Source organism: Sylvia atricapilla, chromosome 4 (assembly GCF_009819655.1).
Source record: "Sylvia atricapilla isolate bSylAtr1 chromosome 4, bSylAtr1.pri, whole genome shotgun sequence".
Lineage (NCBI taxonomy): Eukaryota > Metazoa > Chordata > Aves > Passeriformes > Sylviidae > Sylvia > Sylvia atricapilla.
This window is the reverse complement of record NC_089143.1, coordinates 14,792,154-14,936,332: the sequence shown is the minus strand read 5'-3', so window position 1 is coordinate 14,936,332 and position 144,179 is coordinate 14,792,154. Positions and strand designations below refer to the sequence as shown.

The 144,179-nt window shown below is 40.7% G+C and overlaps 3 protein-coding genes and 1 long non-coding RNA gene across 6 annotated transcripts; 2 read left to right on the top strand and 2 right to left on the bottom strand.

Annotated features, from left to right (window-relative positions):
- The first annotated feature begins 29,476 nt into the window (after window positions 1-29,476).
- SOD3 (superoxide dismutase 3) lies at window positions 29,477-31,015 on the top strand. Its single transcript, XM_066317160.1, has 2 exons — window positions 29,477-29,630; window positions 30,098-31,015. The coding sequence occupies exon 2, from the start codon at window positions 30,114-30,116 to the stop codon at window positions 30,837-30,839; it is 726 nt and encodes a 241-aa protein (XP_066173257.1). The 5' UTR covers window positions 29,477-29,630; window positions 30,098-30,113; the 3' UTR covers window positions 30,840-31,015.
- A 681-nt stretch (window positions 31,016-31,696) lies between these two features.
- CCDC149 (coiled-coil domain containing 149) lies at window positions 31,697-83,827 on the bottom strand. Of its 3 annotated transcripts, none has more exons than XM_066317157.1 (13): window positions 83,731-83,827; window positions 75,309-75,470; window positions 74,744-74,782; window positions 63,813-63,920; window positions 58,230-58,346; window positions 56,668-56,840; window positions 55,128-55,200; window positions 53,741-53,825; window positions 52,310-52,454; window positions 45,392-45,468; window positions 40,281-40,388; window positions 35,212-35,796; window positions 31,697-34,587 (listed from the first exon to the last, which is right to left on the bottom strand). In XM_066317157.1, the coding sequence occupies exons 1-12, from the start codon at window positions 83,776-83,778 to the stop codon at window positions 35,213-35,215; spliced, it is 1,719 nt and encodes a 572-aa protein (XP_066173254.1). In that variant the 5' UTR covers window positions 83,779-83,827; the 3' UTR covers window positions 31,697-34,587; window position 35,212. The 3 variants fall into 3 exon arrangements, with proteins under 3 accessions (XP_066173254.1, XP_066173255.1, XP_066173256.1); XM_066317158.1 differs by having other exon boundaries at window positions 35,212-35,793; XM_066317159.1 differs by lacking the exon at window positions 40,281-40,388 and having other exon boundaries at window positions 35,212-35,793.
- A 19,324-nt stretch (window positions 83,828-103,151) lies between these two features.
- Window positions 103,152-108,164, top strand: LOC136359885 (uncharacterized). Its single transcript, XR_010743362.1, has 3 exons — window positions 103,152-103,364; window positions 105,737-106,135; window positions 107,465-108,164. It is a non-coding gene; the product is annotated as an uncharacterized lncRNA (long non-coding RNA).
- Window positions 108,165-113,686: 5,522 nt separating this feature from the next.
- On the bottom strand, window positions 113,687-130,808 carry LGI2 (leucine rich repeat LGI family member 2). The gene is made up of 8 exons (XM_066317639.1): window positions 130,609-130,808; window positions 130,456-130,527; window positions 127,516-127,587; window positions 124,294-124,365; window positions 123,671-123,742; window positions 122,425-122,594; window positions 117,595-117,759; window positions 113,687-115,127 (listed from the first exon to the last, which is right to left on the bottom strand). Exons 1-8 carry the CDS (start codon window positions 130,806-130,808, stop codon window positions 114,310-114,312), a joined length of 1,641 nt encoding a protein of 546 aa, XP_066173736.1. The 3' UTR covers window positions 113,687-114,309.
- Between the last annotated feature and the right edge of the window lie 13,371 nt (window positions 130,809-144,179).

Sequence of the window (144,179 nt, the reverse complement as noted above, 5' to 3'; positions counted from 1 at the left end):
ATATTTGGACTCAGAATGTAACACAAGCTTTGAAGTGCAATGAAGCAATTCAGTACAAGTATTACTCAGTGGTCAGTATGAATTGTACAATGTCATCCATGCCCAAACCAGGGTATGATTGTTGTAGCTCTCAGCTAAACCTCTTAGTTTCACTTACAAGCTCAGATTTTAAAAAACTTTTACTTGCAACAGTGAAAACCTTCAGTGTGCGTCAAGGAGACACCAGAGAAGAAAATATTACTGGTAGATTCAAGCTGCTGTGGGATAGAGATATGTAGAATGAACATGCAGGAAGGAAATATGAAAGCTACTTTTCTAAATGTGTTTCTACATTGTCACTCCAGAGAGCATACTATTCTCATACATTTTACTTTCATAGTTTTCTGTGCAGGCTAGGTAGTTTTTTCTAGTTTTGGATAAAAAACTGCTTTCAGCCAAAATGATGGCTGTTTCACAAAGGTATACAAAGGTTTGACAAAGCTATTTTTTTACACTGTAGAAACCATGTTATTGCTATATTCTTAATTATAGTGATTTTGTGTCTGCATGCAAGTTTATTCCCATAGAATACAATGTTGATTATCAGACTGAGCATTTCCCAAAGTTTGTCTTGTCCTTTAGTCACCAAGGAATTCTTAAAGAGCACAGAAGCTCATGTTGCATATGGATATTTACCTGTTGTTCTCAAATTTGTGCTTAAAACCTGCAGCTAATAAGACAGAGAGGAGCAGCTGAGTAGCAGATTTCTCTAATGTGAAGTGACTGTGTTGGTGAGATCCTGACAGATGGGCTCAAGAGGATTCATTTGGGACAATTTTGGATGTTCCTGGTCTGCCAACTTCTCCAGCCTGTCAAGAAGGCTGCTTACATCCCATGGGAACTCTCTGTATGCCTCTGCCACACCTCTCCCCCGGTGTCCTGTAGCTGCTGTTTTGACTGCGGCACATCCTATCCTTCTGTTTCTGCTCTTGGAGTGTAACTACAGCAGCATAAGGAGTGGCACAGTCTCAACTGACTAAAGCTAGGTGTCTTGAACCCCTTACCAGACAGCTTTAAGAATTCCATCCTCCATAAATACAAAAATTTGGACCAATAAAATGTATAAATTCAGACGTTATATCAATACAAGCTTACTGGCTGAGCAGTATGTGTGGGAGCTGCTGCTGTCACATTACAAGAAGAAAGAGTTAACCCTTATAAACATCTCTGTCCCAAGGGTGCTACTCAGCTGCACATCTTGGATGACCAGAGTGTTTCCGCTTCTCCAGGCCGTTGCAAAGGGTATTTAGTTACAGTGATACTGCTGTCCCAGTGCTATTACAGCATTGCAAGGCAGTCATAAAGGCTGAGAAAGCATTCTCCTTCCAAGCTTCAGATGTTAAGTGGCTTATAAAGTTTCCAAAATGTGACCTTTAGAGCTGAAATTTATTATGCTTGCATTATACCCAAGACAAATTTAATTAGGCAGTTTAGAAGAAAACCTGTTTACCAAATGTTAAGTCATCTACGTGGTAAAGAAGTATTTCTAGTTGCTAAAATAATTTTTCAAATGCAGGGGGAAATTGTAGAATTTTTTTTCACTTTAGGCATGCCACATGCTGAAGAGTAATCTCATTTCATGCAACCCTTTTTCAGATTTCCCTGTGTGGTTTGCAGTCAGTTTTCTCTCTCAGAAAAGTCTCTGATGGTAATTTTCACATTTGCTCTTACTGTCTCAAGTTAGTGTTTGCAACTTACACTTTCTAGAGCTATGACAACAGCAAGTGCTGGCCAAATAGCATTCTTACAGTGAATAGCATTCACTTCAGCTTAGAGTGTGGAAGAATGTCAATATCTTTGCAGGACCAGCTTGTTTGTTCTTATTAGAAAGCTCACATTTGTTCTTATTAGAAAGCTCACATAAGTTTTTCCTGTAGAGAAAGATGACATTTCAGTGCTTAGTAAACTCCCCTTTAAAAGCTAAAACAAGACAGTCATGCAGGAAACTAGTAATGCACATAACCATGCTTTGACTATTATTACTAATCAAGTAAAAAAAAGAGTTTTAATAGCATTTTACTGGCCTGTGTCCGTAGTGTACTGATACAGGTTTGTGCATTTAGCCAGTAGAAGCACTATTGCCTCCAAAGGCAGCAAACAAGAAGGGAAAATGGGACTGGGAAGAAAATGATTCTGCAGTGCCACAAGGTGTGGCTAGCTGGACACTTGGGATGAAGGACTAAAAGGCAGATGATGGACATGGAGCAGTAGCTCCTGATGGTTTGAACGGGGTAGGGCTGTGCCCACGAGCCTAAACATCACCTCTACTGATGGACTGAATGCCAAGAATGACAGGGAAATTTATAGGAGTGGGGTGGCTGGTAACAAATATCCTGGAGACAAAGAACCCTGAGGGTAATGCACTGCAGAGTCAAGATAAAACCTAGCCATCACTTACCATATTTGTATCTGCAATTGTTATTAACAGTTTCTAGGCGGTTTTCATCAGTCCTGCAAGACAAAAAACCTAGGGCCTGAAAAGCCTGCTATGGCAAGACTTATTTACTTCTAAAATGTTGTTCCTTATCACAGTACTGAGTGTCTGGGGACTGGTGTACAATCATTGCAGGAGAAACACTCTTCTGTGAGATCAGGTGCAGTAGCAGTTTCATTCAGTCTCTCCATGAAAGCAAGGGACCACTATTGGCCAGCCAGATTATAAAACAACTGCTCAATACCTGTACCTCATGGAAGAGGATGGAGTTTGGAAAAATGAAGAAACAAGAGTAGGTGAAGATCAAAAAAAGGGGTAAGAAAGCTAAGGAAGGAAAAAAAAAAAAAAGAGTAAGGAAAGCATGATTAAGGATAAGGATATTTCTACCAAGGAAAAAAGAGAATGGAGAAGGCTAAAAAGAATCAAAAGAAATATTAAAGATAACCAAGTGAGTCAGGGAAAGAAGATGTAGAACCTCAGGCTGCTGTGTTTTGTGTAGCTCTGTGTGTATGCTATGCAAATAGATTGTTTTGCATATATAAGAATAATTACAGACATCAGTTTAAAAATAAATTAGTATCAATTATAAGTATTAGCTAATAGCTCCTTTGAATTCAATCCTTTGTTTATCTACAAGAAAAGTTTTCCACAGATACAACTATGTCTATATTGCTCCTCCCCAGCCTAAGAAGGATCCTAAATTGTCTCCTGGGGACAACTAGTTGGCCTCCAGGACTGATGCAATTTGCAGCCTTCTTGATGAGTTTGCAAATTATTCCATAGTATAATAATAACATGATTTAGGGGCAGGAATATTTCAAATAAGGGTTTCATGGATGAGTCTAATGGCTTATGTACACACAAACATTACTCCAGGACAAAGTAAGGCACAAGCTTCAATAAAGAACAATTCTTGTACAATGATTCCTAGTGTAAAAACATCCCATGTAGCTGAAGCAATTCCTTTTCCAATTCTTAGTTTAAAGTGCTTCCAGAGTGTTTAGTGTAACAATACCTGTATTGGTCCCTTCACACAGAAGTGCTTAGAGGTTAATTTTTAATCATTGTTCAGTTGAGCTGGTCTTAGCTGGTGACCTTATAGGTGAAAAAATCCGTGTCCAAAATGTCATGCCTGTCTCAGCATGTGTCACCAGACCTGCCTGGCTGGTGTTGCTTTTAAACATGCATAGTTAGTTCAGGGGTAAAGAGAGTAGGGAGGACCAGAAAACTGGGATAAATTGACGGAGCAAATGTTATACAGGGGAGAAGGAAGTGCAAGCAGCAGCTCTCAGCATTTTCTCTACTGAAGGTTTGCGTGTTTTTCAACTCAAAAAAATTATAAAGTTGGTCTTGCAACTCATGCGTTCTGGATTCCAGATATTTAAATAAAAAAAGAAGTGGTAAAAAACTTAAGTTACCCACATGGTGATTGCTTGGTACCCAGACTCTAATTACAGGTAGATTAAGGGAGCAAACAGTTCTGGTAAGGTAGCATGAATGTAAGGACAGTAAGGTATCACAGAAACAACTGTCTTGACTCCTCCTGTTGAAGTCTTGTACTGAAGGCCATTGCATGATTCACCCCTAACTGTATATTTCCTGGAATTTACTGGTGTTCCTACAAATTTAGCACTACTGTTATGGACCTTTGATCTTTGGAACTATCTATGACGTATGTAACAAAGACTGAGTTTTCTTTTATTTAAATCATTTAATAACCAACATGGAGGACTCAAGGTCTGTCTTTGGAATACTTCTAGGAGGTGTTTTTAAGGACAGAAGGCATATTTACCTAACCATGTAATATAGACATCAAGTATGCATGGCTACAGTACTCACAGTTTACTGGTAAATTTGAAAGCAATTCATGTTAAACAAGTATGTCATCCAATTTCTTTCCAGCAGAAGTCCCTCAAAATTAAATGCTTTGTCTTTCCCCATAATTATTCACAATTTTACTATCTTTAGGTAGTTATAAGCTTATAGCATTGCTGGGACTTCGTATTATTCTTTATGAAATTATCATTCACTGTAACGGATTTTTTCCTTGTCTCTTGCTTCTCTTGTTAATTTGTGTGCTTGTTCTATTCAGTCCATTTGTATTACCACTTCCCATTTGTTATGACTCCCAGTGTAATTTATTATACATGCAACTAATATGTGTGATTTTTAATTGCACATTTATTTTATCACTCAATCAGGATGGCTTTTAGCCAAATATTTTCTTGATTGTGAAAGGAATTTCTTTGGTCTAATTCTGAAATATACATCTATATTTAGAAGGCCAGCAGTAAGTTTTAAAGAAAACCTCATTTACACAAACAAAAATATTACAAAAATTTTATCCAAGACTAAATAGAAGAAAAATGTATTTTCCTGATTTGTACAATGTATCTACATCCTGTTGCATCAGAATGCTACATCTAAAATAAATTTATGTGTTAAAAATAAATTTATGGGTGAAAATATTTAGTTGCAGGTTAAATACAATTTGTATTATTCTAAGTGTAAAATATGGATCCAAGTATTAAGAATCATTAGTGCGATGTGATAATTAAAGTCTATATGTAACTGAGGATTTCTTATCTGCAAGTTTAATATAGAGAGCTCATTGGATTTCTGAGACCAGTCATTGGGGACTGGACAAATGATATTTACACTCTTAATTATCCAGTGAGATTAGTGTTTGTGCTCTCTGTATGTAGGTCACAAACATAGCAATGAAAATTAATTGTCCTACAGAATAGCAGTGATTCATATGTTTTCTAATCATAATTCTAGTAGTATTTTAAAGATAAGCCTCCTTAAATACTTGATTTTTGAGAAGATCTATTAACATTCGAAGGATACTTTCAAACCAGAACAAAATACCACTCTCTGTGGAAGTAATTTCTCTGTGTTTATCCAGTGTTACTTTGCAGTACAATCACTTTCATTTGCAGAGATATGCAGAGTCAGCACTCCATCATTTGTGCTGTCTGTCAAAAATACATGTCCCCAACTGAATTTTGTTATTTTTTAAATATAGCGAATGGGAAGATATGGTGTGTCACTAAGAAAAAATTCTGAGCCTATTTTTTAAATCAGCTGTGGCTCCAATTTCAATAGAAATATGCTTGGCTTTATGACCACATATGTAATTGTTTTTCACTGTGCTTCAGAGTTCATTACTCTGTGATGTTCTTGCTCTTAGACACCCCTTATAACAGTGCTGGCACAACATGATGCTCTGCAAAGGCCAGCAAAGAGTCCTGCCACATGCTGTAGCAGCTAACTTTTTTCTTCATTTGCTCCATAAACATTAGTCTGAAAATCACAACATTTTAAGGCATTACCAGCCTCCATGGGTTTATTCTTTCATTACACCCATTCATTTTACTTATTGCATTAGTTCAATTTCCACAGTCATAGTTACACTAGTGTATCAGCATTTCCCACTTCAGTTGTTTTCAGTGCATTAAAAATTAGTCATAAATACTCTTTCATGATCAAATTTGGCATAACTTGCTTTACAGGTCAAGCAAACACATTTTTCTTTCACAGATTAAAAGCAAAATCTGTTTGATCATATTAAAGCCATTTCATTAGTTGGAAAACATTGAGGTTTATTAATTTGGAAACACCATGACAAGTTCTGCTGTTATTTATACTACTGTTAGTCCAGAGTAACTCAACTGTATTCAGTAAATTAGTCTGAATTTGTACCCGTTTTTTTAAATGGTCAAAAGCTGTCCCCTTTTAACTTAAATAAATAAGGGGTAGGAAAAAAATAAATTGAAGGAAACTAAACAGATTAATTAGAAAAAAAATTGCCTGCTCATTGAATGGTCAAAATGAGTGGTGCTTTGACTGCAATACTTGCCCCAGGAAGGAAGGAAGGCAATTGCAAATGCAATTCCCACTTATAATATTTCCAGTTCAGATGGGGATTTAATTTATTTTTACTTGAATTACTGGACACGAAGAGGAAACTGGTGTCTTGAGGAGTAAAGCTGCCTTTCCTGAGAGCATTTACTTCTTTCACATATGGAAAGAGAGGTTAACATATAAAGAGGATTTCTGCACTATGTCTAGTCACAAACCATTCAGGTCACCAGAAAACCTTGAAATTAGATATTTTAAAGCTCAATAACCTTTCACTGGTGCTAAAGGCATTTTATAAGATCAAGAGCTGCCATGGAGAAGTCTTCTCAAGTGCATCTCGTGGTCAAGAACACAATGCTGTGACAGCTACATTTATAGTATGATGTTTTATGTTACTTTTGATCCAGGTTGTTTATCTTAAAGCTAAGTTTTCTGTAAAAGGTGGGTCAGACTTATCATGTTGGAATAGCTCCTCTGTAGATTTTTAATGTGGCAAAGACTGGAGCACCATTTGTCTCAGACCACTGCACATTACTCAGAGGATTTCAGGATTCCACAGCTGTATAAATCCTTGAATTAAAATTCCTTTAAGGTAGGCTATGGCAGTCTTGATGTAGGTGGGTGGGTTAAATGTTCTTTCTATCTCCTAAAACCCAACAGCTTTGCCAGGTGACAGTATCTACCTCTGCACTTCTTGGCACCTTTTGGAATTTCTGCATAGTCATATATCTCTCTGACAAGGATATACCTGCATACCTGCTGCCTTCTGTTTGATGGCTGTGCCACTGATGGATCCCTTCTCCAAAATCCAGCAAGGAAACCCTTCCAACCAGAATGAAGATCAATCACACTGCACCTGAAATGTTGATAAATACTTCGATTGTCCAATAATGACTAATTGCTTCAGGGAAGCGCAGTTATTCTGATGACAGCCATTTATCAAACAAGAGGAAAGAGAAACTTGGACCTTTATAGTGAAGCTAGCCATCCCACTTTACTAACTGTATTTTGTTTTATACAGTGTAGATCAGCAGAGACTCTCCTACCCTCTTAAAAATAATGAGTAAGCCTCTCTGAAGCCTAAGAAGGAGCACAGTGTGAATGTTGCTACAAATTATGTTCCTTGTCTACAGTCTCTGTCCTTACCCAGTTAATTTAATTTCTGAAGGAGATTATCAAAAGACATTAATAAGAAATGGCCAAAGCACATTGTCACTTATAGAAGTGGTTTCCACATCTGTAAATGGTGAGCTCCTCCAGCTTTTTGCTGTCTTCTAAAACTCACCTGGCTAAAACACCCATGAGTACTTCAAGAAGGTGAATCTAGATGTGAGGGATACAGAGCCAGAAGCTGTACTTTTCTCCTGATTGCTGTGTCTCAGATATGGGCCCTCTCACCAGCTGTCCCTGACTCTGGGGGACCTTGCCGAAGGAAAGCCAGAGCTCTCCTTGCCTTCTGCTGGAAATACAGGATTTACCTGCTACTCTGCTAGTTTTGCCACAAAGTGCAGGTCACCCTTCAGCTGCAGTATCCAGGCTGACCTGCGGGTGGAAGTCCTGCAGAGGGAAAAGAGGTGCACGGAGGCAAGTTTCTGAAACACTGAAAATCCAAGAACGTTACCAAGACCCAAATACAGTGTCACTCTGGAGGATATTTTGGAGGAACTATCCGGTTGTCCTCTACCAGAGACAAGGACCTCTTCTAGTGGTAACGGTGCTGTTATTCCCTCTCGAGGTGCTTCTGAGCTCAAGAGAGTGACCAAGTATCAGCTGCACTTTGTGGACTACGGAAAATATCTGGCAGCCTTCCCTTGGATGTGTGCAGTGGTGGCTGAAATTAATATATCAGTCCATAAGCTGCTGCTTTAGCTCATGCTATAGGAGCTAAGAAGGAAATGCACTACCTATTCTGTCATACCCGTGTACCAGAAGGCACTGGAGACAGTGATGATAATCTTCCAATTACCACAGGAAAACTGAGAAGGACTGGGGGATAGGAACCATTGGACATAAGAGGCAGTGAGTGAGTGCGTGCCTCTTTGGTCAGCTCATGCTGTCTCCTTCCACATGTTTATGTATCTTCCAGTCAGGAAGGAACTTAGCTGAAGCCTACAAGATTTCATGCTATGCACAGGCAAGGGTGAAATGTTTTCAGTTTTAGTGTGATAACCATAGAGGTTGGAAGCCTCAGAGAAAAAGTACATTGCTTTGAAAGGAACAAAGATTACACTTGATCTGGTTTTTTTGCATAGAAACTGCCTCTGGAGCCAGCTGGCCATAGTATCCAATACTCATCCTCATCTAAGCAACCTCCACGGAGTTTTGAACTGCCACCTGCACTTAGAATATCTAAGTCAGCTTTCAAATGCTGTGGATTGTTGTCACCCTGGAGGTCCAATACCTGGAACAGAGGAGCATCTATAGCAAGGATGCTTTAAAGCTGTATGCATGTATCACGTGCAAGCTATCCTTGTTACACCTTGAAAATAGATTGGGCACTATATTTAGGCAGTAGCTGATGAGAACTTAACATGTTCCAAGACAGTTCTCAAATCAAGCTTTATATACATAGGTATATAAATCACTTGTTACCTCTAGCACAATAGAGTGTACTGATGAACACATTTAGATTCCAAGCTTTGCTTTCTAAGGTTGCTGGTTATTATTCTGGCATATTTTCATGGCACTGAGCATACTGCTCCTCAGAGAGCAATCTATAAATGCCCCAACCTCATTCTTGTTAACAAGGTGTTGATGTTATATGAAGTATAGTGGGGAACAAAGAAGGAAAAAAAATTGTGCATGCATGAATATTCCTGTTATAATTCCTGTATAATTTCCATCGTACTTATAGATAAGTAAAAAGACAATGCTGACAGAACTAGCAAGCCAACAATTCTAATGGATTGTTGTTAGACTGGCAATAGCCTCATCTGCCAGCTCAGAGCAACCATGGGGCTGAGTGGTGGTTGCTTTCTTTGCCAGTCCTGTTCTCTGGACACAGATAGACATGTTACACACATGGTTCTTTCTTAGTTTGGCCGGCATAATGATTCCTGTTAACCCAGACAATAGGGCTGAAAAAAACAGCTGAAGATCTGGGTGAGAACACAGTGTGAGGCCTCTTTCTTTCTTAGGCTCTCCTTGCTCGTGTCTTGGGTTTGGTTCTCTTTGCTCACCCGAGATTTAGGTGGTTAGAGTCTTTTGCCCTCTGAAGGCCTGAGCCAGACGTGAGAATGAAACAGGGTCTTCAAGGTCCTGCTTTTCTCTTGGTTTCTCACGTTGTTTATTAATCCTTATCTTACAATACTCTCTGTGCCCAGCAGAGGTGCTCTGCTGCTTGGACACAGGAGGACTCCTCCCTCGATGGGAGGTCACTGTCCCCTTGCACAGATAATTACTTGTGTCTTATTTACAGTGATGTACCAATACCTGTCACCTGTACTAACAGGGTCATCTCTACTTTGACCCAATCCCCTTAAAATTACTTTGTGCCACTGTCGCAGCAGAAGATGGAGGCCAGGGGAGAAGAAGAAGAAGCCAGGGCACCACCCTAATTCCTCCATCTTGTCCCCCCGTACCCATATTCTAAAAACCCAAAACTACAAAATTTTCCACCCGGTGATACACTACACTATTGTCTTCACATCTTTGTGACTTGTAATTCTTCTCTCAGTGTTAGAAGCTTTTTTCCACGGACTGAGGTCAAAGACTGTGTCTTTCTGGGTTTTGTGCCAGGGTCTACAATTCCCCTGTAAAGATCCAAGATCCTCTTGCTCAAGTCCCAAACCTCTCTGCTGAGGTCTGTGGCCTTCCAGGGCATCCAGAGGAGTGCCCTGGTCTCCAACACTTGTGGACACTGGTTTTGCCTTGGAAATCAACTTTAACATAGGGTGATTAAGGCACACTAAAGTGATTATATTATGAAGGATCTAGTCAATTCAGATCCTTGGATATAAACATGCATCCCTTGTTTATGGCAAATGAAATTATTTGAAAAACATTGTCCATGTGTCATGGTCTAACTAAGCACCACACAGCCACTCATCCACTCCATCCACTAGTGGGATGGGGAGAGAATGAGAAAGGGTAAAAGGGGAAAAGAAACTTGTGGGTTGAGATAAGAACAGTTTAATAATCAAAATGATATAATAATAAAAATCTGGAAGGATTTATATACTATTTATAATAATAAAAAACTAAGGAAAATATGGGGAAAAGATAACAAAGACAGAGGAAGATAAAACCCCAGAAAAACTAATGAATGCAAATGAAAACAATCACTCACCACCAACCCACTGGTACCCAGCCAAACCCTGAGCAGCAGCAGCCCACCCACCAAACTTCCTCCTCTCCCATTTTTATATGCTGATGAGCATGATGCCATCTGGCATGGAATGTCCTTTTGGGCACTTATCAGCTGTCACAGCCATGTCTCCTTCCAGTAGCTTGTGTAGCTCCAGCCTGCTCGCTGATGGAATGGGACAAGAAACAGGAAGGTCCTTTGACACTGTGTAAGCACTGCTCAGTAATTACTAAAACCATGTCATCATGTCATCAACACTGTTCCCAGCACAAATCCAAAGCATAGTCCCATATCACCTACAAAAAAGAAAATTTAACTCTACCCCCACAGAAACATGCACAATCTGATGGATGGTCTAGAATCCTCCCCTTCTCCATCCTCCTGCCTCATAAACCTTCATGGACTGATATTTGTGTGTTCCTATTATCATAAACTTCCCAGAACCTGAAGGTCAAGGAAAAGCAAGTCATCTTTAGAAGGACAGGCTGAAAACAGTGAAAAGACTAGGCAAACTGACTCACAGGCTGAGAATATCAGTGTCTCACAGTCCTTTCCCTTTGGAAGAGGGAGATACAAAGATGACCAGTTCCTTCCTTAGTTGTTTGTACTGAGTTGTTTGCTTGAAACCAAGGTGTTCTTTGTACAACATCTTGGCAGAGACTACCTGTTTGGATGCAAGTCTGATGATGATGGCCAGTAGGATGTGAGTAAGGATAAGTGGCAAGAACAGAACAAACATATCATCAAACATACCTGAGAATATTCTGAAAGCCTTCTGCAGTAAGCAGCCTGTTTCCTGAGAGAACCATAGAGCTTGCACTCTCCACGTTTTATGTTATCACACACCTTTGTTCACAACACAATGTGATACAATCTCACAGAGCCAGCATGGTCACCTCTGTGAGCACACACTCCCCAGGCCACGCTGGTTGGTCTTTCTACTGTTCTAGTCCCTTTAACAGCAATGTTTTGTGAAATGGCTTTTTGTTACAGGGATACATAGCTATGGGTGGAAGAGCAGTGCTTAGCACTGTGGGTGCTCATAATCATTCAGCCCCTTGCATTATCAGTTTATGTTTCAAAGACTTCTCTTTGTTGGGCTTGTTTTCGTCCACATATTGCATGATTATATGCAAGTTCAAGACTGTGCAATAAGACTGTCTAAGACTATTTCCATGGTTTGGCTCTCTGATGGACAGAAGTAAAGGCCTTAGAAGCAAATTTGCAAGGTGTGCTCCTACGCCAAGTTCTTCCATGTTTCTTATAAACAGAGCTAAAGGCAAATATACAGTAACTCTGGATTTCAGTACTTCAGGGGCATTGCAGCACCCAGAATCACATCCCTGGAAGGGTCAGGCATCCTCCTGCTCATTGATTGCTACCTGTTCTGCAGCTACTCCTACTTTCACCTTTAACATCAGGTACAAATAAAGAACAGAAAACTAAAATACAGGAAGATATATCACACTTAAGAATATTTTAAAAATAAAGCTATATAATCCACCATCTCCAGACATCTCCAACTCTCATGCTTATTAGCAACATTGGACATTAAAACATTGCTATTCCTCTAAAACAAACAAACAAACAAACAAAAACTCAAACCAAACCCAAAACCAACCAAACAAAATCAAACCACCACCAACAAAAAACCCCACCCAAAACAGACAAACAAATAAATAAAAATAAACAAAAAACACCAACAGGAAAAAAGAAAAAGCAGCTCAGTATTGTGGTGCAACAATCAGTTTATAATTTTTTTAAACTGAACAGTAGATCAGGAAGAAAAAGGTCACATAACCTATGTACACTTCTGTTTTCCATTCTGCAAAATGTGAATTTAAAAACTGAGCTCTACTAGAAAGTCAAATTAAAAGTTTAAGTAATTCATGCAGATTAATTTATGGATATTAATATGGAAGAGGGAAACCGGGTGCCAGCACGACCTAATCTACATTGTCACTGACATGACATTTCTGTTTTGTAGCACATTTGGTAGAACACCTCTGTCACACTTAGTAGTATATAAATGCATAAAAGAGAGTCCAAGTCTTTCCAGAGCTGTTGCTCACAGTTGCTTAGAGCAAGGAGTGAAGAATGGTGTTCCTTGAGCCTCTCTATCACCAACTCTTGCTGGACTGGATAAGATGCTTTCCTATGAAACCCCTTCTCTGCTCTTACTATAGATCTTGATATGTTTTGCAGTTACTATAATTATTCAAAATATCAATTTTTAAGGTTCCTGTGACCCACTTATAATGGTAAAACATCCTCTCCTCTACTTACCAAGGGAATATGCTGAGGAGTCAATCCACAGGATGCAAAGGTTTGATTTGAGTGAGAGCCTGCATGGGTGCAGTTAGAAGCAGCTAAGGCAAAAGTAAACTCCGTCTGCTCTGTATTCTGATATGGAAAACTTTAGGAAAAGAGAATGATACAAGGAGAAAGCTATGATAAATTATCTTTAAGTTCACACTCTCACTCTGCATTCTACATAGCCCTTAGGAGCATAAGTTAATGTTCCAGTAAGATGAAAAAGAGAGAGAGTTCTGGGAGCTGGTGCCACTTATATACACACTGAATATCAATGTCATTTATTTCACCTGACATGCTTACACAAACACGTTAAACTTCTAGAAAATTAGCTTTTCATCTTACTCTAGAAAGTTGAATTTAAGCTTTGGAAAGAAACCACAGAGCAATTCTTTATTTGTTAGAAAGCTGGTTGCTTTTTGAAATAGGGTGCTTCTGAGAATAGATACACTGATTGAAGCTATTTTGATCAGGGGACAAAAAGCTTTGGGTTTTCTATTTATGTTTGTTCTTTAGGTTTTTCCTTAGTTTGCTTTCCAGCCTTCTTTTCCTTCCCCTCCCTCCCACATGCTTTTTTGTTTGTTTGTTTTGTTTTGGTTTTGGTTTTGGGTTGGGTTTTTTTTTCCTTATTTTTGTACATAGGAGATGCTCCCCACTTTTTCCTTTTGAAACTGAGCATCAGGATGAGCTAGTGCTGCTGTGAGAGTGCAGTTCTGCCTGGCTCTGCAGGCACCACCAGACACTGGCTCTCCAGTGCATTCATCTCCTGGGTGCCAGGACACTCGCTAAAAGTAGCACTGAGGATGTGCAACATGGTGCTTTAGACTCATGCTTGGACCGCTGTTCAAGGGAAAGTAGGATCGGGTCCTTAATTCTTTTGGAATCGAACTCTGGTTTCCAGTTCACAGAAGGCAGCAAAGGGTCAGTCAGTGCCTTGCATTCCTCACTAGCCTTGGTTGTGTGACTTACAAATGAAGCCTCAGCAGCCTTAGTCTCAGTCCCCCGCGCCATCCCATCTCCATCTAGATATTTTTAAATCGAAGCACTTTTGTTCTCAGAAGCAGGTGAGGTGCAAGATAAAACAGCCATCTCACAACCTCCTTTCAAATCACTGGAGAACTGTCTGTCAGCTAAGTTAATCCGCCTCTCTCTCCCTCACACAAACACGTCGCATGAAAGTAAATTCCTCAATTAGTCACCTAAATCCTGTAATCGCACCTGCCATGCTTTGAATCGCGGCAGATGGTGGAGCCGTGGCGGTCCGTGCCCGCAGCACTGGCTGTCCCACAGCACTGGCTGTCCCCACAGCACTGGCTGTCCCCACAGCACTGGCTGTCCCCACAGCACTGGCTGTCCCCACAGCGGTGGCTGTCCTACAGCACTGGCTGTCCCCACAGCACTGGCTGTCCCCACAGCGCTGGCTGTCCCACAGCGGTGGCTGTCCCCACAGCACTGGCTGTCCCCACAGCACTGGCTGTCCCACAGCGGTGGCTGTCCCCACAGCACTGGCTGTCCCCCCAGCACTGGCTGTCCCCACAGCACTGGCTGTCCCCCCAGCACTGGCTGTCCCACAGCGGTGGCTGTCCCACAGCACTGGCTGTCCCCACAGCACTGGCTGTCCCCCCAGCGGTGGCTGTCCCCACAGTGGTGGCTGTCCCCACAGCACTGGCTGTCCCACAGCACTGGCTGTCCCCACAGCACTGGCTGTCCCACAGCGGTGGCTGTCCCCACAGCAATGGCTGTCCCACAGCACTGGCTGTCCCCACAGTGGTGGCTGTCCCCACAGCACTGGCTGTCCCACAGCACTGGCTGTCCCCACAGCGGTGGCTGTCCCCACAGCACTGGCTGTCCCCACAGCGCTGGCTGTCCCCACAGCACTGGCTGTCCCCACAGCAATGGCTGTCCCGCAGCGGTGGCTGTCCCCACAGCACTGGCTGTCCCCACAGCACTGGCTGTCCCACAGCACTGGCTGTCCCCACAGCGGTGGCTGTCTCACAGCACTGGCTGTCCCCACAGCACTGGCTGTCCCACAGCACTGGCTGTCCCCACAGCGGTGGCTGTCTCACAGCACTGGCTGTCCCCACAGCACTGGCTGTCCCCACAGCACTGGCTGTCCCCACAGCGGTGGCTGTCCCCACAGCACTGGCTGTCCCCACACCGGTGGCTGTCCCCACAGCACTGGCTGTCCCCACAGCGGCGGGACGGGCCGCGCTCCCCGGGCCGTGCCCACACCGCGGGCTGTGCGGCGAGGGCGGGTTTCTGTGCGGGGAGACAAAGCTCCTGAGCAGGTACAGCCTCTTAAACCCCCCACGGCTGTCCCCTGGCACCGCTGCCTACGGTATGGGAGCAGCTCTGCTTTTGGGAAACGTGCAGTTTGGTCCTCATATGGAAATGTGAGCTCCCATGGCCTAGGAACAGAATAGGGATCAAACCCCTCTGCTAGGGACAGTTGTTAGTGGGATGTTGTTTGGCACAGCTGGCCCGGTGGCATTGGGATGTTCAACCATCTGTAAAATCAAAGCAGACCTTCCCTGGACGTGATGAAGGGCAGCTGATCTGCTGTCTGCCTTCAGACATGAAGCAGTTAATACCAAGTGTTCATAATTAGACCTCATATTACCTCTCAATTTAGGTGAACCAGGAGCATTCACACCTCTCTCAGTGCTATTATTTCAGCCTTGCTGGCTGGCAGACTCCACAAGACAGCAATGTATCCTTGTCAGAGGGACCAGCTGTCCCTGCTTAGGTGAAACAGTCCCTTTTTTGTCATTCTGTCCCATTAAAATAATTCATCAACTCTGATGCATTTTATTAGGGGCTAATGGTGCGACCCTGTTTTCCCTTCAAATGTCCCTATTAATTACTTCTACATATTGTTATCTGTGTTATATGGTAAAATTTTTTGCCACTTCTTTTTCTTAGTTTTTGAAAATAGGGAGTAAAACATCTGAAAAAAAATCCACAACAAATAGCAACACTGTTTCTAAGACAAACCCTTTCTGGAGGTGGCAAATCACCACTAAATTATTTTGTCTCTAAATACATTGCAGTTAATTGCTTTTTGGGCAGATGTCTATCACCATCTTCCTCTGACTGGAGTCCAAACCGTCCACTCATATATCACAGACCCTATGTTGGGAGCACCCTGCCTCCAGTTTTTTGGACAGCAGTTAAAGAGACAAAGAAAAGGAAGGTTAGGAAGGAGTAACTGTTAAAATAAACCTTTTAAGTTGAATACTGCATGTTGAAAATACTAAATATTTTAAGGCATAGATAGATAATGCCTGGAAGGGTCCATAATCATACTAGATCAGATAAAATGGAAGGCTAGACAAAATTTTCAGTTCACTGAAATAATTTTTTTAGAAGTTAGTGAGCTTTATTTGAAGAGACAAATTCTTTTCTGTGTTCATCTAGGTCTAGAAGAAATCCTCAGAAAAAGAAATCTCCACTTGTTGCTTTGAACACCACACAAGCTGCTTAAAAGATTTGCAGTTACCTTGTGCGAAGTGGCAGTCACAAAGCACAGGCTGGATCTGGCCCCTTAGATTAAAATGGCATCTTTAATTATTGTCATGAAAGAGTGGCATGGCTTAAAAGTCCATTCGATGTATTCATAGGGTCCATGTATCCCTCTATGTCAGACTGGTCAGAAAAGGGAGCATGTGCTTTCAGTCCTCATTATGAGACTTCCTGTCCCTAATGCAGGGATGAATGGAAGGAAAGTCAATGAAATCAATGTGAAGTGTCATTGTTAGATATTTACACTGCTCTCCTGTTACCACTCTGTCTTCTCCTGTGAAGTACAACCTGTGGGACATTTCTGTTGTGCCAGAAGGTTCAAGTAAATACACACTAAAAATGGGAAACACAATGGATTCCCTAAACCAGCCAGCATTAATCCCTGTTGGACAAGCTCTCCGTGGCATTCCTGTTGATAAAACAGGGGCTTCAAGCCACACAAGACTCACAGAGGCTGAGCTTGCTTTTGTTGAATACCAAGGTTTCCCTTAGACCATCTTTCCTCGTAAGGCAGCATGTCCCTGCCTCCAGCAGAGAGGATGCTGGATGGGACAGACACGGCTGGGTTTATAGCTGCTTTCCTCACATCCCATATGTTTCTCAGCAAGACAGAAGAAGTGGCTCATTATTCAGAATATTGAATGATGCCCAGATTCATCAGTCAGTTCTTCATGAAAGGCTTTATTATCTCTGCTGCTAAGGGGGTTCAGCTTTAACCAAATTCTTGTTTCTTTCAAGAGGAAGAAGATCGTTCTCTCTGTAATTCTTTTAAATTCAAATGTGAGTCCAGTTGGCTTGATAACAATAAAATAGTACATCTGCATCTATTAGAGGAGTTTGAAATTTTCCTTTCACATGACCTCTTGTGCCTCTAACTTATGAGTGTCTAATGCACAGAAACTGGTGGGAAACTACACAAATAAGGTGCAGGCTCAGAGAAAAAGGGCCTGGTTTTCACTAAGTAGATAAACATTCACTGAGACTCAGACTAAAGGCATAGTAAAACTATCTCAAGTGATACAAAATCATTGATATTACACAAAAGAAGCTGAAAATTGAGATGGATTCACTTCCTAAAGTGAGTCACACGTGTACAGGCTGAGGTAAAGAATTTTTCCTGGCATATTTTCTGTTTGTGTCCAAGCCACTTCTTGGAAATTACACATGTAAAAGTGCATGTCTAGTTATGTAAGCATAGACACATGCAAACGTATCATATGTGACTTGGATTTGTTCTCCTTTACCACAGTTCTTGTTAACGATGAGTACAAATCCTTCTTCTGTGCTTTTCACTCCCAAAATCCCAAAAGACTTCTAAAGACCTATATTTATACCAGGCACACTCCCCTTCCTCTCCATGAAACAAGAGAACTTTGCTCACTGCCCTCATGAAGAGGAAAACTGGCATTTTCCTCGATGATATTCATCTCACACACAGCCTTGGCTATTCTAATTTTTTAATTTAAGTTATTTCTTTACTAGGAAAGCAATACCACTGGAGGCCAGAGATTTTCTGTGGTTTTAGTGAAATGCCATGGAGTCTTTAACTTCCACCTGAAGAGCCACCAAAGACAAACAGAAAGGACCTTGGGTTTAATGTCTCATCTAAAGGATATTCTAATGTGTTGGCCTCATTATTCACAGCAGAAAAGCCCTTTGTCATGGTCAGATGGCTTTAATGTGTTTCGTATGCTACATAAATTCAAACTTGATGGCTCATTTATTTGTTGGATTGCAGCGTTATTCAACCTAAATGAGGCCTTGGTATTTACTAATAATTTGGGCTCTGGCTGCTGTTTACTTAAGCAAGCAGTGTCCACTGTCTCCTCTGTTGTCTATATTAAGTTTGGACTCTACTAACTCCAAGAATATTATAGAGAGGGCAAAAAATTTGCAGAGAAAATAGCTTTTCATCTGGGGACAATTATTTATCTTAGCCTTGAAAGATTAGTATTTCAATATTGCAGTTTCTGACATCAATTTTCTCAGTGTCAGAAACAACTCAGACTTCATCTAAGCTTCAAAGTACCCCCATGAGGAAGTGAGTCATCATTATCAACATTTTGAAGAAGGGCAAATTGGAGGTAAGAGGAGGCTAGACTCCTAATTCTGTGTCAAGAGAAAGAGACTAAAATGCTTCCAGAATCTGAATCTGTCTTTTAATCTCAGTACTGTATTTCCTTTTGTGATGTGACAATATTCTTTGATGAAGCTACATACAGCAATTATCAAACTATGTAGTCACACCACATCAGAAGTGTTCAGAACACAGAGATTCTCTTCCACTGTCTGAAAAATGAGACTATAGGGCCATAATGGGGAAATATGCAACTATGTGATTACATACAGTGTGCATGCTCTAGTCTACCTTGTAGAGAGATTTACCTTTTGATGTGAAGTTTCTTAAAATCTAAATTTCATAGTGGAATTCTAGTTGAACTCTCCCAAAGCTGATTTTAGAATCCTTACCCAGCTTGGATGTGTGAGAGCAATTGTTGACATTAACAATTACCCATTAAATAAAAAAAAACAAACCCTAAGAATCCTACTGTGCCATCTTAGATCCAGTCAAAACCATGAGTAAATATCTATAGCCAAGGCAAAAGATACTCATCCTTCTTGCAGAAACAGACAAGTGAATTTTAATAAACTGAATGGCCACTCTCAGGGGAGATTTCACAGCCATCCCATGGGAGGTTTAGGTTGGATATCAGGAAAAGGTTCTTCACCCTGAGGATGGCTGGGCACTGGAACAGGCTCACCACTGAAGTGATCACAGCACCAAGTCTGACAGGGTTCCAGAAGCATTTGGACAAGGCTTTCAGATGCATGGTGGGATTCTTGGAGTGTCCTGTACAGGGCCAGGAATTGGACTTCAGCAATCCTTGTGACTCCCTTCCAACACAGGCTATTCTATGAGTCTATGAAAAGCTCAAACTGATGATGGGATTCAGAGCAGAACAGGATTATGACTAATTCACAGCTAGGAAATACAGAAATATAGTATAAACAGCAAATGTTCATTTATGCTACTAATTACAATTTCAAATTATATATATGGACCCGATTTTTCCCTTTCTTTGTAGATCCAAGTGGGTAATAACTTTATAACTAGAAAAAATAATTTTTCTGGCACTGAACATGGGCATTCTTGGGCCATTTTTGCCAGTCAAATTTTTACTATGAAACAGCTGCTGCTTGCTGGATCTTCAGCCAGTTAATAATTTTCCACTCTACCAAATAACTTTTTGAGTGGTTTATTAAGTTATTAGGAGTCTGCTCATATAAATCAAGTGGACTTTATTATCACAGTAGCAGTAATTCAGCCCTGTAGCAGAAGGAAATGTGTACCTGGAAGTACAACACAAATTCCTTACTCAATACTCTTCACTTTTCCCTTGGAATTGCAAACCACGTTAGCTGTGATTCAAATCCTTGTTTTTTTCTTTTCCCTCCCTGTACAGGGCTATGGCAGCATCCAGCCTTGCAGGAGTATTGGGTCTGGCTAATGGAGATGGAGCTAATCTTCCTCTGAGTAGCTTGTATGGTGCTTGTGTTTGTATTTATGGCCAAAACACTGTTGATAACAGAGAGATATTTTAGCCACTGCTCAGCAGGGCTTACAACAGAGTTAAGGTCTTTTCTGCCTCATCCCACCCTACAAGCAAAAGGAGGCTGGAGGTGCACGAGGAGCTGGGGGGCACACAGCCAGCACCCTGACCCCAACTGCCCCAAGGGATATTCCATACCCTGTGGCATCGTGCTCAGCAATAAACGGAGGGACCGAAGCCTTTCCAAAAATGCTGTTGCAGGCAGTGCTGGGCAGTGGTCTGCTGGTGAGCAGTGACTGCTTTTTCATCTCAGGTTGTCTTTGCTCCTATTTCCCACCTCTGCTTAAACTGTATATCTCTCATCATATGGGTTTTCTTGCTTTTGCCCTTCCAATTATCTCTGCCCTCCTGTTGGAGGGGAGCAAATGGCTGCATAAGTGTGAGCTTCCTACCAGGGCACACTCCACAGCAGGGTACAATTTGTTATGCAAACTGTTTGTAACTTCTGGAAATTTTCTGACTCATCTTCCTCTTGGAAGAAGAGTAGAAGTTTCCTCTTTAGTAGCTTTTGGGTGACCTTAGTTGGGCAAGTTCATTACTGTGAGAAAATAGCGTCTCCAGGGTCAGATTATTTATTTATTCTTCATCAACATCTTGTCTGATTTCTTGCTTTATGCTCACTAGCTTGAGTTAGCCCCTCACACACAAACACACCAGTATAGTGACATTTACACAGTTAATGCTATCATAATCTCATGCCATAGGAGCAGCAAGTTTGCTTAAGATCTTGGTGTCATATACTAGGAATATGCAAGTTATAAAAAACTACAAAAAGCACTAGATATTTTCACTGTATTTGAAACTAACATTGAACTACACACCTTATATATTGATTTTATTTTGTTGCTTATAACATGTACCAGCAGTGAAAAAGGATTCTGAAGTGAACAAGTCATTAGGGTGTTGGGGATTTTATGGTGAGATACCTCTGCCGTGACCATTACACTTTTTCCAGTGAAGCCATTATACATCATTTGCACTGATCCAGCTTTACACATCATGAACATGACCTGTCCTTGGTGTGGTAAGAGACCTGGGTCTTGCCACAGTGCAGCTCTGTATCTGCTTCAGGATCAGATGTTTCATAACAAGCACAGCAGAGCTTCCAGTAGAATTACTGAGGCATACTCCTGTTAACAAAATTTGGTAATCCTCTAATAAAAACATCCAATCCATATCTGGCTTCTACCACGTCCTACATAACCTTATAATCCTCAAATTTAATAACTTCTGCAGGTTTGGGGAATAAAGTCTTGCAAGTGACAACACAGATGACAACTTATGGGAGAGAGACCTGGAAGCTGAAGATGGAAAGAAGGTTTGTAACAAAATCAAGGGACAAAGAAAATGGATTTTTATCTTTTTTTTTCCCCCCTGCATCTATTAGGACATTTTCTGATGCATTCAAAGGATTTCCTTCCCTTCGAGAAGGTTACAGTAAAATATTTCTGTGGTTTTATTCTTTTTTTGCAGGCATGCTAATACTGAGTCTAGCAACAACAACCAATCCAAGGATTTCTTCATGTGCCCTGGAAAACAGCTGGTTATCCTATTTAACTGGAACTGAAAGACTCCACATTCATAAAACACCCCAGCAGGAGCCTTATTTTGTACAAATGCGTGCAAACTTCAGGGGGGAAATCTGCACCAGCATACCTCATTATATCTAATGGAATACTATTAGGAACTCCATGCCCTATGAGTTGAAAGTCTTTCTGTAAGCAGGTGGCATTTTCAGTCTTGCCTATTAATGCAGACATGGGAGCTGATAAAAACAGAGTTCCTTCATGTGCTTTGCCTCCTATCTGTCTGCTGTTTTTCTAGAGCCAAACATCCAGTTTCGGAGATGCTCAAATCCTTTGTGCTGCTGGGCTGGAACTAGTGAGATTCTCCCGGCTGGGAATCAGAACCCACAGAACCATGCTGCACCTCTGTGGAGATCCTCAAACCTGGCACCATTTGGGGAGGTTCTTGTTCTGCTGCACAGTTAAAAGAAAGAAAAAAAAGAAGGTAAATATAAACAATAGTAGGAGCATCTTCAGCTAGAAGTGACTATTCCTACATGCTTTTACTCAGAATGGCCCCTGACTTTAATCTTTTATTTATTTGCAAATTAATCTTCCCAGGGGAGGAATTCAAGTGCAAATATTTACCTCAGATAAAACCTTCAGAGTTTTCAAAATATTTGTGTTAACATTCTCAAGGTGAGTGATTTAGCAATTCAAATCCTTTTATGTAATTTTCCTAAAAATGGCTCACTCATACTGTGGCCCATTTGAGAGTACAAAACAATCTTAATGACTTCCACTAAAATGTCAAAATGATTTTAAACAAGGCAAAACTGGTTGTGTTCTTAATCCTGAACATCTGATCTCCAAAACCATTTGCCATGGGAGAACTTAAACATGTGCACAAGCTTACAAAAGCTGCACAAAACCAAGAGGTGTTGAGGTCAGATGAGGGCTGGAACCTCTGAAATTTTAGCGTGTAGAAAGGATTTAGGAGTCTGTGTTTGTACTAAGTGAACAAAATTGGGTATGAGGAACACACAGTCTTAAACTTCATCAGTCTCTCAGGGTTTCAGTTATTCCTACAAAAGTCAACCACTGGGATAAATATGGCTGAAAAAGCGGGGAGCCACTTTAACATAAAAACTATTTTTACTCTGTAAAAGGTTGCATTTTTCAAATAGTGTAATTTCTGCTGTTCTGAAAGATACAAATTCAAAGGTTTCTCAACAAACTGCTTTGAAAAGTACTCAGAGGCTCAGGTCCTGGATTACACACAATTTTCAGTGGAGGTGGGTATCCAACATAGATAAGCCGTACCTTTTTAAAATTATTTTATTCTATAGCAGCATACCACATCATCTGAAGTGAAATTACTGCTCTGAGAAAGCCTCCAGGAGTTCAAGGGCTCTCCTGCACCTTGCTGTGTTCAAGGATGAGGATCCTCCCAGCTGCTGCTGAGTGTTGTTGCTACAGCAAGAGCCCAGGGCTGTCTCCGTCACACAATGCCCTTTCCTGGGCTCTCACCAGAGCAGGAGCTGCTCCTGATGTTAAAACCAGGTGGGCTTCTGTCCTCCTGGAACCTGATTGTCCTCAGTTTGTGCTGAGCCCTAGTGCAGAGCCTGCCCACAGTGCCTGCAGGTGCCACCAAGGACTTAAGGCTAAGGGGGTCTCTGATATGGGGCATGGGAGCACCAAGATCCTCCTGAGTTTGTAAGTAAAGCAGCAAGGTATTTCACTTTATTTAGTGACTTGACAAACACCTATGATTCTACATTTAAATACAACTTTAAGAATTAGTTAAATTTTCCTGGTTTTGGCAAGGAGTGCCTTCAGTACTGACAATTGTAATGAAGTGGTGGGGAACACGGGTGAACTGGGAGACTTTCATAAACACGTGCTACTTGCAAGAAATAAGAGGGTCAGAAATGGGAACCTCTGGAAATTTATTTAGTCTAGCTAGCATGAATTAACCTAATCCTTGTATCTATTGGCTCTTTTGGCAGAAGGGAGAAAGCAGTGTGGGGATGTGCATTTAAATGGTGGCTTTTGGTTAGTTTTTTTGTCAGTTTTTGTATGCTTAAGGTTTCAGACATCACTTATTGTCAGGCAGCTCTTCAAAGACATTTTCCTTCTCCAGGGTAATAACAGTAATGACGATTGTTTGAGATAGGGCCAGTAAATGATTTTGGTTCCTATGAGGTCTAAAAATTCTGTAATGGTTTAATTACAGAATATTAAAATATTTTAAATACTAGAATATTTAAAAATTCTGTGTGGTTTAATCCAGGAGTCACAGCCACAGGAAAACCTCTTAAAGAGACAAACTTCTCACATTCACCTGAAAGGGAATGGATAAAATGTTAGAAAGGGAAATTTATAAAAGACATCAGGAACTTTTTAATTCTTTTCTACAGCAGAATAATCAGTCTTGCATACAGAGAAGTAGGTGATTATCTGAACAAACTTTGCTCAATATCTTAGCTACTGTCTCACATGACATTCTTACACACAAGCTGGGGAAAATACCAGTCTTGATCACACTTGTGTTAATGACAGAACAAAAAGTAAACTGATCAAATTCACAGCTGACACCAGTCTTGAGGAGCTGTAAATACACGGTGAGGAAGGATTAGAATTCAAAATCTTTGTGACAAACTGGAGAAGTAAGAGGTGGGCAAAATAAAAATAAAGGAGGTAACTCTATTACGACCATTATAAAATCCCATACATGGCAGAAATAGCAGCTACTGAAATATAAAATGGAAATAATTGCATAAGCAGCAGTTCTGCAGGAACAGGTCAGGCAAAGATCACATTAGGATATAGAGAATAATATACTCTGCATGACAAGCATGCTGGTACTTCTTGTCTGGCATGGTGGCAGTGTTTGTCTGGCACACTGGGGTGTTTATGACTCTCTTCCAGGAAAAGTTGCACAGTCCATAGGAAAAGGTTACTCAATACAGGAGCCCACAAAAATTAGGAGGAAAGCTTAAAAGAATTGGAAATGTTTAGCTGAAAGATGGAAAAGCCATCGGTACAGAGTTAAACTCTCGAGTCTGACTGAGGCTGTTGCAAAGAAGAGAATAATCTGTCCCTGGTGTCTGTAATGGGTACAATCAAGTCAATGGTTCAAATCTGCAGTGACAACCAGGCTACAGAGCTGGAAAACCTGTAAGAGAAAGGACAGTCAAGCCACAGCTGATGGCAGATTCTTCAGCAATGATGAGTTTCAAAAACAGGATAGAGAAGCCTAAGTCTTGATTTACTAAGTTGAGACTGGTAAGGTTTGGTGTCTCTAAATCCCTTTCAGACCATAGCACAGATACAAACCAAGGGGTGATGACACACACAAACGGAAGGCAGGGTGTGGTCTGTTATCAATGGCTGTGTCTTTTTTTATAATCTAAGGATAGAAATATCTGAAAATTGTGCTCAGGTAATCTGTGATGGTCATTAGACTACTGAGACAGCTGCTATTAAGTGTCATAAAAAGAGAAATCTATTTGTATTTAGTTATTTGTAGGTAACCATTGCTCATGGTCCAGTGTTCCTATGGCTCCTGAGTCGCAACTTGAAGCTAGGCACAGAGCTGAAGTTGTGCAAATATGCACAATGTCTGCAATGTGCACTTTGAAATTAAAAAATCCCAAGATATTTCCATTTGTGGCCATTGGGCACTGAGCTTGAAAAAAGTCCTGTGTTTATTTCTCGTCTCGTCTCAAACAGCAAACCCCTCATCAGATTAATGCTAGAAAAAGGACAGGATAAACATTTTATAAAAAGACCAGGGAATAAATGCAAACACAAATAATAACCTAAATTATCTAATAGCTGGGCTCCATCCCTACTTTTTACATTACATATTTATGTTTTGTATTCACATGTGAAGATGAAATTCTGTTAAATTAGGTTGACAGACTTAGAATGAGTTTCTGAATGCAGCTTCTTCTGAAAGCTTACTTACAGATCATCTCTCCCTCACTCTCATAAAATGATTTCTTCACAAGCTATTAAAGAGGAAGAATTTCAAGAATTTTTCAAATCGGCTGATGCAGAGTAGTTTGACAGTTGCATGAGCTTCCATGTGCAAGAGAAATTATTCCCCAGAGAGAACAGTGCTATTTCCCTTTTGTTTATTTATTTGAGTTTTGTTATGGGTAATGCCCTGAAAAGTTGGAAATGCTTATAGCTCTTTTGAAAGAATATTATAAATGGATGCTTATCTCAGGCAATAAATATTTTTATTTCTTTAAATAGAAATACCAAGTCAAGGAACAGGATTAAACAGGAAGAATAAGTCATGACCAGCAACAGATTTTCCATTTGCTACAGCAAAATGGTGGTTGTTTGTTTTTTGTTTTTTTTTGTATGTGTGTGTGTTTTTTCTTTCTCTCCATAAGAATTGCAAACCAGTTGCTCCATCATCATTCCTGCGGGCTGTGGTGCTGCCCACAGCCCAGTGCCAGCCCTGTCCTCCCCACGCAGGTGAAAAGGCTAAAAGAGCTCAGCCCAGGGCAGAGCTTCCCCTCGTAAGCACCAGAACTCCACGAGAGGTTCACACGTGTCGGACACACCACGGGCAGTGAACAGCCAAAGCCATGGCACCTTCACGGCCCCCCTGGCTGCATTGCTGGTTTCTGTGTGTCCTATCCCCCTGGCAGCATTGCTGCTTTCCATGTCCTGTCCCCCTGGCAGCATTGCTGCTTTCCCTGTCCTATCCCCCTGGCAGCACTGCTGCTCTCCGTGTCCTGCCCTCCCTGCCCGCAGTGCTACAGCTGGAAGCCGACACCGCAGGCTTTGGCCGCAGACCCTGGCGCAGGTAGCGGGATGTGCCCCATGTCACACGGCGCCGGGGCACACAGCACACAGAACACCTCTCCAAACTCAAGTCGTGGAAGTTTTGCTGCCTTGCAGTCTCTAACTCCACACACCAACAAGGGCTATGTGCTCCTGCTGATGACCCACTGGCACAACTGGCTCCTGTGACCCAGAAACGGCAGAAAGTGCCCAAAATCAAAGGATTGGATCAGGTGCCCAAGGATCTTGAGCGTTTCCCTCAGTCTACAAATGTCTCCTTTCTTTCAGCTGCTCCAGCCTCTACCATATGTGGAGAAAAGCAGTCAGCTCCATCACTCACTCCCAAAATCATAAAAGTTTCCTTCTCTGGGGGTTGTTTTTATGGAGAACTGTTCTATCAAAAAACCACTGAGAGCAGATCCAACTGCTGGAGACACAAAAAAGGCTACAGCTTGCAATAAAAGGATCTGCTCCTATGCAGTGATCTCCTCATCGTGTTTAACCCTGTGCTGGACAAATCAAACATTAAGTCAAGCAGCAGAGTAACGCAGTAGGAAGGGTGTCATTGCAAAACAAGGCCACCAACCAACCAACCCTGAAAGTCACAGCATGGACTGGGAGCTTGTGAGAACAGCCTTGTATGAAACTCACTGTAAAACAAAATTCTTCCTATGCCATCTAGAGAGCCTTGCAGAAGTTGTATTGACTAGTCTGTCTTGTGTAGCCCAGGAAATTTTAGAATTGCTTGAAATTCAGGATACAAAAGATCTCGTAGAACTGGAACAAAAGCAAAGGTCAATTTTTTTAGAGCAGTGATTGTAACACAAGTGCTTGGCCAGGTCACTGTGGGCTTTCTCTCTGGTAACTGCTGTTTGCTTTAAAGCCTGTCAAGCCCATTATTCACACCTCTTTGTAACCAGAAAATTAAAACACAGGCAGTGGGTAACAACAGACTTTAATAATACACCTGGTTAGTACTTAGTGACCATCTTTCACACTCAAAATGAATGCCAAATCACCCTGGCAATTGCATTCCTTGTAGTTATCAGCCCTTCTCCTTTTCAAAATACATCTTTCTGACAGCGGCCCACAGCTACTATTTCCTTTTCATTCTCCGAAGTGCAGAGCACTACAAATACATCATTTCACTCTGCTGCAGTCCTTTCTGTCCCTTTGATCATCTCCTTTACACCTTCTGCATTTCTGCTTCCCTCCCTCATGTGCAGTGCATCAAAAAAGAGCAGCAAGTAGGGTTTTTCCAGGGACAGAATCCCAGCTGGTGTAGACAGCACAAATACCACTGAAGTCAGAAACATTGCTGTATTTAAGCCAGCTAAAATTCTGTCCCTAGTACATATTTCAAAATGCCTTATAACTCAATTAAAGCTTTACAATTCATTTCTTAGAGTACTGACTGCTGGCTCAGAAATTTCCTTGTAAAAGTATTAAACTCAATTGCAGTTCATTACTTTGGGACTCAAAGAGTAAACAATGAATGATGCTCCTTTCTTCCTTCCATTTGTTTTGACCCCTTAAAAATGTTTTATGCTGCTAAGAAGCAACTTTTCTAATAGCACCTCGACTGAATATTTGCTTCCTGTATTTTACAAGCTTAAACCTTTACATCTGGCTAGTCTCAGCTGAACATTTTTTGCGTCTATTTATAAAACTTGATCATAAAACTTGCAAATTCTTTAAACTCAGGCAATCCTGTAGTATTACTACACTGCAAGTATGGCTTTTCCCAGCTTAGAGACTGCCAGTGACTGAAGCTGGGAAGAGCTGCAAAGGAGGCTTGGGGTGATGGAAAATCCTGGCACTCAGCTTCTCTGAGAGTTCAGTTCCCACTGAACATTGCATGGTGCCCAGTGATGTGAAAAACGTGTAAATACCTTGAAGAAATCCAGTTGTCTTTTTCACAGATTAGGAACTGAAGCCTGGAGCTAAAGTAACACATTCAATATCCCGATATTCAAAAATGAAGTTAGTTAATTCCGTATTTCCCTGGCTAATGATCCGAGTAGTTGATATTCCTTTAGCTCTACTCTCTCTCATACATTAAAAAAAAAAAAAAAAATGTCTCTCTCACATAACAGAGCACCTTGGATCTGATGTAGTATATGATACTGGTAAGATTAACACACACAATTTTACCATTGCAGAAGCTGACAGTCCCATTCCTTACCCAGCTGGCAGAAGACATGAACTGGGAAAAGGGATTTTCTTTGCAATTTTCTTGCATTGAGAATTGTTCCAGAGTAATAAGAGTTACTCTTTTCTCTCCACAGAAATGTCACCCTGTTAAATTGATCTTGTGACAGACAAATCCACATTTCAGCTGCATCAGTGGGAAGTGCTGTGGGCAGGGCAATGCCCCTGAGAGGAGACCATTTCTTAGTTCACGGGATGATGAAACACATGTGAATTCTCTATGCTTCAGCCAGCTTCTGAGGAATTTCTGTGTACCTCAGTCTGATGTTGCAATGTTGCACTGCCTCAGTAGTGCTTACTTCTCTCTTAGGAAACAAATCGCTGCTAGTTAAAACAAAACAAAAAAAGCAGCAGGGCTGCAGTGGAGCAGATATCTTGGCAGGCAGAGCAGATGTTAACTAACCCTGAAACTTCAGAGAGGCATCACTGACATGTACCTCAACAATTAGTTTTAACTGTTTCTAAATCCACAAATACTTTTGTATACATCCTCATAGGTTATTTTGCTCAAGCACCAGTTTCCATTTTGATTAATGAAGAAATAGAAATGCAAACTAGCCCCAGATAACCAGCACACAAGTGCCCAATTGTGCCTTAATAAAGCCCCTTCCTCTTCCCTCCCTGCCTGCTGAAGTTCACTTGTTTTAGAGGAGTGCATGAACTCACCAAAAGGCAGATTAATGTCAAAGTTTTGTGCCTTTTTTTTTTCTTTTAATTTTTTGGGCATGCCTGTGAGGGCTGAGAGCCAGACTAACAAACTCACCGGGAAAGGACAAAATATTCACCCTGCCCAAAACAAAAATGCCTAGAACTTTCTCCCCTCCCTTCCTTCTTCCCTCCGTCCCCGCCTCCCTCCCCTCCCACAGTTCTCCCGCCTGCCCTGAGCCACAGTTACCTAATTTCTACACGAACACGCAGTTTCTGTAAGCATCACCCTCACGCACCTCTGGCCTTCTGTCCGATCACATCTTGCTTTAGGGGAGCAGAGGCGAAGAGCTACTACTGAGGGGTTCTGCAAGGTAATCAACTTGTTGGATTTTTACTTTTTGTTTGTAATGCCTAACTAGTGGTTAAGTAGATGGACCAAGAAAAAACTCCTGGCAAACGGTCTTGTTGGAATTTGTTGAAGTAGAAAAGCCTACTTTTCTACAATACAAAAATAGAAACTCAGAAATAGATTTAAAAACATTTTGGCTTGCTTGCTTCCTGCAGAGAAAGAGAGGTAGTTTTTGAGATCAAGACCTAATTTAAAATATATAATCACTAGGATTTCTTTTAGTCATGGGTGCCAGTTGTATGCGTTTAAATGCACATATGCATTCTGAGTGAGTTTCAGTTCATCACATTAGACAGGTTTAGCAAGCTGCAGTCCCCTGGGACCACGTTCCAGCTGTTTCACTCAGCTCCCCACCGGCTGTGTGTGTCTCTCTCTCCAGCCATACTGCTGCAAAACGCCCTGAATTCTTCATACCTTCCTCTTTTGCAGGCTCAAAATTGCCGAGATGTTTCTGATTATTTCTCTGGTCACTGGGCTCGCCCTGTCTGCCTCTGAAGTCATGACAGACAAGGAAACTGACCCACGGCAGGAATCATTGCATGAAATACAGAAACAAGTGAACGACCTCTGGCAGAATTTGCTCTACCCAGTAACAGGTGGTAACGAGACTGATGGGATGATTTACACCACTTGTGAAATGAAGCCCAGCTCCAAAATAGATGCTGACAAGCCACAAGTGACTGGACAGATCTTATTCAGGCAGCATTATTCATATGGAAGACTGGAGGCCATTTTTTACTTGGATGGGTTTCCATTGGATAACAATCAGTCTAGCAGAGCTATACACATCCACGAGCTTGGAGACCTCAGCAATGGCTGTGATTCTACAGGGGGGCACTATAACCCTTTCAGAGTCAATCACCCTCGTCACCCAGGAGATTTTGGCAACTTTCTTCCTAAAGAAGGCAAAATCAGAAAATACAAAGCAAACCTCTTTGCCACAGTCTTTGGTCCACATTCCATCATGGGCAGATCTGTTGTGATCCATGAGCAGGAAGATGACATGGGCAAGGGCAATAATAAGGCCAGTTTGGAAAATGGAAATGCTGGGAAACGTCTGGCTTGCTGTGTGATTGGGATAAGCAACAAGAACTTGTGGGAAGAGAAACTGCCTGAGGTTATGGACAAGAAGAAGAGAGGGCTCAACAAAAGAACGTACAGCCAGGCTTAGGTGAAGTCCAAAATGCCAACTACAGCCTTGGCAGAACAAAGTAACTCAGGCTGTGCTGTTGCCCACTAAAATATATGGCTAAAGGATTCCCATTTGCTTGCTCCTCTGTGAAATGCGTATCACTTTTGTAGAGCTTCCTTTATGTAAGCCCATCAATAAAATCAGCATCAACTCAACTTTGTGAGTGTTTCCTTGAAGGAAAAAGATTCCTTTTATGCAGTTTGGGAGTTGAATGCATGTAAGCAAGAGTGCAGATGGATAGGGTGTATGGGCTAAAGAATCTGTGCACTGCAAGGGTCTTTTTAAGGGATCATCAGATGCTAAAGGAAAAAAAGTAAGAATGTGCCTCTCATTAGACACTATTCTGTAGTTAGGTGCCAATTTGAAAAGCAGAAACGTCTCTATGCTGTTAACAGTGTTGGGTGTTGTGTTGGTAGTGGACTTCCCCTAAAAATAAGGGAAAGTACAGAATTTTTTGTGTTGAACTTCAGATCCATTATGTTATTCTACTTGTATAAGTCTCTAGTCTGTGCCTGTTAGTAACAAAGTTATATACAAAAGTTACAATGCTGCTCAAACAATGATGATAAAGTTAGCAGATCAGAGAGAAATATTTTCAAAGCAAATAAATACTGAGTGTGTTCCCTTCATACAGACTGTAGGAACAAAGTCAGTTTGGGCTGGGAGAAGTGACAGTGAAAAGATTTAAGTAAGATAATTTTCAGATTTACAACTCTCAATAAGGCTTTACTTTTTAAATTTAACACAATATTAAAACACCACCCCATGGCTATCATTCATCTAATACTAAGAAGAGAAAAGGAAACAAGCAGGTAGAATAAGTATATCAGGAAATGTTTTCATTAAAGATGACAAAATTTATTAATAGAGTTTAACCACGTTGTGCTGTTAATCCAGGCAGCAACAAAAGACTGGTTTGCAAATAAATTAAACTGCATAATTTAGAAAGCAAACTACAAAACAGAAGCTTGTAAACAAAACGCTATCTTTTAGAAATGTAGCAGATTTTCAGCTTAATCTCAGTTAAGATTTTGAAATACATTCCTGAGCTCATAGGGATTAAAGAAATTCCACTGTCTTTATTATACAAATTCCCATATGCTTAAAAATAGTCTCACTTAGAAAAGAAGCAGCATTCTAAAAGATGCTTCTTAATCTGTCATTTTCACACACTTATTTTACAAATTCAGTGAACATTATTTTTACAATAACCACATCATCATACTTTCAAATGAAATCCTTCTCACAGATAATGCATGACTTCGTCTTTAGATACAACAACCTCCTTGAAATCAGTTTTTGAAATGCAGCTTCTCCATACTACTGCCACAAAATACCCTTACCAGTTTGCTTCCCCAAAGCCCAACACCAAAAAGGCTTACATGTCTGCTTGTGATTTCTGCACTTCTCAAGTAGTAGAAAAAGGGAACACAGATCTTAAAAAACAACACAAAAAACCAAAACCATCCCTCCAAATCTAAGGTAGAGTTGAGTCCACAAAAAACCACTAGTTAAATTTACTGGGGAAAAAAAATCATTGCTGTATTAGCACAACAGTATCAGTTAAAGCAATATCCAAGGAAGATACTGACAAGAATATTTAATTACTTATCACCTAGTGCAGCAATGTCTTACTTTTACAAGCCTCCTTGCTTTGAAGTCTTGTGTTCCTGGGGGAAAGCTAAAAATGTAGCTAGAATACACATTTGCTAGAAGAGAAAGGAGAGGGCCAATATTGCAGCAGTGGTATCACTGGAAATGAGGTTTTAAGAGACCTATGTATCTTACTGGAATCTAGTGATTGGAAAGATTTAAAAATAGCATGTAAGAGGGAGAATGGTATGAGGACAGTTACTAAGATGCCCTAATTGTTGGGCTGTACATCAGTATGCTCTCACAGAAAACATACTGAAAAGATTCAGCAAATGAGGCACTCAAAAGCTGTTCATCCAGCACTGCTTCAACCTTACAGCAAGCTCATGATTAACTAATAGCATTAACTGGGACTGGTAAGAGACTGTGAGCAAAATGCTCATTCTCACATCCCTGCATCAGGGAAGAAACAGGACAGGGAAATGGGAAAAGACCCTCAACATTTCTGAGCTCAACACATGAAATCTTGACCTTCTTACTTGCTTGCCTCAGTTCTGACTGCATTGATATTTAGCTCTGTGCAGGATCAGTCTGTGAAAGATGGAAGAAATACATCTCAAACAAAATGCTACTTCATGTGACATTCAGGCATTAGAGGAAAAAAAATCCTCCACATTCTCCTGGAGATTTTAATTTCTACAGCTATTTTTCTTCTGACTGTCACAAAAATGAGTCAGTAATGCAGTCAGTTACAATTACTGGGAACAGCTTAACAATCTTTCAAACACTTAAACTCTTGTTTTTTTTACAGGTGATGAGGAATTTTAATGGTGAGCAAGATAACAAAAACTTTTTACTGCTTCATGTCCCTAATACCCTTAACTATTTATATAACTTCTGTTCCTAAGGACTGCTGCTTAACATCAGTGGAATGTTACACTGTCCAATTACCCTTAAAGACAAAGTACACATATTTGAGGAGCAGTGTAAGTATGGCTTTATATCCTACAGACAGACACTGAAAGGGTTACACAAATGCACCTGCTAGGGAAAACACATAAGAACAGAGACAAGCCACATTTTTCACTTTCCAACCATCACTCCTTATATTTATATGGAATAATTTACATACAGCCTTTCTTCTGCTGAATACAAACTGTTCATGGGCTCTGACACCTTGATTATGGCAGCACCTGCTAGCTCATCTTACACATACAGAAGAGTTTGTCAGTACTGCTAATATAAACTCTCTTTATTCAGTAGCTGACAAGTGGGCTGTAAAAACTTGCAGCTGGCAGTTATTTGTCAAAAGAAGTACTCAATCTGGGAGGGATTCTCCTTTTTATTAGTAGTATATTATTAAATTTGCTTTTATTTTCTCTGATTGGTTTCAAGTTCTAGGAGTGAGAAATGAACATTTACAGACAATTAGGTCTCAAGCCAGAAGAAAAATTGCCTTGACGGCTGCTGGCCCATAGAAGCTCCACAGCTGCAACACTATTCCTTATGCTACAAACAGGAGAGGAAAGACCTGCCTCCCCTTCCTCAACAGCTGCTAACTTCAACCTTAAGTATTCCCTCATTGCTGCCCTCCTAGAAGCAGAGTGGCACAGCTCCAGCATCAGGACCCAGCTAGGGAATGACACAGCAGCTCCCTTTCCCCCAGTTATTATAGAAATGTTTTTCTATGACTAAACCTCTTCAAGAGAAGAAATTTAAAAAAGTGGCAACAATGCAAATAATCCTTCTATCACAACACAGACTGGTGAAATGAGAAGGAAAGGAAGAGATCCTTAATTCTAAGGAATAAGGAAATAAAAAAGACAAAAAATTCCTTTAGAAAGGAGAGCACAGATAGAGTAGGCTGAAACCTATCACCCATTAACTAAGCCCAAGGGCCCCTTCCAGCTCCTGTAAGTAGAGGAATGCAATTCCAGAAACTTGACAGCCAAGTAGCTGGACAGGACATCAGGACATCACTAGTTCTCCTCTTGCTGTTTTCTTCGCTTTAGAACAGCATTGTTGTTTCTCACAGTAAGACTTCTGGCTTCTCCAATGATGTTTCCTTCAGAGCTTCATTAAACCGGGCTCTCAGTATCTGGTGAAATAACTTGCTTCATTTTCATGAGATGAGCTGGGAGAGGAAAGGAAAAAATTTGTACAGTAGACAAAATACAAAGTATAAAGTTTTGTAATGAGAGAACTATATACATGCAGGGATAGTTTTCAGAAACTTCCTGTAAGGGAATAGTGATCTTACTCTAAGGATGTACTGACAGTCACTTTATGTGAAGAGAAACAGAACGCAGTCTGCGAAAGAAGCAAAAGCTCGCAGCCTTAAGATGCTTCTCAAGTTATCACTCCAAATTTTTCATCCTTGAGAGATATTTCTCAGCATTAAAATACAGTCCAGCACTAGGACCATACATGTTTCAGGAGCCTAGTGATAACAAGATAAATCATTATCATTAGCCTCTTTACTACACTAATGTAAATTACATCAATCTATATAGAAACTTCAAATGATTACAAAAAACCAACACAACTAAACTTCATCATTAATTCTTTCCCTTAGGTAATTTACAGTTTTGGTACTGTACAGCCAGAACTAACAGAAAAACGTCTTTTTAGAAGAATTACTAACAGTTCAATATAAAATAATCAACCCTACAGCACAATATTTTACTGATCATATCTGCCACAGCATAGACACTGCACAAGGATTACAGTGAGATGCTTGAGGGCCTGGATTTCATACCTCAAGCCAAACTGTTATCCAAATATTCACGGTTTTCAGCAGCATCAGATGGTTTCTTGTTTTCAGATTCAGAGAGCTCCTCAAAGCTGTTATTTGTGTCTGCAGTTTTAACACTGAGCCCTCCATGCCTTCCAGCGTCCTCAGTATGCGCCACATCCGTGGTGCTGCTATTTTGATCCCCTCTTTCATTTGGAATTTCACATTCTCTTTCTAAGGTTTTGTCATTGTCTTTCAGGGCCTCAGTTTCACCTGTTCGTTCATTCTCAGAGTTTGAAGGATCTGTGGGGTCAGATGGATCAGGGCTGGAAAGTGGGAGCTCTGCCTCTGATGAATCATTAAGCTCTGCTTCAACTCCCACGTTCTGCTCCCCCACAGGAGCGCCTCCTCTTTTCCCTTCCAGTTCTGCAACTGTCAGTTTAATTATCTGACTTCCAAGCTTGTTTATGTCTTCTTCCTCAGAAGGTAGCTGGGGTAACGAAGGGTAAAAATGTTTATTTTGGATTCTGTTATTTAAGTTTGTTTCCTCTGGAGCCAAGGACTCACTTGCAACAGCGTAAGTTTCATCACATTCTCCCTTCTGTTCTGCTGAAAGAGAAATTGAACAGCAAGATACTCGAGTCAGTTTGGAGGCATTTGTTATATATCCAATCTGAAGAATATTACTACCAGTGCTGGACCACAGAGATGTTTATCTCAGTAAGGAATTTTTAAGAGTGCTTCCCTTTCCCACCCAGGCCTGTTTCTTAGATAATAAACAACCAACACTAAGTTTCTTGCTGGATCTGGCCCTGTTTTGGATCCTGTCTTTCCCGAATACCAACCATTTTAAGAGTCAGACAGTACCACACTGTAGAACAGCAAGGTCAGGAAAACTTTTCCAGAGGAATATCAACTCCAAGCAAGGCACTTAGCTATGGAAATTTTTGGCACAACTTACTATTAATCCCCCCATCACTACCAGTTTCAGAGGTTAACACAAGCTCCATTTATTTAGAGCTTTTCACAGGCTTTCATCCAATAATGGAGTTTTGTTATTAGTCCTGCAACATTTCTCCAAACATAAAAGATTATTTTTATTAGGGTAACAGCATAAAACAAAGCAGCAGTACAAGAAATTTAAATATAACATTATACCAAAAGGCAAACACTGAAAAAGGTGTCAAAATAGAGAAAAAAATTAATATGCAATCAAACACCCTTGTGAAAGTGTCCTTTAATGTGTCCATTAAAGGACAGGAAGCCTCACTGAAAGAAGTTTGCAAAGTAAGAAAAATTAGGAAATGCCAGAAATAAGTTTGCCTTGAGAGCTTAAAATTACTCTTGCTGTGCAGATGCATTATCTTTTAGTATATAAGAATTTACTCCATTTCTCTCACAGATATCCTGCCTCACAGAAGGATGGGACTGCCTGGCTGCAGAGGAGCAGCCTACTGTCTTTATCATACCTGCCTCATTTAGAATTTGGGAGCTACTGAGTGAATGAGACCACGGTTGGCACGAAGGGAACAGACACTCTTACTGCCATCAGCAGAGCTAGGAAAGCAACTCTGAAGAGCTGGAATTCAAGTCTGTGAAAAAGGCAGGGATAAATTAACTTTCAAAAGGTGATCACCCACTGGATCTAAGCCTCATTATCTGAGAAGTCAGCTGGAAAACTAGGAGCTTGATGTGCAGTACTGCTCTGCTTGTGCTGTACATCCAAGTGCTCCAAATGAGCCAAAATGTATGTACCTCAAACTAGCACTTGAAATTAGCAGGGACTCTACCTTCCTCTTTGCATGCCTCAGTTTCCTCCCTTTACAGTAGAATAACACCAACCTATCATCTTGCTGCAATCTCCTGAAGATAAATTGTCTCAAAGCACTACATGACCAGAGAAAGGTTCATAGAAGAACAGCACTGTTTTCTTCAGGGAATGCCTGAAATAGCACCCAGGCTGTAAAGCAGTGACAAGACATTCAACAATGATGTGAAAAAACTCTGAGTAGCTGTTCATTAGCAACTGTGATGCTCAAGTACAATCCATCCTGTGCCTTGGATAAAGTGAGACTTTGTGCACAAGACAGGCTTTAATTCATATGATTGTACTCTGTGCATGTACACACAGGAACCACACAGATCCTACAGGCATCCACCATCCAGCTTAACTGAAACAATGATAACAAGTGCAGATTAAAGGAGGCATTGATGAGACCAGGGTAAGCAGATAGATTGGATAAAAAAAGCCTGAAAAAGCCCCCTGATTATCTACAGATCTAGCTAGCTAGAGCCATGCTTGATGCATTAGAAAAAGTTGTGATGAAGAATAAATGTTTGTTCAAACACTAAGAAGATTTCTTGGGTCAAACAGACACCAAATATCCATGCTACTCTTTAAAAGACCACAACCGACCAATGTGACATGAAGGCTAATATAAACTGATAAGTAAGAATTTCATTGCTATTCCGGTTATCAACTGATCATTCAATGAATAGGAAAATAAGAGTAGTTTTGTTTTTATTTCAGTAATACTTTAACCAAGAGCATACTTGTTTGGTGAATGATGGTGGATTAACACACTCCTGTGTTCTTTCTTCCCAGTTTCCAAGGTCCCCCAAATTTTGGACATGCCTGGTATAGATGAAAAACTGCAATATGCACCAAGTTTCTAAACCTCAACAGCAGTCATTCTCTGTGCAGAGTGCTACAAAAGGTACCTGTGTATCATTCCCATACAGATGCTGACTGCAGTGGAGTTGTGTGGCTCCAAGCACAGGGATATGCCCCACAGCTGAAAACACAATGCTTCCTTTTCAGGCTTTGAAGGGAAAATGGCAGCCCCAAACATCCTTCAGAAAAAGTATCAGGAGCAGCAGAACTTACTGAAATTGTTGCATCACTTACTGCTAGAAACCACGGTGCCCCTGCACAGCTGGTCTTAGATATGTGCTCATCTATGTCACCAAAAAGCTGGCACAGTTTAATCATCACAGAGGTAACTTTTGTCTCAGTTCTCACTGCAGGTTATCAGATATATTGGGACACAGGCAAGGGAAAACCCAAACTGTTTGTGTAGGCAGAACAGTAATTTCTTAACCTGCTCCAGTTTAATGACAGAATTTCTGTGATTAACCTTGGTTCTCATTATGGTCACGGGGCAGAAAGGAGAAAAGGACATGACCTACTGGGAGCTGATTCTTCCTATGACTGCCACAGCTCTAATCCTTGTCTGTCCTTTCCTATCCAAGGCTGTTTTCTTCTGCTCTTCTCTTCCCATCTATCTTTCTGCTCCTGCTCCATATCCCTTTGCTTATCCAGTCCCTACATTCACTGTGCCCATTTCTCATCCACCTTTCAATATTTTAAATCATATCTTGCTTTCACTGTCAGTATTCTGATTCCTCAATCCCATGCTCTGACCTCTACTCAGCTACATGCAGGTCTCTCCTCACTGAGACTTCCATCAGCTCTGACAAACCCCATCTCCTCTAGTCTTCCCTCCACTTGAGGGTCCTGATCCTGGCTTTCTTCCCTCTCTGCTCCAGGTTTTTTTTCTTCTCTAAGTTTACTTTATCTCAAAGGAACGGTGCAAACAGAGTTCTACCAGCACTGGTGGCACAAGGTGAGCTCAACAGAATAATTTGTTTGTTTTCAGCAGATGAGATTTGTAAGTGACTCATGCAGAATGGGGTGGAAACTCCAGACTGCTTCCTTCGGCTGGAAACCTTTTTCCTGGATTTCAAATTCCTGTACTTGTAGATACAATAAATGCTTGCATATTCGAAAAAAACCCAAAAAACCAAAAAGCAAAAACCAAACCAAATTCAGACATACAAAAGACAAAAAAAGCCCACCAAAAACCTCACGTGGTCATCAGTATTTAACACAAAAGATTTATTTGGCTGTCTTAAAAAAAAAAATCAGCTGATGTAGAAAACACAGCATGGAAAGCTTCAGCCCAGAGCTAAGGTTTGGCAGTGTTACAAAGCAACAGCAAGTGGGTCTGATGAGATGTGACAGGCAGATCAGACTGCCTGTCTGATCAGCCTGTAATCACAACTGTAATACCACCCTCACCTACAACAAATAAGGAAAGAAAAGAACATAATGCCACCAAGTAAATACTTTCAGTAACTGCAGATTTAATTAAAAATTAACAATTAAGTAGATACAAGAATGAATATTTATTAGTTATTATTACTCACCAGAGAACTATTCATTACAGTTTCACTTCTTATTTTAGCAAAAATATCAGCTGATCAAGATTACAAAAAAAGATCAGCCTTGCTGTCACATTTTATCAGATAATGACATGGACTATAAAGTCAAAATTAAGCCACAATCTTTTTAGTTACAGGACTAACAAATAAATTGTTTATGATGCTTCATAGTTAGCTGAGAAAGATCTGGGCACATCATAATGTTATGCCCATTAAAGACTTTATCCAAATGCCAATAAGCAAATATAATAATCCATCTCCCATCCATTACGAAAAACTAAGGAAAAACAAATCAAGGTTATCAGCAACTGTCAAATAAAGTTAAGCTTGATTTTGAAGAGGTGTTAAAGCTTGCTATTGGAGAAGGATTTTTAACAAAACACATGTAAAACTATGAAAAAAAGCAGTCAATTTCTCTAGGAAAATGAGTTGGGTATTTCAATTTACCATGTGCAATCAGGAAGCCATTCATCTAGACAGCACCTATAATGCAGGAAAGTACTAAACCAGTTCCACAGACTGCTTCCTACTGTGCATTTTAACTGAGGGGAAAAGTGCAGGAATCCGTTAACTGTAGCATGGATGGCATGAATAACTTCCCACAGTGTCACATTATCTGGCAGGAAAATTCTTTGAGGTGTAAGACCTGATCCCTAGCCTTATGCAATCCATTCAGTAGTAACTTTTCAGTCATTTCTTTGCTATTTGTACTGGGACTATCTATCTGTTTTACTTGTGGATGATGTATTCAATCTCTGTGATCGCTGAAACTTGGCTCTCTGATATCCCAGCACGAAAATTTATTACATTTTATTTGGAAAGAAATGAGTGCTCAGCTCTCATCGTGTTCTTACCTTCCAGGTGCTCACCTTGTACTTCAGTTCTCTGTGGCTTATCAGCGAACGCCAACAACGGTGACCTGGACCGCTGTATCACAGGCAGGGTTGGGTCACTGAATGTTATCGTATCCTTCCCACCTGGAACAATCACAGTGTTACAACTGCTGCTTCACCAATTACTACCACTGTGCATCAGTGATATTCAAATATACCCTAGAATTTTTTAACAGTGTTATTGAAGAGTACAGAATAGGAAAAGCATCTGAAATGATCCTTTCACAGCATGGAAAAAAATACTCTGTACTGGAGCCACAATATGCAAGGCAAAGGCAGAAAAGCTGTATATTTTTATCTGCAGTACTCAGTAAAAGCCAGATTTTGAAAGACCAGGTGCTGTATGCAGCAAATTGAATTAGCAATTAGAATTCAATTAAAAATAGTAATAATCAGATCATACCAAAGTAATGGATCACTTGCATGCTATTACCAGCAAGTGTTCAGCACTGACTCTTTACTCACTATTATTGTCTCATGTGATACAAGCAGGATCATCATTATGTAGCTTTATGCTTCAGATTCACATATTGTCCTTTTAAAATATCTAAAAACATCACATAATTAAGAACTGAGGGAGCAAACAAGTACACATTACTGAGGAACAGGAGGGATTTTAATCTGAAAATTCCCAAAACATTTCTGAGCATTTTCATTTTAAACCAAATGGAAAAAGGTAATTTTCCAGCTCTTTTGCAGACAAAATAGTGCAAGAAATCTTTCATCTGAGGACTCTGCTGTAGATGCGTAGTCTTTACATATTTTAGCAATGCAGAAAGCAACACCTGCAGATCCTTTAGGAAGTCCTCCACTATTCAGGATGCTCATGCTTTTAGTGACTGACACTACCTTAAACCTAAAGGGGAAATGGCAGGAAATGTGCAAGATCAGCTAAGCGTGGTGTTTGTGTGGCCTCCAGAACAAGTGCCAACTGATAAGTAATGGCTGGGGAGGCAGCAAGATACTGCTCTATTTATCTCCATGAGAACCGACATTTATGTAACAACCACTTCGCCCCTCTAAATCTGTTTGTACCTTTCACCTTAAGGCAACATCCTAAATCTAATCACCCATCCAAGACAAAGACTTTCAAGAGAACACCAGGTCAGGAGACACCTGGAAAAAATCCAGCTCTGAGAAAGTTCTGGTGCATACTAAGGAATAATGAAAGTCAAGCCGTTCACATGGAGTCTAACTGGACCGCTCCAATCCCTAATTCATTTTAAGCACACTGGTTGCAAATACCTTGATCAAGAAGGCAATGATCTTTTTATCCTTGCCATGTTGGGCAATAGGCTGTAGCAATATGAATGCAATTAATGCTTTTGAAGCATGGATCTGGTTGAAATTTAATGCCCCAGTCAAGAATGTATCAGAATTCTGCCTTTGCCAGACTCAGTAATACAAAACAGCATTAACTAACAGTTAAAGAGGACAACCCTTCCACTGTAAGACAAAATTAATTAAAAACATAAAAAAGAGGCAAAACAAATCCAATCAGTATTTCAAAATGCAAAAGCTCCTACATGAATTTACTTTCCTGTAACAGTGAAGGAATTTTGTTGTTGGAAGAACCAAATCATACAGGGAACTTGTGGTATGAAAATACCCAACAGATATTCACACACAGTCAGAAGCAGACACATATCCAAAAAGATACAAAAGAATCCAACGGAGGAAGTAAAAAGATGAGGAATAAATAAAAAACGTGTAGAGGTTTTAATATGAGAGTAGAAAGCAGAGGCTTTTTAATTTATTTAATAAAAAAAAGTAAAGCCTGAGCTGAAGTCCCTGAAGATTACAAGACAAGCTTCACAAAAGATAGTTCTTGACTTCCAGCCAGCATTTACACAGTAAACACACTTACTTTCACATTTTTCTCTGAAAACCAGCCTGGTTATAGAAAATAAAGCTAAGCTCAGTATCCACACATCTTAACAATAGATGTGGCCCAAAGAGTCTGATGAATATTTATTTATTAAAAGAAATTCACATCCATTCATGAAGGAGGCACATAGGGGTACTGCTGCACAGTGAATTCTGTGAATCATGATCTGAAGTTGGATTACACACAAAGAATTTCAACTAGCTGCTGTGTAAGCTCAATTTCATAACTTCTATAGCTTCATGTCCCTGTAATGAATTTTTCAAGGACTATAGTGAAAAGTATACAGATCTCAAAATACATATAAGTTTTCAGTAACAGTAAATTTTTCATTTTCTTCTCAAGGGTTGGGTATTTTCTTATAATCTCTGCTGCACCCTATGCCACTGTACCTGGCTGCAGCCACAGCAGCTGCAGAACCCTTTAATTCTACCCTGCCTGTGCTCCGTGCTGATTACTGCAGGGCAAGAGGCAGCACCAAAACTCCCTTATCATCCCACACAGAAAAAGGCTGAGTCATGGTTACCTTTTTCTTAGATTTCTTTTTATCTGGAAATCTGAAATTTACAGAAAATGATAGATTTAAAAAAAATACAGAATTACTGATCTGAATGTCTAGTGACATCAGATTGAGAAAAGAATAAGATGGTGTTTATGATGTACTGTTATTGAACACATTTAACTTATTTGTGTGCATATTTCAACCACAATGTAGCCAAGACAAAGCAAAGAATTAAATGCTTCTGCAAACATCACATTCTCTGCTTCCTTCTCAAGGGAAGTAGGATTATAAAAAGAAAATCACAGCCAAAACTATGCCCAAACTTACTTCCTTTTCAGCAATGAAAACAAAACTCACAAGAGATTCATTTAACTGAAGCCCATTTTCTAAGCAGGACAATATAAATTCTAATAGGCAGAACTTCCACAGGGAATGAAATTTTACCTTCTCAAAAATTAAATATGCACTTCCTGTTGATTAGCTTCCCCCTAGTTCATTCATAGCTTTCTCAAAAAGCAGATGACAAATATTTTGTCACCTAACAAAAAACCAGAAGCATTCAAGATCTTTTTTTAATAGGATCAAGCATATTAACAGCATTTGGAAGATATTATTATCATGGTGACAGTCTATGTATGTTATAAATGTTATATAAACAATGATGACTAAATAGGAATATTAACTTCAGATTAAAAATCCTGCAATTTTTAATGTGCATTTCTTTCAGTGCTAGAATGAACATCAGGTTTTATCTGCATTTTTTTTTTCCAATGACAAAAACTCCCCTCATGACCAAATAATATTTTTCACTCTGGATTTAGGACTGACTAGATGAGATACTCTCCATGTTCTGCTCCTCACTCAAGCCAATATTAAGCTGCAGAATCCACTGTGGTATTCCCACTCTAATTGTTACACGTTGTTTTATGGAGCGGAAGCTTTACACGCTCTGCAAACTGGTGACCCATCAGGTGTTGTAATGCTCTTTTTGACCACTTCAGAATTTGACTGCACTTGAAAACAAAAGTGCATTCCTGATTTAAAAGGCAAGCAAAAAATCAACAAAACCTCAGGGCTCAACAGAACTCACAATCCAGTGTAAAATTTCTTTAATATATTTAAGATCATCCTCTCTTACTATTTTCCTTAACGCAAATGTATTTTCATGTAGATCAGCCTCTATTTCTCCTGTGGTCATCTAACTCATTTGACTGAACATCTTAATCTGCTGGAAATAAAAATGTTCAGATAACGTTTCCATTTATTTACAAGCAATGACAATATTTAAAGTACTGCTAGGATTAGTTACTAAAAAATACATTAAGCAGAACCTACTCCCAAATCCCACTGAGACATTGTAGCTCAGGCCTTCAGGCAGCAAAAGAAAGGAAGGAAAGAGACAGTTGTTATTGTATAGATCAATACGGTGCAACAAGTTCCCACTTCCATTTTTTAAAATACATTTTGCAAACATGAGAAGTGCTGCATTTATTAGTGTAAAAACTTCATGGAACACTAGTTTTGAAAAACAAACCAAAACAAACAATCCCCTACAGTACCTTGAACCGGTGAGTTTGAGAGACACATTTGTAGGAATGTACTAAACTGCATTAGCGAGGTCTTGATAAACATTTCACCTTCATCTCTTGGAGAATGTGGGGAGGCACAAATGCACTAAGTAACTACACGTTAGGTGACTAACTGTGGACAAATCCATGGGAACAGATTTAGACCTCTAGTTCTGGAAAGAGTCAAGCAGGACTGAGAAAGCACAAACAGGTAAGCTGAAGGGGAGACACACCACATCAGCTCAAACAGCTGAACAGCACAGATTTGTTACAAGGGCTCCTCAGCTCTGTCAAATGTTTTCTTCTAGACACACAGGTTAGGTAGAAAAAACAGAGCCAAAAACCCAGAAGCCCAAACTACTTTCTCACTCTTACTAGCACTGATAGGAATCTGTAAACAACAAAGCCTAATGATGCAAACACCACCAACAAAGTAGCATAATTTACAGTGGTTACAGAAGACACAATTACGTGCAATGGGAAGAAAAGAAGCAAAAAGAAAATGTAAATTAAATATTGCACAATTTCCGAACAACGATGTCTATTAAGAAGCAGATTAATCTCCCATTACTTGAGTAATTTAAAACCAAATACAACACTTAAGGCAGTATAGGGAATAAGCCTGTTCTGGAGAGATGGACTAGAAAATTTAGGACCATTTACATTTCCAATTTCTAGGAGTTTATGATTCCAGAAAAAAGCATTTAAAACCAGTAAATAACAAAGTCCATGGTTACAAGAAGTATAAAATTAATAAACAAAATTGGTTGACAGACACAATGACCAATAACCTGTATATCATTTTATGCAATCATTAAATAAAATAGTTCACCTTTTTTTTGCCTGCTGTCTATGGAAATAATTTGATAATTTGATTACTTCAATATTTAAACTTTTTTGTTAGCACTTTTCATGTTATTGTCAATACATATTTGACTTAAGAGTTCACAAAATCTAGTGATTTTTGCTTTCCACTTATCATTTATTAGAGATTTCTAATTTTGCAAATATAATGAATAGAACAGCCACAAAATAAGTGTCATTTAAAAAAACTACGGCCCAGTTTCTCTTAAATGCAAACATACCCTTGAAAATGAAGTAATGCAAGCTATTCACTTGAAATTTTACTAACCTGGAAGACTCCACAAGCCAGCAATTTCCAAAGTTCTTAATTTCTTTTCTAGTTCTGCCACTCGATTACCTAGAATTCTGTGGAAAAAGAATAGTTGTTATACCAAGGTAACCAAAGCCCAATTACTTATATGACTACAGTTGACTTTTTAAATTGCTACTTAACTAGCACAGTAAACCTGTATATAGTCAGCTATTTCACTAAAAGCAATGGACAACCTCTCCCAGAGTTAAAAGAAAAATTAAATATATTTGTCTAATCTATACCATGCTTTTAAAAAAGGAAACGGCCTAGGATGTACTGGACATTCGATCTTTGCAGTTAAAAAAAAGAAAAGCAACTCACAACATTTCTGTCTTCTTGCCTGCAAATTTCACTTTATTTTCTTTAAACAAAGCTAAAACCAGAAGGTAAAAGCTACAAAGACAAAATATGGAAAACTCAAGACAGCATCTAAATTCACTTTGAAGTTCCAAGACACAATTTTTGCTAGTCCTTTATTCAGGGAGTTTTCTCTGTCACCAAGATTGCTTAAAATGGCTAGGAATATTTTTTCTGTTACACCTTTTTTTAGCATTGAACTGCTTCTTCTTTACTAAAAAGCTTCAAGCTCTTTAGTGCCTTTATCACCCACTCAGCATTCACTGTATTTCTTGGGTCATGTCTTCTTTTGTATCTGACTTCATACACAAATACTATTTGCAGTTAGCTCTCCTGCAGGATTTAACTTTTAGTCTTCTCTCCCCAGATCAAATGAGAGATTTCCATCTTGCAAAGAAGTCTCGTTTCTCCAATGAATTTTTGCAAGTGTTTCACAAGCACAGCAAGTCTGCTAGAGTCAAAATCTTAAAATAAATCCCAAACAATACTCACTAGACTGAGAAACCTAGACAAGGCCACAATTCTAAACATGACAGCAGAGATTATGGACAGCAAGTTTTACTCATCAAATTACAGCAAAGGATAAGTCAGTTAAATTTGAACTGAATACTGAGAAGCAGCATATCCCACCCCAGCAAGGCAATAGTATCTTTCCATGCATAGCAGAGCTGTGTAATACTGCACTGAGAGCTCCTCAGCAAGGGCTTTATCTGCAGACATTTGAGCACACTGGGAATGTCATTACTGACAAGATGGCAGATTCTGGGAAGGACGTGAAGAATAGCACACGCAGCAAATATCAAAGGGGCTAGAAAAATTGATTAACAAGGACTAAGCATTTTCAAAATCTCTACTGTGACGGCTCTGCAATGACACAATAAAAGCCTAGAAGTATTTTAAAGATTACAAAAATATCAAGATGAGAGACAGAATGTAAAACAGAAGGAGAAAGCTTATAATAAACATCAAAGAAAGCACTGAGAGGTACAGGGGTGTGTGTCAACTAAAAAGAACAGTCCATCACATTCAAAAGCAGAAGAGAAAAAACAAAGCAGTTATGTTTGTTACCCCGCTGAAACTCTGTATTTCAGTTGGTTAAAAAGGTTATGATGGATCTACTACTGTCTTCTTCAATTAAAAGCAAAATTATTCAAGTCTAGATTTCACTTTCAGAATGCTTCCATGTAGTATGAGAAACTCAGCCTTAATAACACTATTTTCATAACCCTGACATCCAGCAATTAGGCTCTGCGGTACAACACAACAGCTGACAGCAAAAGGCAAGGAGCAGCTTTCCGGAAACTCCACCCCTGCATACTGGGAGCCCATTCCCACCTCCCTGCCTAAAGTCTCACCAAGGGTCAGCTGAAGAATGTGGAATTCCCCCGACTTAGAGGGAAACAGAGAGACAAGACTTCTTCCACATCATGTTAATTCTGGCAGGGAACTGACCAATGTTGATTTGGCTAATGATTGTCACCACAAAGGAGTCACAAGTTTAGCACTTCTAATCCTTATTATTTTCATAAGCAGTTCACCACTAGTTACAGGGCAGAAAACAGGGGAAGGATGCTGCCCTCCCTGCCAGCTAGCCATACCACAGAAAGAAACTCAACCCTCTGTAATAAGTTATTGCTACTGCTCCTGTTATTCAGGTAACAACAACAAAGTCACTTTTCTCTTGCTTCTCTTAAATGTCATAATTTATTTATCAGCTGTACTACAATATTTCTAATGGTTTAGGAGAGAATATATCCTGATAATACCTACTGAATCCTCAGAAGAGGCATTGAGGTTTTTTTTTCAACCTTTGTTGCAGGTTCTCATATAGAAGGATCATTTTATGTCTCAGAACAATGCTTGGCAACAGCAGAGAACAATATTTAACCCCACTCCTTCAATTCAGGAAGAGAGCAAAATACATTCAGTGATGAGTATCATTCTAGCTTGCTTAAAAAATCCCATTATCCCAAGACAGGTATGGGAGAAACAAACCCTAAATAAAGCTGCAAGTTCTTACAGCAATAAATTTTTGAAAGATAAATGTGTCAGCTATTCTGAACACAATGTGGTCTTTCACATCTCTTCCTTTCCCCTGAGACCTCCAGATAATTTGCCACCTCCAGATATTCTGTGGGAAGACTAAGCTATGGTGGCCTGGGTTGGCCTACCTGGGTGGGTATTTTTAAAGGGGCTGCATGGGTTGGTAGCACCCAAGGCAGTAATCTCTTTTTTATCTCTAGACACAGTGAACCAGATCTTTCAACTAAAACGGAAGGATCATGTCACAGCTATTTCCATTGCTCTCTGGTCCTGTGCCTAATGCAACAGGGGAGTTAGTATGAACCTCTCTCCAGGATAAGGTTTTACAGAAATCTGTTGTTTGTGCAACAGCAGCAATGCTCCCCACCTGACTTCAGAAGCCTCTTTCTGGCTCTCTCATTCTTTCCAACATGCACAGTCATGATCTGAAGGGAGCTGTGGTGATTTACAGCAACTGAGCTCCCTTCACGTCATTTTAATTTAGATCTTGCTACAGAAGACATACACCCTCATACAGATTCCATCACCTAAATGCCTGTAAATAGGTCTGTCATAGTCCCATATCTGCCTCTACACATCACATGGAAACATGTGCTCAAGTTACAGACTGACACAATCCTTTTTGTAATTTTGGACATGACTGAACTTTGCCCAAGTTAGAAATGTTTAAATTAGTGCAATATATCTAACCAGCAGAGCAGCTTTTACGCTGATCCAGCTTGCACAAGTCCTGGCAATTTCAGGAACAAATTGCACTAAAAAGAACATCTAATAAATGGTTTACTGCTGGTAGAATAAAAAAGGATGTTTATCCATTTGCTAAGCAGAGTTAGGACCATTTGGTTTTGCATTTATGTAACTGTTTAATCTTGCAACACGCTACTGGGTAGAGAATTAATTTACAACTGCCTTTTCAAATTAAGCTAATGGGCTTGTGAAGAAAAACACAGGACGTTACTTGAACTTAACATTAGTAGCTACCAACCACCTCGGAAAAATGATCTGGTTTTTTTCCCCAACAACTTTTTTTCTGAAAACTGGGGATTAAAAAAAAAAAAAAAGGCTAGATTTAGTCTACTTGTTCCTAGGCACATACTCCCACAGTTCCTTCTATCATGCCACATCTTTAGAAGAGCGGCAATAATACTAGTGTGTCTTTTCCAAGAACAAGTGGCCATGAATCTTTTTAACAACAGCATAAGAACAGAAAGGAAACTTCAACAGGAAGTCCAAATTCCAATCTACACTAAAAAAAAAAAAAAAAAAAAAAAAAAAAAAAAAATCATTGTCTTGTCATTGCTTCAGTTATTCAGAGAGCAAATCCACCATTCTTCTATTGCAAACTTATACAGCCAACTCTCAATCTGCAAGCTACCAAAGAGGTCTAGACCTTAGAGTAGGTTAACTTTATGGGGGAAAGTAAGTTCATATGGTCTAAAAAAATCTCATTTACTGATAGTGAGAGAATCACTACTAGGTCATTCACCCATCAAATATCAAATGCAGAATTTCCTCCATGAAATGAAACAACCACCTCAAAATCTCATGTTCTTTACCCAGTAAATCTCACTTTCTTCAAACAATAATCCGAAAGAATAAATGAAAGAACAAATGTCCTGGGGTAACTTGTTGATGCTTGTATCCTCAAATGTCTGTTCTGTTTATGCAGTATATCAAGTTCTGCACCTTTAAGACTGGTTCCAAGAGCAAAGGGGGGGAAAGCAGCAGCGCAGTTTGTTTGCAGAATCAGCACTCCCTTCTCTGCATTCTGCTCCTGGACTGTGTCACCTGCAGCACGGACAGACAGCAGGACAGAGATCTGTGCTTTTAGTTAGCTTTTAGCTAGCTGAAGCAGAGAAGTTCCCTCCTGGACTGTTTTTTTTCCTCTTTTTCTTGGGACTATTGAAACCTTCTCTGAACTGAAAAACCCAGAGGGACACCTGGATCTCACACCTGCAGCCGACTGGGGCCCAGGACCAGAGGGACTGATAAGAGACTGAGCAAGCCGAGCTAACCCGTGCCAAGGACTTTCTCAATTTGCCATCTCTTTTCAGAGTGGCCAGAGGTTTTGTGGTTTCATATTATTCATTCTTTATCCTTGTGGGCACTTTGCTTGCTAAATAAATAACTTTTTCCACTTTTCTCTGAGGAAGTTCTTTCCCAGACCAGTTGGGGGAGGGGCCGTTTGGGTTTGCTTCCCAGAGGGATCCCATTCAGGGTTTTTCTCCCAAATTTGCCCTAAACCAGGAGAGTCCTTCAAATATGCTTTTTGCACAGACTGCTAACTTGTGATTTATGCAAAACTTTTTGTCACTATAATTCTCTCTAGTCTCACATCCTTCTCAACTTCCTATTTTAAATGGAGAAATGTCTTCTACTGAAGAATGCTTCTTCCACTAGTACCAGTTTATGAACCTATCTGTATAACTTGTGCACTGACCATACTCTTACATCTAACCTTCTCCAACAGGTGGGCAGTGTCTTTCCCATTTTCACAAGTCAGCAGACTTCCAACTTCTTACATGGCAAATAAGTGCCCTTACTTATCTGCATCTCAAATAAAGAATGCTTTCTTTTGATGTCCTACCTGCATTTCCCTTTTTCACATTAAATTTTTATGTCTTAGGTGTTTCCACTTGTAGTGGTTTCCATTCCTCCTAGCTCCTTAATAGTTTCTTTAATCCACCTAAAGCCAAAAGTGACAAAAAGAATGAGGATACTACATAGGAATGTCTTTGAGTCTCTTTACTCAACTTGATCAGGATTTATCTCTCTATTTTCCCCTGACCCATCCTGAACTGAATATAACACTACAGTTCTGAGAACACTCCTGACCTTGGACTGGTATGGACTGTCACTTCCCTCTAAGACTTGATCTTCTGTTGGCCACAGAACAGTAATTTTTGCATATATCCAATCTCTACTGTGATGGCTATATGTGACCAGTTAGGTATGCAGACATAAGAATCATCTCCTTGTGTGGATTATCTCAAGACAACCCATACTCAGTAGTTGGAAGCAAAAAGAGTAGTACGAGAAAACCATCATTGCAATGATATTTGAGAGATGCAAGAGACTGCATATCACCAAAGAGAAATACAAAACTAAGAACTTTGCAAAAAAGAAAAAATATTCAAAATAAACCACTGGGTAGTGATATAGGGTCAGGATGTAAAAGGCAAAGACTGGTTACACCTGGAACAACAAAAGTTGTTCCCTAGATGTTTTCCTTCTGATGTTACATTAGCAGTAAGAAGGGAGTAAGCAGGTGTTAGTCCCTCCTTAGCACTGCTCTGTGCAGCAACTCCCCTTGCATCACAGGACAAAAATTGAGTGAGCTGCCATCAGTTAGATCTGGGCTACATTTTCACCACTTTAGTCTCCCTTTAGCTGATTAGGCATTTGTTGGCTCATAAGTATTAAAAGTGGCTATTAACTGCTCATCTACTTCTGCTGCCACATCACTCACAATTATGCAATGGGGTCTGCCTAGTATCTAAGTTATAAATTTTCAAAGTGAATCATCCATTCTAGTGTAATACAGTTTACTTCAGTACTACTTCTTTTCAGGAAAGATGTCTGGCTGTCACCGGCATCTGTCCTGATGTGCTTTTGAGAAGCCTGAATAACCTCTGATTACCAGTAGTGACTCAGGGGTAAAAAAAAAAAACAAAAAAAACCACCAACAACAAAAACCCAAAAAACCCACCAACAAAAAAAGAGAGGGGGGTGAAATTGAGCACAAAATCAAGGAACACTTCCTAGCTCTGATTTTTATACAATGTATAAGGACAATACTATCAGAATGTCACAAAATGTGTCAAAAATTTTTATATTCTGCCATGATAGGAACTGTACAAGCCACAAAGAATTTTACTGATGAGCAGAACAGCTAAGAGTAAACAAACTCCTTTAGAGTTCACTTCAGATTTTTTAAAAAACCCATATAGTAGCAATCCAACTGTGTTTATCTCCTTCAACTTTTAGCAAAGTAACTATAGGAGCAACAGGTATTGTCTGTATGACACAGGCCACTGAGCATGTGTCAAATGTTACACTAACCCTTTCAGACTCTTTTCTTGCAGCAACACTTACTAGCCCCACCAATGCTTATTAGAAAATTCCTGCATTGACAACCAATTACCACATATCTTGTATTTCAAGGATGTCCTTCCTTCCAGAAGCTTCTCTTTAGCTGTCCCTACAGACCTCCTGCTAGAAGTCTGCTTTGTGTTATTACAGTTCATAATAACTTGAGCAGCAAACCAACCCTTGCCTAGCAGAGGCAGACAGGTCTCTGTCAACCCCAAAATTTAAGATGAAAATGTAATTTTTCTCAAATCACAAACCCGGTCTTTAAAATGAAAGAATCCACCACTCAACATGACGATGAATTTTCTGTGAAAATGAATCTTCCTTCCCCATTTTCCTTAATATTTCCCAAAACTCACTTTCCCATCGCTTAATATTTTACTTAGAAGTCATGCCACCTACTTGTTGGTTTGTCTTTGGTGTTGTATGACCATGTTTTTTTCATGGATGGTTTCCAGTAATGCAGTGGCCAGTGATTTGAGATCTGAAATGGATTGTGGTGTGGCTGGTAGGCTACATCCATGATCCTCCGACAACAACTCTTGGACTACAATGTTAAAAACACAAATGAGTTTTGGCTTCTCATGCACAGAGATGCAACACAAACATTTATGTAGCATTAAGGAACTATTCCAATTACGTATATGAATACATATATTTTCCCTTCAATTAAAAGAAAAAAAAAAAAAGCCATAAGATCAGAACCATGACTTCTAGCTGGGATAAATATGCTGGCTTTTCAAGTTGATTGTTATTCACAGCAATAGCCAGAACAAGTATAAGCAGACAAATCTTACATTAACTTGATTCTGTTTTTGGAAAATTCTTTGTGTTCAGAAGGATACAAAATCATTTTTCTACAGGCCTACAAATTGGTAAAAACTAGTCATTAAAACTGAAGCCTCCAAGGAATATTTTATATTCATTTTTAGAGCCATTATATCCTTCAGGTTATTTAAGACTCGTGTGAAAAGACAGTCACCCACGAACTCTTCCTCTGCAACACAGAGTCTGCACCTTCAAGCCAAATCAGGAAGTTCACCAGTATCATTAAAATCTCTTAACTAGAATCTGGCTCTGCTTCTTTACATAAATATATATATGTATATATATATATGTGTATATATATGTGTGTATATATATGTACATGTATGCAAGTACATGGAGAAGAGAAGAAAAGACAAGTCAAACCAGAAAAATGAGTTTCAACTCACCATGACACTTACTACTGATCTCAGGTTTGTGTACGAATATACCTACATTTAAACAGTAGGGTGGCAAGGTACACTGTTTGCTTCAAAAAAATTTCTCATTCCCTTTCTTTCCTAATCTTGATATTTTCTTTGAAGCATGGAAAAGAGACTATTCCATTTTGCTACCCATGAAGAAACATGGGACATAAAGATTTCTTGTAGAACATCTGAATGTAAAAGCTTGCATGAACAGTAGCAGAAAACCTGACTAAGTGCCTCTCCTCCACCACCAAGTCTATTTTTCATTGGAATGCGAATTGTAACTGCCATTGTTAGCAGAGCAAAGAGATGAATAAAGAAGCGATTTGTCAGGGTCTAGAGAGTAAAGAAATATTTGATAAAACTAATGGGGGAGAGAATGAATGGCAAAAGAATTAACAAAAGAAGAAGCAGTAATCCAAAGGCAAATTTTATACTGTCAATTCAACTGAGAAGAGGACAGAATTAGCACATAGTTATAAAACAGGGAATGAGAAGAGAGCTTTTGGTTTGGTTGGTAAAGAAAGGGTTACTGAAATTAAGAGGTTAGATGAAAGGAATTCAATGAGATATGCAACACCATGCTGCATTTATGCAATACCTTGCTTTGCAGAAAGGACTCCAGTCAGAGCACTGCTACTGGATCTACTATGAGTCTTTGAATTTTTTCGTCTCTCTAGTGCATTCTAGGGAAACAACAAATACCTTATTTAGAAAAGCAGCAGCCAACAAATCCTGTCATTAGGAGGAAAGAATCTGGAACTTTGGATTTTGGTCTCAGAGCAACTCTGCAAGGCCTGGACCTTACACACCCCTAGTAAACTATGGGGGTGTAACTCTCAAAGATTATTATTCTCCAGCCTAAAGTCTTTGTAATGTTACAAAGACTCATCTGTCTCATCATAATTACTTTACTGCAGTCTCTCTCACCCACTCCCCCCAACATATATTTAAGACTTGCCTATTTTTTAATAATCTGCTGACTGCCAGTGAAGATACTGCAGCATCCTGTAGACAACATCCATTGGAAACACAACCAGACTTTTCTCAGCATTTCTTTGGATAGGCTTCAAACAGGAAGTTCCAACTCCTCTATCACAGTTTCTAGAAGCCCTTTTAGTACCCAATAATGACTTTCAGGAATTAGAAGCAGAATGGTCCTGTAACAGAAGTCCGGCTCTTTCCATCACAGTTCTGTGAAACCCACCAGGCCACCAAGATGCTCAATTCTCACCAATAAACTAACTTGCCCCAAGAGACCCAAGCTGCAAGCAGGAACAGACACTGAAATGAAGCTGGTACTTTGAGGAGCTTTGCTTATGCACAAAAACCAGTCAGGACTGTGACTACTTAATAGTGAACTAAGTGAAAAAGTCCTATTGCCAATCCTAAGACTAGCTTTCTCATGGTCTGATAAGCAGCCCCCCCCTACCACTCCCCAAAATCACTTGCAGAAAGAAATAAGACTGCATAGCTTCTGGGAAGGGCAAAAATCAGTCCTGAAGGTTTTATGTAAAACAGCATGTACCTTAACTCAGGAAAAGAACAATGAAAGCTTAGTGACCATTAAGCTACATGAAGAAACAGCACAGCCACTAGAGAACAGGGAGACAAGATCTTTTTCTGATGGCAATACAGCTGCAGTCATTCACCACTGTGTGATCTGCCACTTTTCACTGACCAGCTGGCTGGAAGGCTGATCACCTGCCCCCCAGCAGAGTGATGGCTGCCCCACAAAACTTTAAAAAGGTATTTCATTAATTTTTCACATACTCTTAACAGGCATTTCTTTGTACTACCCTCAGCAAAGAAGTCTACAAGGAAAAATGAGCAAGTAATATGTATACATACTAATATTGTCAGAATGTCAATGGTGGATTTTTCTAGCAAGAACAAATTTGTTCTTCAAACATATTTAACATGAAAATGAACAGTAGCTTCCATGAACAAAGAAGCACAGTTTAGATGATACACTGAGAGGATCTTACCTTATATTTAGTAATACTAGACTTCAGAAGGTTGACTTCCTCTTGAAGTTGTTTTAATCTCTCTTGAAGGTACCTAAAGAAGTAATGTAATCCTTTACTTCATGTTACCTTCAAATACTGCCTCAAGCAGTCTTCTTTACTATTTGGCATGTCCTCTCTTTGAACTACTGAGAGTTCTTTTCCCTCTGCAGTTCTGTGAGGGATGAAATAACAGAATCTTACTGTTCTTGACCCCATAAAATTTTAAGTAGGGAAACAAATTGCATCAGAACAGGAGGCTGCCCTCCTGTTAGATTTGTCAAGCATGCTGCACAACTATTTTGTATTGGTCGTCAGGTTTCTGGGGAAGAAAGCTGAAAGAATATATTTATGTCTAGAGGAAATAGCCAGGAAGCATTTATGTGTGCCCTCTGTACTTGAAGGTCTGTGGGATGGACATATGAAGATTTGTATATATGTCAACACAAGACTCAGCTATGCAGAACTTTTGCACTGCAATATCCATCACTTACTTGGCACTTCTCATTAGCAATCACAAAGTAGAAAATTTAACAGTATAGTTGAAAAATGGTACACAGTTAAATGAAACAGTACAGTTCTTCCTGATAGAGTTTATGCACTTGGATGAGTTAATTCCAAACAGGAAAATACCTTTTTTATGTATAAAGGGTTTATAAGATATCTTCTTTCATACAGTAACACTGCAGCTGTATTAGGGTTTGTGACAATTTAATTATTTCACAGAAAAAACTCACATCACTGTCAGGGGAGCAGGGGGCTTAAATTGATACAGAACTCTGTGGGCCACATAAAACAGAAAAAAAGCCCTGAAGTTGCTGGGAAGAAGTAATGCCTTTGGTAGTGCACTTTCTTGCCTAAAGCATAAGTTTTTATAAATGGAAACTGTCTTAAAAGTTCTATTTCATTTTAAGGTAATTGTTGACATTAAGGGAGATACCTGCTATGGCTCTGTCAGTGACTCCTCTCTGCCATCCTTAGTAGAGACCATAAAACACATTATTTTCCCAAGAAACCAGCAAGAATATCTCCATGGGTGATTTCACCAGCAACTTGTGTTGGCAAATCACTCCATGCTGACAAGCTCTCCCTGTGGAGAAAATTATGTCTGTAACTGTTAACTCAGGGTACTCAAAGTCCCTGATTCCAATTCAAGATTACTCCATTACAGCTCACTGGGAATTTCCGAATACACAAATTTTTAATATTCTTGCTTTTGGTGCCATACAGGGATGGGAATAAAATGGCCTTCACTTTTCTTCCTTTTCCTTGCTTAGCTTTATTTGGGAACATCACTGGAATCTCTGTAGCCAAATACAACACAGGTAATTTCCTGTAGCCTAGATTTCTCAATATTATTTAATGCTTAGTTACAGTATAAACAAAATGGCAAAACAAATTACCAAAATCTCTTAGCTTTCATTCTTTGATATATTTTCTTTAAATTTTTGTTGTGACTGACTTCCTGATGCTCCTATTACAACAACACACTGTTTTTCTAGGGAAACAGTAATGCACTCACCTGTTCTCCATACACAGAGCATCTATGTCAATGATACGGTTTTCATGCCCTCCTAAGACATGATTCAACTCTTGGTTTAGTCTGTCTGACTTATCTTGGTAAACAGAGCGTTCCTCTTTCACATCCTGTAACTCATCCAGTGCAGCCTGAAGATCATATCTCAGAGTCTCAATCTGAGAAGAAAGGAGAGCTATATCAGTGTACATTTAAACAATAGCTAACATAGGCCCAGCCTGAAAACAGCAACAAGCACATGTTTGAACATGAAAACAGCAACAAGAACATGTTTGGACTGATTTTGGACAGTAAAAAGTCTTTTCAAAGCTCATAACCCCAGGTATTTTTACTCAATTTCAGTAGTATTTCATAACTGAAATAACTCCAAATTACTCACTTGGAGTTAAGTAACTTTACCGGTTAGATTTTTTTGGCAAAATTTCTAGAAAACAATTAAAATGTAACGGCAAAAGAAACCTCAATCCCTAATGTAATTCTGTTCTGCAAACATATTAAGGTAGTTTTATCATATAATTTCTAGGACTTTAAGAATTAAGTCAATTGAATAAGAACTTGTCAAAAAGCCTGTAAGTGGGAATTTACCCTAATCATGGGACTTGAGCAATGAGATTCCACAGAATAAGAACTGAGAAAGTACAAAATGAGCCAACATGGAGGCAACAGGATGAGCTTTGCTATTAAGCAAAAGAGTGAAGAGGTACAGTGTGAAAGATACTCAAGGACAAAGAGCTTCAAACTTCCAAGATGAAACTGAGTGTGAGAAAAGTCTGCAGTGACAGAAAACATAGGTACACACCCTAGAAAACATAGGTAAGTCAGGAGGGACAATTTAAAAGAGGCTGGGTGATGAACAGAAAGAACACAAGCTTGGTAACAGAGCCAGCAGGGAGGATCAAACTGGAAGAAGACCAACAGCCTTTCCAGTAAGGTACAGTGTGCTGCAATTGAGGGAAGGCTGAAAAACTAGAAATTCCTGGATCACAGAACAGCTCATTCAGGTTGGAACTGACATTGGTAGGAATAAGTGTGGGAAAAACTGAGAATGCACACCTACAAAACACTCCAGAAATTTATGTATCAGTGTTAGGAAAAAAGTCTGATGCTGCACGCTAAAGAGCATCCATACAGACTTGAGGAAGGGGAAATAGGCCTGATGTGAGAATTTTTCAGAAGAGAAGAAATAGCTTGGATGTAGGAGGAAGAGGACACTAACAACACTTCTACAGAAAATTTGATTCTGAGGGTATCTTTAGCAGGTACATCAGCCACTTTACACTGTGTTGAATACTTTTAACAGCCTTCACTAAAGGGTACCTTTCACTGACATTCATTGACAATATTCAGTTGTCACAAGTTGTTGCTGGACATTAAAAAGAAAAGGAGAATCAATAACCTAGAGAAAAAATTCCTGAGATTAGGAATTCACTCTAACCACTACCTCCAACATCAATCAGGTACCAGCCCTTTAAACAGAACAGAAATTATTTACTTGCTACTACAACAGCTTGTAAAACATGACACTTATATGCCCATTTAACTATTACCTGTTCTCGAGCCTTCTCCAACTGTTGAACCAGGTCCTCTCGTTCATGTGCTGCAAAGTGGCGAGCCCCAACTTCATCATCTCCCAGTCTTTGCTTTGCTATGGTCATTCGAAGGAGCTGCCATGACAAAAACAGAATTTGGTAAGCAAGGGAACACAGCCTGTAGCAGCATAGCAGCATTCTAATACAAAATATTCTTTCTGTATTAGAAAGAGTGAAGTTGTCAGAGATTTCAGCTCTTCCAGGCCAAACAGCTGATTATTTAAATCATAGGGAGGCTTCTGAGCTGAGGGTCTAATCTAGTTTTTAGTGAAAAAATCCAGTTGAACAGTCAAAGCATCCACAGGAATTGAATCAGATCCTGCAACAACAGTCATCAGAGTACACAAATTTTGAAACACCAAGAAAACACAGACAATGTGGTCAATGTTTTTTAGGAGTGACAGGAACTAATTCCTATCAGACTAAAACTAGAGAATTATCAGAAAGCCTTTTCATAAATATGTAAATATTAAAATTCTCTGCGGCAGAGAAGTTCTCCTAGTTACTGAAAAGGAACAAAATGGCTTGTCCAGCTTCATTTTACTGACAGTACTTAAACCCTGCCCTGTGCTAGATCAGTGCAGAATTTGTATTAACAGCTGCTAATACATTTGCTCATGCATTAATTTTTTAGTCTACTCACAAAAGCTAATTCATGTCAAAAACAAACAAACAAAAGGAGCCAACAACAAAAAGACTCGGCTAAAATGCTCAAGCAGCTAATGAAGTCCTGAGCTTGTGACTGCTGAAAACAGTCTGACTTGAATTAATACACATTTACATTGAATATCCAAAGCAAAAAGCAACAGCCTTTCAAGGACCATGGAGTATTAAATACCAATCTATGAGGCATTCAGCATGTACAGTTGTTTATACTCAGTACAACTAGGCCTCATCTTTAGGAGCTCCACAGGGACCAGGGAAACCCACCACAATAACCATCCTGACTTTCCCTGTATCTTTGACTGTACCAAGGAATTAATGCACATCATTATATTGCAGAGGAAGAAAAAAATCAGTCTTCTGAAGCACAAGATTGTACATTAAAATCTATCTTTGGTATTTATGGGATGCCAATCACCATAGCTACAATGTGCCAATTAAAATCCTGCTGATGCAAGACAGACTACCAAAATCATCCTCCCAGCTTATTTCAGCTCCAGTTCAGTGCAAGTCACTGAAGCTAGTACAATGTGTGCTGATAAGAAGTTCACTTGTTCCGGGGAAGCTGTGGCTGCAAAAGTAACTGGTTTTGGCAAACTACCTTTCACTATCCCCACAGGTAAAGTGCAACCACTGCACAGTTAGTAAGGCTGAGTGGATACTAAGAGATATAAGTACTATTAATTTCTTTATCAAAAGAAGAAAGTCAAAAAGGCAACTAGCTTCATAGCTACTGGATTTTTTTAAAATGCTAAAGTGCTGATAAACAAAAGGTATGGTCATGTCATGTCATTTAATACAGATAGATTAATTTAATTTCTAGAATCTCTCTCTAGTAACAAAGACCTCACAAAACAAATGTAATAACATTTTGAGGTTTCAATCTTGTTCAAAAAAACCCTGGAAATAGAAAGAGGAATCGCACATTATTAATGCCTCCAATGCCTGCAGCAGAGCAAAACTTCTGCGTATCGCTTGGCACCAGGCTGGGAACTGGACCAAAGCTGTCACTCATGCACTATGACCAACTCTCCTCCAGCCCAGGAGGGGGTGAGGCATAAGATACAACTGCAAGCAATTATAACTTGCAAGGTCAAACAGTCTGTCAATAAAAGGAGAACTCTTTATTTACTACCACTTTTGAGGCAAAAAAACCCCAAAACCATGAAGTCTTATGAAAAGAATGCTTCAGAAATCCAAACCCATCCAGTAAAAGCAGCATTATGTTAATACATAATACACAAAATACAGTAAAATATCAATCCATAAAACAACAGAGTGCTTCTTCCAGACAGTTGGCCAATCAGAGAGTTGACAGGGCAGAACAGGCCAAGTCGTTTAATTCTGCATTGCGAATGTCTCATGAGGCAGCACCACCTGCTATAAAATTCTTCCCTGAAAATGCTGTGACCCAAAGAGACATTGTTATGCCAGAGGTTTAAGGGTTTATTTTATATATTAGTGCTTTCTTATAAACTTTATACACTTGCCCTCTAGCTGCTGTATTTTTGTTTCTGTCATTCAGAAATCACTGAGGAAAAGACCATTCAACTTCATTTAGGTTAACACTACCCCTCAGGATTCAGTGAACAGCATTCACAGCTGAATGGATTGAAATTAACAGCCCCTTACCAGAGAAAACCCGTTTGTCAAGAACCCATCAATTGTGAACCAAAACAATCCACTGCTGTAAGCACTGTCTTTTTATTTTAATATCACAGCTTTTTCTTACATCACTTTCAGCTAAGATCATTATTTACAAAGTAGCAACACTGTAGGAACCCTACATAAAACTAGCAGCACTGGCATAGCTGCTGTGCAGGCTAGGATTCCATAGACAATGCCTGCACCAAAGTTGGACACTGATTATCAATAAAACATAGATAAGAAAAAGGGAAACAAGCACAACCAATCCTTCATGGAAGGCAGAAACCATCATGTTTAGCTACAGTCACAGCAATTGTCATTACCATGTTATCTTACAAAACCTTAAAATGTGGACCAGAATTTGCAAATATGCTACCTGAAGTCCCAGTTCTGCCAAAACACATGCCCCATTTAACACTTCTCCCTGTTACTGCATGAATGATTGTCTGCCTGGCAATAAGGAACTGACAGCAAGACCACAGCCATTGTTCCCCATGCACCTTCCTCTCGCTCAGCACTGCCCTTGGCAGCTTACAAAAGCAATTCTTTGCGTGGGTAGGAGTTCAGGTAAAGGCAACTGAATCATCTTGTCTTGCAGAAGTCTCCAGTTTCTCTTAAGCTTTCTGTTTTCACTCTTTCACACAAGAGAATTATATTTTTAAGTATCTCCTTTTATGTTTTAGTAATTGTTTCCAAGCATTGCTGCCAAAACATTAGGAAGGAAAAAAAATTACAAATAACTACCATAAAGATAGAAGAGTTTTCATGTGTCAGAACTTGTGAGATTGTGATCAATCATAAAAATAAACAGCCTTATATATTGTTGCTGGAATGCAGCAGTCTAACTATTGCTGTATTTTTCAAACTGCAGCAACAAATCCTTCCAGAGACTAGCTGAAGAAGTTTTATTATTTGTGCCAACAAAATTCTACTTGAAATGAGAGGAAAAAATTATTCCAGTTAAACCAAATGCAAGTAATTTTTTATTGCCTGATGACGTGTTTAACATGATTTCAACAAGTAAAATATCTCCGGTTCAAGGTTTTCTTGCTAATCCAAGTGACTGTATCCTACTTGTAACAAACATTTAAGTGGTGAAAAACAAGTCAAGCCATCAAAACATTTCTTTATCAATAGAGCTAATGTGTGTTATTTAAAGAGGGTTTTTTTTTTTCTTTTTTAGTCCTGCAAAGCTCTTGCCACTCAGTGACAAAGCCGGCATGAGTCACCCCTGCTCAGACACAGGCAGAATTGTTCATCCATAAGCAGCTTCACTTGCTGCAAAAGCAGCTGTTTGTTCATCTCTTGCCAGAAGTAAGGCTGACGTAGACCAGCTGGGCAGGATGCCCTCCCTCACTTTGGAAAAAGCAGTGAGAAGAACACAGGGGAAAAATGTTAGAACAAGCAAATTATTATCGTTTTTTTTTGGTTTTGTATATACCATGCATTATCTGGACTCCAGTGCCTGAGGTAGCCCAGCTGCCAGTACAGAAGAACTGATGAACAGAAGAGAACGGCTTTGTGAGCGAGCTTAGAATTTTATCACTGAAGCTTGTAGGGAGAGAAATCTGACACAGGAGGAGAGCGTTAAATCCCTCAGAGAGATGGCAATGCTTTTTTAGGCACTTTGAAAACCAGCAACCTGACTCTAAAATAAGCTCCATTTCTCATTTACTAGGAAAGTGAAGAATGGGTTCCAAAAATGAAAATCTTAGTCTAAATTAATCTGTGTCTGATGCAGCTCTTTCCTCCCACTCTTTATGCAGTGATGCACTATTTTGCACCTTTCAGAGGAAAGGTACACTGGGCAGAATAACTCCTTTTGTAGTTTTCCATTCATTTTAAGGGTCATGAATTAAAATTCATGCTGAGGATACAGATGTCATGAAGATAACTAGTTAATACCAAGTTAACCCACAAAAGTGAACCTAAACACCTCCAGTTCAGACACAAACAAACAGGGTCTGTGTTACCAAGATCATATATTGTCACAAGGAACTACAACTGGTACATAACCTTGATATTTAAATGTGTTGTAGTTTTTCCTACCGTTGTTTTCTGTTTGTACTTACAAACCCTTGCTATCTGTTCAGGACTGGCTTGGAAAACGCTGTGTGGCATAATATTGGTATTGGAGAACTAAAAGGCACTGAATTCCACACTGCAACACAGTTCAAACAATAATACACAAATGAAAATAAACAATGGGAAACCTGGTGTTTGAAGAGTTGAGCAAGTTATGCTGAATCCTACACATACTACAAATTCCAGTTTCCCTTGACCCTTTCCCAGCTCTATGAACACCTTCAAGGGAGGATTTTGTGACAAACAGTGAAAAAACCTGCATTATCACAACATACTTATGCTTAAAAAAATAAATTAAATAATCTTAAATGGAAAGAAAGAAACTCCATCTGAAAAATTAAACCCATGTAATTTTTATTCAAATTTTAAAATCCCATAATTTTAAAGCTGTATTTGAGGGAGGGAAGCTATCTTTGTTTGTTTCAATTTTTGACTTTGTTAACCACCTCAACTCTACGATTCAACTTCTCACTAGTTTGATCTCTGAAAGTACTTTTGCATAAAGCTCCAGCTGTGAATGTTACACACATTTGGCTTGAGTTTAAATATTTCAATTAATGGAGACAACAGGAGTTTGATTAATACCAAATGGCAGATTTTGAGAAATGTTCCATATAACTTGCTAAATTTAGCAATGAAATAAATTGGTTATGTAAGGGTAATGGAATGAGGGCTTAGCAGAAAGCTCACTATACGTGTTTCTGATCAACTACTCCATATTTTTAAAGGAAAAATTATGCTCCTCTGGCATCTACTAACATTTTGCATTTCAGTACAAAAACCTGAAAATTATCACATGAAGAATACATGCTTATCTCTACTTATTTGTAAGAGAAAATACCAGTAACAAAATTGTGTTTTTTAAAAAAGACAGGCACATAGAAAGTCTGAGAGCATTAAAGCAAGGCTAAATACAAAATACAGAGTTAAGGACAACAGAGCAAAAGCAGCATGCAATAATATATAATAAGGTGCACTTACTGGTATCCTTTACAGCTTCTGTAGTTTTACCATTCTAAGCACTGTTGTAATTAAAGTATTCTAGAAGTTCTGTAAGCCACTATTTTATTTGTTTTCCTAAGAAGTAAATGCAAAACTCTAGCCCAGTTTACACATTCCATGCCATTTACTGGCAGTTTGTAATACCTTATTGTCCCCTTGTACTTCTCCCAATCTCTGCTGAAGCTCTCCAATCTCTTCTCCAAGATGTTTATTTCGATCTTGAGCCTCACTCAGTAGCTGAGCAAGATTTGCCTAGAAAAGGAGTAAATATCAGTCAGGAGTCAGTGTCTGTGGAGAGAAGTCTAAGTAGTGCTTGAAAAGAAACTCCTTATCTGCCAACAATCTTCACTTTTGTTGCTGGTGGTACCCACACTTCATGCTTCATTAGAGAGATAACAAGAAAAGTCACCTGGGTTCCTTTATCTTTCACAGTAGAAAATACATACAGCATGAGTGCATACAGACTCCCAGAACAGCACACAAGTCCCAAACAAGACAAACTGAAAACACCTATGCCAGTTCCAGTATTGTGGCTGGTGGGAAGAATTAAATTCAGAATACTTATAAAAAACCTGCCAAAATAAGTTTTAAATTTGCATATAATTAGACAAAAAGCAGAGCTGAGAAAGAATTATCATACAATTTAAGTCCTTAATAGCGTTTAGAGCAGATTTCCAGTCAGTAAAGAGGGTGTCAGCCAAAGTCCCTGCCCCTGTATGGAGCCATACCATGGATATCTACTAGTGCAAAACTTCAAACATGACCTGATTTTTGTGGTTAAGTATCACCTAGATTCTGGAAAAATAGAGGTGAAAGCTGGAGTTTAAAACCCAGCCACCTTCCCCCATCCAATAATCCAAGTTAAAAGTAGTCATTCACATTAACCTACTAAGTTAGCAGGGCAAGCAGTCTGGTCTATGATCTTACAATTAAATTCCATCAGCTTGATCACTAACCAAGAAATAAATGCAATCTCCTCTTTTCCTATATATACTATCTGGAAATGAGCAAATACTACAGGTAAATCTAATCCATTTTTACTCTAAAAATGTCTTATGAATGCACAAACATTGACTCAACACAGGAAAAGCCTACCAATGACAGCTTTTCTAAGTGAGTTAGAATCACAGTGGCTAAGGTGCAGCCTTTTGAGACGTTGCCTATGGACAGCTCGGTGTATCATCCGTTGCCATAAATCTCAAGAGTATGAAAAGAAATGAAAAAAGAATTTTTGGATCTTCTAAGCGTGGCTCAGTAAAGCCTCAAGAGTCAGTGTCTCTGAGCCACCCTTACACATACTCCCTGGATTTGAGGCCAATGCATTAACTGACTGTAATTCATCAAGTGACTGTTCCTAGCTCTCTCTCAGTCTTTTAGGTTTAGTTTTAGATTCCCTACTTGCTGTGCTTTTCTTTCAACTCCCCCATTTCTCTATTCTGACATCTCTCTTTTTCAATCTGACTTGTTTACCCAGTGATTCTACTACCACTTGAGTCTCATAGGATGTTTTCATGAATTTTTTCTTTACAACTCATACACTGTCAAATCAACAAGGTATCTGATAGCCATTACTGCAATCCTGCTCCTTGTTCACTAACAACTACTATTTCTATGTGTCCTGCTTTAAATTTAAGAGAACTATTAAGAAGAATGTATGCACATGAATAGTAACATGAACATAGCTATGCATGCATACAACCATTTGCAGGATTAGACTATTAAGCTACCATAAAGTAGAATTTTTGTACATTACTATTGAAGAAGATAATTCCAAATTCCAATTGGTCTAAATTAGCAATAGCTTCAAACTTCTAAACAGGAAAAATAACTAAAGAAACTGACAATATTCTACTTGATGAACAAGAAGCCTAAGTCACTGCTACAGCTTCTGCAGTTCTGATGTTTTCTGATGCTTGAAACCTAAAGTTCAAAAGAAAGTAAGGTAAATTTCAGTTTCGGAAGAGATTAAAACCTTTTTTAAACTACCAACAAACCTGAAGACTGGAATAAATAATTTGGGGGAAGAGTGTAATAGCAAAAGAACCCCTCTAAATAGCCAATTTATAGGAAAGACAGGACTAAAATTAAGCTGCTTCTAATTTTATTTTCAAGACAACCATTCAAGCAATGCAAAAATTCCTCATGTATGCTTTGGTGGATTTTTTCCTACCTCTTAAACAAATAGTGCAATAGTCATTCACAGGATGAATGAATCAAGGAGCTTCAGAGCACCTTCAATCAATGGTTTCGAGAACTACTTCTTAATGGCTGCTTAAAGGAAAGAAAACAAAAAACCCACATTTGCAGGAAATTGTATTTAAACTGAAGTATCTATGGCTACTGCTTACATCCATTTTTTTATTTTTTTAAACGAAGTTGACTTTCAATAAAGCCTGTGTTAGTTAAAAGGAATATGATTTGTACAAACCTCTCTGAAACATCTCTATTTATAAAGTTCCTTTTTATGATGAATTGGAACAACTCCTAACACTGCAATAGCACATGTAATTTCAACACCTGGAAAGAACTCAATCTCACTAATCAGTGTTTACAACCATAGCACCAGGATTTCAGCAGTCTGTAGTTAAAACCCGGGCTCCCAGTAATGGCAGGAAAAGCATTACCATGCCTATACTAAATCTTCCTGCTCAGATTTATTTCCTTTAAAACCATTTCTGTGGGGTTGCAATTCTATGCTGAATTTTATTTGTCAGTCATATAAATGACTTAACGTGACAAAAACCTTTATACTCACGACAGATATTTTGGAAGAAACTTGAAACAAAGAATTTTAGACACCAAAATAAACCAGCCTTGTTTGACCATGCCAAGAGCATTACAATGAGCTAAGTATAAATTTGCTCCTTCCTGCAAGCCTTGTATTGTACTTCTGTTAAACTGAAACAACCAAGCTATGTCACAGAAGCAGTCTCCAGCAATTACTCATTTCCCTGGCTTAGAGGTTCCATACAATGTATAATTTAGACTCTTACAAATTTCAAAGGTTTTGGCAAGACCTTATTAAAACTCTTGGTTAAATGTAGATAGAAGGAGAAATATTTGATTTTCAAAAGTGCTCTACTAGGCTTAAGGACAGCCAGCCAAGAGGACATGTTGATTGATACCTGGACTTGGTACCACTTCTTTGGCATATATAAGAAAACATACCATATGCTTGGAAGGTGATAAAACTAACAATGGAGGACTGCCTTTGTGAACCTGCAAGCACGTATTTTTTGAGGAAAGGGGAGAAATCTATGCAAGGCAATTTATTTTTCCATTTGGCAACTTCTTTTCAGTATTCATAGAACAAACACAGAATTCACTCAGAAATCCACGACTAGTTACTTCAACAGACAATAAGGCTCATATCATTTACCCATGCAACTGAGAACAACTCTCTGTAAATTAGCCAAATTCAACTTATCTAGACTCAATTTCTTTGACAGTTTCTTTTGATTTTAGGTGAAGCCTTAAAAAGGCTCGTGAAACTGTGAAAGACTTTACTTCTTTCACTCACACTACAAAAAAAATTAAATCTCTCTGATGAAGAGAGGTTTCTGAGCCATGAATAAAGAAGAGAAATATGTAGAGGTACCTTTCTGCTGCCTCATCTCATCTTCCCTCTGCAACAACCTGCAGCAGTGGAAACTCTTTCTCCTACCCGCTTCTCAATGCAGCTGTTTCTAATACAAAATAACAAGTATTGCTTCAGTCCCCTCTCTGTAACTGGCCAGTATCAGACAAGCTTCCAGAGCTCCAGCCACATTCCGCTTCTGGCAGGTTCTCTGGAGCCTCTTTAGCACGACAGATGTTTTATGTGCATCTGTTATGGGAAGCTTGCATGTATCATAGACTCAAGGAATAGCTGGAAGGGGCTCATAAAGATCATCAAGTCCAACTCCCTCCACCTCACAGGACTACCCCAGATGAAGGCATATACGGAGTGTTGTCCAGATGCTGCCTGAACTCTGGCAGCCTGGGTGCTGCAGGCATTTCCCTGGGAAGCCTGTTTAAGTGCCCAACCACCTTCTCAGTGGAGCAAGATTTGAGCACAGTCTAAACCCCCACTGCAGTGCTAGACATAAGACACTGTCACCGTATGTCCCCGTATGTTTCCTTTTACCTCTGACCAAATGCAAGTGCAACCGCAGCCAACAATCCCATCAGAAGCTAAGAAGAAAAGTGGAAAAGGTGGCTCTGAGATTGCCATGTAGGAAGTGCCTACCTTTATTACATAAAGGAAAAAAGCATAATAGATCAGAACAGACCAGAGAGTGAAAGATTCAATGGGATGGGATCACAGACCTCCTCCTTTTCCACTTAGGCTTTGTTAAAATTTGCAAGAACATTTTTTGGGATAAAAAGTGGGAAAGACCTCTTTTAGCTACAGATGAGTGTTAAAAAAATACTGATAAAAGTATCTATAAATACTTAATAACATAAGCCAGTAAATACCTGTGAGGCAGCAACAGATCCTTGCTCACTAGTGACCAATGGCCTGATGAGAAAAAACAGTAACTCCAAACAGTCATACCTGGCATTATGCACTACACTAGAATTTGGCTCCTTTAACCATTTTGCAAATCTAGCTACACATACACAGTGTTATTTTTCTTCACAGCACTTTAAAAATGATGGATAGTAACGGTCTTTAATATAGCTCTCAATTCTCTTGCACATAAATCTTACCTGACACTTGAAAAAAAAGTAAAAAAGAACTTTTTGCCTTTAGGGTACTACCTGGAAAAGTAATATGGGAAGGGGGAAGAGGGCAAAACTTCCAACATATCTTTACAGTTTAAAAGTATTTTTAAATACAAACATTCCTATATTGCAAATTATGTCTTTTATGTTTGTTCCAGCCACACCTTCAAACAAAGAAGAGCATTAAATTATAGGTCTGAGAGAAAAAGGTTTGATGAAACATTCAGCACACTTGATGGGTGTGACTGAACAGAAATTTAAATGCCATTTCTCCTCCAATGAATTCATATGATTGCAATGGCTGAATTAATAGAGAAAAACCTGTTTTACTTATTCGCTACCACAGTTCACTCCAAGATATAGGAACCGATGATCTACCTCCTTTAGCAATAGCTTCCTTGCAATAAAATCCCAAAAATATTCTATTTTTCTCTTTAAGATGAAAAACCAGAGAAAACTCTTAAAATTACAGATCCTGGGTATACAAAACAAAATACACTTAATTTGGGTCATATTTTCATGCAGAAAAACCACACCAAAAATCAAAGCTTTGCCAAGCAGTCACTTGACATAAAAAAAGAGAAGAAGAAAATCCTCTCCTAAATATCTTGAGCTCCTGAAGACATCTTAAACTTTGAGATAATGCACAAAAAGTATCAAAATCTCTTAAATGTTTTGAGTGTTGTAATTAATTGATGGAATATTTATTTAGAGTACTCAGGTGCAGAAGTGTGCACAAGTATCTTGCTATTCCTTTAATTTAAGACACACCAACCAGAGAAGAAGCTGTTGTACACATCAAGCCTGAGAGACTATCACATCTATTAGAACGAGCATTTCTTCTCCCCTACACTTCCCTAGTGGATTTGGCAGCATTAGGTTAATGGTTGGACTTGACAGTGTTAGAGATCTTTTGCAATCTAAATTATTCTGTGATTCTGTGCTAGTGCAAAGACCAATTTGTTTAAGAAACAATGGAGTTACTTCACAAAGCATGATTCCTAGCGTGTCTATCAAGTTCTAGGTTTTATATACTACCACCTGCTCTGACCAATGGAATAGAAGATTTCAGTGTCCAGAAACAAAAATATCTCTACTGGCTATGCTCTTGGAGCCAGGACATTTTGAAATCCATGGGAAGATTCCTTTCTATTTGTTGGAAGGACAAACAATGTCACTGTTTTCCAACTGCTACCTCATGCTACAGATGTCAAACACATGCACCTACAAACCAAAGCAAAGTGCACCAGTCCACATTCAGCGCATGCATAATGTTTTTCATCTTCAAACCCCTCATAGAGAAGAGGAAATCATATTAATCTTCACAGCACCACTGTGAGATAAATACAAAATTATTCCTTACCCTGTAGTGTATTTTATCTGCAGATTTTCTCACAGGACTCTGAATGAAGCTTCTGCACTTTAACACAACACTAGCAAAACTTAGTGAATTCATTAATTAACAAGAAATAGCCACATTAGTAATTGCTTATGATGATGTCATGAACAGGCATAAGGTAATCACTGAAGTTTGCTTCAGAAGTGAATTGTGATAGCCAAGTACACTGAGCTAGAAGCTGGAAGTGAAAGGGATAGAAATGGGTCCATTTGTGGTATGTCACAGCATATTTCTGTCTGAAACCTCTGGTCTGTCTGTCGTTATGCCTGCCCCAAAAAGTCATGCCCACAGACATATTCATTAGCAGGAGACAAGCTCTCTGACCGACATCTCAGTGAGTGGGTACCATGGTGCTGCGATACCAATGGCTCTTGAAGCAGTCAGAATCCTGGTTTGAATGAATAGCCTTGGGATACCTATGGATAACTGTAACAGCATTAAGGGCCATGACCTTCAGGTTCTCTTTTTGGCTGGTAGGAAGACAAACCATCAAGCTGTACTCTATACTAGGAATATGTCATCATTACACTATGGGACTCAGTATATGACCATGGGATCCTCTCTAAGGCTCAACAGCTGCTTGGGAGACACAGGATCCAGGTGGCTACATGGGGCAAAAAAGTATTTGCCAGTAGGCTGGAGAACTTCAAAAGGAGATATTTAGTCTTGAAATTAGGTGGGAGGGAATAAGGAATCTCAGGGTAGGCAAGCCAAGAGGCTGGGATGATGGGAAGAGAAAGGACATAGCAATTCAACAAAGCAACTGAGCTGAAGCATAATTCCTTTGACCACAGGAATGTAGAGAAGGAAATTACTATAGAACAGCCTTGTAGGATAGTTCTAAGCCTGTACCACAGAGCCAGCACACTTGGATGCCCCTCCAAGGTCTCTTAACACGTGCAGCAAGGGGAATAAACAGGAGGAGTTTGAAGACTGTATGCAGTTACAGGGTTACAAACAGTGGGATCACGGAGAATCGGTGGGATAGGTCACACAACTGGAGTGCTCTGATGAAGGGATACAGGCTCCTTAGAAAGGACAGCAAGAAGGTGAGGAAGGGTCTTGCCCCCCTCACCCTTTTTTTCTGTGAGAGCACTCAAACACTGGAACAGGTTGCCCAGAGAGGCTGTGGAGTCACAAAGAATCAAAACCATACTGAAAATGGTCAACCTGCTCTAAGTGGTCATGTTTGAGCAAGACTGGACTAGTTGACCTCAACTATTCTGTGGTCTTGTGCCATTCAGTTCCATTTAATTTGATTCCTTATACATTTAAAATACAAATCTAAGGCCTCCCCATTGACATATGCATTGCAGCTTTATTCTTGACACACAGCCCCAGTGCAAACCCATTATCTCCAACTGAGCGGTCTCACTGAGATCAAATTAAGGAAAGCCTATTTAGGACTGTGGCCCAGCACAGTTTTCCTAACCAAGCATTTTACTTCATCTTTGTTTATTCAGAAGATCTCATTTGTATTAAAAGAACTTCCATTTTATATAGAAGGTCAAAGGATTCACTGATTTGTTATTTTAATGGCAAAGTTTCTCCCAAACTGAAGCTATACCGAAATTTTAAGCAATGTAGGCAAAAATAATAGGCAGCATATATTAAGCTAGAAATCCAATCTATGGTTTTTTTCTTAAAGTTTCCCAGTGCAGCAATACTGGCTAACAGATACCTAGTAAACTTCCAGTAAAATGTCCTGTATCACAGCTAATGCATATAAGCACATATTGCAAAAATGTAGAATGGTAGAATTCCTATTCATATAGGATGCTCAGCAGAGCCTACATAGACAGAGAAATATTTTAACATGTCTTTCAAAATGGAGAGTGTCTGTTGTTTACCATTGCGCTGGTTTCAGCTGGGGTAGAGTTCATTTTCTTCACAGTGGCTGATATGGGGCTATGCTTTAGATTTGAGCTGAACACAGGGCTGATAATATGGAGATGTTTTTGTTCTTGCTGAGCAGGGCTTACAGAGTGCCAAAGCCTCTTCTACTTTTGTACTGCCATGCTGGCAAGGAAGTTGGGGGTGCATGGGAGGCTGGGAGGAGACAAAGCCAGGACACATGACCCAAAGTGACCAAAAGGATATTCCAGACCATGTGACACTCAGTGTATAAAGTGGGGGAAAGAAAAAGGAAGGAGGGTTGTTTGGAGTGATGGCATTTGTCTTCCCAAGTCACCGTTATGGTTGAAAGACCCCTGCTCTCCCAGGGATGGGTGAACACCATGCCTGCCCATGGAATCTGTGAATGAATTCCTTGTTTTGTTTTGTTTGCCTGTGTGAGCAGCTTTCACTTTTCCTATTAAACTGTCTTTATCTTGACCCACAAGTTCTGCAGCTTTTACCCTTCTGATTCTCTCTCTGATTGCCCTGGTGAGGGAGTGAGTGAGGGGCTGTGTGAGCTTCGGCTGCTGGCTGGGATTAAACCATTACAACCATATCTGAATTGAATTTTAATAAAATACCCTCTTCCTAATTCCTATTGTCCTGAAATATTTCACCCCTCTATTATTTATCCAAAACTTACTCTACACCTGACACCATAAGACATTATAAAACTACCTTCAACCACACCATTTGACAGTGTTACGCATGAGGGGCCAGGAAAGTACCGACAGCTCACAATCTGTGAACAACACTAATGGTGGAACATCTATAGTAGAAATACAGATTTCTGTAGCACTGTTTCTCATTTTCTGCTTCTGCTGGTTGGCAGAAGGAATACACACAGAGGCATCTTTGGACAGAATCATCATATGTCAAAGAATTGTTCAGTTTGGAAAAGATCTGAGATGCAAATACAGCTTTGAGAGGGAAAACACTACAGAGCACTGCATCTTAAGATACCTTTAAGTAACAATTTTACAAAACCAGATTTTGAATTAGCTGCTTGTTGACAGAAAATGCCTGGTTACATATTTCTGTAAGAACCATGAAAATTCTGCCCTGGAAAACAGGATGAGAAGTCATGGTGGAAAACAAGACATTTTAAGCAGCTACCAAACATAATTGATAATAAAGGGGGAAAATGAAGACAAGAAGAAGAAGACAGTAGCAATTCTAACCAACCTATTTTATTTAAGGTTCTAGACTGAAATTTCAATAGTAAGCAGTAATTTTCTCAGTTGTGGCAAACAATGCAACAGCTAGCAAATTATTGTGAAATATATCATGTTTTCCTCTCATTCATGTTTTCATCTCATTTCTGACCATGAAAACAGTATGCACTTTTGTGTCATGTAGAATCCATTGGAGGATCAGGGTCTCCTTTCATAAAGTGACTGAGGTCACAAACTTCTCCCAGCCCGCATCTAGCATTCCAGGAGAAAAGGGAATGGAAGAAGCACAAAAGGGAGAGAGAACTTCACTCTTTCTTATGTGAGAACACACTAAGGAATATATGGTAATAATGGAAAAATATTCATAACTTTCTTTTATTATTCTCTGATACATTTCTCAAGGCAAAACTATACTCTTGTTCAGAAAGACTGTACTAACTACCCTAGGTTATCCACCTTGCATGCTACAGACACATTTCCTAGGAAAATGAAAACTCAAGAAGTACATTAACAGTCTATTACTGTACAACCTAACATAAATTATTCTGGGGGGGACCCATTGATGACCTCATTTGAAGACAAGATTTTATTTTTTTCACTGCTACCTAGCATGAATACATAACTTTCTCAGGAAAAAAAAATTACTCCTAGGTAGATTATTAAAGGTTTTTCAGGACCTCGCACTGGTAAGACGAATTGCCAAAAGTTAATACAATCACAGCTTCTGAATTTAGACTGAATTTGGCTAGTATTTTAGAAACAACTGTCAGTTCTATTTGTTTTGAAAGATAAAAGATTAATTAGAAGAGATATGGGATGGCAAATCTCCTTTCCTACTTATCTCTGTAATGATCCATACACTGCTTTGGTTTTTTTCTTTCAACTGGATATTCGTCAGCAACACTCAGAATGCACAAACTTGTATCTGGTCATAAAGTTTTATTAGAATTCTGTTGAAATAACAGAATTGCAAATAAATTATGCTAAATAATGAGGAAGTTAAATGATTATACACTGAGCCACTGACTTCTTGGCAGCTATTTGTTTAAGTGCCTGAAGGAGTAATTATATTGCCTCTGGAAGTTTAGTTTAAAGCAACCAAAACCCTAAGCTGTAAAATTTTAAGCAAATAACAAGAACTACATGCAAACTCTCAGGGAAAGGGTGATGAGTAAAACTTCTGATCCATTAACAGAATGTAATAACCATATTTTAAACATAGTTAAAAGACTTCCAAAACTAGCAATTACAGCAACAAATTTTGTTCTTTTAGGTTGTCCTCATATCCCTGCTCCACACATTGAGTTTTGGGTGACATTTTTCTCTAAAAATTGAGATAATTTTAAGATGTAACAACCAACATTCCTCAACAGGGACATACTATGTGGACATCCAGAAACAAAAATGGATGTGAGCAGGCAAGATTTTCAGGGGAACCATAAAATGCAATTATCTTTGTTTTACCATTTATAACTCATAGTGTCCAAGTGGCCTGGGAGAATACCTAATGGAAAACAGCACTCACAACAATAAATTAACAATTATGAAAAGCAGACAGTGCATTCCCAGCTTACATTAAGCATGAGAAGTCCTGTCACAAATCCATTTTAGGACTCAATACGGAAGAATAGACAACAAGGAGAACAATCTCAAGTCTCTGTACACTGACCAATTTCAGTCTCAGGTGAACATGAAAGCAACAGCCATATATTCTGTAGTTCAGGTATTTCACAGTGAAATGTTTAGACAAAAGCAGAATTCCACAATTTAAAGACTGAGCTTTGCAATATTTAGAAATGCTTGGGTTTTTTTACCATATTTCGTAATTAATATTTTTACTCTTTTGCAAAGTACTTTTGTAGCAGATAAATAACATCAGCTGAAAAAAAAATTCCTACCTGTTTCCTCTTTTCAGGTGGAAGTGATGGATCTCCATCCTACAAATAAACAGATATATTTTATTTGCAACTTATTTCTGAAACCAGAAACTGTATTAATTCTGTGAATCTAACTGTAGAACATGTATTTTAACTAAAATGTTTTCAATTTTTTAAAACACTGCTGATTAATACCATTAATTCTAAATTCAACTTTAAAAAAATTCTAAATTTCAAGATTTGTTTATATTTCTAGAACAGTTCAATACAAATTTGTGTTGCATTAATTTTCATACTGGTACATTAAGTTGCTGTGGAATAATAATATCACAGTCAGTTTTTAAATGGAATTATCACTGAAACTAATTTCCTCAGAGCATGCACTTCTGTGTCCTATATAACAAGCACCGCCTCATCAATGCAGAACAAATGAGTAATAATATGATCAGGGCAACTGCAACTGCAGGACTACTGCAAACAAGTACCTAAACATTTTTACAGCAGCCATTATGGAATTCTTTCCAATTTTTTTTTTGAGGTTCACCTTTGTCCCCCAATTATACAGTCTTCATAAAGAACAACCTACAATCAGCTCCCGATACTTCTTTTTCAGAGACTGGTGTCGTTCCCGCAGCTGGTTGGCCATAAGTTTGTACTGGTCTCTTTCTTGTTGACAGGTGTCCAGCTCTTTGGAAAGGATTAGCAATGCCTCCTTTTTACTTTCCAGTTTCCTTTTGCACACCAGATACTGCAGAAGATAAAAACCCATACATGAAACAAGCCATTTCTACCCAAGCCAGCACTGGATACAAGAGGCTCAAGCTCTTCTCTGAAAAGTTGGAGGAAGACTGCACAAGATCAAAGTCTGCCACAAGTCATCTTACCTTATTAATAACAATCATGGGATATCTTGTATAGAAAGCTTGAAATCCATCTGTTAGGCCACATGTTCACCTAACCACTGTGACTTAGAAAAATGTACCAATTTAAGTTTCTCATTCTTTTCCTTATATGCAATAATATGAGGAACTTACAATTTGCCCAGCAGCCCTGGCAAGGCTGCTAGAAGGAAGGAGCATTTGCATCCCTTTTCTACACGTGGTCCCAATACCCAGTTCCCAGGTAGCTTCTTGCTTCAATCGTTCCTGCTTCACTTCCCACTGCCGTCCTTCTCCCACTATGAGCAATGTCCTCTGGGCTCAGCCTCCCAAGTGGACACTGAAATGGGACCATGTTATAGCAGAAGGGGCTGCATGAACGATAACCAAAATTTACCTCGACTATGAAACAATTACAGTGTGATGCCCTAACGCCACACGTAAAAGAAACTTAATTCTGCTGTGATACTACAGGCACATGCTTGCTTGAGTGAAAAAAATGGGAAATAATGCAGGAATGCTGCAAATACTTTAAAAGGACAGGGAAGACAGAGATGAGCCTTCCCCTGCAGCCAGCACTTATCATGTGAAGGGCTCATGCACTAAGCAAAGCAGAACTTGCAAATCTTAGCTGTTCTGCATTAGTCTGATCTGCTTCATTGCCTTTCCCCATTGAAAGGAAGAGTAACGTGTATGTCATCCTCAATGTTACCTATCAGGACTTTCAGATAACTTTTTTCACTTAACATGATGTTCGATCAGCAGATTCTTATTACCCATCACTTGACACCACTCATGCTAAAGTATGTATTTCTGTTTCTGATGTTACTGACATAAGACATGGCTCTAAATACTTTCTGAATGTGATCTGCAAGAGACCAAATACCACAGCAGTCATGAAAACAATTTATAGTTTCATTATATCCTCTGACAAGAATACTTTGTCATTATGGGCTCTTGCACAAAGCAAGAACATCAGCACTTCCATACTGTTCAAGTCAGCGCTGCTCTTTGGGACAAAAATCATTCTTTGTATGTACTCCTTGCTTGGAATTAACTTTGTTAACCTCAATTTCAAGTCAATGAGAAAGGAAAAAGCGAGTTTAGTATATTAGTTCAGACAACTTTTTCCAAAAATGGTAACTGCTTAGCTGTAAAAAAGTAGGAAGGAAATGAGAAAAGCAGTTCCAAGAAGGATTTGAACTCTCAAAAAGGACACGTCCACCTTGGATTAATTTTATTTCTGGCAATACTGAAGTTGAAATCCTGCCATAAATTTTCTGGATTATGATGCCTTGGCATCAACAAAGGCAAGTGTACCTATGTACTTATGTCCTTACTGATACCTTACACGAATGTCAAATCCCTTGATAAAGGATGGAAAGGTATGAGAAGCTAAACTTTAATATTGTCAGTAAGTGATTATAGTACACTGCTTCAAACTTGATAAGGTAATTCCTTCCCTTACAGTGAAATATTTGTCAATCTCTCTTCTTTTATTCCGTGTTTCATCCTCTAAGTAATTCTAAAATAAGCCTTTGCTAAATTGTTTTTAAATGTTAACAATCTGAGAGAGTAGTTGCAAATAAAAATGAGCAAAAGCAAACTTCACAATCACTTAAAAAAACCCAAGAACCCAATAGCCTAAAGTCCTGATCCAAGTGGTCTAGCCTGTTCCTTTAACAGGAAGAATCCTAGGAAGAATGGGAATAAATTAAGCTGGCCCATCCAGCCAACACCTGTGTGGAGTAGAGCAGCCTATACCCCACACACAGTGGGAGTGGAAAGAAGCCAAACATCTTGCCTCATATACCCAGAGTACCTGCAGGTGCCTGCAAGCCTTGCCTCTAGTGCTGCTGGATGAAACCGTGCACGAGAGTCAGGAGTGAACCAGAGCATGTGGATTAGACTGTAAAACCCAGTAGTTACCCAGCAGGAACTACAGACATAGCAGCAAACAAATCTTGATTCTGCCGTGAGTCACAGCCCTCTTGCAAAGGAGGCAGAGCATATGAGAAGGCTTTGCCTTTTACAGCAGCACTGGCAGGGGCTGGGGAATTCTCCACTACTTATTGGCCTGAGGATAACAAACCATAAACAGATTGTGGGGACAGTAATGTTAAGGGCCTAAATGAAAAGGAATAAGGATGGCCTCCTTGTTTAAAATCTGTTTTAAGTAGATGAACTATATACTGATGATGTTGGCATGTCTCCTCAATGTACTATTTGAGTTTTACTATAAAAATTACCACATAAAAGACTTTTTGAAGTAATTTTTGCCTTTTACACATATTGACTTTTCCAAATAAATAGAATAAAAACAGTAATAAAATAATAATTTGTTTCCATGGGCTTATGGTACAAGAAACAATAAAGCCAGAGCATTTCTGTGGAATCTGATTATTCAACAGGGCTATGTTTGCAGTTCCCATTACCATTACTGAAGGAAAACCAAATTTCACAAAGACAGATCTCAAAGAGGTTATTCAATATATTTGTTTCTGAATCTTAAAAAACAATGTAGCAATAATGGCCATAAAATGACCTAACAACTGTATACCAGAAATGGGTTCTAGTCAGGGAAATAACTGAGTCCTAACAGTGATTTCCCTTATATGGACAAATAAATGCAACAAAATTGTTATGCTGTCAAAAAGAACACAGGAGTGTGACAAGTCGTTTTGGAGCAATAAAAGCAATAAGGCAAATTTTCTCAAACAGTCTGAGAAAAAGAAAAGTATTCAGTAGATGCTTCTGGCATTCACTCATATAGAGACTTCTTCCCCTGCAGCTGAAGGAAAGCCCACATCTCAGGTGCTGTCTATCAGTGAAACACACAAGTGAATTCTGCTATACACTGTAGTTATTATGAAATGTTCTTATTGTCTTTTGTTTCTTTTTAATAATTGGTACAAAATAATCTCTGACTTTAAAAAAGTTAAATGAGAACCAGCTGCTATACATTCAATCTGAAAGTTACAATGTACAACTTTTCATATCTGTCTAGTGACTTTTATCTACCAATGTGCTGTTATCTGCAATAAAGTAAATTATAATTGCTACAAGGAAGATCATAATAATTAAAGGAATATATATGACATCCTACATTACTGTCTGAACTGCTTTACAGCCAGATGACTACTTTGGTGAAATTGAGTAAAAAGAGACTGGCATTACAGGAGAGCGTAACTGCTCCAAGGTGACCCTCTACATCGAACACTTACTATTTGTTCATTGCTATTTTTAGTGACAAATCTGGGTAGATCTCATTAATGATGCTGTAGACATGGTCTAATAATCTGATGAAGCTGGGACATGGTCAAGGTTTTAGACTTTCTTTTTTTAAACCAACGAACACACTGAATTCCTATCGGATATTTTTAATTTGTACAAATTACTGGCCTATATTTTGGTATTTAATGACAATTAATGTCATGGAAAACATCTAATTTTCTGAAAGTAAAAGCAGAGATACTATCTCCAATCTGTGCTTTGGAATAACTGTGGATCATATTCTGTCTTTTCTTGACACTTGAGGGTCTTGTATCCTCAAATGCCGAAGGCCTACTACATTATACTGGGCCTTGAAACCTATCATCTACCATGCTCTCTGAGAAACCATGAAATCTACTCATTATCTTTTAACAAGAGAACCAACTGCAACCAAACTGCCTTAAGTTTTATCAAATTTCCCGACTGTACTCTTGGAGAAATTTTTGTTGTAGCAACTGAAGGGTCCCAAAACGCATTGCAATCTCACTATTTGGGATGTTTGTTGACTGTGTTTCTATAATGTTGCTCCCCTTGACTTCAGATTAAACTGTTAACTTATCTGAAAGAGTCAAGCACTCAGATCCAGAGAAATACACAATTACTGGCCATTTGCTTGCCATCTCACTTCCTGATGTGATTTACCTCTGATAAATCCTGAAATAATGCAGTGACCTTGGTTTTATCACACCATATCAACTCCGCTTTTCCTGCTGCCCGGCTTTTGCTGCACTGGCTGCCTCCTGGCTGCTGAAACACAAAGCAGGCTGGTATCTTTCACTGATTCTGCAAGTGATATAAGCAGCTCCTCAGAACACCATGCCTTGTCTTTATGACAATACTACACAACATCATCTTCACTGGCCATTTAGGAATACCACAATTTAGTAGTTAACACTACTGTGTGATGGGGCCCAGCCCTCAGAAGTTCAGTATGCTGTGCATCAGATAGCATTATTAATATCTGTTTGTTTCACAACATCCCTGTGGGTCTCAGTCCGAACTGAAACGTGGAAAGATGAAAAGCAAACACTTGTTTTGTTGCCTAGAAGTCCAGCATGCAGGTCTTCACAGCACTCTCCCACAGCTCCAGAGAATTTTGGAATGCAGTAAATCACAATGCCAGCTCTTTTAGCATTTTCATTTAATTTTCCAAATGTCAAAGTCATTACAGCGCCAACCCAACCAACCACAGACCTTACAGTATCTGCTACACTTTGTTCTTCCCTATAGCCCCTGCATTTGTCCACATTAGGAAAAGCTGTTGAATTGGTGGCTCCAAAGCCTGTTGGGCTCCTCACAGAGGTTTGGTGAATTACATTTCATGCTTTCTTTGAGAAGGAAACATGACAGAATGTTAAGAGATAATACAAACATGAAAATCTCAGCAGTTTTTCCTTCTTTTTCTCCCTTGTCCACAGAAAAAAAAATGTGGAACCATGGGAAAGGTGTGCTCTGCCAATTACAAGCAGGCTGGGTATCTCTTCAGAACTCATGTCTGGAAATCATGTTGAAAGCTAGCTACTTCAACTAGAACTACTGCTCAACAGTTTGGTAAGTCTAAAATTACTAGGCAAGGGAGCTCAAGAGACAAGCATATCACCTCCCTCTGTGCTGCTGAAGACCATGCACAGTCAATAAACAAGAAATAGCCTCTTGTGAATGAAAAATTAAATGGAAATTACATCTCTTAACTTTAGGAGGCATAGTCACATATGAGTAGCTGTAAACAGCATACACTAAACACTCTAATGTGTGGGATGTGACAAATGAAAGAGAAGCACTTTGACATTGGATTTAATTCTAGAAGCTGGCAAATCTGAGGGACCTTGAAGATCATCTAGTTCCAACTCTGTTGCCATGGGCAGGGACACAGACCACCTTGCTCATACTCCCATCCAAACTGGCCTTGAAGAACTCCAGGTATGGGAATGAGGAATGGAATGCACTCTTGGGATAGTATTTTGAGATTTATGAAGATCATTGGTTTATGGAGGACTTGGGCGACCAGCAAGAAAATTCTTGCTACAGCTCAGTCTCTTGTGTCAAACCAGCAGTTTTTGACCAGGCCTTCACCTTACAATTTTACACTGGCTTTTGAATACTCTAGACATGGGTCATGGAGTGACATAAACGTTAGACAAAACACCAAGAGTCCAAGCAGAAAAATTACATGGTAACCCAACAGAGTAATTAATCTTTCATATAGCTATCTAACTATCTATATCTCCATACACCCATCACCAATACATGAACTTAGCTGGAGAATAGGTAAAATTTATATGGATACTTGCTCCTAAAGTGAGCTCTTCTGCATCCAGTTTGTGAGATTATCAATGGAAACAGTGACTCTTTTATGCTCCTTCAGTGTTTGCTAAGCTGGCTTTGTCCCAGTATTCCTACCTACGTCATCCTATTCAGTTAAAGAATGCTTAAGGTACATATGGTGCAAAGATTGCTCAGAGTACCAGCTGCACACTAGGCCTGAAATATGCCTGGCTGTAAAATAAGTGGAAAAATACATAGATATGGAGGCAAAACAACAAGCAAGAAGTTAGTGATGGGCATAACAAAAACAGAGAAAGGTGTGTGAAACGCACTGAAATGGAACCAAAGTCAAAAGGAAAAAGAAGAGTAAATATATAAAAAGACTGAAACAATTTTTTTTTTCTAATGAAAAATGAAAGGCAACCTACAAGAACAAATGCTGTGTGTACAAGTTTCTGTCCATAAGGACCAAACACACATCCTTACCACTTCCCTTAACACCTGTAGTACCATAGTTTTGAAAGTTACAGCTGCTTTGACAAGTATTTCAATTACTGCTACCTTTCAAACCCGGAGAATTTTTCACGCAAATGAAAAAGTATGTCACCACAGGTCTAAACCCACCATCTGCTAGTCTTTTATACCAAGATTTTTAACCCCATCTTATGTTTTAACTGTCTACCATCTGCAATGGGAATGTTTGTTTAGAGCTACCATGGCTTTTCTTGCCTATGCTACCTTGTATTTTGAAAGCATTTCAAGACTTTTATGGAATGTGCTGAGGAAAAAAATTACCCAGCAAACACTGAAGCTAGGAGGCCTTGAGAAAATCTGTACTGCTGAGGGACATGGTAAATTCAAAAACCTTATTACAAGTTAATTCAGAAGTCTGACCCACTTTCTCACAGACCCATTAGAATGTTGGAGTTAAGGGGTAAAACACATGGAATGAATCGCAACAGCCAATGGAAGAGGAAGGCAAAAGAGGAAAACCTGTATCTTGACAGATTTCACCCAGAAAAACAGGCTGTAAGCCTGCTGTGGAAACAGAGAGAAAGGAAGGAAAGGTGGAACATAAGTCACAATGCCTCTAATTTTTCCTGAAAAAAAGAAATTATATGTATGTTTAAGTATCTACAAGAATGTAGCTAAGCACAGTCATTACACTTCATTACAATAAAAAAGCCCCTAAGCTGAACTAAGTGTTCAATTTTAGGACTGAGTTTTTAGGTTAAACTATATAAAAAGTGAAAAAGTTCCAAAGTAATTCTATATTACTTTTTAAAGCAAGGAATAGCAACATTTCCACTGAACATACCTTGTGAGTTGTCTCCCACCTGAAATCACCCCCATCCCAAATAAAACTCCATTTGAGAAATGAGATGTCAGATTATTCAACACTGCACAACCAGGATATTACTGAAAATGCACTCTCCACTTTCTCCTGCATCATTTTGTGTCTTTGGAAGTACTGTCTTCACAGACAGTCTCCAATTCTGGATGTTCTGTACTAGCACAGATGTGGGCCCATACAAACCCCCACTGAAATCACAAGCAGTAGTGACAGGTTCAACACCCTGAACTCGAGTATTTTTTTGACAGGTCAGGGCCTTAGGCCTTACACTCAGTTAACATAATGGAGGCAAAGCCATCCTGAAAACAGGGGAATTCATCTGTGTGCCTCATACTGTAGGACAGTAGACTCAGGTTTATCCAGGCCAATGCCATTTGCACAGAAGTTTTATCTGCCAGCTGTAAGCAAAAAACCACTATTTTTACAGTAATGCAACGTAAAAAACAGCATGCCAGCCTACTTCATGAGTTTGTCTAATAAACAGATTTGTCTTCAATAACACTCCTTTACAGGCTACTAACCTCAAGCTGGTTTGAGTTTGGTGACTTACCCTACGTGAAAATGTGTACCGGTAAACACTGCGGATGTTCTAATGAGGATGCAGTGGACAATAAAGTTTCTATTCATGTAACTGGAAAATCATCCACCTGTTGAGGCTCATGGTCACGGTGCCATCACATTCTTTTCTCGCACAGTACAAGTGTCACCCCGGGTGCCCAAACCCTTCCCTATGTGATTCAAGTGAAGCAAGAGCAGAAGGCACAGGGTCAGCCCGGTCACCCAGGCCAGTGCCGCAGCTGGGCTGCGCTGCTCTGCTCGCTGCTCCTCCGGGCCCGCGGCCTCGGCCATCCCGCAGCTCAGGGAGCCCTCGGCGGTTCCAAACCGCAGCAGCAGCGCCTACAACCTGCTCTCTGCAGCCCCGGGGAGGCTGATACACGGGGAGGTTCGCGGGCCCTCGCTGCCGGGGCTCCGCAGCAGCGCAGGGCCGTGGCGCGGCCCGAGCCGGGCAGGGCCGGCGGCAGACGTGTCCGCAGAGCTCAGCCGTGACCGGCACCGCTCGGCGCCCGCCGCCCTCTCGGCCTGTGCCGCCGCTGCCGCCCTCTCGGCCGCGGGCCGGGTCCCTGCCGGCGGCTGCGGCCCTCTCCCGGCATTTCCTCGAGGCGCGGGGAGCGGCCGGGCCCGCCCGCCGTCCTGCCCCGGTGCCGGGCGCCCGGCCCGCGGCCCCCCCGCCGCCTCACCTCGCTCAGCAGCCCCTGCCAGTCGCTCTCGCTGCGGTGGGAGCTCATGGCTCCGGCGGGCCGCGGCGCCGCTGAGCGTCTCCTCCCGGCGCGGCCTTCGCCGAGCAACCCGCGGGAGAGGCGGGGACTGCGGCCACTCTGCCGGCCCGCCCTGTCCCCGAGCGCCGCCGGGACCGGCCGCCGCGGGGCCGAGCTGCCGGCGGGGCCGAGCTGCCGGCGGGGCCGAGCTGCCGGCGGGGCACAGCGGCGGGGCACAGCGGCGGGGCCGGCGGCACCTGCCGAGAGTCTGCCCGCGTGTGCCGGAGACGGGCCCTCCTCCTCCTGCATTACCGCTTGGCGCTGCTGCCGTCCCGGGCTCTGCATGGCCAGAGGACTGGTGGATGAGGGGAGCCGCATCAGGCAGGCTTTAGCCTTTTATATGTGTAACATATATCTGTAACGAAACTATGTACGCAGTTGTGTTGTGTGTGTAATGCAGGCCGCAGCGGGACGACAAGGCAACCACCTTCTCAAAACGTGATAGTGGAACGCTGCCCACTCCGGGCACAGATCTCCGTTGTCGCTCGGTTAACTAAGTGTAAATAACCTAATGACCCAGGACTTGATCTGGCTTCCTTATCTCCCCGTGGGCACAGACGCTCGTCCATCAGCACTGAAACCCAAGCGGAGCGCTCCTCGCCCTGATGCCTCTGCTGCAGCCGTGCCCTGGGCCGCTCCCATGGCTACAACATCCCCACAGGCCAGGTCTGCCATGGGATACATCATGTGGGATCTTCAGTGTGCTCCTGACACGGCGAATGTCCCCACGACTTAACGTTTTCCAGACAGAGTAAAGCACACTTGCACGGAGTATTTGAGCAGTTTAACCAACAAGTACTCTTTGTTTTAAATATCATCACAAACAGCACAAGACAACGAGATAAAATACGCATTCCTTGTTCCTTACCACAATTTACCCATTGTTAAGATTTGTTTGCGATTTGGTGTCTAGGCACAATGTCCTTCTGTTCTCTAAAATGGCTTAGAGAGCCCCGTTTGACAGCTTCACATCCCTTTGAGCGGGTGATGCCTTGGCCACTGAGAACATTTCTGTTCCAGGTGCGTAATTAATGGCTTATATGGAAAGAAACATAGGCCATATCCAAACTCAGCAGGAACTCTCTTTGAATGGAAGGTTATCAATTTTAATAAATGCATGTGGTTATCTCCATAGTTTAAAAAAAAGAAAAAAAAAGGGAGGAAAAAAAAAGAAAAAAGAAGAAAACAAACAAACAAAAAAAAAAGGTCCAAGAGAGCAGCTAGCTTTAATATGGAACTTTAGTTGGATAGTTACAGAGTTCATACATTTCACCTGCAAATTATTAGCTTAGATATTTTCTCCAAATTTTAAGCCATTTTCTCCTGTATTAGCTGTTTCTTGTCTCTAGGCTTTGACTTAGTTACATTCTGTAACTTTAATGCTACGGACAGTACATTTGTCTTTGCTATTTGTCCATATTTTTCTGTAGTTTATGTTTTTAAGTGTGTGATATATTCAGTCCTGCATCTCCTTGCATGCTTCTCAGCAAATGTTTTCTGAAAACAACACCTTATTTGCACAGGCTAATAGCAAATATTGAAAATTAAGTTAACAAAACCTATAATTTAAACCACAGCTTAAAAGAATTTTTAGTTATATTAGAAACGAAATTATTTTCTTAGTTATTAATAGTTAAAGTTGTACAACTGCTAGTGCAGATGAACCAAACAGAATCTTTTTCCCAGTTCTGCTTCTCATTTACAGAATTTCTCTCCTTCGTTTTCTTGGTTATGTAGCATGCTAGACTCAGAATACTCTTGCAGAAAGAGCACTACTTTAAGAAAGATGACCCTTCAAAAGCCCTCTTTTGTGAGGGATGTCACTCATTTTAATCCCAAATATGCTCACACTCCTCACAAACATAAGGTTTTAATTTTTATTGATGATAAATATTCAAATGAGAAGCAAATATTCAAGAAAGAGAGGTTATTAAAACAAAAGGAACTCTCAATGCTTTCAGCTCTTACAGTTTTATCAAAAGGCTGATGAGAGCTGATGCTTTTCAGAAAGCCCAAGCTGTGGTATGAGAATAGCCACTTCCTTTTGAAGTAAAATTCAAGGGAATAAATTAAAAATAAGATGAAATGTGCCTTAAGTACATTTGATAGGATCAGAATGAAACTAAAAGAACTCAAATACGTATTTTTAAGTAATCACTTTTAGTTCCTGATATCAAGACTTGTCAGTTTCTTTGGCTTTTCTGTTCCTTTCTGCCTTACTCACCCCTATGTGTTAGTTTTGCATTGACTGATATTTAGTAAGGAGGTAAGAAGCCACCAATGGAAGTGATTTTCTAAGAAAAGCTACTAGCAGTTTTTACTAGTAGTAAAAAAAGGAAAAGTGTTCTAAATGTTTTATTCTGATATTTCTCTTTCTTTTTTTTCCTTTTCTTTTAGTTCTATTTAAAGAAAGTTTTCTTTTTACTTTCTAAAGTTTTAAGCCAGCTTTGCTCTTCTCCTAATCCTATCTCACAACAGAAAAAAGTAAATAATTCTAAGTAAGTGCATTGGCATTTAGCCAACATTAAACCGACTACATTAATTAGTACATTAGCCAAAAAATTCAAATTAGCAAACCAAAACCACTACACCATGGTTACTGCAAACCCCAGTGTAACAGTCCCAGTTGGAACCAGCTTCTAGGTGGGAACAAATTGAGATATGGGTCCTGTTGTAACTCAGACAACCAAGTTAAGAAGAAGATGACAGGAAAGAAATACTATCACCCTAGTTTTTAAATAGGAAACTGAAGAGAGTAGGATTGCCTTGCCCAAGAAAACTTAAGTTTCAAACAAAACCAGGCAGAAAAATTGCAGGTTTCAGGAGTACTAGCCTGCTGTTTTAATTGCAAAACTGACAGGTTGTCTTGGTTTTCTTCCTGCTTGCTGCAGTGATTGCTTTTGCACCATTGCCTTGCGAGTATTAGAGGAACACAGTGAATGCCTGAGACAAAAAAATCATCTCTCAAACTTCCTCTTCAGCTACCAGCCCGTTGTCTTTGTCTCTAGATCTGTTATCTTTTCTGCTTTCTTCCTCTATACATTCACTAGATAAACTTATCTGCTTCTAGTGTTTCATCTTCCTTCTCTGCAATTCTGCTTTGTGATCAATCTTTCCCTTAGTATCTTGATTTCATCTGTCTTTTCACCAGATTACCCTCCACTTCTCTAAGCATTTTGTATATTTCATTAAGAAAGCTCCAAACTTTCTAAAAAACTTTTTTTTTTTTTGGCCTGGACAAATTACACATTCAGAATCAGATCTAAGCTACTGTGGCTCATTGATGCAAGTACTTAGGTAAACATATGTAAGAGATTTAAACAACAGTTTTCATTTGTAGGAGATTTAATCAACATTTCTTAAACACAGCTTTCAGAAATCAGCATCTTTGTCATCAATTAAGAAAGAAAATAGCCTGGATTTGTATCCACAGGTAAGCCAACAAAGGGATTCCTTCAAATTTTGCTGCTTCTTTTTGTCAACATTTGTCTGCTGCACTAATATCAGCATTATATCTATGTCCAACTGCAAGGAAATATATGAGTAAAACCCCCGTGTAAATCCGTAAGATCTGGACAGGCTACATAACTGAAATGTAATGAAAACATGTAGTGCTTGTCTTTTCAAGGATGATTCAATCTGACTCTCCATGGATATTTCAGGGTTCCATTTAATCAGGGTTTAAATATCTCTGAATTAGGATATAACCTATCAAAGATAAAACATTCATTTTTATACTCTTGCTAATTTATATTGCCATTATTCTTTTTCTTGTTCTTGCTAATCTGATGTTAACCATATACTCAAAACTTTGTGCACACATTTTGGAGGAAGTATACTGTGTTTGTTAGGGTTGCCATTATGTTTAGCTTTTGTCTATTCCCATATTTGTTTTTTCTACTTTACTTTTCCCTTTCTTTTTTTACAGGCTGCTTTTTATCCATTTAGATTCCAGCTGCACCTTCTCAATTTTCTCAGGTTCATTGCTGGTTTCACTATCCTGTATCATCTCTTCTACTTCACCATGCATGATCTGTCAGCAGGACAGTATGATCTGCAGATCAGAAGCAGTTTAGCAGTTATTAATTTGAGTTGAATCCTTTTGTGGCCAGTCAAGTCCGTGAAGGACACATCTTAGGCAAACAACAAAGATCACTAAAATGATGGTGTTTCTCTTTTCCTCTTCAATGGTTTCAGACCTTCAGCATATTGCTTTCCTTTGTGTATTAGATGCTTCCTGTAGCATTAAAATTCGAGGTAGTCTTTATTTTCTTATTTTTTGCCTTTTTTAAGCTATCTTATGACTGTTAGTTGGTGCAACTGAATACTGGAATTCAGAGTAGAGTATCTCTCTCTTCTAGAGAGAGAGTGGAAAAAAATCTCTCTCTTCTAGAAAGAGAATGGAAAAAAAGAAAATTTTGGGGAAGAGATGGGAACAAACTATGATCCGCACATACCAACTCTAGGGTTGTCTTGAGTTGCAATATATAACCAAAAGCATGTGTTCTATTCCCGATCTGTTGAAAGCAGTTGAAGAGGTGTTTTTTCTTTCAACTCAAGGGGGAGGGGGTGGGTGCCTTCTGTTAATGGACCAGCTGTTAAAACCAGGTGGATCTCTTCCTGGACCCATCCTCACTCCAGGGGGTTACCTTCTATTAGTGGGCCATTAAGGCTTACCAACAACATTACACATTACATCCTCCCATTGTGAGATGCTTCACCCAGTGGGAGGAGCCAAGCATTCCTACCTAGATAAAAGCTGAAATTCAGCATTGCAGCCTAGCTTGTTTTCCACTGGATTCCCAGAGGAAGGTTAGACCCATCTTGCTGCCAGTGGACCCTTCTACAGGATCATCTCTACTCAAACAGAATCACATCTGTTATTTCAGGAGAACTTTGGTATTTGGACTCCTCCCAACACCCTGACCCAGGGTGTCAGGTTGTATTCTGACTCTGTCAGTGTTTCTAGGATTTTTTGATTGTTTGCTTTACTACATTTGTATTTTTTAAATACTCCTAGTAAAGAACTGTTATTTCTATTCCCAAATCTTTGCCTGAAGGCTCTTAATTGCAAAATTATAATAATTAGGAGGGAGGGGAATTACATTCTCCATTCTAGAGGAAGCTCCATCTTTCCCTGGCAGACACCTGTCTTTTCCAAACCAAGACAAGGATGAAACTTGGTGGTGAGGTCTGGCCAAAGAAGGGGGGAAAACCAAGGCAAAGCTGCAGTTAAGAGGGAGTGCAGATAGTAGGCAGGATACTCATGGAAAGAATTGAGGGGAAAGCTGTAAGATGGTGGGGCAGAGGAGAGACTGCAAGCTTGGAAACAAAATGATTTTGGAAATGAGCAAACACATATAACCAAGAGAACTGTCCTGACTTCAAGGTTTCCTGAGTGACTAAAAATCCCAAGTCAAGAATGTTCTGTAGTATAGATTTTCTCGTAGTAATATTTTATGCATAAGTTCATATGCAGGCACTTTGAACAATTTTGTTTTAAAGCCTGGTTTCTCCAAAGCTGTGTGATGTTGCAGCACCTAACTCTTAGGCACACTGCTGTCTAGAGAAACCTCTGGCCTCCAGATACCAAAGTCTTCATTGGAAAACAGTTGTTTTTTTCTAGCTTGCCTAGGGTAGAAATGCTCAAAAAATTGGTTGAATTGTGGGCACAGGTATTAGCGCAGGTAACCAGGCCCTAAAAATTGCTAGCAAACACCCATTATATGGAACTGTTCAGTTCAAACACTTTCTTTTGTGGACATACTTAGTCTGACACCAAGTATGGTCTTCAGTGAAGTCCCCCAGGAACACCAGGCTGTGGATGAGACTCTCAAATCCAACTTGGACATGAAGGATCTCGGTTCTCTAAATTCTGTAAAATTATTTATTTTGATCTAGGCTGTATTGGAAAAGTTGAGCGCTGTTGTCTGTCCTAGTAATAGCAAATAACCATGTAGGGATTAATAACAATTTGTGTTCACCAGCAGAATTTGTGGTTCTTCCCACACCATAAGAATAAGGAAAACTAAGCAGGAACTAAAAGACAGCAGTAAAGAAAACAAGTACAGCACCTCAGAGCCTGTTTTAAGGCTTGTCATTACAGTTGAATAGAGTTAGTGTAAATGAATTCTGTTTTCCCAGAGGCATCAAATTCCTCCTGTCAAGATTCTCTCAAGAGAGACTTGAAAGTCTCTCACTGCCCTCCTGCATTATTATTATTTTCCTTAAAATTTTCTTGCTGTTGGTGTAACTAAAAATCGAGTATGAGATCAGAGAAAATATTTTGTCAAGTGACTCAGACAGGCACAACTGATGGATACTAAGCAAACATGTACTGCATTTTATGTTCCTCTGAGTGCACTAGAAAAAGATAAAAAACAGTTCATTTTACTAAAAATCCAGGTGGGAAATTCACGCTACTTTCTGCTACTGTGAAATTGAAGAGTGACCCAGTACTGCCATCAAATCTGACACATGAGTGGTTTTTCAGATGTGTAGGTTCAATTTTCAACTGGTGGGGTATGACAAATCCCTCAAAACTGTCAGACCATTGCAGAGATATTTATTGCTGTGTGACCATACTAGACTCTTCAGCCTGAAGACCACCACTTTACATATGGGCCAATAATCAGCAGACTGTAAGCAAAGAACAAGATTGGATACATAAAGTACAGCCAGCTTGAGCCTTTTCTTCCTAGTCAATTTAGAGAGAATAAAGAAAGAAAGCCCACTGGCAAAGACCAAAAATTGAGATTGAAACAGATCTTACTGCGACGATCATAGCAAAATAATTTTTCATTTGAAAATATCTGTCTGGAGAAAACCAAAATCTCTCAGCTTTGGTGGGCAGTTTCTCTGCGTTCTTGAGGAAATTTCTCATCAAACCCTGACTGCATGCTTTAGAATGGCAGTGGCACTGAGCTAAGTTTGCCTGGTTTATGTTCAAATTACACAGATTTTTGGGGCTTCAGCTTCCACCTTTTTTAAGTGAAGCTTGGTGAGCATTCTCTTATCTCCCTAGAAACTCGTCCAGTTAGTAAAAGCAGTTGAATCAAGGAGCTGAAGCGTTATTTCTCATCCCAGATGAGATTGTAATAGAAAGAATATAACTTCTCTCACTTCACACAAAGACTTAGTTATAAAAGTACAACAAATTTAAGTGAAGTAATTAAGGGGTCTGTTTTTATGCTCCAGGTTTGAATCAAATGGAAAGAAACAGAACCTTCTAATTATCACAAGAGCCATTGGAGTAGATGCTGTCTAGAGTGACTGTCTCTTTGCTCCTGCTGCTCTCTTGTATGGGGGACACCACCTGCTTCTTTTCCCGTGTGAATTCTAGCTGTTCAATGTCAGATAATTGCTCTTATACCGAGTACTACCAGGTTGTTTAGGAGCATTTTGCAAGTATATGCTTCCCCTTTAACTGCTCTGGACAAGATGTAGATATTATGGAAAAGTTGTGACATTGCCCCAGAATTTCACTTTTCTTATCCATTTAACTGATTAGATTATGATCTTAAGTTATCATTCCAGTGAAAGTGGATCTATAAATATAATTTATTTATGACTGCTTGAGTACCTTTGAATTTCATACCTTTTTCCTTTTTGTTCTTGGTTTGTTACTGGTTATTTTAAAAAGAAACTCTTTCACTGAGAAAGCTGTGGGTTTTTTTCACCATACTTGTTGGTCACTGAATCAATTTAAAATAGAATTACCTGGTCATAATGAGAAGTCGTATGTCACTGGTATGTTTACTTATTGACTCTGACAATCAGTGGAAGCATCAAACAGTCAGTACTAAGAAGAACTCCATAAAACTAGATAAGGTAGTGGCTGAAGGCTCAGACTTGTATTCAGCAGTAGGCAGAAATCATAGGCTGAAGTGTCCCTCCCTGGCCCTTGCCTTGTTCACCAGAGGCAGCTTAAAATAAAAATTATGAAACAGCTTCTGAATCACAATTTATGCCAAACATACTAAAATGAATGCAAAAATGGATTTCAATTACTTTGTACATGCCGTGTGTATCGCTGGTACCTTCTTTAGCCATCTGGTTCACATGTACTGTCTTTTAAAAGTGAGATTCCCGAAACCTGCCCGCAGAGCACAAGATGTAGTTTTGTGGGTGTGTACTAGCAATTCGGTGTGATATCCAAAAATAAGGAGACAAAGACACTCAGATCTCAGCTGAATAGGTCAAACTCTACATGTTTTTTCCAAAAATACTCCCTTCATGTAGAGTTTTCTCTGTCACCTTTTAAGGTTTAAATCAATGTTCTACTTAACAAGAAGTATATTTGTTTTTAGAAATACATACATTTAAAGGGTGGAGTAAATAAAATTAATTAATGCTTTCATTGTTGGAGCTGTGGTCCAAAAGCATCACACTGTTCCAGCAACTTCAAGGCTAGAAGCTGAGTTCTGCAGTGGAACTCTAAATGCTGTGAAAACTTTAAACCCATCAAAACTTTAGGATGTGTAGCCTTTCTCCTTTAAAAGAAGCAACAACATATTGTCTAACAGAGTGTATTGAGTTATGTGGCCCCTTATGTTTGAGCCAATCTGTGTACACAGAAAATTAATCTTTATTGGAACATTGCTAGTTTTTAGGACCCTCCTATGAGCTTACTGTTCTCAGTCATATTTGTACTCAGTTCTAGGCTGTTTCTCAGTCTATTCCTAAAGCAAGGAGAAAAAAATCCACTCAGTAAGAAGTTAAAGCCTGGTTAGTAAGGTGCTTGCTTGGACATTTTGCTGATGGAGAGTGCGCTCTGTACTTCCAATTCTGCATTGTGCATGGGTTTCACTAACAGCACAATGTCATTTTTTTCAACTTTAGTTGTTGGGTAGGTTCTGACACACCAGGAAAATGTATCTGTTTCAATTTGGTATTTAACAAGGTGCACAGATGGTGTTAAAAAGCAGGTAGAAGTGGTTAATCACCTGTGAATTTTAGGCATTTTTCTGCTGTCCATAGAGGACTTAAGAAGTGCATTTACTGCATGGGTTTCTCCACCATGATTTGCAATTTCATGGTTTTCAATCAATCACCACAGAATGGTTTGCAAGTCTCTTCATTCTAAAGCAGTGAAGACCTGCCCATGTCCACATTCCTGGCGCAACAAATGATTTGGGACCTGAATCGTGTGGTATTCAGTATTCACGTTCAGGCAAATCCTTACCTCATCGCACCCTGAATTGTTTCATTTTACTGACACCATCTGTTTCTCACACCTCAACCAATTTGTATTCCATTTCAAGAGTTGTCCCCTGTGCTCAGCTTTCTGACCTTGTAAATTGATCTCCTGTACAGTCTGTAACAAATACTTTCCTGAAATCTGGATGAATTATGTCAAAGATTTCATCTTTATCAATTCAGCAATGCTTTGAAATGACCCTAATACATTTGTCATAAATGATCCTCTTTTAGCAGAAGCAGGCAGCTTTCCCTTTACTAAATCACATTCCTAAATGAATTGTAATCTGCCTTATAAATGTTTCCATTATCTTGCTCACTACTACAGTCAGTCTTACAAGTCTGTATTTTGTTGGATCTTCACAGTGTGTCTTTTTGACAGCTACTGAAGACACTCAACAATGAGTGCATTTCAGGTAAATATTAAGTGCTCCTTAAAAGAAGTAGAAAAAATTAAAGCCTAGTAAGATGTAGTCCTGGTGTTCAATAATAGTTTTAGAGATTCATTTATATGAATGGAGAATAAAGGAGGATTTCTTTATTGCTGGCAGTTAGTGGCAGTGATGGATCATGGCATAGACATTCTCAGTATGACCAAACAATTTCAGTGTATAGAATTTTATACAGCTACAGCTAAAATTCAATGAACTGATTCAGAAGGTTCAGGATAAACTATAACAATAAGTTAAACCCTTAAATCGATTTGGTATTTTAAAAAGATAGGGAGCAGCAAGATGTCATCTTCCTTCACAGATCTAACTTTAACTGGAACTGTAAATCCAGAGCAGAGTATTGGTGGATAAGAGTATATAATGTGTGATTTAAGACCCATCCCAGAAATCAGTGAGGATTTGAGTACACCAACTCTAAAACATTATCAGAGCATTATAAGGGTCCATCCAGAAAGTTAGGAGGATTTTTTTTTTTTAAAGAATAAAGATAAATTTCATATCTTAAAGAGGTTATTTTTGAAGAGTGCCAGGCAAGATGAGAAAAGAAAATGACTGTGAAAGAAGAAGTAGAGTAGCAGAGGCATAGATAACCACTCATCCTACTATCCTTTCAAGATACGAGCTGAGGATGATTTTTATCAATGACTTCCAAATATAACATTATTCAGCTTTCATTATGTTGTCAATCTAATTTGAATGTAAGTTATTCAGAGCACATGGCTATTTTGCCTTTGTGTTTTTCTGTAAAGCACTGCTCCCCCCAGCCAGGAAAAAAGAGAATTCTCGGCTTAGAGGAGATAACGTCCTCATTGAAAGTCCTGTGTACAAATCCTTGTTTTCTAATCACCTTTGTGAAACCTACCCCTGCTACACCACAGACAGAAATTCTTCTTCAGAGTAAGAAAAATTGCAGCTTATTTTTTACTAACCCTGGAACAGCCTCTCTGTTTTATGAGGAATGAGAGAAACTCCCGCCAACTTACGTTAGCTTCTAGAGAAAAAAACCACCTGAATCCCAAGATTTGGCTTTGGTGATGACCTGAAGTTCACAGAATTCTCAATATTGAACAACCTTCATGTCTGAGATGAAATCCTGAATTCTCACTGAAGTGAAATAGAGTTTTTTCATTGACCTTAGAAAAGCCAAGGTTTCAATTCTTCTTTTTGAGACAGGAGTTCATGAAGTTTTTGTATTCTGTGGCATGGTTACATAGAATTGAGTGGTATAGAGATGCCCCAAAAGTAATACAGAAAATATTATCCCTAGATCTGCGAGATCTAAAAGAAAAGCCCCAAAAACCAGCTTGTTATATACTGGCATGTCCACCTTCCTTATCTTAACTCTAAATAAAAGCATAAGAGTTTAACCGAAGGACAATTAAAATCTGAGTACATGCTCTTTATTAGCCTACGGAGTAATTTTCTAGATTTCAGCTTCCCTTTCCCATCCTCTCCCTCTTAGCAATGAATCTACTCTAAATCTCCTTGTTTTTGTTGCATTGTATTTTTCTCCCCGTCTTTGTGTTTCTTTCTCTTTCTCTACAGCTCTTTGACTGTAGATGGGCCCTTTTTCTGTCTGACTTTTTTATGTGCCTTTGAACAGGGCCTGACTGAGGAACTAGTTCATAACTATAAAACTCCAGGCTGGAGAGGCTTTCCTTGCCTGGATCCCCAGATCCGTCACTGGCCAACCCATGGTCCCAATCTCACTCTCAAATGAGGGCAGCGAGGACCACTGTCTCTTGTGTAGGCCAGGTGCATGAAGCAGGACTTCAAAAAATGTCAGCTAATGCTAGCACAAGAATTGACCAAACAAGATGACTACCTACGATAAAAAGCCAGGGACATAAAAGGTATAGGCTTAAGCTGATTCAAGTGCATTGAACATCCATCTGAGAATACAATAGGAACAGTTCAATATAAAAAGACAAATACTAGCTCCACCTCAACAGACTAAAACAACAACAAACAAAAGGAAAATTAAAAGGCTAAAAGAAAAGGGAGCTATTACTTGGGGAAAAGCCAGAAGGTGGTTCTTTCCATCATACACCAGGATGAACATATTGGTGGTGTGTTAAATTCTGGTTGTGGGATCTTGACTGCCCCCTTTTCAGAGCAAAAGGTGTGTTCAAGCTTGTGATGCAAAGCATGGCCAGTCCAAACACATGGAGCAGCTCAGGTGGTGCTGCTGGTGTGCAGCTGCAGAATGGCTCAGTGGGGAATGCCTGCTCACCAAGCAGCAAGCACAAGGCATGAAGGACAGGCGCAATGCAGAGGAAGAGGGAGAGTAATGGTGCTTTTAATCCTTCAGAGACTAAAACACAGCCAAGCAGAGGCTGACAGGTAAAAGAACCAGCCCCTTAACAGCTTACAAAGGGTGCAGAAGCAACCTGGGCAACACCAAGCTGAGCTGAAAGTGTATTCCTGTGGCAGAGTGAAAGCACTAAGGCATTACCGGAGAGCAAGGCTGAATGCAGGCACTAAACACCTCCCAAGCAACAGGAGAAAGCAGTACAGGAAGGCTGAGGAGAGGCAGATTCTCAGGAGAATGCTAGACACGAAGCTACTCAGCTCCCAGCCCATGTGGAGTGGTCCTGGCATGGAAGAGCAAGCTGCACACTGCAAATAACACACAGAATCAGGGCTGTTACATTATCTTGTATGTAAGTGAAAAATGGCATGATATCATGACTTTTCAAGGCTCTGATTCATAATATTTAGCCTCCAAGTGAGCTGCAGCAGTATTGCCTGTTCTGTTAAATATGCCCTGCTCAAGGATCCATTCCACATATATCATACTTTTCCTAAATTTTACAAGAACTAAGCATGGTAGAAGAAGATATGGGGAAAAGCCAATTATGAGAAAAGGATGGAAAAACTTCATGAAGCTGAGAAGTTCACAGGATAGCATTTACCCTGTGGCTTATCTACATAAGAGGCAAAGAGCTGTCCTGTCCCATGCAGGCTGCACTGAGATGTTGTCCCACAGACATTTTGTGGGCAGCAGGGCTGTGTTGGTGTGTGTGACCTGGACCATGAGCACCACACCAGCAAGAGGCCATGTGGGACTGAACTCCACTCTCACATCTCCTGTTGGGTTCATGCCTGCCAGTTTAGCTACCATTTGTCTTTGCTTTTTAAGGTAGTGATTTAAAATAGCTCCCAGGTTTTATACTGGCATAATGTTAGGATGAGAGCAGTTGGTAACCAGTGGGGGAAAATACACTGCCACAAAAATAAATAAAAATGAGGTGTTCTGTTAGAGTACTGGGGCATTTCAAGCCCCAGGGGTTATTCATGTAAATGAATCTGGTGCTTATTCTGTCAGGGAACACAAATCAATAGCATATGAAGAAATAAGAACCAACAGTCTTAAAATCCCAGATGAAAACAAACCACACAAATCAGATCCCATTATAGATTTCAGGACCATTCTCTTGATCAGAGAGAATTTTTTTTCCGTAAATGAAGTTGCTAAAGGTGACCCCACGTTAGAATAAGAGTTTTGAATTTAGCTCCCAAAACATCTGAGGTGTTTGCAGCACTGTTTTTCTTTTGGATCAAGCCCAAAAGGTCAGAAAATGTGGTTTATTTGGACAGCATGTGGACGTTTGATTGATCCCAGAGCTCTGTTGGCATAAAGATTTATTGAAATGTGCTTTCAGAAAAACATAGTTAACTCTCCAGTGCTGTTACCATGAGCACCAGATTCCCCACAAAAACTAACAGCTTAGCTATGACTCTAAATAATTAGTATAGAATTAAAAAAAAAAATTATATATATATATATAAAGTGATTGCAGTAATGAGAAACCAGTTTTGATATCAATACCATTGGCAATCCAAATATCTGGTATTTCCCTGCTGCCCTGTCATCTGCTCACTAGAGTCACAACATTGAGAGGTTTTCTGCCTCTTTGTCTCTGAATCCTGAATTTCTACTTGTAGGAGAAGGGAACACAGGTGACCTCAGCTCTGATAAGTAACAGCTGTGTTAATTAACAAATACTGCCTCACCCCTGATGAGTTACAGCTATAACCAATAAAGATGAGTGAGGTAAAAGAGGCAGGACGAGCCTTGAGGAGCATCAAGGAGAGAATCGTGAAGCAGGATGCTGGGGAGAGAATCACTGCTGTGAGGTCAGTCTGGGTCTGCAGTGAGAGCTTGTTGAAACCTGCAGCCACAGTCTAAGCAGGTAAAAGCCTGCAGTCAGAGTCTGCAAACTAATACCTGCAGTCATGGTTTAGCAGGAAATAACCAGCAGTCAGAGGCTGCAAGGGAGCCTACAGTGGGAGCTTGCTGCAGTCAGAGTCAGCAAATAGTTTGAGTTAAGATGACTAAGCTTCACAGAGGAATAAACCAGGACTCTCCTCATGCTGTCTTTAACAAGAGGTCTGTGCCTCAGCTCATTTTTACTCTCTGATAAGAGAGCTGCTGCAACATCTGCTAGCTCACATTTTCAAAGTGTTTAGAGGCATATGAAAGTAAGATGTTGAAACAGAGGAAGATTTTTTCATTGGTCACCTGAACCTTGGATTTTGAGACCTAAAATATCTGAGACTAATCTAAATCTCAGTCTCTATCTGAGACTAATCTAATCTTGTTTCTAATGAGATGGAGTTACAATGTTTAGTTTAAATCAGAATGGCTTTCAGTCTATGAAAAGCATGCTTTGCATCTCACAAGGTGTGTGTAGTTCCACAGCAGAGAAATGCAGATTTAGCCCCTATCTGCATTAGCCATATTGGTACCCAGGTACGTTTCCTTGCTTATCTGTGTTTGGAGGTCTTTGTTCAGCAAGAGAGCATCGCTTTAGTTTTTCCACAGCTTGTTATGTTGTTTACAATCTTACTCAGACTGCTGTTGAAAATACTCTTTTCCTTTTCCCAGTAGGAAGTTACAACATGCTGTTACTCTTTATAGCAAATAGGCTGGCATGACTGCAAGCAGAGGAGGAACATACATGCAGCAGTAGATTTGCTGTAATGCTTTCACAGAAACTTGAATATATACTATTTTTAATAGTTTTGCTATCAAAATAGCTCATTTTGTTAACACCCCCCCCCCCCCAAATGTTATGGAAAGAAATATTTTGGAACTGTTACCTACTGCTAATAATCTTTTAAGAACTGGCCCGATTTTAGTGACCTCCTGGATGAACATACTACTACCTAATCTGTTTGGAGGCAGCATATACTTTTCAGGGGAAAAAAAGAAGAAGAAGGGGGGGGGAAGTACATAAAATTAGTGCAAGGAGAAAGCCTGAAAATATAATTCTGATCAGATTACTTCCAATTTCACTTTTACATATAGAACTTGGTCTGTCAGATGCTCTACAAAAGACATTGTCTAACCTCTAGGGAACAGCCATGCTCATGACCCAGAGCAGGAAGCTGCTCTCTGAAGTTGTGAAATTGCATTGTAGGTATTTGAAGCCTGTCTGGTATTTTTTGTCCCGCCTTTAGTCCTCCAGCATAGTGTGCGTATTCATGTATGTGAACTAAAACGTGTTGCTCCCTCCTGGTAATATAAAAAAATGTTGTCAACTAGTGCATCAAAAGCACTTTTGTGTCTTATAAAATCATAGAACTATAAAAATAACTTCTGGAGCTCATTTGGCCCAACACTTTGCTCAAAGTATGGGAAATGTCAAAGTTATGTCAGGTTAACAAGGCTTTCTGAAGTTTGGTTCTGACTGTCTCCAAGGACAGAGATCCTACAACCTCCTTGGGCAACACAGTGCAGTGTTTCACCACAATGAATGAATGAATGATTTCCTTCTCTCTGGTGATAGAAGAAAGTGATGACCTGATGGGCTCCCTCCCAACCTTACCTGCTCTGTGGTTGTATGTAACCAGAATGTCCATTACAGCGACTTGTGTCTGTTGCCTCTTGTTCTTTTGCTGTGTAATACTTAGTCAGCAGAAAAATTGTTCTTAGTCTGTGTAGAGTTACACGGAACTCACCCATATTACAAGGCAGGGAGAATGAAGATAACTCTGGCTCTTGGAGTTTCTTTCAGCAGGCTGCCCTAAATGAAATTGCACAGTCAATTCTCCATCAACAAACATAATGTCTGAATTCAATGGGTTTTATTGATGCATCATATTGGTACTTGGATACAGGATTTCCCATGCCACAAGGCTTTCTTTACAAGGATTAACAAGTCTTCATTTTGGTGGTAGAAACAGACTGGATTTTTCACATTTATGAGGAACTAGAGATATTCACTCTCTTTTACTTAGTCCTTGGAATGTATGTGGCAGACCTGTAAGCACTGTAATAGCTGCTTAACCATTATAAATGTACTTATATTATTACATATGGATAGAATTTGTGGATGGGAGATTACTGTACAACCTTAATCTAGACTGGCTTGCTTAATTTTCATTCAACTGATTTACAAAGAGTCTGAATTATAATGGTTCCTTTAAAAATTATTAATTTCATTAATCATAATTATTTTGTATACCCATAGGAAAATAATAAATTAGATGACTACATTGATAATACATCTGGATGATTAGGAAATATGACAATGGCCACCACAATTTCTCATCTCTTCTGAGGTGTCTGCTTCTGCCTAAGAGCAGTGCAAGAGGTTTGATGCTCAAGGGACATATTGGCATCCTCCTGATATTCCTCTCAGTGTAGCCCTAAGTGACTTGACCTGTGGACTCAGGTGTTCAGTATCATGTGCTGAGGCCTAATCCTATGCCTAAATTGAAGAGCTCCAAATATCCCTTTCAGCTCCAGTGCAGCAGAATTGCTTATGTACTCTCTAGAGGGACCTAGGTGGTCACAGCAGTGCTGAAGAAGAAAGAAACTGATTTAAGGCAGAGATCAGCAGCATTGCTCCTTTCCTAGGTTGGTTAAAGTCACTAGTAATAGTAGTCCCTTTTCTCTTTTCTAGATCTGGAATTTTTATACAACTGTAGGTGGAGAAGGGAGACTTTCAGAGCACTTCCTGAAAAGAGTCTTGCTTTTTGTAATGACAAGGCTATATATGAGGTCCAACATTCTCACCTGAGCTCTGGTTCATACATTAATGACTGAGGTGAAATAGCACAAATGTTGCAGCTGTCTAGATATTGCCTTAAACATCACCCTGATCAGAAGTACACTGCACTACTAAAGTGTTCAGACACCCTCCTATGCCTTGAGACTGAGGGCCCAAATCCTATTTACAGAGTGTCAATAGGGATACAACCTTGTGCAGTGGATTGCACAAGGTGTGATGTCGCCTTGCTTTTCTTCTCTGTTCCACTGAGCACAGCTGCTGCAATTTCTTCAGCATCTTAGGGAGCAAACTCAGAGCTGCTGCAATGTAAGGAGAAGGGCGAGAGTCGGGAAACCATGGGATGAGGCATCCTGTTAACTAGAAGGAGGGACAAGGCTTAGGTGTACCCTATCATGGGCCACGGCAGAGGCAGCTTGAGCATCATGAGATCCCAGAGGGGAGGATGCACCTCTTCTTCTTGGGTCATGAAGAGCATGACAAATCACCAGTCCCCTAAGGGCTCAGACTTGCCAGCACTGCATAAGCCTACCATTAGTGCCTTTAACTCTGAGTGTTTCTTATGTGCTAGGGCTCTTTCGTGCTTCCCTTTCCTGTTTGCAGAGGCTTGTTTAATTTTGCTAACTACTCTGAATGAAGATAAGGCCCGTGTGTGTAATAACAGACTAAAATTAAACTTCAAACAAATTATCTGTTAGGGTTTAGGAAAATCTTATCTGGGGAGGAATTAATCCTTGCAGCTTGTTTTGGGGCTTTAGCAGGCCACCAGGGATTTGAAAGAGAACAATTTTTCAGGCTGGAATACACACAGCAACTGGAACAATGTGCATAATTCCGTGGATATGATAAAAGAGAAAAAAAATCCAAAAAAGACACATAAACATCTGAAGTGTAGCATGAACTGACTGCAAACCAAATGCAGCTGCTGTAGATCATCAGCTGTCCCTGTAAAGCCCTGGTCTCTTTGTGGCTGATGTCCCTGCTTCCTTTGTCACTGCGTGTGAGGACAATTCTGTAAGTCAGCTCTTATGCCCTAGTGCTCCCTGCTGCAGGCTTTGGAAAGCAGCCACTGCACCCTCCCAGTGATGTCAGGTTGCTCTGAGAAGACAATGTTGCTCAGTCCAGCCCATTAATCAAACCAACACAGAAGGGGCAAGAAGTGCCCTTGGGACTTACTTTGCTGAAAAATTGCTCACGTGGCTCAGCCTGCTGTTGGGAATGGGATGAGAGGTTCCCATTCAAATGGGGCTGGCAGAGACTGGGAAAAGTCAGCCCCATTTGAATGCTACCACCCCATAAAGGCTTAAGGGATGTAGTCTCAGGAACGATTTGAAATGCTTTAGTTCTGCTATTGTCTGTCTGACAGACAATAAAGACAAAGAGAGGAAGACATCTCAAAACACCTTCTTACCTTCATACCACAGAGATACCTCAAGTTTCCTTTTGCAAGAGGTTCCTGGTAGAGGTCTCCCATCTTTCTCCATTCATTTTTCCTTTCTTTCATCTTAGCTGTCCACACCAGTTGTAGGGTGAAAGAGCTGTAGGAAGAAGGAATAAGAGAGAAAAGCAGCTTTAACAGCCAGGAGGAAATAAATGGATGGTCTTTGGAAACATAAGCTAGACTGGTAGTATGGAAAATCACAGGGGGAAAAGTCCAATGTTTACTGGTTTTTAGTTTTCTTAAGCATATTTTTCTTGCAATTCTGGGGATTATGCAGGGTTCAGAGTGAAAAGCCCTCTCAGAACTGCAAATTAGTACTAGAAGAAAACTGCTGGAAAACATTGTCTCAGATTTCCATTATCCTCAACCACACAATGGGGCAAGATGCAAATCTTAGGTGGAAATATGCAGTGGCTGAACTGTGCAAAGGTTTTCACAGCATATGCTGTGTATTCCACTGCTGTTCTGGGAATATTTGACTATATTGCCATGATGTCAGATTGTTATGGTTCAGGGTACTTAAGAGCAACCAAATGAGTAATAGAATGGGCTAAATCTGCATCCTGAAATCCCAGAAGACTGAATGAACCCATTTATCCAAAACTCTGACTGTATTCCCTGAAGTTGTTTACAAAGAGCAATGTCTTGCCTGACAGAAGGGAATGAAGTCAGAAGCTCAGAACACAGCAGGAAAGCGTATACAAATAAAGAGCAAAACACCCATTCCCCCTCTTGTGTAGGTGGTTTAGATTCCTTCCCATCCATCTAGACAATATCTCTTTGGCCACTTACTCTTCCCATCCACTCTTCCCTCCTCACAATTTGCAGCAGAAGTCCTTTGGTATTTGCAGGTCTGTTTCCCACCTGAAGAGCCCAAGTCGCTTCTTGACCTACCATAATTACGCAATTTATTAGGAAGTTAAACAGCTAAGAACTCAATGAAATCCAGCTCTGCTGTCCTCCCCAGCCAGCACCACCTCAGCAGCAGTACATGTCCGCATGGTTACTCCACCCTATCTCTGGGCCTGGGCTGCACCAAGAGAGGAGCAGAGATGGCTTAGCACAAATGTGTCCTGCCTGGTCAGAAACCACCTCTGTCTCCAGAACAGGGCTCCCTCCTTCCACTACCTGAGCTGCTCTGATTTTGCTTATCGTAAATCTCAGGTGTCAACAGAGGAATTGAGAACTAGGGAAGTAAGGATCTTTGAAATAATCTTTTCATTCCACAGAGTCAGAAAGCAAAAAGGAAGATCTCTTTACTTCTGAATTTTCTGCCAAGGACACCAAATTTATTGTCACTGAAGCACAGTGGGACATCTGCATCAGTGTGCAGTGCAATGATGCCCACCCCAAAAAAAACATGTGCAGCATGAAGACCTGAGGATCTAACAGTCCAGAAGTGCTATGTTGGTACAATACTTTGCCTCAGCCTTGAAGCCCTGTTAGGTGGGCAAATTTCCCTGGTCTCCCATTCCTCTTGGTCCTCACCAGTGCTGCAATCACATGGATCAAACATACTGCTCTTGGTGTTTGTCTTACCTACCTAACCATCAGCCTGGAAGAAAACCAGCCATGGTGTGCACCAGTTGAAGTTGTTCTTTCATGCTATTTCTTGAAAGGCATTTAACAACCTGTTGGTTATCTCTGCCTGCATGGTCTGTCTCTGTAGGCAGCCAAGCAGGATGAGGCACAAATCCCTAGCAACATGCAGTCATTTTCTAGTCCAGACTTTAACTGGGCACAGAGGCCACTACTGGGTAATCTCTAGTCCATGCAAAAGGAGTATGCAATCTTGGCCACACTTCAAATGTGTGCTGACCTGAAGAGTGAAAGACTAGAGACAAGAGTTAAGTAGTTTGGTGTGCTGAATTCATGGTATAATAAACCAGCTCTTTTTTTACCTTCAATTTCCATCTATAACACCCATACGGGTCTTGACAACAAATGTCATGTTTTATTGTGATGGGTATTACTTGCAAAAGGCAAATATGTTTCCAAAGGATTGAATTTGCTGCCATGGGAAACAATGTAAATAATTTGGGGTTAAATACAAAGAGACAAAAGAAAGCTCTCTTGTTTGAGTAAATACAATCTCACTGCTTTGCATTCAGTTTTTGAGGGTTCATGAATATCTTTGTTTTCTGTAACCTTGCACGTTATTGAAAAAGATCTTTCATTTGCTTTTACTCTTTGCAATTTCTTTAGATATTATATTTCCTTGCATCTGCAGAAACTGAGCTGTTTTTTGTGTGCTTGACAAACCATCAACATCTGCATGTGAAAGATTTCAGAGAGAGAAGAAACAGTAAAAAAACAGAAGAGAGAATCCTTTCCTAATCGTTTTTCCTTTGATTTTCAGACACTTGTGTAATAGGATATATCTGACAGTGAATTTTTCTGAAAATACATTTAAACTGAGCAAATTCAGATTTGATTTGTTGACACTAGAGAACAAACTTGGTCAAAGAAGTAGTCTGTCTTGCTCAGAAGCTACCTCAGACTGAAGCTGTATTTTGATTTGAGAGCACGAACAAAAATACAGAATTATGCAGGACTGATTCCTGCTGGAGGTCACGCCTGTAACTGGAGGGTTGCCTGGCACACTGAGGTGTCACATTTCAGTACCTACTCAAGATCATGCTGCAAAAAGCAGGGAGTGTGGAAAGGCGCTGTGGCCATCTGGGCATCTGCTTTCCCACACAAAATGGTTTGTAACTGTGCTCTGCTTTGATTTTCCAGTGACAACAATTGCCAGGTTTTACCAAGTAAAGGAAGAGAAGGCCCAAATCCCATCCCTCAAGGTTTGCACCAACTGGAACAATCTTCCTTCAAGTTTATCTTGCTGAATTATTCATTTAAATCAGGTGTTTTTGACTGAAATTTGCTTTGTACATAATAAGTTAGAGGAGCCACATACTGGTGCCCTCCCTAGGTGGGAGGAGCTGCTCCCCAAGGAACTCCCATTCCATTTTTCTGTTGCTTGGAAGAATTTAAATCCACTGTTTGTGACATTCTGTCTTTTCCCCAAAGACCTGGGCACCCTCGGATGCTGCCTGTGTCAAATAACCACCCATTGCTTCCAAGAAAGAAAGGGGGGTTGCTTAACTACTCCCATTTCCAAGTGTGGGCTCTGGGGAGCGCCAGGACTGGGATCCAGATCCTGTCTCCCCTTGGGATTGGGGAGGGTTGAGCTTTCCTGTCACCCAGGCTGTTACAAATAACAGAGGACCCAATAAACATTCTCCTTAGCCATCCATGGGGAGACACCTGTCAGCAACTCATGAGTTACCGCAGATCAAAGGGCTTGTGAAAGAGCATTTTGTCACAGTTGCTGTGACTCTAGATAATTTCTACAGTGTTTACCTCGATGTCAGTGTTCATGGATAACTACAGGCAGTTGGTATTTTTCAGCTTAAAGGGTAAATCCTGAGCTAGCTGTCAGTGTGGACAAGTGAAGGTGAAGTACAGCAGGGTACCCATAGACAAGCCTGAGATGCTTTTAGTGAAGACAAACTTCATGCCTTGGGCTGCACTTGGGAGCAGAAGTGACTCACGCTCTTTGCTAAATTATACCTCTATGTGGGGCATGCATCAGACCTTAGCAAGCTCCCAGTTATTCCAGAAGTTAGTGTGCTGTGCCAACTCATTACTTCCTAAATAGCTCCAGTGTCAGTGCTGAGTGGTGACTTAACTGACTGCTGACATTCACTAAGGTCACTTAGCTAGGTCTATACTTAGGAACACTTTGGTGCTGTAAATGACATGGAATTGATTTAATCTATACAGTGCCTTGTCTCTGATGATCCTTCCTATCACAGGTCTGACCAAAGTGGACAACAAAGGTAGAAGACAAAATTAATATTCAGTTCACTAACTAAAACCTGGAGAGGAGTCTCAGTAAAGCAAACACTAAAGACAGCACCATAAGGAATTGAATAGCTGAAAATGTGAACATTCCTGCATTTTTTCCTAAGGAATCTAGTGTGCCTCTATTGATGACTGCAGCAAATGTGCAGCATTTCTCACTGCAGAGAGTTCTTCTTTATTTGCATAGCTCTCTCTACAGTCCACATATTGCAAATGGATCCTTCCCTCTCAGCTCACTGAACTGAATCTCCCTGAAAAGACCCAGTGCCTATGGCCAGATGACAGACATGTACAGCTCCATTTGGCAGCCTTGAGGTTTCAGCATCTTCATAAACTCCCAAATTCAAAAGGTAATTCTCAACCCCTGCTACTCCTACAGCTGTTAGCACATCAGCAAGTAACTGGTGCCAAGCTACAAGAACCTCTTTGTTCTCCTCTGCCCACCACGCCAAAGGGCCATGATTGGCTCCAGCTGGCCCTCATTGATAGTCTGTCAGAAATATCAAAAGACATATTGTCCTCAGCTGACCTGCAGATGTTGCTACCAGACACCCTACAACAATAAAGATAAGCATCTCAGCTGTCATTTAAGGGGAAATGGCATATGGTTCTTCGAGTCTGATGATTCAGACATAACAATCTCCCAGCAGTTATGAAGACAGAGGCAAAGAAAGAAAATTGGAAAATTGCAAGAAGATAAAACTTTCTATTACCTTTCATTTTCCCCTATACCTGTCTTCAGCCATGTCTGAGAAATGCAAAGGGACCAATCACTATTTGTTACTAACAAGGCAGCACAGGATTGGCAAGTGTGCCTGCACGTATATGCATTCTGTTTTAAGCCAAGGGTAGGAGAAAGGTATTAAAGTGTCCGTTTTTTCTGTATTTCACTTTATTCTCCTGGCTTAGGTCAGGTACGTCCTTAATGTACACTGAAACAGACCATGTGAGAGCCATGTGTCTCCTGCAATGGAGTGGGTTAGCTCAGGCACACTAGCTGCCTGCACCTCTGTACCTGCTCTATCATATGGGGTGGGATTGGAATTCAGCATGGATGTGGGCACAGCCCTCTCCACACAGTTGTCATCCAGGATTTCTTTATCATTTTCCAGCTCAAAAAGCAGTGAATGTTGTTGTTCATTGGGGTTTTTTTTAATTCTACCTGCACCCTTCTTCAGCCAGCAATATGCTCCAAGCTCATCCAGTCTGGTTTTGTGACAGAGAAGGAGAGCTGGCCAGGCTTTCACAGTCCCAGCTGTGTGGGGGCTTATAGGACAAGCTCCAAATATTACAAATCATAAAAATTGGATAGTAGATATTTCTCAGAAAGAGGTAGCTGCAGTAAGTTTGTGGGGAGTAACTGCAGGACTCTGTAGTTACTCACTTCATTAAGTCTTAATTGTAACGATTGCAAGGTGCAACCCAAGCACCATAATCAGATCCTGAGGTGACAGAGGCACAGATAATTGTAATGAGCCTTCCTCTGAAATGAAAGGCCTGCAGTTTTCTCCCCAGATGCTAATGGCACAAAGCAGAGTCAGAAAATGCTGTCAGCAGGAACCAGGAGAAGATGGGGATCCAAGGAGACCCCTGGGCTTCAGAGTTCACAAACAAATAGTAGGCAGATGCCATTAACCAGGGTTGCTGATTTAACTTCTGTTTCCTCTGCCTATTTCTAGCTTGCTCTCAGAAGCATTCCAAGTAAACCTACACTATCCTGTCCTCAATGTTTTCCGTAAAACTCTGGAAGAACTTTTTTTCCATACTGGTAAGACCAAAAAGAAAGAAACAGAAGAGAGAGATTAATACACATGCAGCAGCTTTCTCCATCCATGTGCCAGAACAGGCTCCATCCACACTGACCCTGCCAGCTTTGGGTGCTGGGTATTTTCTTGACCCCTTAGCCTTTTATTCATGGGACTAAAATGAAGAATTAACTGTCAGGGCACACCTGCAACTGGAGGATGAGTCAGCCCCAAGGGGCTGCTGAGTCAGAAGAACTGAAACAGCCACTAAAGTTGGAAAATGAGCATTCTTGTACAATCCAGTGCTAATGTCCAAGCAGGAAATAGAAATGAACTTTGGAATAGAAGTCAACAATTACAAATGAATAAAAATGGGAGGAATGCTACCAGAACCCCTTCATTCTGGTGATGTCATGGTTCCCAAATGCCCTTCAGAAATGCAAATTGCCTACAATGTAATAAAAAGGGCATTTTCTAGAGTGTGCAGAGCTTGCATAGTTTAATTAAGCATAAACTAGGGTGACTCTTGAAAGGAAAATGATGTGGATTGCATTCTCTGAGTGACCTTGGAAAGGCACTTATAACTTTCTCAACACAGCAAGTAAACTCACACTTCATATGCTGTCACTTCTATTCCTTTATTTAGAAAGATATTTTTTATTCTCTCAGATTCCCTGATCTCACACTGATTTATCTCTGTGCTTAGAAAATGTGATTTGTTTCCCTCGAGGTAACTAAACATTTGTCTACAGCCTCACCATCTCTAGTTTTCTAATCTCTGCTTCAATATTACTTATATTAAACTTTTGGTACCTGCTTTCCTTTCTTTCCACCAAATTCTACATAGGCTACTTCACTGACATGGCAAAACTAGAATAAGGAGATGCCTATAGAAATTTCTCATCCAATCTTTCCAAGACCAACCTGGAAGCCTCCTCTGATGGAGTGATTGTGTCAATGGACAAAGGAAGAGCTACAGATGCCATCTATCTGGATTCTGTAAAGGCTTTGATGTGGTTCCCCACTATATCCTTCTCTCTAAGTAGAGGGGAAATGGATTTGATGAGTAGACTGTCTGGTGGATGAAGAATTGGTTGTATGATCATATTCAGAGGGTTGTGGAAAACGGCTCAATGTCTGGATGAAGATCAGTGAGAAGTGTTGTCCCTCAGGAGTCTATATTGAGGCAAGTAGAGTTTAATATCTTCATTAATGACATAGGCAAAGCAATCAAGGGCACCCTTGGCAAATTTGCCAACGACACTGAGCTGAGTGGTGCTGTTGACAAAACAGAAGGATGGAATGTTATGCAGAAGGACCTGAATGAGCTCAAGACGCAGGCTCAAGGAAATCCCACATGGTTCAAGACTAAGTGCAAGGCGCTGCACCTGGGTCATGGCAACCCTCAGAATCAATATTGGCTGGAGGATAAAAGGATTGAGATCAGCCCCACAGAGAAGGTCACTGGAGGTTTATAAAACTGGACACATGCCAATAGTTGTGTGCTTGAAGCCTAGAAAGCAAGCTACATCCTGGGCTGCATCAAAAGTAATGTGGCCAGCAGGCTGAGGGAGGTGATTCCCAGCTCCACTCTGCTCCAGTGAGACCCAGCCAGCTGTGTGGTTCCCAGCACAGGAAAGACATTGGCCTGTTGGAGCAAAACCAAAGGAGGGCCACAAAAATGGTCAGAGGGCTGGAGCACGTCTCCTATGAAGACAATGAGAGAGTTGGTGTTGCTCAGCCTGGAGAAGAGAAGGCTCTGGGGACATCTCACTGTGTCCTTTCAATACTTAAAGGAGGCCTGTAAGACAGATGGGGACAGACTTTTTGGTAGGGCCTGTAGCAACAGGACAAGGGGCAATTGTCTTAAACTAAAAGAGTTCAGATAAAGGAGTTCAGATAATAAATTCAGAGTAGATGGAAGAAATTTTTTAAGGTAAGGGTAGTGTAACACTGGAACAGGTTGCCCAGAGATATGATGGATGCCCCATCCTTGGAAACATTCAAGGTCAGGTTTGATAGGGCTCTCAGCAACTTGACATAGTTGAAGATTTCCTTGCTAATGGTGGACATGTTGGACTCCTCATCACACAATTCTGGGGCAGGAATGGCAATAGCTTATGGGGGAATAGATACTGTGGGATCAATTAGGTTTCTGTGGTTGCTATTTTAACTACTTTCACAGTATCAGTCTCTTATTTGTGGGGGATCTAACATCATGAGGCCAGCTTGTTTTGTTGATTCTGAAGGCCAGTTTTGAAGTCCATTAGATCGTCAAGCCTGCAGTTTCTCATAAAGGAGGCTGACTGTATGGGGAATGCAAGAGTTGTCAAGTGCCTGGCTTGCTAGGAAGTAAAAAAAGAAACCCAACCAGTGTGAGCAGCTCAGTTCCATTGCTACTGAGATAGGGAGTGAAAAAGAAATCTCTGTAATTCCTGGCCGTGAGCAGTGCTGCAAAGAGGGAGCAGTGGTAGTAGCTCATCACTGTGGGCCAAGAGTGAGTGGGACTGAGTGGATGAGTGGGACAGTTGTTCTTGCTCATCTGCCTTTACCCTGACCTTTTAAAACCACCCTGCTCTGTCTTCCCCTAGAAATTTGCAGAGGTGAGACCATCCTGCATTGCTCTTCAGGAATGCTTTTCTCTTGGCATCTTGCTATGACTTTCAAGGAGTAACGTATACTTTCCAAAGAAGATTTGAAGAATGTGGTAATGGGTGAAAAAAAAAAAGTTCATCTAGCAAGGGCGAAGAAAGCAGGGGTAGGTAGGTGGGGAAACAGTGCTGATTTGCAACTGATGTTTGAGCTATGACACAGTTTCAGTGAACCACACCACAAGGGCTGCTGACTCATAAAAAGGTGGAATACCCAGAAGGAAAGCAATGATCCCAGCAATTGTATCCCATTATGGTATGTCAGACATGTCTTTGATTGCACAAGCCTATAATTAGTTAGAGAGATTTGTGCTATTTCTGAATAACTAAGAGGAAACAAAAGAATTACCCCCCATCTTAGTGACTAGCAGGATCAATGGACAGCGCTCCAGGATTGCTGTAAATAAAGTGTATTCATTGATGATTTATTTTTTTCAATTTCAGAGTAAATGTCAATGATTCAGTAAAATTTAACAAATCGTTAGAGCCCCCAGAGCAAAGATCTGAAAGTCTTGGAATTAATTTTAGGGTTTGGTTCCTATTTACTCAGCAGGTAAGAAATCCACTTAGGTATCATAAGTATTTTTTTAAATTATTTTGTAAATCGAGATCTCTTAACCTTGTGTTAAGAAAGAACAGCTCACGAACGAAACTCGCAGCAATAGCTGCGTTACTTACTTGCTAACACTAGATGGGGTGTAAGGAAAGAGTGAAGGGGAAAATCAGGAAACTGCAAAACCTTGGAGGTCCGAACCACCTCAGGCACAGAAGAAAGATCTAATCAGGCAGACAACTAATCTGAGCATGGCTTTCTCCACCTTGTCAAAAGCAAAACCCGATCATAAATAGACAGGGACCCGTTTGCCCACCCTGTCCATTCCTCTGGCAGTGTGGATCCTCACAACGTGGATATTTTAACACATGTGGCGCACCACTATTAGTCACGTTAACTATATTTTATTCATATATTGAAAGAGTACATACACATGTCAGTAGCATAGATTGCATCAGCTCCTCTTTACTAAAAAAAGCTCAATGTATAAACAACCTTAAAATGCTCCTGCTGTAGCTAGTGCATATTAAATCAATGCTTATATAAACTAATAATCTTTATATAGATTTATGTTTTTTAGAATACATTAAAAATTATCAGTGGCATGTTCATGGCATCCTTTTTCACTGTCCTGATGGTCTAACATTTCAATGAATTATGGATATGCATATTTTATTTATTATTCAAAACAATTTCTATTACAGAATATAGACAATGGAGACAAACCCGTGGTTGCATTTGGAAAGGCAGAAAGTATTTTCAATGATTAGTGATTTCTGTTTTTATGCCTACATCTTGCATCTTTTCCTTGGGAGCAGGAAGAGCAGAACAAGGCTCTTTTTGAGATCTTGCCATTGTTTAATCCTGTGAAAAGTACCATATCCTTTTCTTAATTCAACTGATGCTTTTTGTCTTCCCTCTTAGCTGCTTTGACCTCCTGTGCATGAACTCAGCAGAGCAGGCAGGCCAGTGTCTGACTCCAGGCTCTCCCTGAAGCTGGGAGGGATGCTGAGCTGGGCTTTCTGACCAACCAACACAGCTACTCAGCAGAAGCAGCAGCCTGCCCGCAGAATTCATTTCCCTCACTCTCTTTTTCTGGTCCCATGGGAATGAGCTAGACTCCTGTGTATCACTCTATCCTCTTTATTAAGCCTGTCTCTGCAGAGACCATTTTAATTTAATCCAATTTGATAGCCAAGTCTCAAAATCCCCCTGGCTCTTGAAACAGTACAAGCTCCTGGTATTCAATACACAAGCCTTTTTCCAGCATCCTCTTGCTTCCCTTGAAGGAACCAATTTCTATAAACTAGCTTTTACTCTGACTGATGCCCCTTCCTGAGTGACTAGAACTCACAGTTGAGCCCGAAAAGAAAGTGCTGGTGCACTGAGAAAAGCCACTCTCATCAGAACATCTAACTCTAGTGAAACTTGCACGCTTGACAGAAAAGCAATACAAAATGCTTTCCCACAACATAGACTAAATAAATGTTGCTTGCCAGCCATATCCACTTTAAAAAGTAAACTGGTAACATAGTAAGAAACCACATTCACTGGCAGACACAAATCTCTTTGTTTTGTCAGATTTGTTAGTTTAATCCTAGGAGAGGTATTGCTAAACCCTGTTGTAGAGCACTGGTTTGCATCTTCTGGTCTTGATTGAACCACTGGGACTGACACTGCACTGGGGTTTGGGGGGCAGCACTCAGCATTTCAGAGCGTGGGATGGGCCACGTTGCCAGTGTAGTTAAAAACAAAACCAGGTTGAACAACTCTGTAGGAAACCACCCCCCAACACATAATTGAAAATCTGAATGAGTTATGTCTCTGACAGGCCAGTAATAGCCTCATTTTATAGCAGAGGCAAAAGTTGGGGAAGAGTGTGGTATGCCAGGTCACTGGTAGGTTATGACTCCTCACTGAAACCCTCAATCCTCTTCTGCAGCACACTTCACACCCTGGATATTGGAAAGCCTATAAGAACATCTCTGTTTGTGATCATAGGCCATGTTTCACATGTCCAGGGGAAAAATGTGAAACTCACTCAGCAAAAGGATGGTGAGACAGGCCTAAGTATGAAAGAATAAAGGACTTTGCTCCTCCTGTTTTTTGCAAAGCCTCCCTATTATCCAAGGCAGCAGTGCAGCAGCAAGGCATGATAAAACAACTTAGTAGACTAAGTGGTATGGAAACTAAAAGAAATATGCTGTGTAAGTGAACAAACAAGAGCTCTGATACACAATTTTGTTGGGTTAGGGTGGCAAAGAGCCTTTCCAGGAACACAGTCCCTTGCTGCTATCCTGAGAGAGGCTCTGTGTGCCAGGATTGCCCTGTCTAGAATGACTGAATGCCTTGGGCTGTAACCACCCAAAACACCAGTGAAGCACAGTCTGTCCACATTAACCTTCAGTGGATTGGCAACCTGGCAACAGCCTGGACTTGCCCAGCAGAAATCCTTCTTGGAGGCAGGATTAGCTCTAGTCTGAAACAGCTCCAACAGCTTGGTTTCAGATGACTTGGTGATACTGAATTCACAGTTAGACTTTAGCCAGAAGGAAATACAACTTTGATGTCCAAAAACTTGAATTTATTGCTAATGACCTGTGCTGGGGGGGAGCACTAGACAATAAATCACCTGATTGAGTACAGAGGAGCTACAGCACAGAGTGTGTCAGTGTCAATATGTGTTTCAGGCAAAGCTTAAGCTCTGCCTTCTGGAATGCATTCACAACAGAATAACATGTTAAACACTGAGAATCTACTGGGAATCATCAGGAAAAGTATGAATTAGGGCAAAATGGAATGGATTTCTGGAATGCCTATGAAAACAGGGAGTGGGTAGGATTTGTAGCTGGTTTTTTCATGGCATCATCCAGACCGCTGGTATTTTCTGTCTATATTAACTTTTTAAGATATCTCTCTCTCTCTCTCTCAGTGTGAAGAGACACTTCCTGGCTACCTATTTACTGTGGGCTGGGCTACTTGTTATGCACAATTTGCTGCTGAAAAAAAGTGAATAATGGAAGAAAAATGGCAATAGATTTTGACTCTCCCTTCAGTCTGCAATGAATTATAATGATGCCTTGGATTTACTATGAGCCAGAAAGAAAGATTTTGAAGAGAGAACTCAGTGTATTCTGGAATGTTCCTGTTTGCTTTTACAATTCATCAGTAACCATGAAGAAGTGGTTTTAATATTAAAACTTACACAACTAAAACATTAGTTTAGGAGTCAGGATAATTTTTATGTTTTGTATCGCTCACTCTTCACTTTATGAGATGTCCAACTCCAGGTAGTTTTCTGGATACAATTTAGATCATTCTCTTAGGCGTAACATTAATTCTAATGCACTGCACTCCTCTTTGAACGACTGCAGATTGCAAAGTGTCTTTGAAAAAGGATAAATTGGACATGTCATGCAGTAACCAAGTAAATGCAGTCCCTGATTAATATGCAAGTTTGGAAAGTTCAGAAAATGTCATCATACTCCATAGGTGCACCCTGTTTTTGGAAAGGTCTCTTTTTGTTTTGTTTGTGTGTAAATGTCATTCTACATAAATTTCACTCCAGCAGCTTTTCATAAACTCAAGTCAATGATTATATGTTCAAATATTTGAGTGTTTCCTTTAAAACTAGAGGCGAAGAAAAAATCTCTTCGATCTGTTGACACAGCTGTGAAAGACCGTGGTGCTTGCACGTAGATTTCTTTAAATAATCTGAATATCTTCTTTTCACCATCCCACTGATAAATCTGGGAGAAAGTATAGTCACTTCCCAAGGCTAGGTAATAATTGTTCTTGAAGGAGAAAGGCTGCAGTGTCATGGCTCCTCGGGATGGAAGAGCCTGTATCTCCACAAACTGTTTGCTATTCCATTTCATAACTCTGGAGTCACCAATGAATCTTGTGAGTGTGATGTAAAGGTCATCTTGCATCCTGAAACTCTTCACAGCCAAGACATCTTCCATGTTGGGGATTTCACTGTGTGGGACAAACTTTTTGGAGGCTTTGTTCCACTGGAGTATAATGGGCACCTGGGAACGGCTAGAGAGGATTAAATGTGATTTCCCATCTATATCGAGAAACTCAGCATCAGTGTCCCTGAACCATTCATGAAGAGACTGATATGAATAAAATCCTTTGTTATTCCACTTATACACTGTTGACAAACCTGCTTTAGAGCTATCTGCTATAACAAAAAACATTTCACTGTCTATCTCAAAAAGCTCTATATCATTTGGCTTGGAAATGCGAGATACTTCAATATCCTGGAATTTGACAAACTTCGTCCAGCTTTCATCAAACTTGTAAATGTGTGAGCCACCAAAGAGCTGTGCCACCACCACAAAGACTTGGTCACCAACAAGAATGGCTTTACATCCCACTATAGACTGACCTATTGCCCAAAGAAAGAAAAGAAAACAACACATGTATTAGCACAGCACAAGCCACCCTTTACACCGCAAACATTACCAAACCACCCTCCCCTTTTTTTAAACCTGCACCATCTCATAATTTTGTCTTCTGCTACGTGCCATCAGAACATCTTTTCAAGCTTTTTGCTTCCCAATAACTGCAGAATGACTTGTCCCACCCTGCAATGTGTGCAAGTATGATGTACGATAAAAAGCTAATTCCTTTTTATTTCTATATTTGCTCAGACACATGGTCCCCAGTATCCAAAACAATTATTTAAGCTAAATTTTATTATTTAAAATGACAAGAGTTTTTATCTTGCCATTCATCAAATATCTGAAACTCTCTTATTCTTGTAATGTCTATCTTTCTATCTTAACTAGAAGAATGAAATAAAGTATATTTTTCTTGCTCCAGAAGGGTTATAGTCAGCTTTTTGCTACTGTACACAGAAATATTGATGCATCTTGTGGATATATCACCTGACAGAAGGATGAAAAAAGATTAATCTAACTCTGTTGTTTGTGTTAGGTATTCTTGAGATTTTGTTAAACTAGAAATATTTAGGAATATTGCAGTTGCTCAACAGATCCAACCAGGCTATGAGCTGTTTTGAGAATGTCAAGTTAAACTAAACAAGAACCACATCAAGAAAGTAACAATGAGACTATTATCATAGGTGTTGTTGGAAGCAGAGAAGAATTTCTCTGTGGAGCACACAGTTTAAGTAGAACTGTAGCTGCACAAGTTCCCCAATGCATTCTTGGTCAGTCACTACAGGAGATTTACCCTGGCTCCTTAGCTGGTCCCCTACCCATGGCTTTCAGAGCTGTCCTGAGGTGACATGCCACCCTCCCAGCATAGGAGAGCTGGGAGTACCTTCATCTCAAGCCCAGCAAGGTGTCTGCAGCACAGGCATGAATGGTCCAGCTGATCATCCAGGCTCCTTCTGGTCTTAGTCAAAACACAAACTCTAGAAGAGCTTTCACCTGTCTCCTTCTGCTGAGGACAGCAATGCTTTTCTCTTCATGTTCACTGTAAAGGCAACCTTGACAAATAGCTCAGCTCCGTAAGCCCATGTTGTAAAGGGCTAAATTTAGATATCCAAATGCCAAGCAAATGGTAGGTAGTGAAATTCTCTGTGGAGCTGGCTTCACTGTTGTGCAAAACATCCTTCTGGCTCTGCAGGAGGCAGGAGGCTTTTTATGTGCCTGTGTCCCCTGGCAAAAATCTCAGCCTCACGTACATTTCAGAGTCCAGGCCTCAAGCTCAAACCTTCCAGGAACAAACTCTGGGTGTGGAGCTAAGACATAAGTCCCTGGCAGAAATGTCTCCTAATCAAGTCATTCAGAGGAAGGTGATATACACCTGGAAGGCAGCTGATTTACAAATCAGTCAAACTCTCAATTTCATTTCCAGTTTTTCTAGGGCTCAGCTAGCTCTCTCTGGGCTCTTTACTTCTCAGTTTACATCTCTGGTACATACTTTACCCTAATCTACCAAAACACAATGAAACCTAAAAAAGTAACATTTTTCCTTCCCAATATTTCCTGACAGGGTAATTTCTTTTGTCAGTGACACACACAGCTTGCTGTCTTTGTAGAATTTCACACCAGAGGAGGACTCAGCACACTCTGTGTCTTCCAAAATATAAAGTAAAATATAATCAATCACAGACAACAAGGAAGGAGGGAAATTTAGTTCCTGGGTCTTCAAAACCTCTGGCTTGGAGTATCTGGGAATCAGGCAGCAGATAACAGCTTTAAAGACTCTGTCTTGCTGTCATGGTGTGACTGAGCACCACAAGTGTTAGTTAGGGACAGAACAACTGTTAGAAAATCAGCATTAGAACATCACCTGGCATCCACACAGGCGTTTTGTTTGATCAGTAATCTGGCCAAGATGTTAATTGAGCATGTTTGTAAATGGAAAGTAAATGCTGATGCTTTGCAGCACATCTCTTGAGGTAACAATCACAGCTTAAATATTTCTGTCATTTTCAACTGGGTTCCTGGTCAGCTCACCCTAAAAGCATCTTTCTGACCTGTTTCCTACATGCAGTAGATTCTTTTTATGTTCTGTTTTGCAGGCACTTTAGCAAGATCAAGTGCTCCTTCAGCTTCTGCTTTAACTTGCCATGTGATTCAGGCAGTGAGTTCTAAGCTGGGCCATGGTGTGACATTCACGGCAAGTGTTTGCACCTTCAGAAAAAATTACAAGATCGGACAAAAAAAGCCTGGTTCGTGTGCTACAGTAAGGTTAAATGTGCATGTATTAGAAGATGCATTACTCCATGGAGTCACTCATGTCCAAACAACACTCACTTCAATCAGCCAAATCCAAGAGAGATTCAGGACAAAACCCAGCAAATATGGTCCCATCTCCAAATCTCATCCTTGTGAAATGCCAGCAGTTTGTCAGTGACCGGAATCCCAGTGTTCATATACCTGTGATGTTGTCGTAACTCCTGAAATTCATTTCAATGTGATCCCACTCCAGCACCATGCAGTTCTCCATGCTGGGCTGTGCAATAGCTACAAACACATCATTCTTTGAGTTGAACGTATCCACCGAGACAGACTGGTAGGGCAAAATCTGGTGGACAACAAAATCTAGAAACATACATTTACAACAGTTAAGATACATCCTTGCTGGAAACAGAGTAAGTGGTCACTGATTAGAATGATGTACACTGAAAAATGAGTGAAATACTCTGGATTTTGTATAACGTTATCATGGAAATATCAGTGCTCATGTTAGGCATGCAGCAACAGGGAAAATGTCTCCTGCTTTAGGTATCATGAACTGTCCTCTGGAAATGTATTTGTCAAGGAGATCAAATATGTAAATAGTAAAATAAATCAGATTTTCCAGCTAGGCTGGCTACTATCAGTGAAATAGAGAGAGAAGTCTCTTTCCCCACAGCTGGAAGTTGCTTTCCCGTCAAGTGAAATGGCCTTGCTAGAATCACATTCAAGCTGAGAGACAGCAACTACCAGCTGAAGTCCAATAACTTCTTAAGTCATGCAAATTTAATCACTAGCAATTTGTGCTATGCTAAACCAGGCAGAAAGTGAAATGATATCTGAAGTTTGCCTGGGGATAACCCCATTTTGCCTAGACCATAGACAAAATGGTGTAATCAAAAACTCAGTTAACATAATGTTTTATGGGGCATTATAATGTAGTTTAGGCATAAAATACAACCAACCTGAAAATTACTATCCAGTGGAAAACTTATTTTAGACAATAAGACTGAGAAATTGGAGCAACCTGTAAAGATTAGGAGCGTAACTCCAGAATTAAAGATTTTTTTCTCAAAAATTAACTGCCTTTGTAGACTTAATTTGAAAATTCACCCTGGGGTATGTCAGCAGTCACCACAGAGCCAGTTTGGGGCAAAGTGAGGAGACTTGGGAGACTTGGGTCTGAATTTGACCTTTGGCAGACAGCTGTGCAGGATCTCTGTTATCAGGAAAAAACCATGGTGTAGCAGAGCTGACAAAGCACTCAGGTCTAAACCGTGGTAGGAGCCTGCATTGAAGTAATGTATGGATATAGATATGTGGAAAAAGAAAGGCATCTTCCCTATGATGGCATTTCTGTGCAGAACCATGCAATGCTCTGTTTTAAGCTCCATTTGCTACACGCCTTCACCATGCACCCAATGTTGGAAGGGCCTGAACATCCAGGGATTTTGGTGAAATGGTAATTAAGTCCTCACTCGAGTCCCTTATTTTGGTGCATTATGAAATAATTGCTTCTGAATGAAGAACCCTCTGTTTCTGCATGCTTGAAAGCCTTGCCCTTGAGGAGTTACACTTGTGGAGAATAAAGATAGATGACTACCATTAAACAAACAGAGCAGATTCCACAGCTGTGAAAGAAATGACAGTCTTCATTCTTCGAGGGACTTTTATAAATAGAGCTTGGGCTTGGTTCGTAAATGCTGGCAGTCAAACAAAAAAGTTATCTTCATTCTCACTGGGAAATTAAAAGGGCTGGGGAAAACTGACACCAAAGTATTCAGAAAGTAAAAGTGACTGAGCCGTTATAAAATGTTGCTAAAGGATGGAGCAATAGCAGATACAGTCACAGAAAATAAAAATATTTTTTTAATCTCGAGGAAAAAAACCCAAGAAACTAGTCCTGAAAAGACATCTCTTGAAATCTGAACAGTTGTGAAACACTTTGGGGTAATCTGTGAATTGAAACAAACCAGTCTGTATGTGAAAATGGGTAGGGAAATCATTTGTAATCAGTGCAAAGCAATAAATGCTGGTTTTAGCACCAGCTGGGAGTACCAGACTGTAATACCAGGGTTTCACAGTGAAAGTTGCTGCCACATCAGGGTTGCAAAAAATTTAGGCCTTGGGGTCTTGATTTATTTTTACATATCTTGCTGTAGTGCTAGAAAAAGCTAATGCAGTAAATACAGGATTGGGGGAAGAGCCCTTTTCCAGTATCTTTCTCTTTTAAGCCAGATCCCCTGGATGGGAGAGAGCAGAGGACACAGCCCACACTTTTCCCCTTTGCTGCTGGCTGCATGAGTTGTCCCTCTCCCCACACACAGTTTTGCTCTCCCCACCTCGAGACATGTGGCTCTCAGGCTGTTTTCTGCTGGCTGGGAGTGGGGGTGTCCCCCTGCCCTGCAGCCACGGGTGAGGCACCCAACACTTTTATTGGGCTGATTTTCCTTCTGGCAGCCCTTGCTCGGGCTGATCCCAGCACACAGGAGCACTGATGCCAGCACAGGAGAGGAGAGTGCAGGGAACATGGAAGGCACTAAGGAAAAATATGAGTAGTGGTCTGTTTGGGCAGCTGCTCCAAAACTGTGTCCTGCAATTCAGTCCCACTCTCCTCAAACCCCTTCCTCCCTGCAGTGGGTACTTCTCCTCCTGAGTAGGTGAACCTACTCAGCACCCGGGTGTGCCAGCAGGGAGTGTTAACCATCCTTCCCCTTCTCCCTCTACAGGAGATCTCCAGCACAGGAGCAAGAATGGAGCAGTACCTATTTATTTGCAAACTACCTCCCTTCCAGACAGCAGGGAAAGAGAAGACCACCTCCACCTGAGAAGACCAATCCCAGCTTGGTAAAGAAAGGGAGAAACAAGCTTCCAAAGCTCAGTGAGATGATCCCTGCCTGCAGTTCTGGGCAAAGCAGGTCCCAGGCATGCACATGGCCTGTTTCCAGTGGCTGTGGGAACCCGAGGCCAGTTTTCTAGTCTCCTTAAAGTGAGTTACATGTTTCCCTGTGGTGCCCAGAGCCACAGCACAGCCACTCACACACTGTTGAGGAAGAAAAACAAGAAATGAAGTGGCTTAACCTGTTTCCATGTTGCAAGCACTGAGAAATGGAAAAGACAGATGCTATCAAAAAAAGAGTTAAAATGCAGGTCACCAATACTGTCAATCTTTCTCTGTGAAGAAGTAGCAGGACCATTTTGTTCTTTGCCTTTCTATTTTAAATTTGGCAGCACCTCTTTCCATCTCTCCTGTTACCATTGCAGCAGTTCAGCTGATGCAATGAACTGACTGGGCCAAACAAACACACATTTTACCAGGCAAACTGCTTTGTTACCACATCCTGCATCCAGTGATGCCCAAGACAGAGAGACCAGAAATGATAGAAAGTCTGACAAAGGAGGGAAAGACTATACTGAAGACTAACACAAATGAAAGAGGCTTGCAGAGCCCTGCCCACTACTGACTGGGAAAAGAGAATACACCTATGGGGTATATTTTTTACTTGGAATACTGTATGTATTCTAAGCCTGTGACTAATCAATCCTCAAGGAGGGAATAGGGGCATATTTACACTCCCTTTGATCTGGGGGAGGCAGTGGCAGTGGCCTGACACCACAGACCACCAAGGTCACACAGAACAGAGTATATGACAGCTACACGCTCTGCTGTGGGAGTGCCTCTCTGAGGGCATTTGAACAAATATTCAGCTGGGTAATCCTTGCCCCATGGAATGCCTTCAGGCCCCAAAAACTCTGCAGCACATGAAATTAGATTTATGCTTGGTGTAATTTCACTTACAGCAGACAGAGACAATGTTAAGGGTGAATTTTGCCTGGAGAGACTCTATAGTGTCTAGGTATAAAAAAGTGACTGAGGGCTGGTAGGTCAGGATAGGTTTGAGGACCAGGAAAGGCTTTATCTTGTGCACTGTTAGTGCTGCACCATTGCTTAAACCACACTGCAATGAAATAAAGCCTGCCTTCTCTTTGCATTGCTGCATCTTGGTGATTCGGCAGAAGTAGGAATGTAACTTCAGTGCTGCTCTAAACTTCATTGCTCTCCTGTGTTTGACATACTTTTATGCAGCAGATTTTTGGCCTTTACCTCTGCTGCTCTTCTGACATAATTTTGAATTCTGAGTTCATTCTATTTTCTTTCACATATTGCCATCAAAGCACCTTTCATACCTTTTCCTGAAATTTCATTTTACATTACTAGTAATCACCTTTTCTCTTGTCTTTTAATAATAATGACTGACTTGATGACAGATGAGAACTTGCACACCTTTGATATTACTGTCTAGAAGAAAGGCAAAGTGCTGACATCCTATTCAAAAAAGATGAAAAACAATACCCACAGCTGATATTTTCAGTTATATGATGTGACTACATTTAAAGATAGGTAACTGCAGCAGTTTGGGCATAAAATATAAGCATAACCACATGCAAATTTCTCTTTGCTCCCTTCAGCATGCTTTACATTATTTTAAAAAATAAAAAATCAAGATCCAAGACAAGACAGTAGTCAGAATATTATTGGACTTTTCTCTTTAACTTAATGGAGTTCCATGAAGAACCTCTGGTACTGTTACCACCATCTTTGATGCTAATAAATCATGATTTATCAAATAAAGATAACAGCTATAGCCACATTTTTGAACTTATTTTCATTGCTTTCTCTGAAATGCAGAGATTTTGGAAACTCATCTGCCATAACTATATGGCTTTATTCCAGATAACAGAAAGCATTCTGTGATGAAAATTAAGCCACAAATTGAGTCATAATCAAGTCTTTTGGAATATGAATAGGCAGAGCTCTTCTCCCATTATCACTTAATCCAAATAAAAACTCAGTACTTACTTTGGCTTCTAAATGTAATTTTCCCATTTTGTACTTGTTCTAGTACTTGAAATGCTTTGTATGTAACCCTTTCCTCCCCCCAGGTCATGCTCACAGAAGTGAAAGGGTATTATCTAAACTTCTGATATTTAACCATTTGTAGTGTGCTTAGAAATATACATTCTGAATACCTGTAGTGGTGCATTCATAATCAAAACTTGTCACATCATTTAACTTCTTATCCTGATATTCTGCTGGACCAATACACAGGACATCAGAAACAGTGGAATTTGTCATCTTTAACCACAAAAACAACCACTTGGCTTTGCAGTCACACTCAAATTTATTTCCCCTTAAATCTCTAAAAAAACACACAGAAATAAACATATTTGAAAAGGTTGATAGCAATATGAGTACTACAGAACTGTCATCACCTTGGCATGCTGAATTTCAAAATATCTGAGTATGCTTGAATTGCTCTGAACTGAAAACAGGGAATTTTCCTAAGCTTTATTTGAACTCCTTTATTATGAGCTTTCTTTCCCTGATTTTTTTTGAAAAACCATTGCAGTCTATGGTCACATACAATCATAGTAATGGAGCACTGTGATTCATGTGTAAAGTTACTTTTTTTGTAAGTTTTCATAGAATGAGGACTGTAATGTAATACATCCTGACATTCAGGTTGTTTGCTGCAAGCCTCCTTTGCACCATTTACCACTGACACACATTATTCCTATTCCTTCACTAAACTGTTCCAGTACTGCTGGTTGACAGAGCAGCTTTGCAGACGTAAAATACAGATGTAAGGCTTGTATTTTTTGAGTCACTGCTGATGTAGAGTCAATTTAACTTCTTCCTGCTAATGTACGTGCAATTTCAACAGTGCACTTGTTCTTTGATCCTTTGGCAATTTCTGTGACTTATGATTTTACTTTGCTTTTTGGAAGAGCCAGGCCAAAAAATAGGAGAATCCTAGTTACACAGGGAAATACTGACAGAATGTCAGCAATATGCTACAACTGCACAGAAACAAGGAAAAGAAGCTTTTAAAAAAAATTTTAACTAATCCCTTGTTAAAATTAACTAAAATAATCTCAGGGAATATGCGATAATAAAAGGAAAATATGTTCAGAGAAACTGTGGTTTTAAAATTCACTTTCTCCCTTTCTCTAAATCACAATTTGCATGAGACATCAGAAAGAAGTACAATAACACAAGCTATGCACAGCATCACAAGAAGCAACAGTGATTTAAGAAATAGCAGTTAGTTTAGAAGAGTCTATCAAGCAAACAAATATAAAATGAAAAAAAGCTAGAACAAAAAAATTACACTTTTTTTTTTTCTGTGTAGATACCAGATACATGACTACACACTCAGAACATAAAACTGAGAGCAAGAATGACAGAAGCAATACAAAGACTCTTATTACTTACAGTTCAATTAAAGAATCTAAATCATTGAAGACATCCCGTGGCAGAGCTTTGAGATGGTTATTGGCCAAAGAACTAGAAAAGAAAGTTAGAGCTAATATCATTGCTATCTCTTATCTTGCAATTCTTACCTAGTGTGAGCTCACTTACAGGTTGTTAATTATCCAGTACTGTCCAGCCACTGGCACTGTTAGAAGTTACCAGGAACACGCATTAATTATTCTCATTCAAGAATAGAGATTGCTTGAAGTTCACATAAAAGTAAAATATTTAAAGCTTTTATTTTTCCCAGGTGCAAATGTAACCCACAGAGCAATCACTGAGCTCACTGGAAAGAAGCAGGAATGTTAATCATGAGTGGGCAGGGTGGTGGTACCAACAGCACTGGGGGTATTGGTGGCATCCCAGACCCAGCTGTGCCTGCACACAGACAGCCCAACCTGTGGCAGTGCTGCCAGGCAAGAGGTGCTCTAAGGCTGGTTCTCAGTTTATGGAAGGCGTGTTGTTGACAGCAGGAGGAAGCTGACACAGAGGGAAGAGAAGTTTTCTGTGTAGCAAGAAAACCACTGGTCTCCCAGGACAGCTTTGTTCAAGTAGAAAATACTCTCAGGTGTTAAATAACTTACAGGTGAGTCAGGTCACGAAGGCCACGAAATGCGTTTCTTGAAATGATTTCAATTTTGTTTCCTTCAATAAATCTAGGCAAAAAAAAAAAAAAAGTACTTTAAAATACTTTAAGTAACATTATTATTATTAGCATCACAGTGCTTTAAGCTATGGCTGCCAGACGCAGCATATTTCTGGGCAGCTCCTTCAGACTGAAAGGTGGGAAGTCTCAGTGGAGCTGCTCATGTTCCCTTTTCCCCTTTCCTTGGGCAGACTGCAAGGAACAAAGCAATTATCTGGAAGCACAAGGGATGGCACATGACACAAATGTCCAGCAGAAATGGAACAAAGTGAACAAGGCAAAAAAAAAATTCCTCTCTTAGTAATCCTCTCAGGATGTGTTGTGTGAGGCAAGAGACCTGCATAGGAGAGCCTCCTGAGGCAGACTTTAGGAGCTAAAGTCCTGCCTTCCCCTCTCACAAATCAGCAGCACTTTCAAACCAGCAGGCAGCACAGGGCTGCCCAGGCTGCAGACCTGCTGTGATGGGGAGCTCCTGTGGCTGCACACTCACAGTGCCACCTCCGTGCCCACACAGCCCTGACTTGTCCTGTGCACGTTTGACATCTGCACAGACAGCAAGACCACTGCCTTGGTTTAGTTCTGGCTGCCACAGTTCAGCTCTGTTCAGCTAGGACATCTCCTCTGCAGGGTGCCAGCTGCACCCAAGGCACAGCCCTGTGCACTGGGGGAATAATGACAGGCACATATCGATTTCAGCAGCACGCTGCTCCTCCTGACTGCACATCAGCATTTAGAGAAAGAGCTGATATTTCAGCATCTTGACCCCTGAGCACTTGAGGACACATCCCTAAATACATCATCATCCCTGCAAAGGGATTGCAGCCAGGTGGCCATCAAGATATTGCCTGAAACAGCTATACCTGGATGAAGACAACTGTACACTGACTTTTTAAAAGGCATATGAGATGAAAGTGCCTCCCTTATTCCTAAGCAGCTCCGTTTGCCCTCCAGAGAAGTTAGAGGGAAAATGCTAGGAGACAATATCTCTTCTCAAGAGAGTGAAGATGGGAATGCAAGAGATGACAAGTGCTCTTGGTTCTGCAGTTTAGGTGTAGGAATAGTCCTTCATGAAGTGACCGGGACCCTGTCTGCAGGCAAAGGGTGCAGATAAGAAAGTGTCGTGTCTGTGTGGGAGATGTCAGAGGCAGCTCAGCCCTTTCAGGGCTGTGTGGAGCCACAAATTCAACCCACAAGAGCGAAGCACCACCTGCCTCCTGACACCCTCACTGGCAGCTGGCATCCCTGCACAGCACCAGCTCAGTGGTCTATGCAAATAAACAAGGCTACACTGCAACAAGCTGGAACTTAAGAATTTGCCAGATTCTTGAATCACCAAGCCTGGCTTCCAAGAGACACTACACTGGGAATTCCAGTCTGCTCACCAGCAAAGCTCCCATCTTTTTCAGGCCTGTCTTACCCAGACTCTGTACACAGGGTCAATTTAAGGGTGCACTGAATGCCATTATGGGTGGTGCAAGTGCAGCAGGACACAGCTGGAGATATATTATCTATATAGAGGTACCAGCTGTGGGTGCTCCCCAGCTGCTCCGAGGCCAGAGACTTTGGCTTTGTACACAGACACTTGTCATTCCTGTTTGTCAGTGAGGTTTCCTTCTTTACAAAGTCTGATCCCTGGTAACTAAGAGACATGAGTTATGGAAGCTGTACGCATTTTACTGCCTGCATGGCCAAAAAAACAAATCACAGAGAAAGGCCACTCACAGCCAGCTCCCAAAAGGTGGAGGGGTGATTTGCTGGGAAGAGGAAAAGCTCTATGGAATTGGCAGACAACCACAACCATTAACTGAGACCACTTGTTCAGCTGCTAAAAGAAGTTTAAACTGTAAGGCTTTACCAGTCTGCATCCTGCTCCCTGGCTTGCAGCTGGAGGTCAGGGACAGAGATTTGCCCTTTGACCATCTGGGGAGAGCAGGGTGTTTCATTCAGACAGGGATCTGGCTGCAGTGACCAGTGCAACTACCACAATGTATGCTATGCTCTGCTGCTGGGACAAGCCTATCAACACTTGAAAACAGGCCACTAATGGTACAATGGAAAACGTTTTTCCTCCTTTTTACGAACTATTGCAAATAATTTTTCCCTGTAGACACAAGGAAAAGAGAATGCTTAGATAACTTGTTATCTCTGAAAAATCCAAATGTAGCTGAATCATGGATTTTAGCATATACCATTTACCATTAGCTGCAAATTCCATTGTTGGCTACTCCACATGTACCAGACTACTGACCCTGAATATACCCCACCATAATATCTATTTGCCTTCAAGATTTTAGCAAGAGTCAGTTTTATGAGCATTTGTCTTCCTGTAGAAAAGGACAAACGTTTTCCACAGGTACATTTCAGCTTGGAAACGTGGGTGGGTAGAGGATTTTTTTCAGGTTGTATTGATAATTTCAAACACACCAGCTCATACTGAGTAACACAGAGAAATGCCATCCTTTGGAGTGTGAAGAGAGGACAACCTTGTACCAAAGCTAATACTTTTTTATAAAAGAAAGAGGGCTGAAATAAAGATTAAAAAAAAAAAAAGGCCATAAAAAGGAAGGAATGTAAAAATCAACAAAGTGAATTATATAAACAAAAGGAGAGTTAAATAATTTTAAATAGCAATATAAATAATTACAATAATTTACATTACATGAAATGTATGTTTATATAATTATTTAGATAAAGATAAATTCTATGGACATTAAATAAGGTATCAGAAAAAAAGGCAAAGTAGGAGACAAAAGCTGGGAGAAGAGACACAGATTCAGGGTTGTACACCATTATTCTGCAATTCCTGCTTGGGCCACCCATAGGTCAGCACAGGCTGCTCCACCTCTTGCCTGAGGTTCAAATCTCCTTCACAGGGGTGGCACTGTTTCCCACTGGAAAGCCAAGACCAGCTCTTGCTAAGCAATGCCTTTTTGGTGTGCTGTAATTGCACAGAGACACCTTGCATTCATCTTTCAAAAATGTACTGTAACATCTGAAAAATTGTCAGCCACCATAAAGAATATTTGCATGGGAGTGGAACATTAATCCTTCAGCTCCCCTGCCCTTGGGAATCACAGTAAAGACCAAGATTCTGCAGCAGGAGTCTTGGCAACTTGTCAAAACATTTTTATTTATAAAGGACATAAAATACCAAACTTACAGGTATTCTAGATGGAAGAGACCAGCAAAGGCATCATCTCGTATAACAGTGAAGGAGTTGGAGTTCAGCAAGCTGAAAATGGAGAGCAGGCATTAGGAAAGCACATTAAAATTTGACACACTGGATTATGCCTGTTGTGTTTATTGCCCATGACCAAACTAATCTTACTGACTTGAGCCCATATCACCCCACCAATGCAGCACACATAAAATACTGTGGAATGGTCTATTGAAAAAAAAAAATTAAAGGCATTACATGATGGTAGTTAATGTCCACTACTCCCCAGGAAAAATGCTTGCTGTGCCATTGACCTTGGCTAAATGCAACCTGGTCCTCAACTCTACGGTCCGCTGAGGAGAACAAGCCATCATTAGGTGGCAGGTCTGCTGAGTGTGAGCCCCATCCACTCAACACCCCTCCAGCCCCACTGACAGCTTTTAAGAGCCGACCTCATCACCAATACTTAAGCTCCCAAGCACCAGCTCTCATTTATGCAGTCGCAGCGGGTCAGTGCTCACTCATTCCACGCTCCCAGGAGAATGCTCCAAGCCTGACCTGCAGATAGGGCACAGCCTGCAGTGTGGGAGGACAGCAGCCAGTTTGTCTGCTGGAAACACGGACATATCCAAACCACCGGGACACACCATCCTGCTGTCTTTATAAAGCAAAGCCTGGTGTCCACAGGCGGCGAGGAAGAGCTGCGGTGCTGCCTCCTCCAGGCACTGCCTTACCCTACTGCTGTGTGAACTTCAGGGACAAAACGTGTTAGGGCTGCACCAGAGAGGCTGTCACCTGAGCCAGCACAAGACAGCCAGGGAGGTTATGGAGGCTTTGCCAGCAGATTTCATTCCTTGCTGTATTAAAGCACAACAGCAGACAATCTCCAAATGTTGATGCTCAAAGGCAGAGAGGGCAATCTCCTTTCAAGAAAATAGCAAAAGTTCTTATTTGGTCTAAAATATTAACACTGCTCAAAAGAAATAAGTTTTGGAAAATCTCAGAATTTTCCCCTATGAATGAATATGTCTGCACTAATTGCTTTATTAGAGCAACTGATTAATCTTCCTTTTGTATGGTTTTAGGCATTTTACTAAATTAATTTAGAAGACTAATGAACATGTAATGCAAACTTTCCCTGTGATCCCTGGATATTATGCTAATACTAGACAAATGCTCCTTAAATTATCCCAAAGAAATCTGACAAAGATGAAGACCACCATCAAAAATGAATCCTTGCATTACTGTTTTACCATGATTACTGCCACAGAAGACATTATCCTGAGGTGCCCATATGCTCAATTATGCATGTAATTCTTTGTTATTTAATTGGGTTTTTTCCTCATGTATTAAGGCAAAAGTTACAAATCACATTAAACAACAGTGGTGGTGACAAACCCTTCTTACTTCCACATCTGACTTATCACGAAAAGTGGCATGAGCAACTTCTGCCTTCCTCAACAACCCACCTCTGCCCCACCACCCTACACACCCCAACATCTCCAGAAAGTCTACTGTAGCCAAAGAAAAGGGACCATCTTCATCTGCTCTTCCTCTCTCTTCCTAGTACCACCATCCAAACCAAGCAAGATTCCCCTCAGCTCTAATTTTCCACCCACAGCTTGTCACCCACGGATTCCTCCCTTTCCTTCCCAGCTGGCACAGGTCACTGTTTGCCACCATTTATTGGTGGCCAAGGTTCTCGTGCCCTCTGCAGGGGGCTCAGTGCCGACCCCCAACTCTCACAGAAACTTGGGTTTGGGACCAGTTTCACACCAAAGGAGGTGAAGGCTTCCATTCCTTGCTTTGCCCACCTCTCCCCAGCATTTTTCATGGAGCGCTGCTCCTCCCAGTAGGAAGACTTTGAGTCAAAGGAGATGGGGTGCCCAAGGAGAGGAGCCTCACCATCAGCTACTCATGTTAGAGTTAGAGGCTAACTCTTGCTAAGACTACTTTTAACATCTAGTTCTGTGGCAAGCACTCAGCCTGGCTTTCTGGCAGGCTTTGGATCTTTTTGCTGAGTTTTTCTTTGCAGTATATCCTTGCCTGGGGGGGGGCTCAGTCAGTCCTTTGGGGGTGGAGGTGTGGAGGGCCTGCTTGGTTGCCTGGTGTTCCGGGCAGGCTGCACTGGGCTGGACAGGATGCAGGCTGCTGCTCAGCTTTGCTGCAGACTACCAGAGGAGTGAGTACCCAGGCTCCCCAGGGGGCTTGTACCGCAGTCTCTGTGCCTTCTCTACTGCCTCCCAGGACAGCTAAATTAAGCAAGTTTGGGTAAGCTCCTGGAGCAGGAGGCACACACTTAACTGCAACACGGGCACGACCAAGCAGCTTGCCTGTGGTCAGGAAGGAGGGATGGCTGCAAAGAGCTGGGAGCTGGACCACTGTCTCCTGGAGCAGAGGACATCTGCCAGGTCAGAAGGCATCTGAGGGGCCACCCTCCAAGTTGCATGTTGAAGCACAGAGTCATGCTGCAGACAGCACCAGCACTTCACACACAGAGGATTCCCTCTGAAGTGTGTCCTGGAAGCCTCTGCTCACCCCAGTCTGCCCACAACATCATAAAGCCAGTGCCAGACTCCTGGGCACAAAGTGAGAGCCACCACCACATAACTCTGGGGGACAAAACTCAGCCTTAAACTTACTAAAGCTAAAGTTTTAAAAAAGTGGAACTTAAGGCATCATAAAACCTTTTCCCCTCTGTTAGTAACTAAATACACATTTTATGAAGTGGTTTCTGAGCAGAAAATGCATCCCTGAGCAGAAATGTTACAAAACAGCAGCTACACCGGGGGACTGTGCAAGCTGTCCTCTCCCGTTTCCCCCTTTCTAAAAGGGAAAGCGAACTCCAGGAGAAACTGAGAGGCTCTATGCTTAAAGGGACTCCATTTAGGAGAAGGGGGCGAGGTGCTACTTGGCCGTGCTCCTTCCCAGTGCCATACTTACAGCAGCTGCAGGGAGGGCAGGTGGGAAAACATCCTGTCCTTGACTTCGGAGAAGGTCCCGTTGACCAGGCTCCTGGAAAAAGAGATGCCACCCATGAGGCGGGACCGGCCGGCAGCCCTCGGGCGCCGAGCCGCCCCGCAGCCCCGCACTCACAGGGAGCCCAGGCCGGCGGGCAGGCTGCGCGGAGCCCCCGCCGCCCCCACGCACAGCGCCGACTCCCGCCAGCAGCTGCAGGGCGGCCCGCAGCGCGGCCTGCGCGGGGCGGCGGGCGGCGGCAGCGCCAGCAGGGCGGCGGCGGCGCAGAGAGCGGCCGGGAGCCGCAGCGGGACCGCCGGCCGCAGCGGGACCGCCATCCCGGCACCGGCACCGCCGCCCGCGCCCTGACATCAGCGCGGCGCCGCCTCCGCTGCGGCGCCCGGCCGCCGAGGGGGGGACCCGCGGGCGGGGCGAGGCGACGGGCGGCGGGGACACCTCGGCCTCCGCCTCCCCGCGGGACCGGGGACGGGAACCACGCGGGACGGGAGCCGGGAGCCCCGCGGGACGGGAGCCGGGAACCCCGCGGGACCGGGGACGGGAGGCGCAGGGCGCGGGTGGCCCCCGCTGGTGGCTCCGCAGTGATGCTACGCCAGAAAATCGGGGGGAGCGCTGAGGTGCTGGAGCGTGTCCAGAGAAGGGCAGCGAAGGTGGTGAAGGGTTTGCAGCGCAAGTCTTTACGAGGAGAAGCTGGGGGCTTTTAGCCCCGAGAAAAGGAGGGTCGGAGGGATTTATTGCTCTTTACAGTTAACTGAAAGGAAATTGTAGGGGCATGGATATAGTCACTTCTTCCACGTAATAAGTGACAGAACAAGAGGAAATGGGCTCAAGTTGCACCAGAGGAGGTTTAGATTGGATATTAGGCAAAGTTTCTTCACTGAAAGGGTTTTCAGGTGTTGTAAGAAGCTGTCTGGGGAAACGAAATCACCATCCCTGGCTGTGTTCAAAAAAATCACAGAATCATGGAGTGGTCTGGGCTGGAAGAGATCTTAAACATCTTCTAGTGCCATGGACAGCTTTCACGAGACTAGATTTCTCAGAGGCCGACCCAACCTGACCTTAGACACTTGCAGGGATGGGGCACCCACAGCTCCTCGGGACAACCTAATGTGTAGGTGTGGGGCTTAAGGGCATGGTTTAGTGGTGGACCTGACAGTACTGAGTTAGTGATTGGACTTGATAATCTTAGAAGTCTTGTCTAACCATAATGATTCTAAGATTCTAAGACCAACTCGAGGGATTTCTAGATCATGAAAGAAACAAATGGATGATGACACCACACAATTCCAGTTGCTTTCCAGTAGTATGTGTGTGTTAAGTACTCATTAATTGATTCATGTTGTATCTGAGTGCTTGAAAGGTTTCAGAGCTGCATGTAAAACCATATTTGTGGTGCCATGATTTGAACGAGACGCCTCAAGCCGATCAATAAAAGAATTACACTTAGTGTTACAAGTTACTTGTCTTGTCTTGTCAAAGAATTACTTTTTTGTAACCTTCTCTTCCTCTGTGTCCCTCTGTGTCCACACCTCTCTTCTTGGTTTCATGGGCTGGTCAAGAACTTCCTGACCATTTCCACTGCTGCAGCTTGTGCCTGCTGCCCCCATTGCCCACAGTCCAGCAGGGCCTCCTGTTGGGTGGCTGAAGACAGCAGTGAGACTCCTCTTCTTCGTGCTGAGCAGACCCAGGTCTCCATTTCCACCCATACACAATCCCCGCAGCAGGCAAAAATTCAGAAAGCATGAGCAACACCTGAGCTAGCGGTTTAATTAATTTATCATCTGATTAGGCAGAAACAAGACAGAGAAATTGTTTGAGGTCAGTGTTAGTCCCAGTTTTCTTTGCCTCGTTTAATCTTTTCAGTGATTTTAATGATTTGTGTAATACGTCTCTTTGCAGGAGCTGTTATGCACCACATCTGCATCTTAATTCTACAGCCACAATAATCTAAGGATGTTTATTTCATTGGCAAGCAGAGAAATTGTTGTGAACCATTAAAGCTGCTGGATTCCCTGTCATTCTCTTTCAGCTGGGTCACTGGTGCTTTTTCTTGATGTCATTGAAAATGACAGAAAAAAGAATATTAAAAATTGTAAGAACACTATCAGAAATCAAAAGGCTTTTTTATTGTCTCTCACAGTATCCTTCTGGACAAAATATCCTGTGTGCAGCTAGAAAAGTCCATAATAGAGTGGGTGAGCAGCTGACTGACAGGTTGGGCTTGAAGTGTTACAGTGGATGGGGTTACATTACACTGTCAGCCAGTCACCAATGGACTTCCTAGGGCTCCATTTTAGTGCCAGAGCTCTGTAAGGTTTTTATAAATTATCTGAACACAGGAAATGAATATACATTAATTAAGTTTGCCAATGATACTAAACTAGGAGGAGCTGTGGACTCCCCCCAGGGTAAAGAGGCCCTGCAGAGGGATGTGGGTAAGACTAGAGGGCTGGCAGTCACCAAGCATATGAAATTTGACAAGAGCAAGTGACAGATTCTTCACCTGGGACAGGTGATCCTGCTTATACAAATCAGAGGATGAGTGCCTGGAGAACAGCCCTCTGGAAAGAGATCTGAGGATCTGGTCAGTGAAAAGCTGGATATGAGCCAGCAGTGCCCTGGCAGCCAGGAGAGCCAGCCCTGTCCTGGGGGGCATCAGGCACAGCATCACCAGCCAGGCAAGGGAGGGGATTGTCCTGCTCTGCTCTGAGCTGGGGCAGCCTCACCTTGAGTGCTGGGGGCAGTTTTGGGTGCCACAGTGTAAGAAAGGATATAAAGCTATGAGGCTGAGTCCAGAGGAGAGCAGGATATAAAGCTATGAGGCTGGGTCCAGAGGAGAGCAACCAGGATGGTGAAAAAGTTAACTCTTGAGGGCACAAGTTAATGAGGAGTGGCTGTGGTTGCTGGGTTTGTTTGGTTGAGGGGTGACCGACAACTTCCTCAAGTGTCAGCAAAGGGGCAGATGCTGAACCCTCTCAGTTGGTAAGTGACAGGACACGAGGAAATGGAATGAAGCTGCATGAAGGGAGGCTCAGGTTGGCCATTAGAAAAAGGGTATTAACTCAAGTGGTCATCACTTTTCCCAGGGAAGTTGTCATGCCTCCATGCCTGACAGAGTTTGAAAAACATGGATCTGGATGCCATTTAATTGTATGGTTTTGTTTTAAGTAATCCTATGGAAACATAGGACTCATAGTTGGACTTGGTGATCCTTTATCAGTTTCTTCCAACTTGAGTTATTCTGTGATTCTATGAAAAAGACATAACGAAAACTTCCCAAAACAGCAACAAAGTAATGATGTTCCCATGAGCCAGACAAGACATTTCTCCATGAAGTGTGACTCCTGTGGCTGTCCAGGGATGCCACTTTGGGAAGCCTTTGATACATTCACCCTTTCCAAGTGGCACTCAGCATTCTGTCATGAAACACAGCATTGGGGTTCAGTGTTGCTACAGGGTTTAAAATGTCTGCAAATGCCATATTGGAATGTAAAGCACCTCCTCTAAAAGACACAAAGCTAGGACCTCAACCCCACAACACAGGTCTTCAACTTCCATACATGCCAGCTGTTTCCTGCAGACATCTAAAAATCCCAGGAAAAATTTCAAAGTGGAAAACTATTTACCTGCTAGCATTGCCCACAATTGATTTTGCAGACAAGGTGTCTTCTGATTTAATTGTTCTAAATGCAATTTATTTGGTGATCCCCTCTATTTGCCCGTGGAAGAGGAAGAAGGATTTTCTCCTGCTGTCTCCATCTGGGGTGTTCTGTGCAGCCTCATCTGCAGCATCCCTGCTGCCCTCAGGCACAGACCACCCTTGCTGGTGGTCTTGAAATTGTCAAGGTGGTCTTGAAATTGTCAATTCCTCATCATTCAGAGGAGGATGAGGTGGAATAAAGAGGCAGGTGCAGCAGGGCCAGGGTACTGCAAAGGAAGGCACCAGTGTGGAGAGTGTGGCCTTTATCAGAGGCTGAGGAGAGAGTCTGGAGCACCAGCAGGACACAGCAGATGGTCCTGTCCTGCTGAAATTAAAAACGAGTGATTGTTTTGGAAAATTCACATGACAGAAAACAGGTATTTGAGGGGTTAAAAATACAAATATGCATATAGATAAGCACATGTAAATTACCTTAAAAGAATATTTAAAAAATACTCGGTATAAAAAGTGATGCTTATTTTATCCATGCAACAGTATAAAAATGCAGTGGTGTAAAAATGAAATCTTCTTTCTTTTTTGAGAAGAAAATAGAAAATTGAACTTGATGTTGAAATAGAACATTAAAAAAATGAGAAATAATACTGAAATATGCATTTTGCTGCTTTCCTTCAAATTCCAACTCATAGGCTCAGGTGATTTTTCATGTAGACTTGCAGGAGCATCTGTTTAAGTCATGCCACAAATAAATGCAGTCAGCTGCATATGAAAGATTGTGCTATTCAATACCCACAGATAAAATGGTATTTCAGATGGGCAAAGCAGAAGTCAGACAGCATGTCAGCAGGCATGATATAAAAACCTGAACAGATAGGAGAGGTGCAAAGGCTGTGCCATGCCTTTAAAAGAGTCACCACAGCCCAGAGTGCAGGGGGACATGGGGATCCCCTGGGACTCAGTGTGTACCCCAGAGCAGACCTGTACAATGGTGCATGGGATCTTCCAACTGGATATTAAGTGGAAAACACCAGGAGGGTATGGCTGAGACATCTCGACACTGATGTCTATGACATTATCACTGTCATTTCTTCTAACACAACAGCTCTTTTTCTTTTCCAAAATTTTGGATATTTATCTTGAATTGCAAAGAGAAAATAAATCAGAAGAGCATTTAGGAGCACATAAATATTAAAAGAAATATCTTGATGTGAAAGTTGTCAGCTTTGTTTCTTCAGAAAGGCATTTCTCACATGTTCTCATTTTCACTTTTCAATCCCTTTTTCACAAACCTCTGCTTTATTAAGCATTAACATAGAGGCTTTGACTGTATTTTTTTCCTGTAATTTGACAGAAGTGGACAGTTACAGATAGAAGGCTGCTGATCACGTCACCCCATACAAAATGACAGCATGGAAAGGAAAACCACATCAACCTTTTAGCTGAGAAAATTTAATTTCTGGGGTAGTTTACAAATAAAAATGAGTTTTGTTGGATCACAACACACCCCCTCTCCAAAAAAAGAAATTTGAAAAAAATTGTGGATGAGAGTAAAGTATTTCAGCGGAAGCTTTCCCACTATGAAGACCCTTAATTGCTTGTGACCCTGCTGTGGGAGAAGGTACGGGAAAATTAACGCTCTGAGCAATATTAATCTTGCTGAGTGTTTTCCTTTCTTTCTTCACTCATGGTTGATGTGACCTTTTTGGACTCCAACTGCTAGAGGAGATGTACTGCAACATGCAGAGCACGTTATTATTATCTTGAATTTTCTCCAGCTCTCAGACCAAATGTCTAGTCTGCTTGGTCAGGATTAAATGTCCTTTGCTCTTGACTTCTGAAGATTTTTGGTCCAGATTGCACACCTGGTATGCTACTGCAGTTTTCCTTTAAAGAAGCACAGAAGCAATTTACTTTGTTGAAATGTAGCACTACAGGATAGGCTTTTATGAGAACTGTTTTAAAAAATATTCTCAGAAATCAAAAAATATACAGGTTTCCAAATCCTACATTGGGAGAGCTAACATTGTTCTCTGCACTAACACAGTGCTCCCCAACCCCAGCCTCTTACACCAGCAGCATGCTGTGGGCCCTGTGTGGTGAAAGTATATTCACATTTCTGGTATATTCACATTATACCAGAAAAAGAGGACTTGCTCACATGTGCTGCCCTTGTTTTCATGTTTTTAAAAAGGCTCCTAAGCCGAGATTCATGGTGGCTCCAAGTCCCCAGATCTGGACAGGAATCACTGTGGAAAGAGGAACAGGCAGAACAAGTTGGGGTGGCCCAGAGATTTTCACACATAGTGTCACCTACAGCCCTACCCTACAATGGGACTTTGTGAGATGAAGTATTAATAATATATTAGCACCATGGGAATAAAAGGGATGAAACCCATAAGAAATGTAACAACCCACACACCTTCATTTTTCCTTCACTTGTGAATCCCTGAGAGACCAAGGGAGTTGCAAACTGTTTCTTGAAGAGCAGAATTAATGGAGTCTGAACTAAGGCTGTGTACCCACACCCTCATGCACCTTCCCTCTCTGTGTCCTCATCCCCTTGGGATATGCACTTCCTCACTGTGCCAGTTTCAGTGACCTCATGCAATGGTTGCTCTCTTTCCAGCTGTGCCCCATCCCTGTGCCTGTCAGGTGGGCACAGGACTCTGGGTGTGCCAAGCACAGCTGCTGCCAAGTGCTGGTACTGCAAAGGCTGGGCAGAAGGAGGGGCAGCTTGAATGTTCCTTGCCTGCCCCTCGTCTCTTCTGCTCATCAGGTCCCTGAGTGGGAGCTCAGGATGTCTCTGTCCTTCTCTCCAAACTGGTTTAAACTCAGTGAGTCCAAAGTTATCAAAGGGTCCTGGCAAACAGGCACAAATGCAAATAGAGGCAGTAAGAGAAGTCTCATTTTTTTAGGGCGTCAGGCAAAAGAAAAGCCCCATAGAAAGGATGACAATTCTATGAGAAAAAGAGATTTTGTTATTTGCAGGATGACTGCATTTCACTGTTTTGCTTTATGAAATTTGATGGGAAATTTCCACTTAACTTAACAAAAACCACTTAACTTCCCAGAAAATCAACAAGGAATTTTAATTTTTCTCTTTCCATCTTAAACTAAAGAAGAAAATATTTCTAATTTACACATGTAAATGAAAGAAAAATGCATCCTTTGTATTTTTAAGGACAGAAAAACTATGGCATCGGCTACAGAAAAAGTGGTCCACTTCTGGGTGAATTATGTGAAACAGAATTTGAATTGAATTTGAATTCAATGAAACTAAATTATTATATTTTTTTCTCATGTTTGGACAAAGCTCAGATAATTTTCAGCCCTTCAAATACATAGACACATGAAAATAAATCCTTAAATACCCTATAATGTCAGATAACCCACAGAGATGGGGAGGCCATGGAAGAAGGAAAACAAGCTTTGTGGGAATCATGGCAAAGGACTATTCAACAGAAGGCTAGATTTTGCCTTGTATATATCTGTTTATGGACAAACTGTACAGTCAGTTAATAAATTTTATCAATTGCCATTTGATCAACTGTAGTTCCTTGACCATTTCACCCCAATTCTGCTTATTGCTTTCATATGCACTGAACTATTTCCAACCTTGCCACTCAAACCAGGATTGCTGGGTACAGCACCCTTACAGAACACACACTCACTGCATTGTGGAAGAGGACAAACCCTCTGCAGTCCCAATCTCCCTGGAAATGACCCCATATTGCCTCCTGCACATTTGAGATGAACCTTAAGATAATGTCCATCAAATGACAGACATTGGGGGTTTTGAACAGAAATCAGACTTAATTTAATACAGCTTTAGGGGTGCTAAAAAGTATTATATTTGCTGCATTTCAGGAAAGTCAAATCTTATTTCAGCAAATGAGGACAGGCAAAACAGTCCAAGATCACCCGAAGAGATGCAGAACAGCTTGGATATAGTATTGACAACGCAGCATTTGGTACCATCTTTCCTAGATTTTTCTCTTCCTCCTCCTAATTTCCATGCAGTTTCAGTCTTGTGCAGCCTGGGCATGCTGAATGCTGCTGGAAGGGTGAAGGGGCAGTAGTGAGAAAAGGGTTTGGGGGCCTGGTTAAGCTCTGCCTCTTCCTTTCCCTTACATGTTCTACTTCATTTCCACCACAGTATTTATACTCTGAAATACTGGTAGAGATTTGTGCTCCCTTGTCAGCTCTGTCCTCATAAAGCAACTACCTGTATGTGGGTTGGTCCTTGCTGGATGTTCTCCCACTTGTCTTGCCAGCATGGAGAGCACTGGGATAGAAGGTGGCCCTCTCTTGCTGTTTTGTACTAATTTCCATGTGAGTGCCTCCCTTCATTTTCTCTTATGCCAGTCCCACAAAAAACATGAGTGGTAACTACTGTGCTACAGGATGAAGTAGTGTTTTCATTAATTATGTTCTGTTTTTAATGATGCTGCATTATGTTAGAATATTTTATATTTATAAAATAAATTTCTATTTTAATACAACATACAACCTAATCCAGTGCACTGAAAAGCCTATCCCAACATACCAGAGCAAAGAATGCAGGTTTAATATGTCAGGTATTAAGTAGACCATGTAAAATCATGATATGTATACCTTTAACTTACAATAATCATAACATCATTGCCCACCTTGGCAAACTACAGCACTGAATACAGTTTAAGCAAAAAAATTGCCAAGTGCATCTGTATTAAATCTGTCAGCCAGTTCAACAAGACTCATTTAAATTGCTTTGAGACACTACGAACACTCCTGTATAATAAGATCTGGCATATTCATATGTGTATTTTAGCAATTAAAGAAGCAGCACACTCATGGGAAGTGCTGAGGACCTCAGTGCTTACACTGCCATTGCCTTCTCAAGGCAACACAAAATCTTTGCTCAAGCTTTGAGTGACAAAAGGATCAGACTGACCTGGATGATCATTTCAGGTATGTAATTCCAAGTGCACTTTTCTATCCTCCTCTGCCCATGGCTGATTACCCAGCTTGGGGAAAGCTTCCTGATGTTTCCCAAAGTTTTGTGAAAACATGTTTTTCACTCAAAGTGTTCTTGACAAAATCTGAATCTTTCCTCTTGGTTCTACTTGGAGATCCCCTCCCCAGGAAAGTGAACTTGTCATCTTGGTTCACCCCCACTGCCAAAATGCAGCAGAAGTGCAGAGGGTGGGAGGAGGAGAGGACCAGCAGAGGATGAGGATTGAGTCAGGAATGTCAAATGCACTTGGACCATAGATGTCCATGGACCCTGATGGGCTGCATCCAAGGTTGCTCACTCTATTGGCTGCTGCCCTTCTAAGGTCACTCTCTGTCACCCTTAAGAGGTTTCAGGGAGAAGGAGAGGTCCCTGAGGTCTGGAGGAAAGCAAATTTTGCACCTATCTTCAGGAAAGACCAAAAGCATAACAGGGGGAATACAAGCCAGTAAGCCTGACTTTGGTCACTGACAAAATCATGGAGTTCTCCAGGAACTCTTTTCTTCAATGGATGGTATTTATCTGAACATTAGCAAGGCTTTGACACTGTCTCCTGTGATATTCTTGCATCCAAGTGAGTCTGGACAGGTGGGCAACTGGTGTCTGAAGCTGCTTGGATGGTTGGGCTCCAAGGGTAGAGTGAACGAACCATCCTATGGCTGGGGGGCAGTAACAAGTGGAGTGCAGCAGGCATATGTCCTGGGGCCTGTGGGGTTCACATCCTCACCAGTGACACCATGAGTGCACTCTCATCAGGTTTACACCAAATGGCTGTACCATTCAGTAAATGGGATGACAGGTCTGTTATCTAGAAGGACCTGGACACATGAAGGAATTGGCCAGCAGGAATGTCCTGAAATTCAACATGGATGAATGCCACATCCTGTACTTTGGAAGGAGCAATCCCTTGTAGGGACGCAACTGGAGCCCAGCTGGTTGGGAAACAGCTCTGCCAAGATGGACCTGGAGGTGTCAGTGGGTACAAGCTGGGCATGATCCAGCAGTGTGCCCTGGTAGCAAATGTGGCCAGGGGTTACCAGGGCTGTATTAATGAGAGTGTGGCCAGAAGATCAAGGGAGTAGCCCCTTGACTCATCAGTAGTGAGACTGTATCTGCAGTCCTGTGCCCAGCTTTGATCCTTTCAAATAAAAGGAAGAGGGTGATGAGCTGGGTTGTGTTCAGCAAGAGCCTACAGGCTGGCTGGAGACTGGAGAACTTCTGTCTGAGGACAGGCTGAGGAAACTGGACTTGTCCAGCCTGGAGAAGAGATGGCTTTAGAGGCACCTAACAGCAGCCTCCCAGCATCCCCCATGGGGAGACCATCGAGGAGGCAGGGCCATGGTTTTAACCCACAGAGACACATGGTAGGAGAATGAGAGACAACAGAGGATTGAATGTGCGGAGAAAGTTTCTCCCCACAAGGACAATCAGACAGTGGGGCAGCTGCTCTGAGACGCTGTGCCGTCTTCATCCTCAGGGGTTTCAAGAAACAACTGTATCAAGCCTTGAGAAACATGGTCTAACCTCAGAGCTGGCCCTGCTCTGAGCAGAGGTTGGACCAGTGATCTCCTGGATCTCCTGAGGATCCTTTCAATGTGAATCATCCTGTGATCACAGGATGTGGTAATGGAGCCTTGGTTATAGACTCCATAAACAAGGATCCTGGTTGTAGGAGGTATCACTGAGACTAAGAGATCCAAATTTGAGGGTTTTTTTGCTTCCCCTATATTTAAATTGTCATTAAAAATGCTGGATTATTTCAGTTTTTTTTTTTTTTTTTTTTTTTTTTTTGTGGTTTTTTTTTTTGTTTGTTTGTTTGGTTTTTTTTTTGGTTTTTGTTTTTTTTTTTGGTTTTTTTTTTTTTTTGCATCGCCCAGATATATTCATGTATACGCACATCCATATATATAGAAACAGAGATTGTCTGTGCATTTTCCTCTGTGTATTTATCCACTAAATGCATGTTTTATAATCCTCAGTGTTTTGCAAGGCTACAGGGTGATCTGCTTCATTCAGTAGTTACTCTTGCTGAGGAAATGCACAACAGCCACAAATGCTCCACAGCTTGGTTGCTGGGTAAACTGTAGCTCATTTGTATTCAGTACACTGTGTAAAAGTGATAAGAAGCCAAATACTCCTAGGAAACAGCACAAATGAAATACAGCACGCAGGAGGCAAAGTATTTATAGAAACAAAATATCAGCATTTTCCACACATTTACACAAAGCAATTTCAGTCTTTTCATAGGAAAAAAAGAACATCTCTGGCACTCATTTGCTCATTTCCCTGCAGTCATATATTTTGGCCAAAAAGCACTGACTACATGGAAAACCTTCAGGTCATAGCAAATTAAAGATCAATGACAACCTAAAATAGATGCTGTCATATTTTCGATCCTAACATGTCTTTGCAATAAGAGCATTGTTTTAGCAAGTAAATAACGTGACATTTCTGCTTGAATGGGATTTTAGCATTGTGGCTGAACCCTGTCCGCAGATCCCTAGCCTGTTATGAGAGAAGGAATTAGATCTATGTTTAACTCCTTGGGACCTCTGGATTGATTCACTGAAGCCCACTAAGTGCAAGATAGAGGCTGCTCATTGGAAAAGCAGCTGATCACATCTCCCTTTGTGTGCACTTCCCAGCCACAGGTTCTGTTTGGGGTGGGGAAGCCTTGCTGTGTCCAGGTGTGACACCCACTGCGGCCCTTGAGACAAGCCCCCTGTGCCCCCAGGGCTGAAATGTGCTCAAGAGAAGTGAGGGAAGGACTCACCCCACTGGTGTCAAACTGGCTTCACTGGCAGAGGGACAACCAGGCCAGGCCCCCATTGTCCATCAGTGCCTGGTGCTGCTGCACAATCCCCTCAAGCCACTGAGCACAGCACCTGTGCCACTGCCTCTGGCACCCAGCTGACAGAGCAACTTGCCCTCTGTCTTTGGGTGAATAGGTAGGAATAGAGAACTGTTCGTAAAGTGTAGGTAATTGATTCTTGAGTCTATCAGAGGTGTTTTGAGACTCTGATTGTTATGTGCCTTCAGTCCTCCTGTCTCTCATATAGTTTTATGAGTACCATTAAGCCTGTCCAACAGCTCTTATGGACTGGAGCAAAAATACAGTTTTTTAGTAATTCCACAGTAATTTAATCGAACAGGTAACAACTTTTGCATAAAGCGTAGAGAATAAACCCCTGTGCAACTAATTTGAAGTATTATTTCCATTTGGCTATCATGTGAGTGGAGGTTGGGAGACACCACCAGCTGTATCTTCTCTTAAGATCCCTTGGCTTTAATTGTTTCCTATTTGTATATTTGGGGGAAGGGATTTGGAAATTAATGGAAAATATATGATAAAATCCCATCTGGAGTGTGAATTTAGCTCTTATTGATCTTTTATTGTTGAAGCTTTCATTAAGAACATTGAGAAACAGGAAAAACTAGAGAAAATGATGAAACTTTCTAGTACAAAGCAAGGAAATAAAACAGTGGGAAAAAAGCGTCTGAACTTGGAAACGGCAGAAAGACCTAAAAATGTCTTTTTGTTGCCATAGTGTACAACTGAGTCAAAAATATTTTAGACAGAAATTGTCTCATCTATTAGCAGAAAAGACACTAAATTTAATGGTACTAAGTAATCATTTGAACATCTCTATTTTAGCCTTTGTTATCTTCAGTCTTTAGCAACATTAAATAAACCACTAAACACGTAGTGATCTCTACAGGCCAGTGATTTATAGAGAAACACAAGTCTTGGGCAGCACTGGAGGCTGTGCAGCAGGAGCCACAAGGTGTTGATGTGGCCTCATAGTTCAACAAAGTATTTTCTTGTATCTATTTTTGTCTATACCTACACACACAATGTCCGCAGGTAAAACAAAGATATTTAAAAATGTATTCCTGCGGAACAGGTTTCTTTCTCTTCACCAGTCTGCAAAGCTTCAAATCTGTTCCTACCTGGCAGAGGAGTGACAATATGTACCAGTTCTAGGCAAAAGCCAGAAAAAATGGAATAAACTGGGGGAAAGAAAGGATACTGTTACAGAATGTATAAAAAGCTGACACTGAAGCAGCTGCAAAGCAGCAAATCTAAAACTCTTCCTGGCCAAAAATGTGGAGGCTTTGCAAGTTATTCTGTTTAGGAGAAATTTATGCTATGTTGTTTCTAACAAAACTTCTGAGTCCTGTTCCTTCGGGCACTGGAGGGATTAAGAAAACAAAGATAGTTTCTGTGCTTCTAGCAACCCTCTTCCAGGCAGCCTATTTCCAAAACTGCCTTTCTGGTCTTTTTCTTGGTATCAAACTTATTTTGGGTAGGTCTGGCTTTCTGCCCAGTTCTATGTTTTACTCTTCCCTTACATCTATAGCCAAGGATCATAAAAGTTCCTCTTCACAGGCGGTTCTGTTTCTTCAGTGAATTTACATCTGTCATACATTGTATCTGGAACTGATACCAAGTGAAAGATGTTTGCTTCACCAATTTCTGTAAAACAGCTAGGCTTGTATGAAACCTATCAGAGACACAGATGAATATTCATGCTCAGGACATTTGTTTCACCCTTCAAGATGCTTACTGATTTACTGACATCTTTAAAATTAATGTGTAGGCTCATTATGTTTTGGATCATGTGGCTAAACTGATCCGGTTTCTCCAGAGATGTAGAATGTCAATGTTTCTTAGTGTGTAGCCAAACAATATCTCTTTTCCTCATATCAGATTTCTATTTCCCATGCTAGGATCCTTTTTATTTTTCAATACTCATAAATCATACTCATGCAGCAAAACAATTCCTTTTATTGTAGAGTCTCCTACAGGGTCAGCAAGATCTTATCTAGAGCAATGAACACATGTTAGAAGCTGCAGTTTAGGAGTTGTACTTTTCAATTAAACTCAAAAAGACAGGCTGGGGAAGTAAGGTAATACCTCTCCACACAGGGTGTAGGTGCAGAGCATTGAAACTTCAGTAATGTATCAGATGGACCTTGGAGGGCACAAGACAGTTCCTTCCCACTGGCAGAAGGATGGATCAGTAACAACAACTAATT

What these genes read in the sequence shown, in the direction of transcription:
- SOD3 (XM_066317160.1), top strand. Translation starts at nt 30,114, where the DNA reads ATGTTTCTGATTATTTCTCTGGTCACTGGGCTCGCCCTGTCTGCCTCT.
- CCDC149 (XM_066317157.1), bottom strand. Translation starts at nt 83,778, where the DNA reads ATGAGCTCCCACCGCAGCGAGAGCGACTGGCAGGGGCTGCTGAGCGAG. An exon ending in AGAAGTATCGGGAGCTGATT is followed by an intron (nt 74,783 to 75,308) that starts GTAGGTTGTTCT and finishes GTTTATTTGTAG; the next exon opens with GATGGAGATCCATCACTTCC. An exon ending in ACAGAGAACTGAAGTACAAG is followed by an intron (nt 35,797 to 40,280) that starts GTGAGCACCTGG and finishes TTTCTCTTTCAG; the next exon opens with CAGAACAGAAGGGAGAATGT.
- LGI2 (XM_066317639.1), bottom strand. Translation starts at nt 130,808, where the DNA reads ATGGCGGTCCCGCTGCGGCCGGCGGTCCCGCTGCGGCTCCCGGCCGCT. An exon ending in CCCGCCGGCCTGGGCTCCCT is followed by an intron (nt 130,528 to 130,608) that starts GTGAGTGCGGGG and finishes CTCTTTTTCCAG; the next exon opens with GAGCCTGGTCAACGGGACCT. An exon ending in TTAGATTCTTTAATTGAACT is followed by an intron (nt 122,595 to 123,670) that starts GTAAGTAATAAG and finishes GTGTTTTTTTAG; the next exon opens with AGATTTAAGGGGAAATAAAT.